Below are 144,179 nucleotides of genomic sequence, written 5' to 3'. Positions count from 1 at the left end.
ACCGACGCGTGTCTGTGGAGGGAAAAGTCCGCTTTGCGCGGGTGCAAAATAGGAATGATACATGCGTCAGTGTACAAAGTCATTTGCGCCGAGTGCAAGATAGAGCCCATAGTCAACAGAATGTGTTGAAGGGACCAAATAAAGTGAAACCACCATTTTATTTATTTAAAGTGCATTTTAAAGTGCATTGGTCTAATCGAAAATCCTGGTTTCCGGTTCAAACCTGTTTTGGTCAGTTTGTCTAAAAGAAAATAACACAGAAAAAAAGAAAAGGAAATTTTGGTTTAAATAGCTTTTTTTTTTTTTTGCTTGAGGACAATACTGGATAGTTTTACTGACTGCAGAACTTATTGTGGGTTTTATTAATTTTATAATATTAATAAACAGTCTTTTAAAGTTGTCTTTATTTATAGTAAGTACATTAAATTAAATATTGACTAATGCAATATTTTTAGATTTTTCTAAGGTAAATTTCTTCTTTCATATTTTAGCTAACTTAACTTTGTTTATGGTGAAATTAAGTTGTAAACAGCCAAATAATTATTATACTGACCTACATTATAAGTAACATTTTGGCTTGTGCCTATAATGCCTATTAAGGCATTTGGTCTTAATTATAAATAATCTTTTTACTTTAAATAAATGTTTTTTGTGTTAAATATTTTATATTTAATCAAAACTATAGCCTATATATAATTGATGAAAAACTAGATTGGGGTGTAACAAAATACAGTATTTTCTTTTAGGTTGGTTTAAGTATCTTTTTTCTCTCTCTCCAGTGCTGACCCAAGTCATAAACCTCCACTGTTAAGTTTCTATATTCTGGTTCCTCTTTCAAACTAAGTCTAACTGTTCCAGTCAAACATAACTAACAACAACGCTTTACGAACAAAGAACAGAAAAATGGGAGTCTTTTATGGGAGTCAGATGAGGATATAAGAACAATGAGGTAAAGAATGGGGGAGAAAACAAGTGCAAAATAAGTGGAATGCTTCCCAGTTGGGCTTGTTAGGAGAAAAAATACATTCTGTGGAAACTGACATTGTACATCACATTAGTGCCTGACTTACAGTTCCCCAGAGGGCAGAGCGAATGATGGGCGTCCCGGGCCTGTGCAGGTTATGAGCCAGAGATTGCCTTTGATTTACACGGCTGCTGACACAGTCTCTGCGCTACACAGAACACAGTGTTGTTTATGTATGAGAAGTCTCCTTTGCATATCTAACGATAACTGTGAACCCGTCTGAGATTCTCTGCAAAAGCTTGCATGCTTTTATTTTCTCAACCATCATTTGAAATATTTCAACAGGACTGGTCTCAGCTCGCAGGTTTGGGATTATCTGTTCTCACATCTCTACTGCTCAAAGACCATATCATTATTTTCAGAGATAGCATCCTTTCAGCAAATTCCTTTTTTAAAGATGTTGGTAACACTTTACAATAAGGTTCATAGTTAACGTTGAAGAATGAACAAACTTCTTCAGCATTTATTAATATTAATTTCAACATTTACTAATATACGTTATTAAAATCAAAGGTTGTATGTGTTAACATTAGTTAATGAACATGAACATACAATGAGCAGCTGTATTTTTATTAACTAACATCAACAACGATTAATAAATACTGTAACAAATGTATTGCTCATTGTTAGTTCATGTTAGTAAATACATTAACTAATGTTAACCTTATTGTAAAGTGTTAAGATGTTTTTTGAGGTTTGCATTTATTTGAATAACTTGAATAAGCTGCTAAACGTTTGCCCACCTGCACTGTATTGTCTGTGGTACACTGTCAAAAAAAATCTACGGGAATTTAAATTTAAATTTACGGGAAAAAACTGTCAGCTGTGGTTACCAGAGTTTTCCTGTTAAAAATACGGTAGCAACATTTTAGGTTTTACAGACTTTTAACCGTATATAATTTTACAGCAATAAACCGTATTTCATTATCTGATATACTGTTAATTTACTGACCTTTTGATTTCCATTGCACGAGAGTAGATGTTAAAACTTCATGCTGATTTCGCCAAGATAAGCAACACTAAGACTTAGCTTTACAGTAAACTATGCTTCACCCATTTACGCTTGAAGTATTAATATCTGTTTTGTTCCTTTGTAATACACTGACAGCCAACAATCACAGCAATGATGAGAATCAAATGCAATAAGCATTAATTTAACAACATTAAATGTAACATAAAACCCTATGTACATAACTGATAAGAAAAAAACTAAGAAAATTATGAAGAAACAGTTATTTAAAAAAAAAAACATTAAATGTGAAGTGTCATGCAGGGAATTGTGGGAATGTCAATGTACATTTTTTCACTGTAAATTATACAATGACTTGTTCTTTTTCACTTCCAAAAACTGTAAATTGAACGGTATTTTACAGTAAAATTACATTAAATGTACCATTATATATATCACAGTTATTTACCGTATATAGTAAGGAAATTTTCTGTTAACCAATTAACAGTTTTTCACTGTTGCATTTTTACAGTCTTTTACCGTTAAAATCACGATAATTTTTTACAGTGTAGTGATGGGGAGGGGATGGGGGGTTGACCAGCTCATTCTCTCGGTCTCTCTTAACTTGGCTGGTGCTGACGGCTCTGGCTCCTCCTCATCTTGGTCATCCACTGCTGGTGGGTCCTCAGGGATGGAGGCAATGAGGACAGGGAGGTTGTTGGAAAGCTTCTGTCCCAACACCTCATCCATGAGGACACACCAGGGCCAAGTTGCAGCAGTGGGGTTGGGGTTTCCCACTCACTCCGAAACCTGTCCCAGGACACTTGCAATCCTAAAAGCATAGCACATTAACTATGACTGTTAACAACAACAGCACAATACATTTCAGCAAAGATGTGTCTTTTAACTTGCTTACTTTGTTTTTTAAAGGCTTGCAAGGGAGTGACCTTCCCCAGCAGGCCCATTTTCTCCAGAATTGTCCTAAAACAAGAGAAAAAGGAAACACTTATGAAAAATATTAAGACAGGGGTGCAATCTTAACATTAGAAAATAAGACACAGCAGGACATGCATACAAAATACTCCGGAAATCATATTTCTGGATCTTCAAGTTTGGTTAAAACATTTGTACATACTACACAAAACAAAGACTGTCGCCTTATCTACTGGTTGTCTTATTGTTGTGGGCTTTGTATAAGGTGAGGGCTATTTGTTATAATACACAAGAGAGCCTATAGTTACAAATGGGTCTTTGCCTTATCTCCATGCCACACTGGCCGAGTTTTTGGCCCAGGTAAATAAAGGATCATCCTCAGCCTTATTTTAATCAATTGAGTGGTCTGCCACTTGCTCCCTACAACAAAATGAAATATTAAGTTTAGCCTCAGACCACCTAACAAATGAAGCTGCGCAGTGGTAACATTTTCAGTTTAAGTTCACGTTTTTAAGAAAGAAAAGACCCCCGGCTTTTAACACTTGTTTCGCTAGCTATTTGAGTGAATGAAAACACAATACTTACATTTATATGTGAATTCCTTTGGCCGCCACAGAATCACCCGCCATTTTCTTTTAATAAAAATCCTTTCGGCACTGGTGTGCAATGAATTCTGGGGTAGGATAGGCCGCGAAGGGTCCGTCTGTTGTATCCTTCATTGTATGAGAAACGAAGGGAGCATTCAAAGTCGCTTTCAAATCGGGGCAGCTTTCGTCGCAACGCGCTCAAATCGGCCTTCGAATGCAACCTTCTAAGTGTGCAGCTTTTGAATTGGGACACAGCTTTGTTTTGGTTTGGTGCATAGATCTTCTCTGCTCTTTTTCCTGTTGTGGCGGTTAGCAAACAGCATTGCATTACCACACACACACCCCCTTCTGCATTGGACTGTGGATCACCTGTGACTGTATTCATCGCCTGACTGCACCAAACCGTGACGTTTGGGCCTAATACAAGTACCGTTACACCCCTAGTAACCAACGTTAGTTACATTGCTTCACTGCCATTCAGCTTCTCTCCTGTGGCCTCATCATGGGATAGTAAAGTATCCAATGAATGTGCACTATGAATCTCGCTGGAAGTAGTAAGTCATCCGGGTACTTTCGCATAATGTTTTATAAATACTATAAATACGGACATACTGTTTTTACATAATGTTTTGCCTACTAGTTATCACAATTATGTTCTTTTCAGTTTTATTGCCATGTTCTGTTTCCTTTTGCCTGTCAATGTTTCGCCTGAGTTCTCATTCATTCATTAGTTGTCATGGTTCCTGATTAGTTCACACCTGTTCCCTTTTCTGTTAATGAACTTTCCTTGTGTTTTTAAAGCCCTCAGTTTTCCTCAGTTCATTGTCTCACGTTAATGGTTATAGTTGTGTTGTGTACGTTTAGCTCTTGCTGTTTTTTTAAAGAGCATTCCTGATTATTCATTCTGTCACTCATCATCTGTTAGATACTTCACAGCATCCGTAACACTAGTATGTCACGGTTCACAGGTTCACTCTCTCATTCTGTGTGTTACTGCTCTGATCTGATTGCCCATGAGCGTCAGCTGTGCTGACGAGCAATCAGATCAGTCGCAGGTGTACCTCGTTTGGGAGTCCTATATGTAGTGCTGTGTTTGTCATGTTCAGTGTCAGATCGTTGTTTCCCTGGTCCTGTTCGGGTCTCATGTCTGTTTACAGTCTCGTCCTCAGTTCCTGTTCTCTTGGATTCCTGCAGCTCTCTGCCAGCCCTTTCACTCTGCTTCAGTGGATTATCTGGTCCGTGTCGTTTTCACTCTGCTTCAGTGGATTATCTGGTCCGTGTCGTTTTCACTCTGCTTCAGTGGATTATCTGGTCCGTGTCGTTTTCACTCTGCTTCAGTGGATTATCTGGCTCGTGTCGGACTTACTGGGTTCCGGGACCACGCTTCACCCACTGCAGTCATCTGCGCTGCCAAGGCTCTGCTGTCTGACTAAGGACTTCACCTGCCTTCCTGTTTCACTGTTCACTGTGTTTATTAATACATACTTTTTACTTGAAATTGGATCCTGTGATTCCTACCCTGACATAACCCTGACATAACGATCTGACCCTGTTATGGATCCAGCAAGTATGGCCGAGCTACGAGAGATACTGAACGAAAACAACGCACGTTTCGATCGGCAGGATGAACAGATCACAGCTACCGGTCGTGCTGTTCAGACCTTGGTGGCGCAGATGGCAGAACTCTCCTCCCAGTTACAGCAGCTGAGAGCCGAGTCTGTCCACGGGACCGCTGCGCCTAATCCACCACCCGCTGTTCCACCCCTGGCCCTGCCTTCCAACAGTCCGGAGCCTCGTCTACCTCCTTCTGCTGCCTATTCGGGTGAGCCACAACTGTGTCGTGCATTCCTGACTAAATGCTCACTGTATTTTGCTCTCCAGCCGTCATCGTTCCCCACCGAAGAATCCAAAGTAGCCCTTGTAGTCACACTACTCTCTGGACGAGCGGCGCTGTGGGGAACCGCTGTATGGGAGCAAGGGCATCAGTGCTTGACGTCCTTCCAGTCCTTCGGCGCAGAACTTAAGAAGGTGTTTGATCGCGCAGTCTCAGGGAGGGAGGCGGCCAGGTTTTTGGCAGACCTTCGGCAGGATCACAGGTCAGTGGCAGACTATGCCATCGAGTTCCGGACACTGGCCGCGGAGTGCAAGTGGAACAGCGAGGCGCAGTGGGACATCTTTCTGCATGGGTTGGCCGACCGCATCCAGGCTGAAATCTACACTCTGGACCTACCTGCAGCTCTAGATGGCCTGATTGATTTAGCCATTCGAGTGGACTCAAGACTGCAACGTCGAGATCTGATAATGCAGAGGAGTTCGATTCCAGATGTTCAGAATCATCCTGTTACACCTTCCTGTGATGCGGTCGGCCCTACTTTCGACCTGGAACCCATGCAGGTGGGCAGAGCTCGGCTCTCCCGGGAGGAGAAGGAGCGGAGGAGAGCCCAGGGGCTGTGTTTATACTGCGGGACCGGGGGACATTTTGCCACAAAGTGCCCGGTAAAAGCCAAGGCCCGTCAGTAGCGAGGAGGTTACTGACGGTTGGCATTACTTTTGAGGAAACCTCCCGTGAATCGACGCTCCTCCCAGTCAGACTGCAGTGGGCCACTTCTCACCACATCTGTGACGCGCTCGTGGACTCTGGAGCGGAGGGGAGTTTTATGGACCGAGATCTGGCACAGCCCCTGGGTATTCCCATCATTCCCATCACTCATCCCATATCTGTCAACGCACTAAGTGGTCAACTCCTGTCACCCGTCACGCACTCCACCGGACCGGTGAGTTTGACTACTTCTGGCAACCATGTCGAGGAGATCCATTTTCTCCTCATTGACTCTGCTTTTGCGCCTGTGCTGTTAGGGCACCCCTGGCTCACCCTCCATAACCCTCACATTAACTGGCGGCAGAGCTCTATCATGTCTTGGAGTGAGAATTGTCATGCGTCTTGTTTGGTGTCTGCGTGTTCTTCTGTGTCTTGTTCTGTGTTGCAGGATGAGCAGGTGGACCTGTCTAATGTGCCCGAGGAATATCTCGACCTGAAGGAGGTGTTCAGTAAGCCTCGGGCTGCTTCTCTTCCTCCTCATCGTCCCTATGACTGTGCGATAGATTTATTGCCGGGTACGTCTCCGCCTAAGGGCATGGCCTCCCTCTCTTTCCGTTCCCGAGAGGGAGGCCATGGAGAAATATATTTCTGATTCTCTGGCAGCCAAGTTCTGGGCTTTGCCAATTTTTACCGACGTTTTATTCGCAACTATAGCCAACTAGCCGCGCCTCTGACCGCCTTGACCTCCACCATGACGACGTTCAGGTGGTCTAGTGCAGCGGAGTCTGCATTTTCCAAACTTAAGGACTGCTTTGTTTCAGCCCCCATTCTGGTTGCCCCTGATTCTTCTCGTCAGTTTGTGGTGGAGGTCGACGCGTCAGAGGTGGGGGTAGGTGCGGTTCTCTCCCTACGCTCCCCCGCAGACAACAAGGTTCATCCGTGCGTGTATTTTTCTCATCGCTTATCTCCTGCCGAACATAACTACGACATTGGTAATAGAGAATTGTTGGCAGTCAAGTTAGCCTTGGAGGAGTGGCATCATTGGTTGGAGAGCTCGGGGGTACCCTTTATCGTTTGGACCGATCATAAGAACCTTGAGTACATCAGATCCGCCAAACGTCTTAACTCTAGGCAGGCTCGGTGGGCACTTTTTTTTTTGGTCGATTCGATTTTTCTATCTCCTACCGTCCAGGTTCCAAAAACATCAAACCTGACGCGTTGTCCCGCATTTTTGACCAATCTGAACGCCCGGTTTCTCCTGATTCCATCGTTCCGCAGAGTCGTGTGGTGGCAATGCTGACCTGGGAGATCGAGTCGAAGGTCCGCACTGCCTTACATGGGGTAGTGCCTCCGCCCGGATGCCCACCAGGTCGATTGTTTGTGCCAGAGAGATTGCGGTCCAACGTTATCCAGTGGGGTCATTGTTCCAAGCTAGCTTGTCTTTCGGGAGTTAATCGTACTATCTTTCTCATTAAACAACGATTCTGGTGGCAGACCATGGCTCGCAACACTCGTCGTTTTGTATTGACCTGCTCCGTCTGTGCTAGCTGTAAGACCTCCACTCGTCCTCCGGCTGGGCTCCTTCAAACGTTGTCAGTGCCTTCGAGACCCTGGTCACACATTGCGCTAGATTTCGTCACAGGCCTCCCTGCCTCACAGGGTAACACGTTGGTTTTAACCGTGGTGGATAGGTTCTCGAAGGCAACTCATTTCATCCCTCTGCCCAAATTGCCATCAGCCAGAGAGACAGCGGTGGTTGTCATAGACCACGTTTTTCGGATTCATGGCCTCCCGACGGACGTGGTCTCTGACAGAGGTCCCCAGTTTATATCCAAATTTTGGAGAGAGTTTTGCCGGTTGCTGGGGGCGAATGTCAGTCTTTCCTCTGGGTTCCATCCCCAGAGCAACGGACAGACGGAGAGGGCCAACCAAGATTTAGAACGAGGGTTGCGATGTTTAGGCAAGGCAAGGCAAGGCAAGGCAAGTTTATTTATAAAGCACATTTCATACACAATGGTAATTCAAAGTGCTTTACATAGGAGAAAATAAAATAATCGAAACAAATAAGAATAATTAAAACAGTTTAGATTAAAAAATATATATATATAGTACAGTAAAAACAGTCAGACGAACAGTGGCACAGTGCTCATTCAGTAAATGCATAGCTAAACAGATGTGTTTTGAGTCTGGCTTTGAATGTAACTACTGTAGGAGCACATCTGATCTCTTCTGGAAGCTGGTTCCAGCTGCGGCTGGCATAATAGCTAAAAGCAGACTCTCCATGCTTAGAGTGAACCCTTGGTATTTCTAGCTGATGTGATCCTAATGATCTGAGTGATCTGTTTGGTTTATATTCAGTGAGCATATCTGCAATATATTGAGGTCCTAGGCAATTGAATGATTTATATACCAGTAATAATACTTTAAAATCAATCCTAAATGTAACCGGGAGCCAGTGTAAAGACCTGAGGACTGGTGTGATATGTTCATATTTTCTGGTCCTACTCAGAATCCTGGCAGCAGCGTTCTGTATGAGCTGCAACTGTCTTATGGTCTTTTTAGGAAGGCCAGTGAGGAGTCCATTACAATAATCCACCCTGCTGGTGATGAAAGCATGCACAAGTTTCTCTAAGTCTTGACTGGAAACAAAGCATCTAATTCTTGCAATATTTTTCAAATGATAGTATGCTGATTTAGTAATTGCTTTGACATGACTACTGAAACTAAGGTCTGACTCTAGAGATACACCAAGATTCCTGACTTGATTAGCTTCACAGAACCCGTCCTCTTGGAGTCAGCACATCTCATGGGTTGAGTACGCGCATAACTCATTACCAGTGTCGTCCACGAGCCTGTCTCCGTTTGAGAGTAGTTTAGGGTACCAGCCACCAATCTTTCCTAGTCTGGAATCCGAAGTCGCGGTTCCCTCCGCTCACGAATTAGTCCAGAGGTGCAGACACATCTGGAGAACGGCCAGGGAGACCCTTCTCCAGGTGGGTTTGCACAACAAGGCCCAGGCCGATCGCCACAGGTCGAAGCCTCCCGTCTACGTCGCTGGTCAAAAAGTGTGGCTTTCATCTACTGATATTCCTCTCCGCTCCGCTTGTAGAAAACTTGCTCCTAAATTTATTGGCCCGTTTACCATCACCAAGATCCTTAGTCCGGTGACGGTCCGCCTCAAATTTCCTCCGGCGTACCGGAGAATTCATCCCGTTTTCCATGTGTCTAAGATCAAGCCCTTTTTTCGTTCTCCTATTAATCCGCCAGTCCCGGTTCCCCCACCGCCGCGAATCGTAGATGGGGAACCAGTTTATTCGGTTAACCGTATTCTGGACGCAAGGCGGAGGGGACGTGGATTCCAGTACTTGGTGGACTGGGAGGGTTATGGTCTGGAGGAGTTGGGTTCCTGCCCGAGACATATTGGATCATTCCCTTATCGATGCTTACAATCGCCAGGTAGGTCCCTCTGGAAGCGTCAGGTGACGCTCCTAGGGGGTGGGGTAATGTCACGGTTCACAGGTTCACTCTCTCATTCTGTGTGTTACTGCTCTGATCTGATTGCCCATGAGCGTCAGCTGTGCTGACGAGCAATCAGATCAGTCGCAGGTGTACCTCGTTTGGGAGTCCTATATGTAGTGCTGTGTTTGTCATGTTCAGTGTCAGATCGTTGTTTCCCTGGTCCTGTTCGGGTGTCATGTCTGTTTACATTCTCGTCCTCAGTTCCTGTTCTCATGGATTCCTGCAGCTCTCTGCCAGCCCTTTCACTCTGCTTCAGTGGATTATCTGGTTCGTGTCGTTTTCACTCTGCTTCAGTGGATTATCTGGCTCGTGTCGGACTTACTGGGTTCCGGGACCACGCTTCACCCACTGCAGTCATCTGCGCTGCCAAGGCTCTGCTGTCTGACTAAGGACTTCACCAGCCTTCCTGTTTCACTGTTCACTGTGTTTATTAATAAATACTTTTTACTTACAATTGGATCCTGTGATTCCTACTAGAGGTCTGCACGGGCTTTAAACTGAAGCCCGTACCCGGCCCGTACCCGCGATCATTTAACCCGACCCGACCCGACCCGACAATTACATTTACATATTAAGCCCGAACCCGACCCGAACCCGAGGTCCATTCTGTTTCTCACAGCAATACCATTTTTGCAATATGCTATGTTGTATTTAATGATTGCTTGACTGACATATTAAACAAATACATGTAGGCGCAGCGGCCCTATCAGCAGGCAGCACAGCAGTAAGAGAAAAAACTTACCAAGTAATTTTTTGCTTTATCAGACTCATGGTTTGCTTGTTGTCGTCGGCTGTCTGTATTGTTACTGAAATAGGGCGCGAGAGCGGTAGCACATGCGCAAAACAGTTTTGTGATATAAATGATATGATAAAATAAAACAAATAATTAAAAAAATTATATTTATATATCATTATATTTGAGAGAGAGAAAATCGCGCACATATTGCACATCTGCGCACGTAGCCTATACTTTCTCTCTCTCGCGTGCCGGTCACCACAACACAGCAAGCAGGCAAAGCACACGGCACGCAAACTATATATAGCCTATTTAGTTTTTCTTAGTTAAACCCGAACCCGACCCGAACCCGAGGCTGTTCATTAACATTAACCCGAACCCGACCCGAAACCCGCACATTTTTCGGGACCCGTCGGGCTCGGGTCGGGTAGCAGACCTCTAATTCCTACCCTGACATAACCCTGACATAGTTGGGAAGTATGCGATTTTTGGATGCAGCCAGTGTCTTTATGAGTGAGTCATTTGAATCATTCACTCAAATGATTTGTTCAATAACACTCATTCATTCAGGAACAAATCACTAGTATTGCATGTTTCTTGAGACATGATGGTAGATTCTGCTTTGACATCGTTTCAAATTTGGATCAAAATGTTTTTTTTGTAGTTTCAAAGTGGATTTCTTTGGGAAATTGCAAGCCCACTCACTCAGAAAAGTAATGGCGCATATCTCCTGAACAAGCTGCATGATTTGATGATATTCATTGCACAAATTATGTAGGATGAATTAGACAATGCAATTTAATAGTAGGCTAATAGTGGTGCTCAGGCAAACTATTACATTTGAAGCATGTAGCAAACCACATTTCTTTTTAACATAATGGTTATAGTGGTTGCTAGGCTTCTGGTTTTAACTATACGTCACAGGTGTGAATACAGTGTCACCCAAGCTATCTATTTAACTTAATACAAAAGCTAAACATAGAGGTTGATTAGCTGGGCTATTGTTAGAGTCGTATCAAAACTTGTAATTATCTCACTGGTTCATCTCTTTTGTCAGCGAGCAACACTAGATTTTAATGTCGTTTCAGTAAATACCGAAAAGTATTTAAAAAGTGGCCTATCCTACTGTTGCCCTCTCACTACTGATCCACACCTCATTATGTGTATGTACCACAGTAATTGGATAACAGATATTTTTACCTGCCTTTGTAGACATCAAGATGGAAAAAATAACTGGACATGCATCCAAAACCTACTGTATTAGCTCTGCCTATTTAGGCAGCATTTAAGGCACCGTAGCCACACTTTTAACGTAAGGTTTTTGAAACATGGAAGATATACTGTTTTTCCATTATCTCAAATATCCTTTGTAAAAAGGGCAATCCCATAATGCATTGTAACAAGCTCACCCTTGTGAAAAAGTAAGCTTAATTGTACTGAATGTGCACTTGTAGTGTAGAAAGTATAATCACAAAAGCATAATAAAAAAAATAAAAAAAACTTAGTGGATAATAAAATATTACTGAAATAAGAGACCACTTAAAAGTACTTAAAGGGAATACGTTCATGACTATGTTTCTAAAGACACTTAAGTGCACTTTTTAATTAGATTGAATTAAGTTTTACCTTAAAATAGATATTAAATCATGTGTTAATATTAGTTGTGCTTTAAAGAATAGCCTACACTTATTTTGATGTTGACATATATCCATAAGGCTACTTAAAGGGGTCATCGGATGCCCATTTTCCACAAGTTGGTATGATTCTTGAGGGGGTTCATGTATAGTTTGTAATATACTTTGGTTTAAATTCCTCAATGGTTGTGTAAAACAACACCATTTTTACCTCCTCAAAAACAGCTTTGTTCACAGTGACCTGTTTCGGTGCATGTCTCTTTAAATGATAATGAGCACAATTAAAAACGAATTGTATTTACAATAATATACTTTTAAACTACAACACATTTTCATTTAATTGCAAATGAGATGCAATTCAATGTTTAGCAACATGCTTATGTCAAACTATTGGAATTAATTGTGATTTAAATTTCATGCAGAACTTTATGTTTTACATAGAGAACACAAGGTTTTTGGGTTAGCATGTTGCCTTAGATTTGAAGGTAGCTGTAGGGGCAATTTTCCAATAAAGGGAACAGAGCTAGTGTGTTAATTTATGGCAGTCAATGCCACCAATGTCAAACTGACATATCAGTCTTGTAAAGTGTGATGTACGTCTTATTAATGTGCCTGAAATTATGATTTGAGAGCTAGTTGCTACATTCCTTTATATTACAGTATTACCCCAAACATCCGCTACTAGGGCACAGTGACACATCTTAATTAACCCTTCAGTTATTTGTGACATCTTGAAGTGTCATGACCTGAAGGCTTTTAAACCAGGTAACTTGCGCTTGTCAAAATTAATTTGAGAACGGGTTGACAGTTCAACAGTCTGAATGCTGAGATCTGAGCTCTAAAATATTTAATTATGACATTGCTACAAGTACAACGTAATTTGTAAGCACATGTACTGTAGCATGACATTCCCCTCATGTGCTGATAAAAGCTTCAGGTTGCAATTCTCTACTTTTCTATGTCATCTGTCTGGAATATTGCTCTGTAGCCTAGATTATCAGCTTCCAAATCGGTGCATTGTTAAGAAAATCGTGTGAAGGGTGGTGACATTTGTGAATATATGTGTGTCATTACATGCATGTATGTATGTGTGCGCAAGATGTCGAAGTGTCAAATGATTTCTTGAGCTTTTCATTCGGGCTGTATTGATCCTTGTTTAAAGGTTGGGTTGACTGATTGGACTTCTATGCTCTCCTACAATCTTACTCTTACATACTTCTTCTAGTTCTCGACCCAATGTGACATTCTAATTCCCGCTGCAATGAGTTGTCCTTGCATTGACGGGATTGATTCGATAGAGTTAAGATACAGAGAATTGAGTCACATATCGCCTGACTCATATTGCTCTTCCAGCTTTTAATTATTAAGTTTTATAGGCTATTTGCTCAAGGTTTCAGTTAAAATCTCTTTTAAATGGCCTAATTCCAGAAAGAAAAGAGATTTTAGAGAGATCGTTGTCATGGTAGATGACATTCAATGTGAAGCAAGTAATTTTGTCCATGTTAAAATTCTTTGTCTTATCCAAGTTATTTTTAAATGGAAGAGCGGGTGGTGCTATTTGTAACATTAATGTACAAGGCTTCCAGTTTTATCCGCTTCCAGTTATTTTAGCTGCACTTGCAAACTGGTATTTGTTACTTTTAATGTTGGCTACATGTTCTTTTTCTTTTGCTGACATGATTGGGTGCTTTATTTAACTTTAGAGCAAGTCTTTTGTACAGCCATTTTGAATCTAATTCACCCAACTGGATATTCATAAAATGATCTCCCGGTATGTTTCTGTCACAGAATAGGTAGCTGTGAAGAAGTGTAATGAAACTGACTTTTAATCTAATATTAAACAAACAGGAGAAAAACTTGAAGAAATCACAACCACGTACACAGCCGTTAAACAATGCAAGACAAGCAACAGACAAAAGCTGAGGGCTTAAATACACTGGCAAACAAAGGAGCTAACGAGATAATTAACACGACATACCTGAACAGAATACTCAAATCAATCAAAAACCATGGAAACCATCAGGCAGGGAACAAGGATGAAAGAACTAATTAACAACGTAGCCAGAGAGGTGCCGGCAGTGCTGGAACAGGTGTCTTGGGGATGGCCTCCGTGGCTGTATCTGGGAGAGCAGGCGACTCTGGGATGGTCTAGGTGGACGGGGACTCAGGGGCTGGAGCCGACACTGGAGTGACACTGGAGCAGACTCAGGGGCTGGAGCCAACACTGGAGTGGACTCAGGGGCTGGAGCCGACACAGGAGTGAACTCAGGGGCTGGAGCCGACACTGGAGTGGACTCAGGAGCTGGAGCCGACACTGGAGCTACACTGGTGTGGACTCAGGAGCTGGAGCCGACACTGGAGTGGACTCAGGAGCTGGAGCCGACACTGGAGCTACACTGGTGTGGACTCAGGAGCTGGAGCCGACACTGGAGTGGACTCAGGAGCTGGAGCCGACACTGGAGCTACACTGGTGTGGACTCAGGAGCTGGAGCTGACACTGGAGAGGACTCAGGAGCTGGAGCCGACACTGGAGTGGACTCAGGAGCTGGAGCTGACACTGGAGCAGACTCAGGGGCTGGAGCCGACACTGGAGCTACACTGGAGCGGACTCAGGGGCTGGAGCCAACACTGGAGCTACACTGGAGCGGACTCAGGGGCTGGAGCCGACACTGGAGCTACACTGGAGTGGACTCAGGGGCTGGAGCCAACACTGGAGCAGACTCAGGGGCTGGAGCAGACACTGGAGCGGACTCAGGGGCTGGAGCCGACAGTGGAGCGACAATGGAGCAGACTCAGGGGCTGAAGCCGACACTGGAGCAGACTCAGGGGCTGGAGCCGACACTGGAACGACACTGGTGCGGACTCGGGGGCTGGAGCCGACACTGGAGTGGATTCAGGGCTGGAGCCGACACTGGAGTGGACTCAGGGGCTGGAGCCGACACTGGAGTGTACTCAGGGGCTGGAGCTGACACTGGAGCGGACTCAGGGGCTGGAGCCGACACTGGAGTGGACTCAGGGGCTGGAGCCGACACTGGAGCGGACTCAGGGGCTGGAGCCGACACTGGAGTGGACTCAGGGGCTGGAGCCGACACTGGAGTGTACTCAGGGGCTGGACCCGACACTGGAGCGACACTGGAGTGGTCTCAGGGGCTAGGGCTAACAATGGAGCCGACACTGGAGTGGACTCAGGGGCTGGAGCCGACACTGAAGCGACACTGGAGCGGACTGAGGGACTGGAGCCGACACTGGAGCTACACTGGAGTGGACTCAGGGGCTGCCTGGAGCCAACACTGGAGCAGACTCAGGGGCTGGAGCAGACACTGGAGCGGACTCAGGGGCTGGAGCCGACACTGAAGCGACACTGGAGCGGACTGAGGGGCTGGAGCCGACACTGGAGCTACACTGGAGTGGACTCAGGGGCTGCCTGGAGCCAACACTGGAGCAGACTCAAGGGCTGGAGCAGACACTGGCGCGGACTCAGGGGGTGGAGCCGACTCAGGGGCTGGAGTGACACTGGAGTGGTCTAAGGGGCTGGAGCCAACAATGGAGCCGACCCTGGAGTGGACTCAGGGGCTGGAGCCGACACTGGAGCGGACTAGGGGGCTGGAGCCAACAATGGAGCCGACACTGGAGCGGACTCAGGGGCTGGAGCCGACACTGGAGCGGACTAAGGGGCTGGAGCCAACAATGGAGCCGACCCTGGAGTGGACTCAGGGGCTGGAGCCAACAATGGAGCCGACACTGGAGCGGACTCAGGGGCTGGAGCCGACACTGGAGCGGACTAAGGGGCTGGAGCCAACAATGGAGCCGACACTGGAGCGGACTCAGGGGCTGCAGCCGACACTGGAGCGGACTCAGGGGCTGGAGCCGACATTGGAGTGGACTCAGGGGCTGGAGCCGACACTGGAGTGGACTCAGGGGCTGGAGCCGACACTGGAGTGGACTCAGGGGCTGGAGCCGACACTGGAGCGGACTCAGGTGCTGAAGTGGAATCTGGAAGGGTTTCGACTACACTGTAAAAAAAAATTCCGTAAAATAACGGTAAAAAGTCTGGCAGCAAAGTTGCCAACCACTTACCGTCAAATTACAGTAAAAAAACTTAAATTATTTTACAGAAAAATGTTGTTTTTTGAAAACGGATATTTACCGTAAACATTTTCTGTATTTTTACAGTCAAACTGCTGTAGAAAGAAAAGAAAAATCTCATAAAAAAATGACTGTTGAATGTTAAACGAATGTATAAATCTGTATAAAAACTTACAAATATTGCAGAAATACCTTAAAATTACATAATTAAAACAAAGACTTCTGTTTTAATACAGTATTATTTGGTATATTTTTAGGATAATCCAATCCATCTACAAGAACTCCTTGTCAAAGTAAAGACTTTTCTATGTAAAACACACAGAAAATGTTGTATAATTACCTTCAGATACCCTAATTTAAAGCCTAATACCAGTATATTGATCGATTTAAACTTTTATTTTATGTCATTATTCAATCCATTTACAGTAAATTCCTGTTAAATATTGGTTTTATCCTGTACAAAAAAACAAGATCTTGTGATATTAAGTTTCAGAAACATATTTTTAACAGTTATTGCTTTATTAAAACATTATTTGACAGTAATTACAGACACATCTCCAATAAATTTACAAGCTTTTACCATTAATGTATGCAGGTTTACTTTATATAAACATTATTTGACAGTAATAACAAGCAACTCTCCAATATTTCTACATATTTGTACCATTTAAATAAGGGGGTTCACTTTATATAAACATTATTTTACAATAATTACAGGCAACTCTCCAATATTTCTACATATTTGTACCTTTAATGTATGGGGCTTTACCTTCTATATACTTTTAACATCAATGTATGAGGTATACTTTATATAAACATTGCTTTATACTAATTAAAATCAACTTTCCAATATATCAACATGACATTTACTCAATGTATGGGTTCACTTTATATACACATTAATAGACAGTAATTACAAGCATTTCTCCAATATATGTAAAAATACACATGTTTATTTTATGTAAACAATATTTGATAGCAATTACAAGCAACTGTCCAATATATGTACATACTTTTTCCATTACGGCATGGGGTTTACTTTAAAATGCACATAGGCTAATACGGTCAAGTCCTTCAGTCAAAAAGTTATTTGTTCTTAGTTCAGAAGCTAAGTTCTTTCCAGTAACAAACAAAGTTAATAATCAGTATTAATATACAGATGTGAATGTGCATGCTAAAAAAGTTCATTTGGCAGATTGATATTCACCCACGTCCTTTCAAAATTCCAACGATGGCTATGATCCTCTGTAGTGGCTCTCACCAGGCATTGTCCTGAAAAATAGATAAGATGTATCATGCTTGTAAAAATCGCCAGAGCAGAGCCATTAGGTTGCCCCTTAACAATAATTGCAGTTTGGAGCTTGAATGAAAATTTAACTGTATGCGTTGCGACGTTCGTCTGTTATAGGACAACTTAGTTTGAATAAACGAGCAGACACTGATTAGCTACTTGCTCTACGTTTATTTAAAATTAACAGCAAGATGACTAGAAGTGAATGTGCTTTCCATTAAATGAATCACACACAGTAAACAAATCCTTAAGAAAAAAATAACTTTGTGTGATTTATTTAAAACAAAGCACGTTCATTGCACAGTAAACAAAACCTTAACAAAAAAAAAACTTTGCAATGAAGTCGTTCATCCTCGGATGCGGCGCCGTGCGCACTGTTACAAAAAACCCTGTGCACACAGCCAAGGAAAATGGGGTCTTGCGCACCCAACGCGTCATTTTTGCAAGGTGCGCGCGGACCATAGACAGTAAAAGAAACGGACGCGTCGAGTATAAACAAGGCTTTACTCCGTGTCAGCGCGCTTTGATCGGTAAAGGTGCACAGACCTCTCCCGAATCATCTCCAGCACTCAGCCCCCGAAGCACCACTAACTCTCCACCTCTGTTTCCCTCGTAAGCTGATAATAGTATTTAAACATTCTCTATGATAAAAAATGTTTGTAAAAAATATTTGAATAACGGTTTTGGCGGTTATAGAGTTCTAATGACGGTGTTCAACTATAACCGTCGGTCTCACGGTTATATACCTTCACACCCCTACTGTTACGTGTTTGCAAGAGGCAACAGTAACTTGTAAGATGTAACGTTAAAGGCACACTGCGGAACTTTTCGGCCACTAGTGGCGCTCGACCTGTAACTTTCACGTCTAGCGTCCCTAGAGGCCACAAGCTCCGCAGCACTGTCGCAAAAGTCAACAAACAGTCAACCGGTCCGCCTATAGACAGTGGGTCAGCCTCCCGTGTCTTTAGATTGTGTGTGCTTGCAGTGTTTGAGGCGGGCAGCCTGGCCGCGCTCGATTCCCTTATAGCAGTCTGCTGAGAGAGAGCGAGCGGGGCGAGCCCCGTGGGGCTTAGTGCTAACATGTCTGTGAGTGAATGTGGGCGCGGGACGGCGGGCCGGGCACATTTAACTTACTGCACTAAAAACACCGTCGGCCTGAGCTGACTGTAAGTTATGTGTGTTGGTTTCGTTTTACAGAAACCGTGGGACATGTTGTCTGTAGTGTTTGTGGGCACTGAGTCGTGGGAACGTTCACTACATTTGACATGAGTCGATTTTATTTGTTCGAGCCCTGCACTGTGGCGGGCTGTGTTTGTGTGTAGAAATGAACAATGGGCTGTGGGCATTTTATTACACTCATAACCCCATCGGCTGTGGCCGGAATACCAGACAATACTACACTGCTTATATGATTTATCTGTGTCACCTTGGAAACGGCATTTGTGTGCAGGCAAGCGTTAGCATCGGTCGGGCACCCCTCCTCCTCCTGTAGCTCACGCCAGCGAGCGAACGCTGGACCAATGGTGATCCTCGTCCTGGCTTTTCATTTGTCACTATGCCTTTTTCTTTTTTTTTAGTGTCCTCTGACAAAACCTTTGCCTTCTTCCTTGTAGCTGTTGGTTCGGCCATGACGAAAACATACAGACGGCAATCAAACGCGAGTTCAGCACTCACGTCAGAATCTGAGGAAGTTGTGGGTGGTGGGGGAAGTGACGTATGCCGTAAAGCGGTCGAATTTTGTAGTTCTTTTTGTGCTCGGGTTCCTACCCGAAACCCTGAAGTTACATAGTGCTAGGAAAAGCGATACAGACACCTTCAGGCTTCGGCAGACGTGTCATTCAACCTATTGTAAGTCGATGTACCATCTCAATGGGTTTTGGTAATATATTATAAAGGTTGAAAAGTTCCACAGTGTGCCTTTAAGTTAACAGCTAACGTTATGTTAGTCAACCAAAGGTATTTAACGTTAATGTTATGATGGCTGATGCATGTTTCACATTCAGGGCTAACGTTAATAACGGTTTAACTTTATTAGGACCAGCATAATGTTACATTTGCTAAAGCTAGACAGACTTTTATAAGGTTAATACATAATGTAACAAACGGCGAGTTTTAACGTTAGCCCTGCTGACTCGACATAATGTTAACTTGCATATTAAAATTGTAAAATGTATAAAAGCTGCCGCACTTAACAAGCACATTTGACATTGTGAGGAAACATAAATATATATATATATATATATTATGTATATGAAATTTATTTAAATTGTAAAAATGTTATCTTTGAGTAATGTCATCTTTGAGACTGTTAGTTGTTACATGATTAAAAATGTAAACATAGCAGTTCCGCATCACAATCCGTACAGCGGCGCTTCCGTAACATGAATCCGTACAGTGACCCTTTGAATCAAATGTACAATGAATCACTTCCAGGTCAAATACAGTTATATATACCTTTGGAAACTGTGTTTTGTCATCTTTGATCTTCTTCACGCATTGTCGAAGTCCACGCCCTTTGAAGACGACATTTCAGCGGTAAGTACAATGACACCCGAGTGATATTTAAAAATGGCGGTGGGCAGGGATCTCGCGTTAGACTCCGGTGAAGGAGGGAAGAGAGTCAGCAAATGAAATGAATGAAGTTTTGGTCATGTGGTCTATAGTATTGAAGTTAAACGTAATGGTTATTGGTGTTGAACATTTTTAACCTAAAATGTGTGTTATAAGGTTAATGAAACCCCATTTTAAACGGCGGTTTAAAAACTATGTTCACAAGGTCTTGGAAACGACCTGCGGTGACTGAACGCGGCATTTTTCGTAATGAACAATATTTTGCAGATCAGCGATGTAAGGACTTTAAAGTCAACCAAAGAGTAAAATGTGAAGTAAATTGTGTCATAATGAAATCTAACTACTATAAGACACCCTGCACGATGAGGCAATCATGATGCCCCGTTGTACGGTTTCATGTTACGCTCCCAACAATGACTGTACGGAATCTTGTGACGCGTAACATAGTTCCCCACCCAGCACAGCCTCAAGCAAATCGCCATTTATGAGCATTTCATAGGCCAAAAATAAACCAATCAAAGCTAAGAAACGAAGATAAGACCCTCCCCCAGTAAATGACACATCAAAAGTTCATTGGTCTAATCCGGTAAGGATCGCACTGACGTTTTACGTGCCCGGAAGCGAGTTTTAGTGTACGGATTGTGATGCGGAACTGCTACACATAAAGCATGCAGTGTTGCCAACTTAGCGCCTTTGTCGCTATTTTTAGCGACTTTTCAGACCCCTTTAGCGACATTTTTTCAAAAAAGCGACTAGCGACAATTTTAGCGACTTTTGGACAAACCTCAGTAACCTCCAAATGTTGCCAGTACTGTCTTGCGAGCGCGAGGTCTTGCTTTCTCCCTGTCGTCACTCTCTCTATAGCTGCGTCTCCCCTGTTCAGTGACTGGCTGAGAGGAGCGCACGGCCGCTGACAGACGCGAATGAGCAGTGTTTTTCCATGGACTTATCACTTATCTGCTTTTCTTTTGTTTTATATTTAAAGAATTTAGTTTGACCATTTTAATTTTATTTCTTTTCTTGTGCTTATTACTTGTAACACTCACTATCACAGAGCTAGTTCATCCGGTTCCCTAACTCTCTCAATTCAGGTAATGTTCCACATAGGCCTATAAAAAATTTAATCATTCACTTTATTATTAGCTACTCGTTCAATTGTCTGACAACAAAAAAATAGGAAATGAGAACAGCTTTATTTGACACTCGGCTATATTATAGTATTGAATAGAGCATTAATTTAGAGAGAAAACGCACTAGGCTGACAGAATGCAAGTACGACGCGCGATGACGTCATTAATATGCTAATTGACGTATGACGTCATCTAGCGACATTTAGGGAAGGCCTTAGCTACTTTCCTTTGAAAATAGTTGGCAACACTGAAAGCATGGCAATCCCGTCAGAAATGTGTATCATAGAAAGGGAAGCACACACACACACAAAATGCCAGTTGGTACACCAAAATCAAATAACTCTAACAACCCCATCAAATAATTTTACCTGCATCTGAGGGTCTTTCCCTTAATGGTTTCCAGTGATTAAAGAAAGGACTGATGAAGGTGACACGAATCTCCCCTTTCAGTGCGCCACTTCAGCAGAAGAAAGACAAAAGGACAGAAAGTTACTCAGACTTTCCATCAGTAACAGTATGAAAACCACACTTAATACTATCCCAGTGTAGGTTTTCGAACAGTACGTGGGTAAAATTGACTTACTGTAACGTTAGTTGGTGAATGGGTCTTTCTGTTGGGTGTTCTCCCCCGATAAACATCTTATTCCAATGCTTGATCTAAAAAATAAAGTAAACAAATATCTTTTCAATATGTTATCAGTGTTTGAAGAGGTTATGTAAACATACTTCTAACGAATAAATGACGGTTTTATCACTTTACTCATTCCCACGCTTTTTTACCTCTCATGTTAACAACAACAAAACACAGCAATGTTAGATGGTACTAACACATTGAAATACGTGCTAATATCGCTACGTTAATAGTGAAGCAAAACAAAAACACACACAGAGATAACTTATTTATCTTATGAGGTTGCAGTAAGCCTATGACAGATAAATTACCCGTGTCCCTAAACGTTAGACTGTTAAGGACTGAAAAATGTTTTCTTACCTGATATCGCCAACGACCCCTTCCTCTGTTCATATTCCAGCTTTTGTTCTTCATTGACATAGCAACTAAAATTCGCTCAGAATTCAACAGGCAGATATAAAATAATCCAGGTCTGACCGAGTAATCACCGCAAACAGTAGCGGCTCACACCAACCGAGAATAACGGACGTATTTTCAAACTTAAAATAGGCGCGCAGAGCTGCGCACATTCTCATTGGACAGTTTCCTGGAAGACAGACAGATTAACCAATCATGCTCAAAGTAAAACGGAGAAACAACCAATAACAATAGCAATAGTTTGCGCGAGTTGCAGTCTGTATTATTATTTAATTAATTGGTCAAATGACATGACAGTGTATGAATATGTAATAATGCAATGTAAACTGTTAGGCAAGCATACAAAATTGTAAATTCACACAAAATCACATAAAGCAAAAGGTTTCTGCTGCACTGCTCTGTTGAGGGTGAAACTATTATTGTTAATGATAATACTTATATTTTAACATATACATTGAAGAACTGTTATGAAAATCAGAAAAATCATTAAATGCTAATGAATTATCATAATATGTTAAAAGGCAGATATTGTATGTTGTTGAAAACATTACGTTGTTTCAACGTACAGATCTTGTAAAAAATTAAACGTTGATTTAGAAAGTGTTTTTGTTAACCTTTTTCAACCATTTAGCATTAAACGTTGTTTCAACGACTGGCATTATTTCAATCATATTTCAACGTTGAAGGTCGGTCATGTGCCGGCTGGGTATATTAATCTACCTTTAGTGAAAGCTGAATGCCGATATCGTGGAAATTAGTGATGGCCGGTTCGTGAACGAATCGTTCTTTTGAACCGGTTCTTTTTAGTGAACCGGTCGAACCAGTACACTAAATCGGACTGAATCGTTCGAAACAGTTCGCGTCTTGCGTCAGCGCTGATCCACAAGTTAAAGTTACTCACTTTCAGACAAGCCTGACAGTCCCTCCGAATCGAAATAACCCATATATTTATATATATAACCGGTATATTTTACTCCAGTAAATGCAACAGTTCACTGAACTGAGACATGTTGTGCTGAGAGAAATGATGAGATTGAGCACGAACAGCTGATACCGCGCATTCGCGTTCTACTAAACGCACAGGTACACAGCGGATTATCACTGTATTATTTTAAAGTTTGGAAACAACGAATGGATTGTAAAACTGTCAAACTAAACATTTATTATTATACTAAAATAACATTTTCAGGAACAGCTCATTTAATTTCTAAGTAAGTTGATATAAATCTTTGATGTAAACTCTTGCCAAGGTTTTAATGGTGCACTGCTTAGTAAATGTTTATAATGTGTTAAAAACGTAACGTATTAAACAGGAGACATGCATCGATTTTTTAGTTTTGTCGACTGTATTCAGGTTTCAGCAGTTCTCAGCTCAGCACACACAGGCCTATGACGGTTCTCTAGTCAATAACTGGTTGTTGCAGTTCTTGAATCACCAGTACAGAACCGAGAACTGTTTCTTTCGGACACGTTCAAAACGGAGAACCGATGAGCTGGAGATACTGCGCATGCGTGATAACACCGTCTCTAAACAAAACTTTATTTCGCCAACTGATGCTGTGCTGATACATGAGCACGCAGCACGGGTGAACCGAGGACTTAAATGAGGGGCCGAATTCGCCAAAATGTAAGTTTATTTAACAACAAATAGAATGATGAAGACCATTTATGCACTTTATATCTTTAAGACATGTAAAACATCCGCGTTTGCACATCGCCTGTAGGCTGGGTTCGTTTGCAAAACATAAATTTAAGAAACTTATCCAATATGATTATGACGATGAGTACTATTATTTATACTATGAGTTATGATTACAAATGCCTTTAATTTAAAGTATTTTTATCCGCCGGGATGATAGAATTGACGTCATTACGTGATGACGTAAAAGAACTGGTGAACCGGTTTTTTGAACCGGTTCATTGAAACGAACTGTCCGAAAGAACCGGTTCGCGGAAAAGAACCGGACTTCCCATCACTAGTGGAAATGTTCCATACTTTATCCAGGCTCTCTACTGCTTCGCGCGAAGTTATGACGTATCCCCCTCCCAAAGTCAAACAATATCATTGGTCGAGATTGCCTCTGGCGTATGATTCGTCCAATGATTGTCCAACATTCAATTATTTGAATCTGCGCGCACTTTCTTGATATCTAAAGCACAGAGACTATAGAAAAACAATTAGGATGTTTGTTTACACGTTGTGTAATGTTTCAACCATTTTAATGTCTTCAATTCCTTCACCCCCAGTTTACCAAAGCTCAAGTTTATGCTACAAGAGCCTTGGTTGAACTCGAGCCCCAGAATAAATTCCTTGTCTTTCACACATTGCTCACCTATTGTAAATTAAAAATATATAGCACCCCATTGTAAAGCTTTATTCATAGTGTGGCGGTTTGTTCCCATCAACCGAGAAAATTGTGGAGTGGCCTAATGATTTCACTGCACTGAGGGCCTTGAATTTTGTTGAATATAGATTGACTTTGTGTCTTAATGCTTCAACGTTTTTAAAGTGGATTTACAGCCTTTACTTTTAAATTGAATCACATATTTTCTTCTCAAATAAGCATATGAGATACGTGTCAATATAGTATATGGTCAGAAAATCACTGTCAGGGCAGCATTTCAAACAGACAAAAAGGACAATGTCACCCTTAAAAGCCAAGCCAAAAGAGTACATATCAGCACACAAGATTCAAGAGTCCTTTCACACCAACAGGCAGACAGGCATTAGGAGGTTAGTGTCCAGCATTCTTGAACCTGGTTGTCTTGCGGAAAAACTGTCCCAAAGCATGATGATCCGAGACTTGAGGCTGCAGCACCAGACAGCAGCAGCTATAGTGCACGGGGTGGGGTCTGAAAATGTTGCCACTCAATTTTTTCTCTGCCACTTATGAAATTGTTACAGAACACTTCAGAATTGTAAACACTGAGTCAGTGGTACCTGACAGTAGAAACACTGGATATAGGATGCATAAACAATCACTGACTATTCTTGATTTAATTTTATATTAAACTTAAGCTCAATTATTTCATGTACAATAACTGTATATTTAGTTACACTGTGCAACAATATCTCCTGTATTCATCCATCTTTCAAGGCAATATTTTTAGATCTGTTTCTGTAGAATAACACACAGTAATTATTATGGTCAATTTTTATTTACAGCATATCTGCATGAAAGGTATAGCCTACATAGCTGTTTTTTTATTTTTATTTTATGTATATATTTTTTATCTATCACTCTTGTATCTGCACTTGTTGAATCTTAAGCTGATGTGGCCAGCAAAGTTTATCTTTGCTTCTGAAAAATATCTGCATTGGTGGCAGGGGACTTGGAGGTTTTACATTTACCCTGTATTTGATAGGTGTGAGGTGCTAACCTAACCCTAACCCTATACATTAATGGTAAAGTAATGTAGATATATTGGATAGTTGCTTTTATTTACTATAAAACAATGTTTATATAAAGTGAACTCCTTGAATTAAAAGTATGTAGATATATTGGATAGTTGCGTTTAATTACTATAAAAGTATGTTTATTCAAAGTAAACCCATACATTAATGTGAAAAGTACGTGTTTTACATCTAAAAATCTGTACTTTGACGGGGAGTTCTTGTGGATGTAATTGATAATGTTATGAATTTACCAAAGAATACTGTGTAAAAACAGAAGACTTCTTTAATTGTATAATTGTAAGGTATTCCTGCAATAATTTCCAGTTTATATGCAGATTTATTCATTTGTTTAATGTTCTACAGACATTTTTTTAATGAGATTTTCTTTTCATTCTACAGCAGCGGAACTGTAAAAATACAGAAAATGTTTACAGTAAATATCTGTATTTTAAAAAACAGAATTATTCCGTAGAATAACTTAAGGTTTTTTACTGTAATTTTACGGTAAGTGTTTGGCAACTTTGCTGCCAGACTTTTTACCGTTTTTTTACGATTGTTTTTTTACATGTATTTACCTTAAATTTAAGGTTTCACAGTAAAAAAACACATAGTTGTCTTAATTTTAAATAAGCGATTTTTTTTGTCTTTTTACATAGAATTTAATGTAATTTAACATTCAAGCCAATTAAACAAAAGAATAATCCTGTAAAAAAAACTATGATTTCTCCTTATATGAATTTACAGATTATTACTTTTATTTTATGGTTAATGTTTTTAATAAAAGTTTTTTTCTGTATTTTAATGACATTTACACGTAATGTTAAAAAAACAGAAAATATCTGTAAAATAATACAGTATATTTCTGTGAAAAAACTTTTTTTTTTTTACAGTGTAGAACGAGTTGGATGAATGGAGAAGGTTGGGTTGCTTGCCAGTGTCAACCTTGCCATGTGACGGTCCAATCCACTCCCGAAACAAGTCCATAAGGTCTCTGTCATCTCAGGATGTTAAATGGCAATACTCCAAGAATTCCTCCACATATTCTTCAATATTACACCCTTGCTGGTAGATGGACCATAGACTTTTTCCTTGCTGTAGCAGATGCGGAAATGTCTCTCTCACTGGAACGGACTCGGGAATTTCTCTCACTGTAAGCATTGTGACCATTCGTATTAGCAATGCTGTCAGCCTTCTGTCACCACTAATCCTACCCAAGGGGTTCACAGTGCGTATCGAAAGTCATTAAAAACTAATTTTTGCGTATAAATTGCACGATAAATACAATGCGTGCTATAGAGACGCATTTCATGAGATCGGGTTGGTTTCACAGATTAAAGTCATATGGCTTTGGAATGGCATGATGGTGAGTCGTTTTTTAACAAAAATTATTTAAGTGGTAGGGCAAAACAAGGCTTTCCTCCCTTGACCACCAGTCACTTTTACCAGGAGTCTACTACACCTTATTAACATTGCATACTATGCACAGGCGAGCAGATGAAGCCAGAATATTAAAGCATTGTGCAGTGTGTGTCTCATGTGTCTCATTAAGCATTTTCTTTATAATGGTTTTCTATGGAAAACACTTAATGAGAAGCTGCGCATTGCTTTAATATTCTGGCTAAGCATTTAGCACGTTGCATTCATATTGTGGGCTCATCTTGTTGCCTGTTTATAGTGTGGATCATCAATAAGGTGTACTGAATTTGATCTTTTAATATCACTGTTTTAGTACATTAAGGCACTTTAAGTTTTTTTCATGCATTTAAGAACATCCCACTGTTTAAAGTGACTGAAATACTGCAGGAGGTGCTGGATATGGATCACAAGTGCCCAAAACTTACATTTTGCTCACATGTTTTTGTTTTTTCTTCTTCTTTTGAGATGGAAAACTGACAGGCCTGTGTTGTAGTTCTAGGATTTGCCCTCAAGGGATCTGTGCCAGTCACATCACTGAAAACTATGAATAGCAAAAGCTGTAGAGAGGTTATCATTGGCATGACTTTGTGAGAAATATTAAAATGAATGCATGAATGTGATGGATACATTAGTACTAACAACTCTTATTAGGGGTCTAAATGTGCTTAAATTCACATTTTCTAAACAACCCACCTGCTTTTGTATATCTGGAAACATTCATTATTATAACAAATATCCCACACAGAGTTTATGTGCCAAAGGCGAGTATTATATTTTTAAGATATGTGTATCTGTGTTGTGTATACAGGGCTGCAGTGCAGGAGAAATGTTCTTTTGTCTCTAAATATCTTATGGGATGTAGATGTGAATTAGTGCTTTTGAAAGTGTGTGCATTGGTGTATATTTACTGTCACCCTGATTTACACCCTGTACATGTTCCTGGATCAACATATTTTGTTGAACCTGGAACAACATAAGCCTAAACATGATACAAACTGTAAACTGTAAACCTCAATTCTGATTGGTTGATTGGAATGTTGTTCCAGGAACATGTACTTGGTGAAATCACATTCACCATGGAGATCTGTCTGTGAAACTGGGAGACATTGAGAATGGAAATGAGGTCATGACCAAGGTGGTGCTAAGCAGAATAGCAAAAACAAGTTAATGGTCACTAATTAGCATCTGGTTTGAAGACATGTGTGTGTCAGTATGGTTGCCTTAATGAACTGCTGTCAAGTCTTTCATTGACTTTTATCAAATCTCGAGTAAGGGCCTGTTTGACTCTGTGTTGCAGCACTTTCTGATGTATTCAAGCACATCTAGTCATGCAATGCATGTTTACAATTATACATTTCACTGTACTTTTTGGGCCCTTTATATTATGCAAACCTGTTTCCAACAAAAATAAAAAAAACAAGGTAATTATAACTGTCAATTGCGGAAAAAAAATCTTGTGATTGCCACTGTATATCTCAATTGCAACTGTTACGGGTGTTCAGAGTTTGAATCTGTTTGAGTTTGACACTGTTTTGGTTTTTGCACCATTTTCCCATTCTGTTTCCCTTTCTACAGTGATTTATTGTCTCATTAATTCCCTGCACCTGTGTCTCGTTTCTTTTGATTGTTTGTCTGTGTATGTATTGCCCGGTATTTGTCTTCTCAGTTGTCAGCTGTTTTCTTTATGTAGTGGTTGTTCTGTTTGTGTTTTCTTGATATTTCTGATAAGCCTGCATATTTTTGCTATTTTGATTTTGCTATCAGAAAATAATCTTCCTTCTTCATCTTTACTGCTGACAGCAACTTTATATCTCACATTTTGTGACTGCATATCTCTGACTGTGGCTTAATATCTCAGAATATGACTTCATATGTCACTTTATTCTCTCAGACTTCTCCAACCATTTGGTCAGCTTGAACACAATCGAATACAAGCTCAATATCACTTTTGAATGCAAAGCATTAGGTTTAAGCAAAGGCATAATAGACATGAAAGACTATGTAAACTGCTACGAAACAATTTGCATTATGAAAGCGCTATGCAAAATACATATACATTTGACTTGACTTTAACTTTCGTGTAATTCTGACTTTAAAAATCAAAATTGTGACTTCATATTTTGCTTTTGCAACTTTATTTCCAGTAATTACGACTTCATATCTCACAGTTGCAACTTTATTTTGGGCATTTTCACATATCTCACAATATGACTTTATATATCATGAATACAACTTTATTTCTCGTATTGTGACATTGTTTCTTTTATTTGCGACTTTGTACCTGACAACGTATCTCACAATGTGTCTTTTTTATATTTTATCTTCATTTTACTTTACTATATTGATAATTAATAGCTTGAATGTAAATGGCCTCATTTAGTATACGCGGTACTATGAATATGCAAATGAGCCCCGCCTCCACTCACTCACTCAGCTCAGAGATCCACTGGTTGACGATCACACGTTGATCTGATTGGTTACAAGGTAGTGTGTGACGTCAGAAACACCAGCGATTTCAAACCGTGTTTTTGAGACTGTCTTTGTTTCACTGCAGTTTTAAGCAGAAAATACTCAGCAATGCTGTCGACTTATGAATTTACACATGGTTTGTCTTAAAGCATATTAAAAACACCACATAGACATATAAACAACATTAAAAGCTTGCTTTTCACCACAGGGGGACTTTAAGATGTTGTTGGAGACATGCTGAAGATTTTTTTTATGTACCATGACACTTCTCAGCACACACACACACACACACACACACACACTTTACATATTCTCGTGTTCTGATGTGATCTGATCCAGCCACCATCAAACTGTCTATCACACCTCTCACCTTCACCAAACTCTCTTTTCACCTCTTGTTCACACATCACACACTGTGAAACACATTCTCACACTCTGTTCTTCTCATTTCGCTCTGTCTGATTATGTGCAGAACGAACAGATTGAATTGAAGCTCATAATTATGGCTCTACGAAATAACTGAAATAACTCATCCAATGATCCAATACAAGTCCCATTTCAAGGTTGGAAATTGACAGTGACAGAGACAGATATAACTAAAAACTCATTGGCAATTTATACTTATACGGTGTCCGATACTCTCATGAAAAGTGTGTGTGGTGGCTGTCTGTGCACAAAGGGTTGCAATGATAGGTGTTGCATGTGTGGGTTAACGTTATTTCACCACAAGGAACATGTTCCTGGATCAACAGCTTTGTTGATCCCGGAACAAACTATGGTTCCATTTCTCAAAACTCAACACACAAAACACACACACAAGATGCAAATTGTCACACATCTCTTGCAAAAGCAAACACTTAATTTGACTATTTTAACTCTTCTAAAAATGCTATTTTTGTGAAGTAACTCTAAACATAAAATGATTTGCCACATGCAATCCAATCAAATATACACACATAAATATGTATACATGTGTGTGTGTGTGTGTGTACTGTATATGTGTATATATAAATATTTATATATTTAAATTTTATACATACATATGTAAATGTATATACTTATACGTTTACACATTTTCTTTCTCAAAACACTGAGTTTTGATTTCTAAGTGATCAATTTATGGATAAGTGTTTTCACACATGATCATTGGGTGTAGGTCATTAGTAAATGAGTGTGGCATTTTGTCGTTGGTTATAGTGCTGTTGGTTATTGCTGCTGCTGCAGAGCAAGTACAGGACTTGCCACTGCCAATACACACACGACACGCTGCTGTGAGCAAGCAAGACATGCTGCTGCTGCACAAGCATGAATTACCCGTAGCAGATCTATACAGGTGGAGCTGGGGGAGGTGGAGGGTTTCTGAAAGCGTGCTGCAATAGGCAAGAATTTGAATGTTTAGCAGCGAGCTCATTGGCTACCAATACAGCGGGAACCAATCAGCTGTGCCCTATAGAGAATTATTTTTTTATTGAATTATGTAATTGCTAAGGACTTATGAGCTTGTGCTATCTAGAGTTTCATGACAGAAATGAAAGCTCTAGCGTAAACTTCTGCCAGGAAGTCTCAAATGTTACGCCACTCATTACGTTTTGGTCTATCCAATCATTATTGGGAGTATAAAAGATCCCCCCCTCCCCCTCCCCCGGCCCCGGCTCCTTCATCTTCAGGCAGGAGATGCAGAGTCCGTTATATCCTCCGAATGTGAACTACGGACGGGGCCTGAGGAAAAGAACTTTGCTTTGATTTTTCTGGTCTATTAATTAATAAATGTCATTGTGATATTATCTCACTTTCCGAGTCTTTCTGGTAGAACTTGGTATTTACAAGTAAATGATGTGTGAAAAGCTTAGGAGTGTGATCCGGACATTGCAACTGTATTATACAATTAAGTTTTAAATACACTTTACACAACACATTATACAGAGGAACAATATACAATAAACTATATAATATACACAGACAGTGCTGACAGCTAAATCAAGGAGTATACAACATATATCACAATACACATTACACAAAGAGATTGATGTTAGGGTTTTAACACAGAGATATTCACAGTAGCATGTGTGAAATGGTGTTTGGAAGACTGTATTATACTTTTAATAAGACTGCAGTGTATTGTACTGTATTAGTTTCAGTTCAGCAGTCTGATAATTGTTTTAGTAATCTTTTGTCATGCTTTAAAGTACACACATTTTGATGTGTTGACTAACATACTAAAGGACATTTAAAGTACTTAAAGCTGCAGTCCGTAGTTTTTCCTCTATGTCGCCATCTCTGTTCGAAATCTGCAATTGCAGTCAATTATCAACTTTACGTGAGTTGGATGAACACAATGTTTGAGGAGAGTGTGTAGCTGTCAATCACTGCGCCGGTGTGGATACTGTCATTCAGAATCACAGATTATTGTTTTTGGAAGCATGACCAACATCATAATTTTCACTGGAAAATGTCATCTGAACTAGTAAGAAACATCCACTTTTGTTCTGGTTCTGACATTGCAGTAAATCGCGCTGATTAAATCTAAAAATCGTTTATCATATCACGGAAAACCGTGCAAATTATACTTTGTTCTCAAATTGTTAATGTTAACAACATAAGCAAGCATTGCGTGACTACATGTAATGTCCTTCCGATATGTATCCTTGTTTTCGCATGGATCCGGTTGCAGTCTCTTTTTTTCTGTAGCCACTCCGAAGTCCGAACGAAGTCTTTTGCATTTTACAGCGGGTGAATCTGTTGTCACTGGTGATCATCGTTTGAACCTTTCTGGATCCGCCATCAAATCGATAAGTTTAATTATATCAAGATCTGTGAGAAAAGGCTATAAATCTCCACCTCCAGCATCCTCACACTCAACATAGCTTATACTAGCCGAGACTCCTTCTTTATGTGTACAGATGTGTGTGTACAGATGTGTGTGTACAGATGTGTCGTAATGACGCAAAGACATGCTCGAATCTCCCGCGGAAATCCACCAGTACCACTGGAATTAAAAACATTATTACAAGCTTACCGTTTTGAATCGAGCTAAGGCAAGCAGATAGCGTTGAACATGTATTTTCTCAAATATGTATTTTGGACCATTTTTAACCCAAAAAAGCTACGGACTGCAGCTTTAATTATCATTCTAACTGTAGTGTGGTTTTTTTTATATTACATTTAAAGTTAATATATTTTACATGTAATAAATTGCAACTTCATCATTACAAATGTCTAATTACAAATATATTTAAATACATGACATACAAGTTTCAGTAGAAGTGACATTAAAGTGTATTTTAGTTTGCCGTAAATGCTTGTCGGTACATTCGGCACTTTAACCATATTTCAAAGAAGAAATTATGAAATTACACATAAAGATGTACTTAAGTCCTTCTTAAGTGTGTCAAAAAAGCACTCTTAAATTCAATTGATTTCATTTCATTTAAATTTAAACTATAATACATCATTTCGGTCACACTTTTTTTGACAGTTTCCTTGTTACATTTAGTTACTGTTGTAATTTCTATAAATTGTGTGTAATTACATGCAACTAACCCTAATCCTAAACCTATACTAAATACAGGTAGTTAATTATTATTGCTCAGTACTTAAATGTATAATTACACTGTAACACAGACTTTAAAATAAAATCGAACCCAAATTTAATTGCAATTTTCATGCAATTAAGTGTCTGAAAACATATATTCAAAAATATAAATAAATTAGGGCTGTGCAAAGATTAATTGCGATTAATCGCATCCAAAATAAAAGTTTGTGTTTACATAATATATGTGTGTGTGCTGTGTATGATTATTTTGTATATATAAATACATATGCATGCATGTATATATTTAAGAATTATTTGCACGTAAATACTGTATATATATAAATACATTATCTATATTATATATAAATATAAATATTTTATATATGAATAACACATTTTCTTAAATATATACATGCATGTGTGTGTATTTATATATACAAAATAATTTTACACAGCACACACAAATATATTATGTAAACACAAACTTTTATTTTGGTTGGATTAATCGCAATTAATCTTTGCACAGCCCTTAAATAAATATATATTATGAAAACACAAGTATATTCTTTTAAATTACATTATATCCGTATTGAGGATTTTTTATAAAATGATGCTAAAGTGTACTTCTTTTTCACAAGGGTTAGAAACCACCAAAAATGTAACCACATATTTAGGATTGTGGGGCCAAATGTAGTGATTTAAGAATATTCTATTAAAAAGCAACTGTCAGTCAACCATAATTCTGAATACTGATCTGTGTCTCTCAGTCTCTATGGTATTTAAGGCCCCGGCAATCACTGCATAGTCTGAGAGGTAGATTCTAGCTGCGCTTCGGTGTCACTCAGAGAGGATGGTGAGTTAGGTGTTGCACTACATTAACATCTCGTTCTCGTGGGATGAGTGTTGAGACCACGTGCACACTCCCCCACAGTGCCACACAGACGGCTCTGGATAAGCCTCATTTCCTACATAGGGCCCAATTTAGGAAGCGACAAATGTAGGCTGAATCTCTCCACAATGTGGAAGATATTTTTTAGTGTTTATGATGTGGCGTGCTTTAAAGGACCTATTTTTGACAAATGTGACGAGGTTCAAAGTTATGCAAATGGTTCATAATTGTTCCGCTTCTTAATGACGAGCTGTCAAGGAAAAGAATACAGTGTCCTTGACTGAGCAGTCAAATTGCTAATATTAATTAATATCATTTCTCATTTCTAATATCATTTCACACTGATACATTGTTATTCACTACTTTCTAAGGACTGACTGTTAGTTTCCCCAGAATGAATAGATGGTAAATGTTTTTAAAGGGATAGTTCACTTTGAAATTAATTTTTGGTATGTTTTAGCTTACCTCAAGGGCATCCAAGATGTAGGTGTCTTTGTTTCCGCAGTAGTTTCAATTTTGATATTTTTAGGTCAAACCGTTCTTGTCTGTCAGTCATATAATGCAGGTCTATGGTCACCACCTCAAAGAGCATGCACAGAGAAGTCCAAATTAAACATGATTTAATGACTCGTAAATGTAAGTACACATTGATGGCCTAAGACACGAAACGAGCGGTTTGTGTGAGAAAACGAACAGTATTTATATCGTTTTTACCTCTTGTAAACACAGCCACGTCCAAGTGATCTGACGGCGTGGAAACCCCTGTGTCGGGAGCAGCAGCTCATTTGCATTTAAAGGCACAGACACAAAAACGGTGCGTTTTTGCTCACCCTCAATAGGTGACCATTTTAACATGCTATAAAAATATCTGTGGGGTATTTTGAGCTAAAACTTCACATACACACTCTGGGAACATCTAAGACTTATTCGACATCTTGTGAAAAGGGCATTATACCACCCCTTTAAATATTGCAGTTTTGATGCTTTCTTTGTGATTATACTGGCTGGGTTTACTAAAGTAAAAAAAAAATTGACAGCATCTTCACCTAAGGGGCATTGTCAAGTTGGTCATGTGGATTTGCCATGTTGCCCAACAGAAAGCTGCTTGATTTCTTTGTGAGCTGTGCTTTATACGTCACTATATTATTGACAATAGACCTTTTTTGCCCATGAAATTTCGCTAATTTGACAGCACCTTTATTCATGAAATTACCAGATGCCAGAACTGTGAGCATCCTGGGATAACCATGATTTCACCAAGCAGGGTCAGCGTAATTTTGATCCTAAAACAATGTTCCTGTTATACACTCAGACTGTAAAAGGCTGAGGTTATATAGAGCCTTGGACATTCTTATCAGCCATCATTCCCTTTGATTTGGATAGTTCAAGTGGGGGGTTGGACAATTTTTCTTTAACCACAAAAGATGTTCTACTTGACAAAATAAACCTTTGTCCCATGACCCAGATGAACATTACCACCATTTAATAGCTTCTAGTGATGAATCCACACTCCTAGCCCATACTCATTCAAACCAACGTCACTATCTCTCACATTCGTAGGACAAAAATCTGGATTATAAAGACTTAAAAGAAGGTATATAGTGCAGTCCGACTGCTTAGTAGTGGTCTGTGAATGGACAAACAACATCATTTGGAAATGTCAATTACAAGTGCACCAGGAAGCCCCAGGTAGGTCCAGATAAAACCTGCAGAACAGATTAAACATTTGAACAAGAAGAGGCTCTATATGGATTGTTCCAGAAAACACAGTGTGTGTTTAATGACACTGCTCTAATGGAAGTGTGCCTCTAATGGGAATGTGCATTACATTTCTTCGAAGTCTCAAGAATAATTGTGTCTTAATGTGGTTCTTTATAGGACTTTTAATATCTTACCAGAATGTAGACTGTAATACACTGCAGTAGATGAAATATTGAGGTATGCTTTTTGTGAAATTTATTATAACATTTTTTTTGAGTTGTGAACAATGCAAAACCTTGCCAGTTATAAAGTCATCCATTATTCTTAGTATAAATGACTAGCTGTCATAAAATCAACCATTTAAGTCAACCATTAAAAAAAAAAAAATGATGTTTGCACACAGTATAGTTCACTGAGCCCATTAAACAACTCTTACTTTGATTATTCCTCTTAAAACATATATACTTTTCAAAACATTTAATTCAAATCAAATTATTATTGACCACATATCCAAAAACAACAAAACGGTATGTCATTGGCCTATTTTTTGACATTATTGTGAACATCATTGATTTATATGTTTTCTTTTTAAATAATAGATTTTTTTTTAATGTTTCTTGAAACATTTGGATAGCAAATTGCAGTCTTCCAAGCAATAATAGTTTCAACTGTAAGAAATTATTATCCATTGAATTTGGACTTTTCTGTCTGAGAGACCTTTTAAAGATACAGTTCACAAATATTTTTTTTAAAGGTGCTGTAATTTTTTGACTCATGCACTAAAGCATAAAAATTCCATAATATGTTTTCAGAGAAACAACTCTCTCCAATATTTTGAATTTGACTGCATTTCATCCACTAGCTATCCATTTTATATAGGCCTACAGCACCTTTAAAGGCCCCATTAAATTAAAATGTAGCCTAACTTTTTGGTCACGCTTCCTTTTACAGTACAGTACTTATGTGTACTTACAGTGAACTTACCTAGAAAATACTGGCTAATATAAGGTAAATGGGTTAGCGGTAGGTTCAGGGTTAGTATAGTTATTACCCAGTAATTGTAATTACTATAAAAAGTTGATAGTACGTACATGGGTAACAGGAGTATGAATATATAAGTACTGTTATCTATAAACTAGTGTGCTCCAAAACAATGACAAAATTCACATTTAGAAGATATAAGCAAAACTTACAGTCTCTCACTTACGCCAATATGGATCAATGATTTTGATGACATCACTCTGCACTTCAGCTTCTCATCAGATTTTCTGTCCAATCAAATGCTCTCTAGAATCTGAAGCTCCGCCCCCTACATTATAAATATACGCTGAAGCTGCGGCTGAAATCGGTCATTTGTTCACACAATTGCTATTTTCTACATGGTGACTGGCACATAGTTCACTATATAGGGGAACGATTCAGACAGTGTAAATATGCTTTCCATTGGGGCGAATTAAATCTGGTTTCACGTTAGTGTAACGCGAACCGCCACAGCTCCGGTCCCGAGACACGATACACAGAGCGGATCATGTGATCGAGTCGCTCAGACCAGAAAACGTATCAAACCCTTTTGAATTCTGCACAGAATGCTGTATTTTAAAGAGATATGAAGGAGGTTATGAGGAGACACGGTTAGAGTTTAAGAGGAAACTGCGGCCTTATCGAGCTCAACGGCTCTGGCCGAGCTGTGATATAAACTAAATGCTATTGGCTATTCAAAAAAAAGAGAGGAGCTGTTTGACATGTCCCGCCCTGTCTTCCTGTTTCAGTGGAAATTACATCAACACACTGAATAAAGCTGCGCCTGCAAGGCACTTCAGTGGGACTTTAAACCTGTATGTTTTTGTTTTGTGGAACATTAAATAAGATATTTTGAAGAATGTTGGTTATCAAAACGTATCGGTTGCCCTTGACTTCCAGTATTGGATAATTTTTTTTTTTTAATAAAACAAAAACAAAACCAAAACCAATGGAAGTCAATGGGAAAAGAAACTATCCCTTTAAAAGCTCAAAAATCATAATGACACTTGACTTCTCCTAATTTTATGAGAACTAGATATCAACTTCAACATGTCCAACATGAAATCAGACGACCAAGGCATGATAAATTAATATGCAAAATATTTGTGATTATTGCTTTTTGATAAAAAAAAAAAAAGTCCTTAGGCTACTGGGGTAAAACACCTTTTGACACCCTTTTCAACAGAACTACAAGAGAGGGTGGGTTTAAAATAGGACAAAGATTTTGAAGGCAATGTAACTGGAACATTTTTCAGTGCCTATTATTATATACTGTACACTGTACAACATAGTAGTCTCTAGAACCCCAAAAGGAAGTGAAGTCAATGTCAACACACACACACACCTCTCGCGCGCTCGATATCTGAAGGCGCCTCCTCCTCCTTCTTGCGCCTCAGGTTTGCTTGATAAACCTCAGCTCCTCAAACCACCAGTTACTCCAGCACAGCAGAGACCAGTCGCTCCTGTACATCTCGAGCTGCAGGCAGGGACACACGCCAGGCACACACGGTAAGATGCGGGTGAGCAGAGTTTCACAAATGGGGTCTAATTAAGGGAACTTGCCGAAACATTTAGCGTATTTGTTTCATGGGAAAAGGATCTTTACAGTGTGGCATTGTGGATTCAGCCTATTTCATTTATGGATGCAGAGGGTCTGAAAGATGTTGCATAGTTTCTAAGTCGTAAACGTGAAATCGGAGACTACGATGATGTTCGGTTCAGATCGGAATCGGATTAATTGTTCAGTCCTGTCAGTAGGCAGGATAATGACCATCGGTCTGCATTCAATTCAATTCTATTCTATTCTATTCTATTCTATTCTATTCTATTCTATTGCACTGTTTTATTCTGTTATTTTCTATATTGACACATTCTGTTTTTTTGTTATTTTGTTGTTCTATTCTATTCTATTCTATTCTGTTTCCCTTTTCATGTTCTAATCTGTTGTTATGTTTTTTTCTATTCTGCTCTGTGCTGTTCTATTCAGTTTAATGTCGTGTGTGTGTGTGTGTGTGTGTGTGCGTGCGTCTGGTATTCCAGCCTGGTAGGCTATAAGGCTATTATGGATAGTGATGGTTAGTCATACCCTTAAATTTAGACTTTTTGGGGATTTTTTTTTTTTTATCTCCGTGAGGAAAACAGCTTATAAATCATACTAAATGAAGTGTTTTGAAAATTTAAAAATGCAGAAAGTTTTCTGTGATGGGTTGGTTTAGGAGTAATAAAAATTATTACATCTGTGGGTAGTACCCATAAAAATGGAACCCAATGTGTGTATGTGTGTGTGTGTGTGTGTGTGTGTGTGATGAAAGTAGAGATGAAGTTGTTTTAGGCTACTGATATATTTAATCTGATCCCCCAATAAACAACATCTTAGGTCATGCATTTTTTGTGCATGATTGATCATAGTTCAGATATGCATATTAGCGTTATTAACAAAGTATGTTGATCAAATGAATTACTACGTCATCTCATTCTCATTCAAGACAGCAAAGAAATGTTGAATCTCTGTACACCAGAATGCACTACAGTCACATTATTTATGCTTTTGCATTTATTACTGTGGAAATATGTAAATATCGTTTTCATCTCATAGCTAATAGCTCTTTCAATAAGAGCCAGCCTCTTGACACAAGTGCTTGGCTCTGAAAAAACACACCAACGAGTGAAGACTCAAAGTCATTTCCACCATGGGAATGTTATGAATGCTACAGTATTTATAACTGGTTTGCTGTGCTCATTATAATTGTGTTTCTCTTCAGAGCTGTCTGAACTTCATAAATGCCTAACAACCCAAGGTATCAAAGACAAATGCAAACAGTGACGCATCAAAAGCTTTGATTCACACTCGCTGTCGAAATGGGTAAACGCTGCTTTTTCATTATAAATGTTATTTCACACTCAACTCTACTCATTATCACCCACCAAAGACATGCTAACTAAAGACACCTGTTACATAAGCTGTATGAAGTTATTAATAAGTGCATGAGGAACAAATGTAAGCTATAAATATCTTCTGATTTTAGCTTAAGATTGAATGCAGATCAGATCAGTTTTGGAGGTCTTCACAGACAAATGTTTCAGTAAAACAGGTGCTTGGACAAAGAAAGATACGTCTTCCTCTACCTATGTGATCGGGATATTATTTTGCCTCATGAAAATAAGCATTTGCTGTCAGATTCATAAGTCATCGCAGCATTGTTAAAATTAGCATGCGGGATCTCAAGAATTCTTTCTTTTTTGAATTCTGAAGCCAGGTTTATGAAACCAGTTTTTCTTTCCTAATCTCTTGTGGCATGTAATGAATTATTTGAATAATTATATTCAAATAATATTTGAGTTTTGCTTCAGAGGTCTGAACAGTTTAAATCAAGTCTTGTTCTCTGTTTCCTTATAGGTTTTTTACTGACTTGACGTGTGATTAAATTAAATCTGACTTGACGGTTAAACATAATTGCTTGAAAATTTTCAGCATAAGTATCGGTGATATGGTCATAGAGAGACAGTAGCTGTCGGTTTTAGTATCAAAATAAGGTCTATTAGCTTTCTTGCTAGAGTTCAGAAGATGCACATCCTCGTGAACGTAGAGACTTTAATACTTGTTAGACAATACACATCAGTATCAGTAACATTTGATGGATCGTTTTTGTGTTTGAATGTGTCATGTTGAGTAGAAAATGAAATCCAAATGTCACAAAAAGGCAAGTTACTAATCCTAACAACAAACTGTGTAAATACAGCTGGAAAACAGTGAAAAAAGGCCCAGTGCATGATGGGAACACCAGTATCAGAAAAGTTGAGTAATTTTACTTAATTTTATAACGTTGATATTTACGCTTTCATTTCTACATGCTTGAATTGAGTACTACTAACATTGAATTTACTTAGTTTTTGTCATTTCTTGCCTCAACTAACTTTTTCATGTAAATTACATTGGTTTTTTTCTGTAGTATTTACTTCACCACAAAATCATTTTTATCAGTGTAAGCCCCTCTGCTCTGATTGGTCAGATGGTCCAGCCTGTTGTGATTGGTCGAACGCTTACATGCATTCCGGAATCCAAACAAAATGATCATATCTGAATTTCAGCTCCAGATCTTTCTCAGCACTTGATCATGGGTATTGACACAAATTTCACAATTCGATTCGATTTCGATTCACAAGCTTGCAATTCGATTCCGATTCCGTTTCGATTCCATTCAATATTGATTATTTTGGATATCAGGTACAATACATGGCAAATTTTCTCAAGGAAAACAAATCTCTTAACTAATGCTGTAAACTATGGGAGTCAGTTGTAGCCTACTAGGCTTCATTAGCCTACTATAATATTGAATGTAAAAATTAACTGATTTGTAGCTATACAAACACTTAAATTACACTTTTATTTATTTTTATAATAACAAAGTTATATGAAATAAAAACATTTAAATGGTGTCTGTCTAAAACTTGCCAGATTTATTCAAACATGCATTAAATATCAAAGAACATTAAAAATGATAATGAATATGTAATATGGTGCATATATTTAGAAAAATGCTCCTCTTTAGAGTTAATATTTCTAGCTGACTAACGAGTTTATGGTCACATGTGGTTTTTCTGAGGTAAATGTGACGTTACATGACATTGTTTACAAGTTGATTTACTGACGTCTTTCCACGGCTGAAACACTGATTGAGCGATTCCATGTGACATGATACGGATTTCGATAAGTTGTACTCTATCTTTTGTTGTACTAACGTTCATTCATGTTTATTTCGCGCTGTAACTGGTATTATTACGGCGGAAGAGGAGATCATGTGCGCTCCGCGCTGCTGCTTCTCTTGAGCTGAGCTGAGCCAGAGCGATCTCACGCCACAGCGCCAAAACGGTATTTATGTTTTTGAATTTCGTAAGAAAATGGACGTAATTTGAAATCTGAGACTTTATTTAGTATCAATAGTAACAAAGCACAAAGATTATTGCGATTTATTGGATGGGATGCGCGCTACAATGTTCCATTCATTCATCAAATGAAAACAGGAGGATGACTAATCGATTCTTGAGATTTAAGAATCGATATCGGTTCGTAAAAATGAGAATCGATTAATATCGAGAAATCGATATTTTTTTACCCAGCCCTAATCTACAGTGATACGAACTTTAACAATGATGTTAGTTTTACAGTATAAATTCCAGCGCGAGTCTCATCCTTTGGAAGTGCATCAAAGTAAATTTGCTTTCGCAGCAGAAAACAGTGTTTTCTCGACATCAACAACACGAACCAAACTCTTGCGGTCTCAACTACAACTACTGTGTCTCTGGGGGGAAAAGTAGACGTTGTTCACAAGCAGCCAATGAAGACCAGAGACTGGCATTATGCAAATCTGTTACATTGTTACGTAGGTTTGTAACTAGATTAATTCATTTAGGAGACAACAACTCCATTTTTCATGCACTTTGATCTCCAAAAAATGTTGCAGACCTATAGGCCTATTACACTCTGCATGAAAGATCAAATCCGAAAAAGCATATCAAAGGCACTTTAAGAATGATCCGAAAAAGCATCTTATTCTTTAATGGAAGTAAAGAGTTGATCGTTGACCCAGATTTACTAATTGAATTACCTAGAAATAGTCACATAAATATAGTGCAGATTCTTTAATAGATTTTATGTATTTATAATTATTTTATATATACAATTATTATTAATTGTACATAATATTATGTAATTTATGCATTCATTGTAGTTATTTAAAATATTTGTTCATTTTAATTATTCTTTTAATATATATTTTTTTATTTGAAACTTTTTTTTTTTTTTTAATTGCTCAAAATCCTAAAACTCTTCAGGATCTAAAGGACAAAACCCCAGATGTTGGCGGTTTCACATTTCTGAACCCCACTGTTAAGTAAAGCTCATGCTGTTCTTCTAAATAAATAAAAGCACAGCATGCACACACAGAGACATGTTTAAAACGTGCTGTATTTGAATGCAAATCATGATTTTACCCCTTAGAATATAAAACCACTAATGAATGTCTGTCCACACCGCACGGCACGCCACTGTTCATTAACTTTAATAAAACATGCATGTTTATGGGATGTTTTTCATTCGACTGTAGCACTGTGGGGTTGTGCCACATCTGAGAACTATCAAAGCAAAAACTCATCTTGGACCCCTCCTGCTTTCACAGGGTGTGTTCGCCCATGGCAAGCTCTGTTTTAAATGTAGGCACTCTTTGCGTTATGCCTGCTAATGCACAGGTTCTTGAAGATAAAAACTGTAAGTTGTGGCATGTTTTGCAGCACGCAGCAATTCAGACATAATAGGCAATGTCACTTCTCTCTCCAAACACACACCAGGTACTATCATGTTTCAGAAAGAAAGGCATGGCTTGTAATGAATTACAAGTTTCAGCATTACTTCATTTTTCCTTTTTAGTCATGAACTCACGCAGTTCCTCTTAAAAATTCATACCTGCACTTCGGGCAAAACAGAAGTCTAGCGTCAACAGGGACCTGCAGGTTTAGCTGCTCTCAGCTCCTGCGCCAGCAAAGCCCTGGATGAGCTGAAAGCCCTGCTGGAAAATTCATCTTTCGGTAGTTTTTGGGAGCATGGCAGCTGGTTTCTTACAAGGAGATCTATAATACCCAAAGAGATCCATTTCCTGAGCTCTAAATGCCACGCGACTACTTACAGAGACAGAGGGTAGGAAAATGGCACCCTTATGGGATGATTATAGTATCAAAATGATTAACACGTGCAAGCACACTTATCAATGAACTTGATACATGTTGCAGAAATGTTTTATCCATGCCTTTCAACTTGCGTGTGCAAAATTCAAAATTGAATGAATGTGAAGCAATTTGTACAAATAGAGACATTTTTGTGAATACAAATGTTTTCCTTTGTATTAGTGTATCATAATTTGCACATGCAACACAGAAGACGTGCATGTGTGGATCAGGTGACGCGCGTGCATTCATTGACTCGTTTCTGAGTCGATCCTATATGATTCATTTGGATTTTGAGACTTTCATTTCGCGGGTTTCGCCTTGCACGATCCACACACAGCTGTCTGAGAAAAGCTGCTACCACTAGATGGCAGTATTCTGCTAAAACAGACAACGGCAGCATAATCAAGCGTTCTTCCGCATTTAAGACGCTTAATGAGAGTGATATTGAAGCACCAAATTTAGTACACAATAATATAGGCCTACCCTATTAATAAAGCATACTTTATAGAGGCAAACATTACGTCAGATTATGAACAACACCCATAGAAAACTATTATAAAACGCTTAACGTGCAATCGCGCGTTGCATGTTCAATAAGGTGTATTGGCTACTGAGTTTAAATATCACCGTCTTACTGCATTGACGTTAAGCTTTTTCTTTATAATATGCTCTATGGGAGGAAAACTATATAGCCTACAGACAAGAGACTACATGAACGCAATGTACGGCGTTTCAAGTTAATAACATTTCCTTCCCGAACCTGTTAAAAAGAAAAAGCTTAACATGAAATAAAAATTCTGCAGTTGCGTTTAACTTTGCATGTGAATGGGAGAGCATCCGGTCCGAGAGTGCAGTGAAGTAAGTTTTAGGTTTGATATTCGCCTCATTTTATAAAGGGACCATCTGCAAACTCCACTCACAGTCAAAAAAATATAAACGTCCAGTCATTCATTCAAATGAACATATTTCCAAGGTTATATTATAACCTTGGAAGTCTAGTGGGCAGACTGACTTAGCCTACTGTTACTGTACTATGTCCAGCCAATATCTCGATTGAACAGTAGCCTACAATTGTTTAATTTACTGTAAATTGTTTTTCTATTCATGTTCCAAAGGTTGTAGTACGTTCCTAGTGACAAGTCAGGTGAAATTTTACATTATTCACTTGTAGTAAGTCACCAAAAACCCGTTTGGTTAATTACAGTAATTTTTTTATAAAATAATAATTGTTTACTAAATAGGCTACATGAAGGGAGTTATTGGGGCAATTTCACCTGTAGTAAGCCAGTCTAGTCACTGAACATACTACAACCATTTTGAACATGAAAAAACCCTTTTGGTGAATTACAGTATTTTTCTGCAGAATACAGGCTACATGAAGGGAAGTATTGTCCAAATTTTACTTGTAAGTCAGTCTTACAGAAACCTTCTACGAGATTTGGAATTTGAAAATGTCTGTTATTAAATTTAAAAAGTAATTTGAATTAAAACAAATTATACGTTTTAACCACTGATCTATATAGAATGACATTATAGATCAGTGGTTTTAACGCAGTTAGTGGAATTGGCAGACGTTCCCTTGTGCATCATGAGCTGTGGTTAGCGCGTCAAAGCATTCTCATGTAGAAATATGCAGCTACAGGCCCGCTACGCCAGTTGATTTTCAATTAATATTTCATGTCGATATACAATGGTTGCATATTGTTAAAACTCATCGTGCTATAGTAAGACTATAACAGTGGCTTAAGGGTCAAGGGAAAACAAATGTACTGCGAAAATCGTCTTTAATATTTAAAAACAGACATTTTCAAATTCCTGCTTGTATACTATGTACACAATGTGTAGTCAGATAAAAATAAGCATATAATATGAACGCAACTGCGAAATTTCACCTTTTTTTTAACAGGAAGGAAAATTGTATTAACTTGAAACGCCGTACATTGCGTTCATGTAGTCTCTTGTCTGTAGGCTATATAGTTTTCCTCCCATAGAGCATATTATAAAGAAAAAGCTTAACGTCAATGCAGTAAGACGGTGATATTTAAACTCAGTAGCCAATACACCTTACTGAACATGCAACGCGCGATTGCACGTTAAGCGTTTTATAATGGTTTTCTATGGGTGTTGTTCATAATAGGACGTAATGTTTGCCTCTATAAAGTATGCTTTATTAATAGGGTAGGCCTATATTATTGTGTACTAAATTTGGTGCTTCAATATCACTCTCATTAAAGTAACACTATGTAGTTTTTCAACCTTCATAATATATTTCCAAGACCCTTGTGATGGTACATCGACTTAAAATAAGTTAAATGACACGTCTGCCAGCCTGACGTGGTCTGTATCGCTTTTACTGGCACTATGTAACTTCGGGTTTCGGGTAGGAACCCGTGCACAAAAAGAACTACAAAATTCGACTGCTTTACGGCATACGTCACTTCCCCCACCACTTCCTCAAATTGTCTGTGGCCATTGCAGACATCCCAAGTCTCCCGGGAGTCTCCTGCGTCTCCCTGATGCCCGCAAATTAGTTCAGATCTGCCGGAATCTAGAGCGCGCATGCGAGACAGAACATACTGCGCGCATAACATACATAGCGCGAGCACGGCAGAGAGAGAGAGAGCGAGAGACCTTGCGAGTGTGCCTCACGAAAGCTAGTCAACCCGCCACCAGCCGCAACCCCCCCCCCCCCCCCCCCCCTCCCACAATCCAGTCACCAAGATATACCTCCCTGAAATGACTTCTTGCAGGTTGGGATGTCTGCCATTGTTGATTCCAAAGCCAGTGCTGGATAAACAGCGAGCGTGCGCGTGCGACACTAGGCTGCGGTGGGCTAAATTATTTACGACAGCAGTAATGGACAATTCTGCTTCCAACCTGTAGGGCGACCACTGAGGAAAAATCACATGGTGTTGCTTTAAGCGTCTTAAATGCGGAAGAACGCTTGATTATGCTGCCGTTGTCTGTTTTAGCAGAATACTGCCATCTAGTGGTAGCAGCTTTTCTCAGACAGCTGTGTGTGGATCGTGCAAGGCGAAACCCGCGAAATGAAAGTCTCAAAATCCAAATGAATCAAATAGGATCGACTCAATGAATCGAGTCAATGAATGCACGCGCGTCACCTGATCCACACATGCACGTCTTCTGTGTTGCATGTGCAAATTATGATACACTAATACAAAGGAAAACATTTGTATTCACAAAAATGTCTCTATTTGTACAAATTGCTTCACATTCATTCAATTTTGAATTTTGCACACGCAAGTTGAAAGGCATGGATAAAACATTTCTGCAACATGTATCAAGTTCATTGATAAGTGTGCTTGCACGTGTTAATCATTTTGATACTAAAATTATCCCATACACCCTCCGCTCCAAAACATTCAGGCACTTGTAAAACATCTACTAAAATGTAACATTAACGATACCTATTTATACACGCTATCTTTAAAAAGTTTTTGAAAGAAGTCACTTCTGCCTCGTACTTCCGCTCAATTTCATTTCGCTTCTGTACTCAGTCTGAGGCCCAATCCCAAATGGCACACTTCATGTGCACTTTCGGTCTTGTGGACTTACAATGGCTGCCGCGTGCGCGTGTCCGTTAAGTCCGTGAGACCGCAGTGTGTCCCATTTGTCATTTTTAGATCTCAGAAGGGTGCTCGCGAGCGCCCCCTCTGCGGTCGATTTGCGCCCTTGATGCGCACTTTTGCCGAGCCCGCGCTGATGCGGACTCCACAGCAGACTTCTTCCCGACATTCAAAGCGGCGTTACGTCGCGAAAGTGCGGACTCAGAGGAAGACCGCGAGTGCTTAGGGTTCCATTTGGGACAGGGCCTGAGACAGCGGCCTATCTATCCGTTTTCCTCCGGCCTGAAAACAGCCGGCCAATCAACGAACAGAGGGCGGGCTGAAAGCCGTGACGTATTCGCTAAGCGCCGAGTTTAAGATTAGGTCAGGGAGATCGAAAACGACCGCGGATATGGAGCCGCGGATGCAATTCGCTCTGTTGTGGAGAATATTCCCGGCATTCGCAAACTGAAGCCCGAACAAGAAGAGTGTGTATTAAACATTTTGAATGGAGGTGATGTTGTGGCCCTACTCCCTTTGGGAAAAGTTTAATTTATCAACTATTACCGATCGTCAGCGAGAAACTGGGGAGCCTTTTGACAGGTCAGTGTCTCCTTTCTTTTCCAGGTCTTAAATATTGCCATGACATGCTGTAATCTTGCAATGAAGTTGCAGCATTTCCGACAGACTCGAGATGAACAAAGAGCTGTGTTTAACAGAACTAATCCTAACTTTGACAGTTGGCTGGAAATATTTTTTTGTTTCTCTCTACTGTCAAATATCAGTTTAGAGGCCCTGATTGTACCGTGGATGCGTAGATTAACTTCGCATAATCTGCAAAAGTCGTTTACAGCCATGTTCACTCCGGTATTTCGATCGCATCATCAAGTGTTTACAGCAGGTTTACAGTGGAAGTTCGATCATAGATTTGAGTTCCATGCATGATGTCTGTGGTTCGATGCGGCTGTGTCGGCGCATAACATACATCATATATAAACTTATCTGATTGGCTTACGGGTAACCAATGATTTTAAACTTCAGACAAGCGTCCCCTAGCGAGAGAGAAAACACTTCTCTATTATGCCATTCCAGACTCTGTCTACGAAGCAAAGTGAAGTAGCAGAGTCTGGTATTACCAGGCTACAAGGCTGCCTTTACTTGATCAAAAATTCAGTATAAAAGTAATATTGTGAAATATCATTAAATTTAAAATAACTGTTTTCCAAATGAAAATACATTGCCCGTACAAAAAGCAAAAGAAGGAAAAGAGGTTGCTGTTTGGATTTAAATAGGCAAATGCTTAAGAGTTTATGATTGGATCATTATTGCAGTGATTGTTATGTTTGTGGCATGCGTTTGGCAACAGTTCTTGTTCAGTTGATGGAGTGTGTACCTTTTCATTTCTTAAACAAGCATGTAGGAAGGAAGACACTTCATGTTCATATTCCAGGAGGACAATGTCAAGATTGTCATCCGGCTCAGATTGTGAAAGAATGGTTGGGAGGATCATGAAGAATCATTTTCACACATGAATTGTCTCCTCTGAGTCCAGATCTTGAATTCATTGAAAGTCTTTGGGATGTGCTGGAGGAGACTTTACAGAGAGCTGGACTCTTGCTTTGTAAAATCAAGATCTTGACCATAAATGTATGCACCTCTTGATTTATATAACATCACAAAATGTATTTCCATCAAGAGATGCATCAATTTTTCAAATTTATTTTTCAAATAACCAGCTAGAAACAGCTAACATGTTAAGATTACGGTTACCTCCATGTTACAGCAGATCTGGGCTGGCCAGAACTCTCTTTCCCTCCATGTTGTCTATTTGAAAATGAAGGAGTCATGGTTCGAGTCATTCGGTCGAATTGAGAGCTCTGCGGGGAAGATGTTGTTGATGTTTGAACCTTTGTGTGTGCAACCAATGGTGCATCATGTGCTCTTTGTCTCAGATATTGAACAGAGTATCACCCAGGAGGAGATTCATTGGCAGAGTCGAAAGCCTCCTAATTGAAAACAATCAGTGTCCTTTAGAGAAGGGCAGGTTAGAGACGGGGGCAATAATGAGCTTTATTACAGCTTATCAACCGTATATGAGGCACATCTGGGCTGAGGCTCTGTGATTGATTTACTGTCACTTGTAAGTTAACTGCAATAACCCTTTGGGATCTGTGTTAATTACACTTGAGCTAGTTATTTCTATTTAGATGGATGCTTCCGTAGGGGCTGATGGGGCTTTTCTTAAAGGGAATGATGAATTGCTTCATGTTGTTTCAATGTTATTTTTTGTATTCCCCCAAAGGTACATTTTTTAAGAATCCTCCCGCAGTTCATTTCCGTAATACAAACATGACCTAATAGGCCATGAGACGGGACGCCAAATTTGGGCTACCGGTACCATTTTGAGGGATTAAATTTCTTTTTGATTTTCATGAAGGTACACATCTCTAGTGTTGGAAAATGTGTGATAGCATCCGATCCATGGTAGCTTTCATTAGAAATCAACACTTGTATCATTCTACCTCAAGGTAAGGTGTTCAGTGACTACAAGAGAGAAAAATGTATCCTTTTATAATTTTAAAAATGTATTTAAAAAAATTATAAATTTTTTATTATAAAAATTTATAAAATTGTATAAATTTTTTATAATTTTTTTATACAATTTTTATAAAATTGAAAATTTATTTAAAGATAAATTCATTTATCCTTTTTCTTGACATATGTTTGAAAATCGTCCTCCGTAACCAAAAACTACCTTGAATCTAATGCTATCACACATTTTTCAAATACAGGGTCATATACCTACACAAAAATCACCATGCGGTTTAATCCCTCAAAATGGTACCAATCAACCCTCTGTCTCACGGCCTATAAAGTTAACACTCACCAAGCGCCAAATGTGAGTAAAAATTGGCATTGACGAGTGTATGAAATGGTGTCAGTCGGCAGTTGGCCAGTAACAACTTTTAAAATTCTTATTCAATAGACAATATTCAAGCGCTGGAACACACGAAAGGGAATTTGTTATTTGTATTAAAATATTTATTTAAAAATATTGGAATTTGTCCAATATTTTTGTGAACAGAACCCTCTGCTTTGCTTTTAACACAGATCACTGGGAAAGGTTTATATTTTGTTCTGGTTTATGAGGATATGTTTCTTATTTGTATGTGATTGAATGAGACAGGGACGTCATACACCTCTATATCTATATATGAAGACTTCAGATGCAAAAACTTCTAAGTCCGTTCGACATTTTTCTTTTAAATGAACATTTTTATCAGACTCCAATGTTTAGGGGAATGTCACTGAAAATGTCACTGAAAAATTAAAAGTATAAAAATGCTAATTTAATAATAATAATAATATATATATATATATATATATATATATATATACTGTATATACACCTAAAATTGTAATATAAATATGTGCAGTTTTGTTGTATGGAAGAGAGTAGTTTAATCATCTTGGCACAATTTTTTTGTGTGTTTGATTAAAATGATGGGTAGGTAGATCGACCGATTTGCAACAATACGGTTTTGGGAAACAGTCGTGAAGAGCTAGTTGATTCCTTCAACGATCCATCGCACCAGGGTAGTTAAGCAGCGAGTTACATCATTGTACGGGAAACACACCCATGATTGACTTTAAAATTGTCATGCAGTGTCTTTGTCCAAGCTGCCATGATTGTCTATGAGGACAATCTCAAACAAACATGGCCGCCATCGGTCAATGAAGTTTGAGCACCTATCAGACCAGGTTAACAATGGCCGATTGGAACGAAACTGGGTGGGTCTGTTTTGACTCATGGCCCTAGAGGTCCACTATACATGGCCCAATGCCAATCCCAGAGCTGGGATATCTGTGTTATGCTGCCTCAGAGGTCTGTCTGAAATCAGTTTCGTGCTCAAACGCTGCCAGCTAAAGCCATTGCCAAAGCTTTCAGACGCAGTGTTACTTTCCTTTGTTTGTTCCCTGTTAGTTTGCATTCTAGTTTGTCGGTTCTCGTTTATGACTATGTTTTGTCAAGTGTGGTTAGTTTTTCTATTCCTGTTTCCAACGTTCTCCTGAGTGTTATGTTACTCCATCTTCATTGACTACCACACCGTAACAAGTATGTTATTTGATTCCCGTAATAACTACTCTTTTTAAAAGTATGCTAAAGTGCACTTCTTTTTCACAAGGGAACCAAAGGCTGAAAACACAAAGAAAGGTAAATGTTTCACTTGAACATTTTTAGGTAATTCTGTAATATTTTGTGATAATGTACAACACAGCAATTCATTAATAATGAATTTCATGATTAAGAATAAGTGGTAACACTTTACTTGAAGGGGTGTGCATAAGACTGACATGACACCTTCATAACCATGACATGACACATGTCATAAATATGAAGTAGGGTTTATGCATGTTTATGACAACTGTCATTAAGTGTCTTTCGCTCAATAATGACATTTTGAATGCAAATATGACATTGTTTAAGATGTCTTTGTTATGACAACTTGACATAAACCATAACATCATAACCTTTCAGTGTCTTTGTCATGACAACTTGACATCAAATTAAATTAAACTGTCATATGGTTGGTTTTGACACTGGCTGTCATGAGGCATTATAACTGTGTCATGAATATTTTTCGTGACCTCAAATGGTAAAAAAAATTAAAAAGTTATAATGGCTTCATGACAGCCAATGTCAAAACCAACCACATGACAGTTTAATGTAATTTTAACCAATAAGTGGTTTCTTAAGTTTGATAATTAATCTGCTAGGTCATGTTTATGACAGGTTGTGTTGTCTTAGTAATGTCAAGTTGTCATGACAAAGACACTGACAGGTTAAGATGTATTTGCTTATGTCAAGATGTCATAACAAAGACATTACAAACAATGTCATATTTGCATTAAAAATGTCATAATTGAGTGAATGACACTTAATAACAGTTGTCATAAACATGCATACAACTTCCTTCATATTCATAACATGTCATGTCATGATTATGAAGGTGTCATGTTAGTCTTATGCACACACCCCTTCAAGTAAAGTGTTACCGAATAAGTACACTGAATAAAGTATATGTAAAAAGTTGTCCAAAGGGGAAACGACTCAGATGGAGAGAATACTGCACAACACCGATCTCACTGTGTGTGGATAAAAAAAAAAAAAAATACAACATTCTCAAAAGGACAAAATCTGCAATCATAAATTAATTTAAATGCACATAATCGAATGAATTATTCATTAATGCCAATCACAGCTATTATTGTTGTGGTGATTATGCAATCTCTCAAGCTTTATGCAATGATTGCATCTGCTGTCTGCAGTTAAATGTCATTTGGCTGTTTGAATGCAGAATTACACTCTAAAAGCCTTATTTTCCTCCCGTCTCGGGGGCTCATTCGGTTAAACCAGGGATTTAAAATACTTTCTTCAGGAGGGGGTCTCATTTGTTATTTTAACTTTTAAAGACTGCTATGAGTGTGCCCTTTTCCCCCCCATGTATTTTATTTCCTAAGTATTTTCTTAGCCAAATTAGAGACAGAAAGAGGCCAAACCGAAATGATTTATTCTCATTATTCTCTGTAGCCGTATGTATTCGAGCTGTACTGAAGTCTCACTCTGGCTCGGGGAAATCAGACGGGCTTAACGCAGCAGGATTCTGCTCATAATTAGATTCTCACCCATTGTTAAACCTCACTGGGTTATTCATCACCTGCCAGTGTGCTTATATGTGCAGGCTCGGTAGATATTACTGCAGAGCACTTTAAGAAATTATCAAGAAAAAATCTGTGAGACAGATGGAGAGAAGGAGTGCGGCTGCAAGTGCAGCTTTAATCATCAGGTTTTCTGCTCACATTTTTTGACAGAGTTCCTATTGGTTGTATGTGTTTATGTCCAAGAGCAACAGGTGTGTTGGTGCAGTACCATCCCCGAGCTTCCATAACAGTTTCATAACAAAGTTGTATACATCACGTAAGCATGTTCTGTGTCAGTTATTGGGGATGCACCAATAAAGATTATTATTAAATAGTTGGTTATTTTTAATGTTATCTGAGCAATAACCCATTTGATGGCTAAATATGGTTTATTAATGTATACTATTAATATAAATGTGACATTTTAAAAATTTCCCAATTTTGTTTTTGTTAGTACACATTATAAATATGTGGCATTTTTTAAAAGACATCACAACACACATTAAATAAGCAAAGTCAATTTAACATTGAAAAAACAGTGATCAAAAGCTTTTAGTTTTATCTTAAGTGAAAATTCTACTTTTATATTATAGCTAATTTGGGTTTTGTTTATGATGAAATTAATTAGTTAAAGCAATATATATATATATATTAAAAAAGCATTTTGGCTTGTGTCTAATAAATCATCTTTTTACTTTGTATAATATTTTTGCCTATGGGAAAATAAATATTTTTGATCAATATTAAATCTAAATTTAAGGTTTGAGTCAAACTATGAATATAGTATATATTTATTTATATATTTATTTTTTATATATAAATTTAAACAAAAAAAAATACATTTGACTGTAAGAAATACGACTTTTTTTTAAGTTGGTCCAAAGTATATCGTTTTTTTTCTTCTTCTATATAGATAGATTTGTAAAGTCAATTCATGTTGTTGTGTTGTCTGGATGGGATTCCTCTCTCTAGTAGAGTTACTGAGCTGTAAGTGTCTGTTATTATTACAATGTTGCTGCATTAAAAATTCATGATGCAAGCTGCAATCAAAATTAAAATGTATGAGTCAGGTTTTTTTTTTTTTTTGCCTGTGTGATGCATTTGCCTTTTTGGGGGGTGAGATTGTCCAAAAAAGAGATTTACCAGAGAATGTTACATAATTCACTACTTTGGTGTTGTATGTGTACAAAGAGGGAGATAAAGAGAATGCATTGAAATAATGGAACGACTAGAGTCAAAAAGAGCAGAACAAAAGAAATATCAAAGGCAGCAAGGCGCCTCAGTCTGTCACTGTCCCATTTCTCTAATAAGGATATTTTGCTTGCCCTTTATTTTACAGTCCATGCACTTACGTGTACTTACCTAAGAAAGTACTGGGTAATATAAGGTAGCTACATGGGTTAAGGTTAGGTTTAGGGATAGTAAGTTATTACCCAGTTATTGTAATTACTATAATAAGTATATGGGGAACAGGACTGTAAAATAAAGTGCTACCCATATTTTTGTGAACAGAAGGCTAAGCCCTCTGCTTTAACACAGATCACTGGGAAAGGTTTATATTTTGTTCTGGTTTATGAGGATATGTTTCTTATTTGTATGTGATTGAATGAGACAGGGACGTCAAACACCTCTATATCTATATATGAAGACTTCAGATGCAAAAACTTCTAAGTCCGTCTGACATTTTTCTTTTAAATGAACATTTTTATCAGACTCCAATGTTTAGGTGAATGTCACTGAAAATGTCACTGAAAAGAGCTAAATTAAAAGCATAAAAGTGCTCATTTAATAATATATATATTATATTTTCAGACGCAGTGTTACTTTCCTTTGTTTGTTCCCTGTTAGTTTGTATTCTAGTTTGTCGGTTCTCGTTTATGACTATGTTTTGTCAAGTGTGGTTAGTTTTTCTATTCCTTAGTAAATATATTTATATTTATTAAGTTATTATATATATATATATAATAAATTATATAAATATATGCAGTTTTCTTGTATGGAAGAGAGTAGTTTAATCATCTTGGCACAACTTTTTCTTGTGTTTGAGTAAAATGATGGGTAGGTAGATGATACAACTTGATTGGATTGACCAAATATAGACGAATATCCTTTTTTGGACGTGCATTCAGTGTTAATGGGCGGGATGAATCTGAGTTGGGGGGGCTTTCATACTGTTGTCATGTTTTACAACTTTGGATTTTCTGTCCACAGGTTTCACAGATCATCAGTTCTGTGGGATGCAAGAAAAGAAGATGAGACAACAATTCGGAAACTAAAGGAAAATTGTCTTTGGGAAGGAGCAGGAACAATTCCACTTCATTTTCTCTTAAGCCAGACGTTTCAAGAGACACCACTGAGACCGACCGGCGATGGAGCGCTCTCATCTGAACAACAGCTCTGGCTCGTGGTTATTCGAGGATCCCGTCTGTCCAACCTCTCTCAGCAGCACCACTTTCCTCATCGTCGCGTACAGCACCATGCTAGCGGTGGGCCTGGTGGGCAACACCTGCCTGGTCTTAGTGATCACCCGCCAGAAAGAGATGCGCAACGTGACTAACATCTTCATCGTCAACCTCTCATGCTCTGATATCCTCGTTTGCCTGGTGTGTTTGCCGGTCACCATTATCTACACCCTAATGGACCGATGGATTTTGGGCGAAGCTTTGTGTAAGGTGACGCCATTCGTCCAGTGTATGTCCGTGACGGTTTCGATTTTCTCCATGGTTCTCATCGCTTTGGAGAGACACCAGCTCATCATCCATCCCACCGGTTGGAAACCAGTCGTCAGACACTCCTACCTGGCTGTAGCGGTTATCTGGATCATAGCGTGTTTCATCTCCCTCCCGTTCCTTTCCTTCAACATCCTCACAAACTCGCCCTTCCACAACCTCAGTCTCCCCTTCAACCCCTTCAGCGATCACTTCATCTGCATCGAGCAGTGGCCGTCTGAGGGCAATCGGCTGACTTACACCACGACGCTCCTGCTGTGCCAGTACTGCTTACCGTTGGCGCTCATTCTCGTCTGTTATTTCCGCATATTCCTGCGTCTCAGCCGGCGTAAAGACATGGTGGAAAGGGCTCGAGGTGGACGGCAGAAAAAGGCCAAAGGCTCAAAGCGAGTCAACGCCATGCTAGCCTCGATCGTAGCAGCGTTCGCCCTGTGTTGGCTTCCGTTGAATGTTTTCAACACTATTTTCGACTGGAACCACGAGGCAATTCCCGTATGCCAGCATAATGCTATTTTCTCGGCTTGTCACCTCACCGCCATGGCGTCGACATGTGTCAATCCGGTGATCTATGGATTCCTGAACAATAACTTCCAGAAGGAGCTGAAGCTGCTGCTTTCCAGATGCCGTTGCTGGGGGCCGCCGGAGAGTTACGAGAGTTTCCCGTTGTCCACGGTCAGTACGGGCATTACCAAGGGCTCCATCCTGAGCAATGGCTCCACTAGCACCTATCAACCACAAAAGAAGAACAGTTTGGAACAGAAAGAGACCATTTAAACGTGTCCAATGTACTACAAGACACATTTTATGCTTCTTCGAGCACTCGGAGGTGGCCTGAGAATACGGCCAGCCAATCTGTGCACGTTTCATGGCTGAATTTGAGACAGTGAATGTCTGTGATATTTCAAGATCTTGTTCCTTAAAGATGTCGCCTTTAAATACGGAAATGGTCTGAAAAAACATTAAGGAAGGGTCTTGTAGCTGGGCTCTGAAGAGGAAGACAAAGTAAATCGCGTTGATGTTTTAACCACTGCTAAACTGACTTGTTGGTGTTGTGCTCATTATATGGTAAGTTCTCAGTGGCATTTCCCCCATTTAGAGCAAGGTTCTCTCTCAGAGACGTTATAATGAAATACTGAGTGAAGGCCTTTTCTTCTCACTGTCTTTGTCCAGGGTTAGGCCTGCGGAAGAGACATGAACTATTTAGGTTCTTGTCACTGTTAAACAGGCAATTCACCTAAAAATAACTTTACTCTCACACTTGTGTCATCTGTGACTGTCTTTCTTCTGTGGAACATAAAAGTAGATATTCTGAAGATCGGTCTTTTCATGTAATTGCAATAAAAGGGGACTAAATTTGCCTGAGTTGCACCATAAAAGTGTCCTAAACCTATAGACCATTTGACGTGCGTGCTTTATTCCAAGTCTTCCAAAATCACACAATAGCCTTGAAATGTTTCCTGCAGTGAGCTGTCAATGATTTCAGATCCAGATCATTATGTTTTGCGCCGAACAGACCAATCAGAAGGGCATTTTGAACCCGATCATACAGATTCCGATTCAAAATAATGATTTATTCTCTCATGAACTATTTGAACATGCTATGGAGAGCTATGGGGCGGATGACTTAAATCCCCCAAAGATATCATTGGCTTCAGAAGACCTGAAATATAGCATACTTTTATAGTACTTGGTCGTCCTTTTTCAAGGTTTAAAGGCTTCAATCCAAATTTGTTGTATTTGCATGGAAAAGACCTATACCATTCTCCTTTTTTGTTTCACAAGGAAAGAAAGTAATTTGAATTTGGAACAACATGAAGGTCAGTAAATGGTGATTTTTGGTCATTTTTGTTCATTTTTCTTTAAAGGAAGGTGCAGAACTAGCAATACATGTATAATGTGTACATTTGAAACACATATATAATAGTTAGTTATAATACAGCACCATGACTATATAAGCACATTGTGTCATTGATTAGGATTAGAATGTCTGCTATTTCAAATTGATATGTACTATAATTTACACATGTTGTTGCTCTGTGTGACAGCTGTAATTTGTTTCACTGTCAATATAAATATGCTGTGTCCTTCGCTGAGTGGCTTTATTTGCCAAAGCTATTCAAGTGAATTACAGATTCAGTTCCTCATCTGCACTTTCACTGGACTGTGGCTTAAAACTAAGCAAAGTGCATGCAAGTAGTATTTGCAATACGTATACGTGGCCGAAACATCATTATTTATTAGAATAATAACACTTTTAAACACTCTGCAAATGACAGATGTCAAGTCACATGTTTGAAATGATCAATCACCTTTATTTAAAGTTTCTGGTCTAGTATACCTAGCACTAATTTACAATTAAATTTGATTAAGATTACTAAATTGTCACTTAGCCTGATGTACCCTTGTGAAAAAGAAGTGTGCTTAACTGTATTGAATGTGCACTTGTAATGTACTTCAAATTTTAAAAGTTAATATGAATTAAACTTAAGTGCTCTTAACGTACGCTTTCATGGCTGTTTCTTAACAAATACACTTTTGAAAAGTGCACTTTGTAATGTCAATTTAAAGGTTTAACTTTGTTTTAATCATTATGTTTTAATTATTTTGTGTTGGGCTTTAAAGAAGTACACTTATTTTGATGTGTTGACTAACAAAGCACATGTGTAGTACTTAATTATCATTTTAACTGTAATGTGTTGATTTAAATTGCAACTTCATTATTACAAATATGCAATTACACATAATTTAAATACATGACATACAAATTTCAATAAAAATTACATTACAGTATATTTTAGTTTACCATAAATGATTGTCAGTACATTCGGTGGTACAATTTAACCATACAGTATTTCAAAAACAGTAATTAATTATGAAATTACATATAAAGATGTACTACAAAAAAAAAAACACCCACCAAAATTCAGATAATTGCATTTAATTTAAATGAAAATTCGAATGCATTTTAATTTAATTGCAATTAACATGCACTTAAGTGTTCGAAAACATTACATTCAGTTCACACTTAAGTACTATTTCCATATTAAGTAGGCTTCTCTTTTCACAAGGGTATACTTCAACATGGATCATTATACATATTCCTGATGTTTTTATACTTTTTTCTTTTGAAATACCTTTGAAATGTCTTTTATCTGTCACTGTATTGCCAACCATAGCATGTTGCTATTGCCCTGCCGTCCCAAGTGACACATCAACCCTTGCAGTCCTCCTCATAGTCCATGTTCTGGTGACGTGATGCCACATAAGCTGCTAAAAAGTAGTCTGCTGTGAAGTCTTCGCAAAAGGACACATAGAAGGCACATTACAAACACATGGGGCGGTCTTGAGTACCGTACTGAATCATGAAACATGACAAAAGTTGACACACACTTGTGCAAGCGAAGGCCACAAGATCACAGGTCCACGTCAAGTGCATCATTTGGGTCAGGGCCTAAGTTCTCACTGAAGCTTGATATTAATCAATTATTTTCTCTCTGCTTCTGTTACAGTCCCCAGAGAAACACTGCTCTTATAATTTATTAAGCAAACAGCACTGAGAGCACACTGACTTTGTTCACAGTTGTCTACATGCTTACTCATTGATTTTATTCTTCGTGTTTAGCTGAAATGGTCCATGTAGTTTGTAGGGCCTGAATGAATGGGAAGATTTATGTTTTATAAATATGTACTAGCTTGAGTTTTTTCAAAAGCATGGTTGCATTGAGAGTTTCTGAAGAGTGAAAGGCATTAATGTGTCGCCATAAAAACATTGCAACCATTCACCAGGAAAAGTTTAAACATTCAGTCGCCATTTACAAAGATATTTATGGTTTGATACAGTATATTTCAGAAGCATCAACTCTTTGTCAGTAGGTTCCCCCCCTCTCTCTCTCTCTCTGCTTTTCAAATATCGCAGGGTCAGTTATTGACCGGAAAGCCGACAATGTGGGAGGCCTATATTTCAGCAATACACCTGTAAAAAATTGCTTTGAGGTGTTTATGTGAATCAATATTTTTGTCTCATTTTCTTTTTTATTCCAGAGTTATTTCACTGGCCTCAATAGTGGAGTGTGCCTGAGGTCAGCTGGCTGTTTTGCATTAAGTTGGAATCTGAACTGCTTGCAATAAAGCATTTACAATAGACCTACCATAAATAAAAAGTCACAAATGCAAAATTTCCATTCATAAGGCTGAAACAGTAGCCTATAATAACGCTGTTTACAAACCCAGTGAAGTATTTGAAAATCACCTGGACACCTGCAGCTCTTAACACTATACGCACCTAATTTTATATTAGAACACAACACTAAATGTTATTTTATATATCATTGATCGTTAACATTTTAATCTTTATAATTTGTTGTTCAGGACAATGTGCCACACATAGCTTACAGAAATGAGAAATCATAATTCATTTATATAATTCAGAACTGTGTAGTATTGTTTGACTCATTATGGCCTAATTTCATAAGGGAACCAAAGTCCTATGAGTATCAGTCAAGTCAAGAAAATTCAATTAACATTCTGCCAAGCATTTGCTTTGGTTTATGAAGAAAGCAAATGGCCATCTAAAGTTTTCTGAAGTATTCTCAACTGTGTAGTTATTTGCACATCATTCATGTCATGGGGTATTTGGTAATGATGTACATATAAAAAGGACCAAAGTTTATATCGAACTTCTATTGATGTTTTTCCTCAATTATTGAATGTATACTTTCATGTACATTAAAAAATTTAACCTCTCCATATCTTGCACTTTCTTTGTGTTTCTTAATGCATGTTATTAGTTCCTAACTTTATTTTAAGTTTTGATATGTGCAGTTAATGTTGTTTTGCAACAGACACTGCACACAGAAAGGCACAGAAACAGACAGCTGAGAGAGAGAGAGAGAGAGAGAGAGAGAGAGAGAGAGAGAGAGAGAGAGAGAGAGAGAGAGAGAGAGAGAGAGAGAGAGAGAGAGAGAGAGAGAGAATACCCATCATATCTCACCATTTTGTGCCCAGTCTTTTGTCTCTTTGTAAATTTGTGGTTGTTAATGGAGGTTGTGTTAACTGATCTTCAGCCAAATTCACTTTTATCTTTCTCACACATAAATCGGATGACTGAAACTCAGGGCAGAGTCCAGAGATTATAGTCCAGAGATAATAATACATTTATCTGACATTATGAATGAATACACAATGGTATAAGTTTTGTCAGTAATGTCAGTCAACATGTAAATTAACTGCTTTTGTTCGGTCAAGGAAATTATTTTAATATGACTGAATCAATCCAAGTGCATTGGGTTACACCAATCAAAGTCATTCAATGCTTTAAGAAAGCATAATAATATAGAAGTTCTCACAAAAGACTATGATTAAACGACCAGAACACTTGACTTACTGAAGAAGATTAAATTATGAATAACTATATGTTCTTAAATATTACTTGCCATGTCAAAAGCATTTGCATATGGTGACATACTTTCCATTTCACTATTGTTAATATCAAGCGTAGCGTTAGTTCTGGCAGGAGACGTCAGTGAAGCTCACATCAGCTGACTCGGCTGATCCACATCTAGGAATACGACGCCTCTCACAGCATCCATATATAAGGCCCATTCAGTTTATCAGCAGCTTTATCGTGTTGCTCAGAAGCAAATTGCCTTCCTCCATCCCCAGCTCCTCCTCTAATCCAGTCAGGACTTGGCCTTCTGGCTCATTTTTCTTGAATTATGTTGTACATTAAATTACTGAACATTAATAATATCTGCAATACATTTGTTGGTTCTGTTCTGTCTACCCTAAGGGGGTTTATCGCTGCTCTCCCTGCTCTTATCAATGCTAGGCGTCATGGATGGGGATTGAGTTCTTGCCCAGAAAAGAACCAGACCACCAATCCAAACTATATGCTAATATTGTCAATCATCTTTAACGATAGTGACCCTAACAGAAATATCTATATCACTAAGAGACTCCAAATCAGGGGTTCTGGCTGTATTTATAATTACATGGTTATAATTACGTAACCCTCATATTAAAAAAAAGATACTTTTTTACATCATATATTTTTTGAGTCATTGAATTCCTATACATCCCATTTGTGTTGTTGGGGGTAGCTTATTGGGAAATATAGGCCTATTACTGTAAAATTATTGTATAATCTTTAAATAATATACTTAAGTGCGAAGTGAATGTTTTTGGAGACTTAATCGACCCTTTCGCAAAAACCTGCCTCTCTCTTAGTTACTTTTGCTACGTCCGACATGTTTTCAGAACCAGTCATGGCGCTCTCAAACCATACATCAATGAGCATCTACATTCACATGCACCCTCATAATGTGATTCCCTTTCAAGGGAACTTGTTCTGCGTTGAGAAATGACGCTGTGGGAACGTGAACACGCTGTAAAGCACATTTGAAATAAGTCCAATGGTGTGATGGGACGTCAGAGCCGGGTGACGTCACGAACCAGGAAACTATAAAGCATACCCAAACAGTGCAACCAGGGCTCCAGACTAACTTTTCCACTGGTTGCACTGGTGCTACCAACTTTCTCAGTTGGTCGCACCAGCATATGATTTGGTCGCACCTTTTTTTCTTTTCTTTTTTTTTACATGCCATGGGATTAATCAATGCATGCTGATGAATAGTGGTCTTAATCTGGATACCATAGTTGTGCACTGATGTAAAAAGACTGACAGTGACACAGGACCTCATGTTAGCAAAATGTTTTAATCTTTTAACTATCAAATCAAAATATTCTCAAAAAAAACGATTAAAAAGTTAAAAGTAAAAAGATGACTGTGAAAAATAGTAGTATTTAATTAAATCCACTTATGGTGAGATTACTACATTTTATTTAATTAAATGCATTTATGATGAAATTCATTGTCATGTCAATTTGTGCTCATTTTGACCACGAACTATGCGCTGTCACCTTAATTCAGCGCGTGCAGCACAGCTCGGTGTGTAAACGATCTCTGCAACTGCTCCTGGAACGGATGAAGTGTGAAAATACCGTGCTAGACAGGCTACACAAATATTGATCTTGACATTGTTAGCTTCTTGTCTTTTTTACATGTCGTACACTGTACATTTAACTTACACTTATTGTGACTTAATTCCTAATTGGCGCATTTCACCATCAGTGTGCAATGCGCGTGACGTGCAATAAATAAACTGCAAGTGTCTTGCGGAAGAACATTGTAGGCGGAGCTACTTCTCTCCGCTAATGTCTATGGCGAGTCACGCGGGCACTGGGCAACTCCGCAGCCGAGCCGACCCCAGGATAAAATAGTCAGAATATAAACACTTATTATAGGCGTACCGTAGTGATTCAGGATAAGTCAAAAACACGGTTTGGAAAATGGATTCATGATGTACTCGTTCATTTTGAACACAAGTTACGGACTGCAGCAGCTGCTGATACAACGGCGTTCTGTTGCACATGGTGAATTTAAATGAATACATGCGCTCGCACAAATGCGACCACATACAATTTTAACTCGCACATTCTCAAAAAATGGTTGCATATGCGACCATTTTGGTCGCAGTCTGGAACCCTGAGTGCAACGCTAGCATCTGTGTCTTCAGTAAGCGCTCTCTGTGAAATCGTTTGTCTTATTTAGTGTTGTCTGTCTCAGTACAAAAAGAAGTTATATATTGTGGCGAGCAAGCAGCATTTTAGATTGTGTGTTCATTTCTGCCCCCGCTACATCACAGGTGGGGATACACATGATTTATGTGTTGTTTGTTTGGGATTGGAGCATGCACAGTCAGCTCTCGAGGGAGCTGGCTGTGAGAATTGTGAACAGTTTCCATTACAGAAGCTTCGCTCCCGCCTGGCGCTCTTCAATGAAGGGTTTTCAGTCTCACGTTCCTCACGCCTCGGGTCCCGCTGCTGCCAAGGCACAACGGTGATCTAGGTCATGGGGATCGCAAGTGGATCTAACAGAGGGGTAAGAGACAGGCCTGGCCATATCTCTGCCATCACCTGCTAGATCCTGTGCCTTCTCTCATGGTTTGGAAGCACACACTGCGGTTTCTGCGAACCCCCCCCCCAAGAGTGAGGCACCGGTGCTACAATCATCTAGCTCTGAGTAGTTAGATATTGTAAGTATTGATACAGGAGATGTTGAGGACACGCCACCTCACTCTCCTGTGTGTAAGGAGTTGGTGGAGTTTGTGACTCACGCTGCCAGATTAAACGTCTAATGACCGGCTGAGATTTAGGACGTTTGTCCCAAAAGCAAACTAGACAAACGCTTCATGCCCTCGCTGTCACAGCCTCCGTGTCAGGGCCTACCATTTTTTTCCTGATCTCCTGATTTTCCTAGTCTCTTATCGTGTGTATAGTTCACAAACATCAAACTATTCATTGATTATAGGATATAAAGAGCACGGTTATGAGGCGATGCCTAAGGTGGAAGAGACGTTGGGCCACAGATCTTTCTCTGCGGGCCACCAAGGAGACGGCCAAATCCATCGGCCGTGCTGTGGCAGCCCTCGTGGCCACGAAAAAGACATTTGTGGCTCAACCTTAGCGCCATTAAAGAGAAAGATAAAAACGTCCTCATGGACGCCCCTCTGTCACCTCCTGGCATCTTCAGCGACACTGTTAATTCAGTTGTTGAGAGGTTTCAGGAGGCTAGCAAACAGGCGGCGGCATTCCAGAAACTTCTCCACAGCTGCTCTCAGGTCTCAGAGAAAGCAGCCCCAAACAGGGAGGCCAGGGAGGCGCTCACAACCGCAGCCTTCGTGGGGTAAGGCGGATCTGAGGACCGTCATTATTTTCAAGAAGGCAGTGGGAAAGAGGTCCTGACGCCAGTGGAGTAAGACCTCTGAGGACAGTCCCCTCCGGGGGGAAGTGGTTAACACCTCATTATACGGTGCCCATTTCACCTTGGTGCCCTCAGGGGGCCGTTCTGCCAACCCTGCCCAGATTTATGGGGGTCCTGCCCACAGTGGTAGGCCCCGAGCAGGCTCTGGTCATGGAACAAGAGGTAAAAACTCTGTTGGGGAAAGTACAACGCCTCCTTCAGGCTAAACGCCAAGAGTATGCTTTCTCCAGTACAGAGGATCCCTTTTCTAGGCGTGGTATGGGATTCGATAACGATGCAAGCACGTCTTTCTAGCCACTAATGTGGCTTGATCTATTGTTCTGCAGGCCTTCTGTCCTCCTCCATTCCAGGATCCAGACCAGGAAAGAAACAATCTGCTATGTCCAGTTCGGGCTTCAGATGCTTAGGTCCACAGAGCTGCCCTTCGGCGTAAATCAAAACAGCTGTTCATCTGCTTTTGGGTCCCCAGCATTGAAGCAGAGGATGAGCAAGTGGAAAGTTGCATGAGTCGGCCGGACAACCTTCAACTTCGTCAGTCCGAGCCCACTCTACTGGGAGTATGGCTGCCTCTAAGACTCTTCTGTCAGGAGTATCACTACAAGAGGTTTGTATGCGGCATGCTGGTCCTCACCACACACATTTGTGAGGTTTTACAGCCTGGACTTGGGCTCTACTCCAGGGTCCCAGGTGCTCTCGTCTTAGTGCTGCTCTTCACAATTTCACACAAGACAGACACTAGTCATTATAGTGGCGTGGGTATAAATATTCCTACAACAACATTTCTTGACGCAGCGCGAGTTCCCTTGAAAGGAAACTCACCAGTTATGACTGAAACCTTGGTTCCCTGAGGAGGGAATGAGATGCTGCGTCACCCTGCAATACTTCCTGCGTGCCTGTCAGTGACTTACTTCAGCCTATTAGAAGCTAGCGTTGCAGCGTTTGGGCATACATCCATAGAAATGTGATTTGCATTTGATGTAAGAAGATTAAAACAGCGGCCTGTAACATGCACAAGTTCATCCTTTGTTCATCAGGGTTTGCCTATGCTTCCGTCGCGTTCTTCGCTCCGTCTGGATAAAGATATGGAGCAGAGTTGTGTTGAGTTTAGTGATTTGGAGAGGAGAAAACTTCTGAATATTGTCACGGAGGTCATTCATTAAGTTGTGTGAACACACAACATCCGTGAAGAACTGAGCACATGTGCACTTTGGTCAGAGCAGTAATAATGAGATTAAGGTGTTTACATGTTTACTGCGATTAAAATCAGCGTATGGTTAAATGTGAATATGGTTTCTACGATTATGAGCTTAATCGCATTAGTTTGATCAAAGTATTGCGTTTACATGAGGTAAAGATTAATTGCAATATTGCCAAAATCCCATCATAATCGCATTATGAGGGTGCATGTAAACTGACAATGCGCCGACATATGATAGAAAGACAGAGCAGGTTAGATTTGGTATGAAACAAAGTCTCGGCTTTCAAAGAAATTCAAACAATAAATACAATTTTTTGTGGCTCTTTAATGTGTTAAATAGATCACTGTAGGCAGTGCCTCAGTTCAAGTGGCTTGAACCGGTAATCTTTACTACTAGTTAAAGCAAAAAATAAACATGAATGAACATCAGAAGGTATGTTGTTTCAACCACACCATTTTTCAAGTTCAAGTCCACCGACGTAAATACTTACTCTACAGTCTGGTTTGTTTGTCGGACAAAATGGCGGATAAACTGTCAATCAAACTCCAGGGCGAAAAGTGAATTGCATGTTATTTGCAATTAAATGAAAATGAATTATATTTAAAATTTAAGTTTAAATTAGTTGAACTTAAGAGTGGCTTTTTGACCCATTTAAGTAGCTAGAACATCTTTATATGTAACTTCACAATTACTTCTATCGTCTATTGAAATTTGTGGTGCATAACAAGTATTTATGGTAACTAAAATGTACTTTAATGAACTTTCTAATGAAATTTATATATCATGCATGTAATATATATGTGATTACACTTTAATTTGACATGATTACAAAGTAAATTTTCTTAAAGAAACATAGTTTTAAGAAATGTTGTCATGAGGTGTACTTTCTTTAAGTTTTACTTCAGTGGCCTTTTACTTCAGTAAAATTATATTCGCTGCAAGTACAGTTATAAAAAAAATATACTTTTAAGATTTGAAGTGTACATTCAATACAATTATGCGCACTTCTTTTACACAAGGGATGTCAAACCTTTTGATCCCAATTTAATGCTACCGAACACCAGATTGGGTGTCATGTTCTGAATTGAGTGAACTGCTGAATAACTGCTTCACAGAGTTCAAATGAAAGGATTGCACAGAACAGCATGAGCACTCAAATGAGACATCCCAGCTGATGTATGAATGTGCTTTATGGACAGCGTCTACATCAGGTCATGCCTATTTAAGGCAGGGCAGAAACGACTCACACACAACATATCTTTCTCTTCCACATGTACTTTAATTTGAATAAAATGTTCATTACCTCACATAATAGGTCCTATTAGGGTGTAGCATGCCGTGCCACAGCAGTCTGACTTCACTTCTAATGAGTGTGAATGGGAGCTTGAGTAATTCCTGCTAAGACTTAGACAAATAATCCGACAGCTTCATGGAAAACTGGAGAAAGAGACTCGACAGGACACAGACAGCAGAATGAGCTGTATTAATGAGCGTCTGTCACTTTAATTTTCTCTCTTTCTATCCGACAGTCCATACCTATAATTAGATCTGGTTTTTTTACCACCTTACGCTGTGTTTCTCTCCCATTCTTATGTGCCAATTTGCCTTTTTGCCTTAGGAATCAGTTCTCACCTTCCTTAAATGAACAACTGTGAAATTCATGCCTTATTCGCAGGATGTCAAGTCTCAGAGTTTTGTATCCATATATGGAGTATTGACATTATTATATGGCACCAGAACACATGTTCTGAGGTTAACAGAGGATAAAAGAACACAGACGAGCACATCGTGTATACATTTTTTATCACCAACATTAAATATTTTTTATTGCAAAAGCAAAACATGAACGTGTGGAATTCACAAGAATCCTGGAAAACCTCACGTAAAGACAGCCTGAATCGTTTGGGATATTTAATCATCTTTCTGTTTAGAACACCATTTGCTGGGAGGAAGAAAACAATACTTTATTTATTTAAACATCACCAGTCCCCACAACCACATGTGACACTTGTGTAAATAGATCTCGATCCGTCATTTTGTGTTCATGTATCTGTTACAGAAATATTATAGCACAACATTAAATGGAATACTAAATGGATTGCCTGAAATGCACTGACTATTTAATTACAGCTGAGATCCAGCACCTGCTCTAACCCTAAAGCAGTTGCACTAAATGACAGTTGTAAAGCACCTAGCACAAATACAAATAAAGGCATGCGATTGTGGAAGCTCTCTGTGTATGAACTGTGTGTGAAATGTTCTGCAGAAGCACTACATTTATAATGGGAGCTTGCACCATGCCCAAGCTTTGCCTTTTGTGTGTCTTTTTTTTTCAAACACAAGGAACATGGACATGCAACCTCGCCCGAGAACTTACAAATGTACCATGGTAGAGTACTACCAATCAAAATAGTGTCACAGCTATAGTTACTAGTCCCCCGTAGTCAATAATTGTATCCCTTACAACTCATCTTTGATCACCAAATTTTCATGCCTTAAAATAGCTTGAATGTACACTGTAAAAAAATTGCTGTAGTAATGCAGCTGTTTGCCAGTAACTTACTGTAGATTTAAATTGATGTATATTTACTGGCAACAGTTTGTTCAAAGTTAAATGAACATTAAACATTAACAAGTCTTTGTCTTTACAGAATAAAATTATAAAATAACAATCTAATGCAAAGCATTCTGGGAACCAGAAATCTTCATCAACCTTTTTCTGTTTTTTTTTCCTTCAGATTTTGGTTCCCAGAATGCTTTGCATGAGGCTGTTATTTTAGTTTTATTCTGTAAAGATAAAGACTTGTTAATGTTTAATGTTCATTTAACTTTGAACAAACTGTTGCCAGTAAATAACATCAATTTAAAACTACAGTAAGTTACTGGCAACCAGCTGCCAGTAATACTGTAATTTCTACAGATTTTGGTAACACTTTATAATAACTACACGCTAATAATCATTAGTTAAGCATGAGTAAACAGTTAATTCATCATTCATAAAGCATTAATAGACATTAATAAGCAGTTTATAAATACAGCTATAAATGCTCTCTTCTTGATTTACAAGCATATCCATAATTTATTTAATAATTGTATTTTCATCCTCTATTAATGATCAATTTATTATTTCTAAATGAATAATTGCATTTTTTATAAACCAGTTATTTAAGAGTTTTCAGTGGTTCATAAGATTACTTAGAACGTGTAAGTAAATGATTAATAAACTATTTAAATGTACATTCATACATCTTATTATTATATTTGTATTTATAAACTGCTTATTAATGTCTATTAATGCTTTATAAATGATGAATTAACTGTTTACTCATGCTTAACAAATAATTAATAGCATGCAGTTATTATAAAGTGTTACCAACTCCTTAATTTCTGCTCAAACTTCAAGATGAAAACCAATTATTTAATTACCAGGAGTGGGGTTTGAACCCAAGCGGACATTTGTCCATTGGATCTTAAGTCCAACGCCTTAACCACTCGGCCATCCTGGTTGGGACCACTGTTTTATTTTTTACTGCAGCAGACCCTCACAATTGAATTTACCGCTTTAAGCTGTAATTTCAAATGCTTAATTTGTCCTTGCAAATCAAACTGAAAAAGTCATTTTAATGAACAGAAGTGTGGTTTGAACCCACAAGGACATTTGTCCATTGGATCTTAAGTCCAACGCCTTAACCACTCGGTCATCCTGGTTGGGGCAACTTTTTTATTTTTACTGCAGCAGACCCTAACATTTGAATCTACCACTTTAAGCTTCTATTTCATATGCATAATTTGTGTTTACAAATCAAAATGAAAACCTAATTTTTAGTACTAGGGGTTGGGTTTGAACCCACAATGACATTGGTCCATTGGTTGTGAAAATACTTTTTTTTTACTGCAACAGACCCACACATTTGAACTCACAATGACATTTGTCCATTGGTTGGGAAAATACTTTTTTTTTTACTGCAACAGACCCACACATTTAAACTTATCGTTTTAAGCAGCCATTTCAAATGCATAATTAGTACTTAAAAAGCTCAATTTAATTACAAGGAGTGGGGTTGAAAGCAGAATTGTTTTTACTGCAAGACTCCGCATTGGATTGACTCTCCATGCTGTACTTCAAGGACATTTGTCCATTGGATCTTAAGTCCAACGCCTTAACCACTCGGCCAACCTGGTTGGGACAACTATTTTATTTTTACTGCAGCAGACCCTCACTATTGGACTTACCGCTTAAAGCTGCCATTTCAAATGGATAATTAGTACTTAGAAAGCTTGAAAAACTCAATTTAATTACAAGGAGTGGGGTTGAAACCAGAATTGTTTTTACTGCAACAGACTCCACATTGGAATTTGTCCCTCTGTGCTGTACTTCAACTTCTGCTCAAACTTCAAGATGAAAACCAATTATTTTATTACCAGGAGTGGGGTTTGAACCCACAAGGACATTTATCCATTGGATCTTAAGTCCAACGCCTTAACCACTCAGCCATCCTGGTTGGGCGACTATTTTATTTTTACTGCAGCAGACCCTCACTATTGAACTTACCGCTTTAAGTTATAATTTCAAATGCTTAATTTGTCATGGGTTCAAACCCACGATGACATTTGTCCATTGGTTGGGAAAATTCTTTTTTTTTTTTACTGCAACAGACCCACACATTTGAACTTAGAGTTTTAATTTGCCATTTCAAATGCATAATTAGTGCTTAAACAGCTTGAAAGACTCAATTTATTTACCAGAAGTGGGGTTGAAACCAGACTTTTTTTATATTGCAACAGACCCCCACATTTGATGTTGCCCCTCTATGCTGTACTTCAATTTCTTAATTTCTGCGCCTTAACCACTTAACGCCTTAACCACTCGGCCATCCTGGTTGGGACAACTATTTTATTTTTACTGCAGCAGACCCTCACATTTGAATTCACCACTTTAAGCTTCTATTTAAAATGCCTAATTTGTGTTTTCAAATCAAAATGAAAACCTAATTTTTAGGACTAGGAGTTGGGTTTGAACCAACGATGACATTTGTGCATTGGTTGGGACAAGACTCTTTTTTTATTTTTATTTTTTTACTGCAACAGAACCTCACATTTGAACTTAACGTTTTAAGCAGCCATTTCAAATGCATAATTAGTACTTAAAAAGCTCAATTTAGTAAAAAGGAGTGGGGTTGAAACCAGAATTGTTTTTACTGCAAGACTCCACATTGGATTTTGACCCTCTATGCTGTACTTCAACTTCTTAATTTCTGCTCAAACTTCAAGTTGAAAACCAATTATTTTAGAGTGGGGTTTGAACCCACAATGACATTTGTCCATTGGTTGGGAAAATACTTTTTTTTTTACTGCAACAGACCCACACATTTGAACTTATCGTTTTAAGCAGCCATTTCAAATGCATAATTAGTACTTAAAAAGCTCAATTTAATTACAAGGAGTGGGGTTGAAACCAGAATTGTTTTTACTGCAAGACTCCACATTGGATTTTGACCCTCTATGCTGTACTTCAACTTCTTAATTTCTGTTCAAACTTCAAGTTGAAAACCAATTATTTTAGAGTGGGGTTTGAACCCACAATGACATTTGTCCATTGGTTGGGAAAATACTTTTTTTTTTACTGCAACAGACCCACACATTTGAACTTATCGTTTTAAGCAGCCATTTCAAATGCATAATTAGTACTTAAAAAGCTCAATTTAATTACAAGGAGTGGGGTTGAAAGCAGAATTGTTTTTACTGCAAGACTCCACATTGGATTGACTCTCCATGCTGTACTTCAACTTCTTAATTTCTGCTTAAAACCAATTATTTTAAGCCAATTATTCTACTACCAGGAGTGGGGTTTGAACCCACGAGGACATTTGTCCATTGGATCTTAAGTCCAACGCCTTAACCACTCGGCCATCCTGGTTGGGACGACTATTTTATTTTTACTGCTGCAGACCCTCACTATTGAACTTACCGCTTAAAGCTGCCATTTCAAATGGACAATTAGTACTTAGAAAGCTTGAAAAACTCAATTTAATTACAAGGAGTGGGGTTGAAACCAGAATTGTTTTTACTGCAACAGACTCCACATTGGAATTTGTCCCTCTATGCTATACTTCAACTTCTTAATTTCTGCTCAAACTTCAAGATGAAAACCAATTATTTTATTACCAGGAGTGGGGTTTGAACCCACGAGGACATTTATCCATTGGATCTTAAGTCCAATGCCTTAACCACTCGGCCATCCTGGTTGGGACCACTGTTTTATTTTTACTGCAGCAGACCCTCACAATTGAACTTACCGCTTTAAGCTGTAATTTCAAATGCTTAATTTGTCCTTGCAAATCAAACTGAAAAAGTCATTTTAATGAACAGGAGTGTGGTTTGAACCCACGAGGACATTTGTCCATTGGATCTTAAGTCCACCGCCTTAACCACTCGGCCATCCTGGTTGGGACGACTATTTTATTTTTACTGCTGCAGACCCTCACTATTGAACTTACCGCTTTAAGCTATAATTTCAAATGCTTAATTTGTCATGGGTTCAAACCCACGATGACATTTGTCCATTGGTTGGGAAAATTGCTTTATTAACATGTATTTATGCTGTAATTCAGGGTTAACTCGGGTAGTTATAAAGCATTTAGTAGTGGTCAGTTAGCTATTTTGTGAGCTAATCTAAAGTGAGGACTATTCATGCCTTGTAAAGCATTTATAAAGGAGATTTAAAGGCTGTTAAATATTTCTATGTTCTGTATCACTGTGTTGTGTTTGTTACATTTTACTGTTTAGAAGATTGATGCGCCTTTAAATCTCCTTTATAAATGCTTTACAAGGCATGAATAGTCCTCACTTTAGATTAGCTCACAAAATAGTTAACTGACCACTACTAAATGCTTTATAACTACCTGTATTTACTACATTTACTTACACTTTCTAAGTGATCTTATAAATGACTGACAACTCTTAAATAACTGGTTTGTAAATAATGCTATACTTCATTTAGAAATTATTAATTGATCATTAACAAAGTATGAAAATACAATTATTAAACGCATTATAGATATGCTTATAAATCAAGAAAAAAAGCGTTTATAGCTGTATTTATAAACTGCTTATTAATGTCTATTAATGCTTTATAAATGATGAATTAACTGTTTACTCATGCTTAACAAATAATTAATAGCATGCAGTTATTATAAAGTGTTACCCAGATTTTTTTTACAGTGTAACTCGACACCCTTGTCTCATTTAGTATACGCGGTTCTATGAATATGTAAATGAGCCCCGCCTCCACTCGCTCACTCAGCTCAGAGATCCACTGGTTGACAATCACACGTTGATCTGATTGGTTACAAGGTAGTTTGTGACGTCAGAAACACCAGCAATTTCAAACCGTGTTTTTGAGACTGTCTTTGGTTCACTGCAGTTTTAAGCAAATACTCAGCAATGCTGTCGACTTATGAACTTACACATGGTTTGTCTTAAAGCATATTAAAATCACCACAGACATATAAACAACATTAAAAGCTGGATTTTCACCACAGGGGGACTTAAATATAAGCATTTGCCAAATGCAAAAATGTATTGTTTACTCTATATGTTTGTAGCTTCTTCAAATATAGCAACATATTGGCGAAACTATAGTTAGTTAAAATGGCAAATGTTTGTTCATTCAAATATGGATTAAAAGTGCATTAATTAGTACTTTAGCTAGCATTAGCATCACTGTTCTTCATGTACTTTAAGTACCGACACCACGATGGTATAAATCTGATTTTCGCTCTTTGCATCACCAGTGAAACTTCTATGATGACAATTATGAGACTTCATCTCATGCGAGTTTACACTATTCATTTGACTCTACAAAACTTTGTAAAAACTTTTTAAATTAGCACCAAACTACTGAATACACCTTTAATATGCATTCGTGACTGGAAAACGTAATTTGTCATTTTTTGTTTATTCCCCATTCTCTTTGTTTTTGCTGGTTTATATGGTCATTTTGTGGAGGAAGGACCATTAGCAATAACAGCTGCTAAAAAAGGCAACATAGAGCAAGTGATTTTATCCACATCCTTTCAGTATGAATAATGCAGCTTCATTCCATCAACAAGCACCTTTGACCACTGTTACTCCTCTGTAGATGTGGATAAATCGTGGAAAACATGCTCAAACTCATTATGCATCAGCTGGAAACAGATAAACATGAAAATAAGGCATGACAAATGAGGGCTGCTATTAACTTGTAAATGAGCTTCATCTATTACAGGGGTTCTGGGAGGAGAGGAGACCAACAGATCAACAGGTCCTGATCATTTAGCTTCATTCGGCCTTGATGAATCCGTATCCTGACTGCTTACTCACTGCTGATCCCAGGCCTAATGTGTTGACAGATGGATGAAGTCTTGTGATAAGTAAAGATGAGAAAAACTGAGCACTGGCCGACGCTTGAAAGAATCCAGCTGCAGCCCACATTATTCGATTCCAGTTTATAGCGTGACAGAAGTGTTTTTCTGCAAGTGGACGTTACTTTCACACTAGCCCCAGATATTATTATTTTTATTTTTATTATATTTAAAGACTCCTTTTTTGGCCTCTTTTACATTAGCCAGTATAGTCTTTAGTTTACATCGTAGTTATGACCCATATTGCTTTCTTGGCTATGGGAACAGACCTTTATTTCTGCTGACATAACCAAAGCCACACTTTCATTAACTTATAATATTACTCATATATTTCATAATATCCAAATTACAATGATAAAATTTCATGCTGAAGATCCTGTTTCACTAATGTATCACTTGCTAGTGCTGCTAAAAAAAATAATAGAGTAACAACAAAATATGTTAAATAAATAATGACAATTTGTTTAAAGGCAGACGCCCCGTCACCATAACTGCTGATGATGAAGTTAAATTGTAGACTAGTATTTCTGTTTTCAACAGAAACTTAGATTTCATATCACTTTTATGTATAAGCGTCATCATGAATATCGGGATTTGACACACAGATGCACCATGCATCATCTGGCAACTGTGGCACTACAAGAAATAAATATGATTTATATGCTTTCTGGGATACATAAGCTTCCAAACTAGTCTTGCATCAATCACATAAAACCAGCTTGATGGATAACAACCCTCTGATTTAAAGTGTATGTCATGTGCATGCCTGAAGAAAAACAAAATTTTGGGACATTGTTCGATTGAATGTATGTACAAAGAAGGCTTTTTTTGCATGTTTTTATAAGCTTTCATCAAACTATTACATAACCAGGCCCCGGAGATTGAGGAAAAAAATGATATTATTCATATACTTCATGAGATTTAATCATTAATGGATACAATTAAGCCAACTCTACATTTATTTCGTACAGAAAATTCAGTTTCACTCAAAATTGTCACATTGTTAAAATGTTAAATGCAGTTATTAATATGTCCAGTACTCACACTCCTTTTGTATAACATGATAGGATGTAAGTTTGAGTCCTGTCCTGTAGTTTATTTAACAAAGATGTCTTACTCAAAAATGTCTGCTAAATAAAATAAACGTAAGCTTTACAATATTCTTTGATGGTAAAGTCACTTAGCTTTACATTAAACTTGAAGTTAGCTGATGGGATTTTACAAATACTCTCTCATACTATCATCTTTTTCTGCATGCCGTTCTGTTTGACAGAAAGGATGTTTCAAGAGGACTCTTCACAGCTGTCATGCCACAGAAAACTAGCTGAATGATCGCTCATGAAATATTCATCAAAGGCTTTCCCTTCTCACCCTACAAAACACTGCATAGCCTCCTCGTGACTGCATCTAAACAGCTGGAGGTTGGGAAATCACACTTCTAGACACGGTTGATCTTTTAGCAAGCAGAATATTATTTGGTTCAAGGTAATAACTTTTCAAATACCCAATTATTTTTCTTTAAGCATATTGAAAAAATCTGTTTAAATCAGTACAACATCAGGAATAAAACGTGAATGTAAAGACATGCTTTTCGGATATTCGTCTCTTTTAAAGTAAACTGTACACCGTTATGCCTCAAACCGAATCGCAGAGCTGATGTCATGGACTATGCTGCTAGAACACACACACATAAACACGAAGATGAAGGAAATAAGGCCGTCTTTCATAAATCCACTGGTAAATCCACATAAAGAGAGTAGCGTATCATACATCAACCATAGACGAGACCCGAAAACAATGAACAGAAAAAAGGGAACTAAAATACAGATATAAATGAGGTCAATACCAAAACACAGTTGCCTCAAATCAGAAAACTCAAATGAGAAACCATGACAACAAATTAGTGGCGGGAAATGAATGGTGCAAACAAAACACAGTCCAAACTAAGTGAAACTGTGACTCACTCACAGAACTTTCCAATTAATTCCATCGCTGTAAGAAAAACAATTTACCCATGGACAGCCCAGACAGGAGCAGAGTGAGAAGTTACTTCACCATCTGAAACACCATTTCCTTGGGCTTTGATCTGATGCCTCATGCTGTGCTGCAGAAGTCAAAGATAACAGATCTACTGGTGCTCTCAGTCTGAGAGCAAACGCAGTGTAGAAGGTATAGATGACAGCTTTCCTCCATCTGTGACCCATAATAATGACTCCATCTTCTGCAAAACCTTGTGCTATTAAATGCATTTCTTGTGTAACTTTTCTTATGCGCAAAAAAAAAAAAGAAGAAAAAAAGATTGTATTACTGTAGGGGTGCCCAATCCTGTTCCTGGAGATTACCTTCCTGCAAAGTTCAGCTCCAACATTACTGAAGCAGCTTATTCAAATCTTGATAATTAGAGACAGATCTGAACTCTGCAGGTAGGTCTATGATTTTCTCTGAAATACTAATTACACATTTTAGTTTTGCATAATTATAAATGGGTAGAGCAGAGCAATGGGCTTTTTATTAATACAAAAATATATCACAAAAACTACCCTGTGTAAGACATCAATGAGAGAGCAAGACTTGGCAGGATCAGGACACACGAGGATACCTTAGAGTTCGACGCACAGGACTGTAGGCATAGGCAAGCACACGTTTCAAATCAGTGCTTCTCCCGGGAGACTAGCGCTAAATTAATAACCTAGCTTAGCGCCATCTACCGTTTTAGAAGAGGAAGTTACTCAACTGCATTTGTGAGAAAATCGAGCCGAGAGATCTCATAAAAAGCCAAGTGTCTCACAATCATAACAGGCAGATATGCATTTGTATGCACTAGTTTTTGTATTTGTTCAAAGGTTACATGCAATTTGTAGGTGTTACCATGTGGTTTTGTGTCTTGTCATGCTCTATGGTTCCCTGTCTTGTCATTTAGTCATCCCAGGTGTTTCTGATTTCCCACGCCCCCTTGTTAAGCTCGTTTGTCCCTGATTATTTAAGCTCAATGTTTCTGCCCTGTCTTTGTGAGTTCTTGTCTAATGTTGACTGTTTAACGCTAGTGTCGGTTGTTCATGTCCTTGTATCCTGTTCCTGAGTCCTGTCTGTTTTGAATCTATTGATTAAAGTGTGCTGCAGTTGGATCCTCCGTCATCCTTGCTTCAACCACACGACACGTAACAGAAGAACTCACCACATCATGATCCAGCAGCCATGCCTTTCTGGAGTCCAGTCGACGTCCAGATTCTCCGTCTCCGACAAGAGAATCGTGCCATCGAGGATTATGTCGCAGAATTCCTCGAGCTGGCGCATCTCGCGCAAATGAGCACACAGTGCTTGAAGATCTTCTTCCGCGGGGGTATATCGGAACCACTCGGGTCTCTGATGCCCGAACCTGATCCGCACGGGTCATTAGAGTGGTATATTGACCTGGCCCTGTTGTGGAGTGGCTCTTCGTTTACCGTGGGCGTGGAGGAAAAGCTGCGAGAGTCTGCGCTTCACGTCAGTCCGGTCGCGCCCGCGCTTCACTTCAGCTCAGCCGAACCCGCGCGCCACAAGCCCGCGCTTCACGGCTCAGCCGAACCCGCGCTCCACAAGTCCGCGCTTCACGTCTGCTCAACCGAATCCGCACTTCACGACCGTCCAGCCGAACTCGCGCTTCACGTGAGCACTTTTCACGACATGCCTGAGCATCTTCCCGCCGAGACCGACATGCCTGAGTTTCTGTCTTCCGAGCCCGCGACTAACGTCTGCCCAGCCGAGTCAAGTGCCGTGTCAAGTGAGTCAAGTGCCGTGTCAAGTGCCGTGTCAAGTGCCGTGTCAAGTGAGTCAAGTGAGTCAAGTGCCGTGTCAAGTGAGTCAAGTGCCGTGTCAAGTGAGTCAAGTGCCGTGTCAAGTGAGTCAAGTGCCGTGTCAAGTGAGTCAAGTGCCGAGTCAAGTGCCGTGTCAAGTGAGTCAAGTGCCGTGTCAAGTGAGTCAAGTGCTGTGTCAAGTGCCGTGTCAGCCGTGTCAAGTGAGTCAAGTGCCGAGCCAAGTGAGTCTACCGAGCCAAGTGAGTCAAGCCCAGTGACGCGTCGTCGCAGAAGGAGAAGGAGGACTCGTGTGCTTCGCCAGGCTACAGAGGGCGTTCCCAGACGCCTCGCCCTGCCGGCCCCGCCTCTGCGCCCTGCCGGCCCTGGCGCCCTTCAAGCTCCGGGAGGCCTTTCTTGAACCCGTTCACCACCTGGAGGTTCCTCCCGTGGATTTCCCCAAGTATTTTTTGGGGGGGGGGGTGGCAGGAGGGCCATGGAGTCTACGTCGACATGGACCTCACCCTCGTCTGAGCGTGCTCCGCCCTGGTCCCCTGCCTAGCGTGCTCCGCCCTGGCCTTCGCCTTGTCCTGCTCCGCCCTGGCCTTCGCCTCGTCCTGCTCCGCCCTGGCCTTCGCCTCGTCCTGCTCCGCCCTGGCCTTCGCCTCGCACTGCTCCACCCTGGCCTTCGCCTCGTTCTGCTCCGCCCTGGCCTTCGCCTCGTCCTGCTGCGCCCTGGCCTTCGCCTCATCCTGCTCCACCCTGGTCACCCATGCTCCACGGCCCAGGCCCACCTTGCCCGTGTCCTGGTCCCGGTTCCCAGTGCAGGCCTGGCCCCCCGTCCCTCACCCAGGACCGCCCTCCTGAACTTTTTTGCTGGTTTTGATGGGCGTCAGGAGCCGCCCATAGGGAGGGGGCTATGTTACCATGTGGTTTTGTGTCTTGTCATGCTCTATGGTTCCCTGTCTTGTCATTTAGTCATCCCAGGTGTTTCTGATTTCCCACGCCCCCTTGTTAAGCTCGTTTGTCCCTGATTATTTAAGCCCTATGTTTCTGCCCTGTCTTTGTGAGTTCTTGTCTAATGTTGACTGTTTAACGCTAGTGTCGGTTGTTCATGTCCTTGTATCCTGTTCCTGAGTCCTATCTGTTTTGAATCTATTGATTAAAGTGTGCTGCAGTTGGATCCTGCGTCATCCTTGCTTCAACCACGCGACACGTAACAGTAGGATGGTTTGTATTTATTTGTGAAATATTATCTAGGCTCATTTATTTATATTTGCAAAACACAATGCATATGTGTTTACAATTTTCGCTCAAATTGACCTTTGTACTTGCACATTGCTTTCTGTTTGTCTGCGAGTCGAATTTTCCTTTGCAAAGCAGATCGAGTTTGTTTGCAAATGCTGGATTTGTTTGTTTAATTATGGCACAAAATTAACTCCATATCTATCTGCCTCATTTCAGCAGTGTTTGCATCCAGCCTGGCTGTGCACAGAGTGCAGCATTCAACCCTGGGCGCTCCGGCTAAAAGATCATTCCTAAAAGTGGTTGTGTTCCTCTGTTTTTTCTCCTGTGAACTCCTACGTATTTGTTTTTTTTTATAATAAAGTGTTTCTTTTGGATTCTCCACCCTCATGCGCTCATTATAGCAGCCGCCGTGACAGAATACAGGACCCCAGATTAATATCTCCGGGAGGGACTGGAGCCCCAGAACTGTGCCCAGAGTATGCAACATTCGCCTTGATGGCTACAGCCATATTGTGTGTAGCTCCATAGCTGCTCCCAAGAAAATATGGTGGTGGGGGTGCTATCTGTCGGCCTCCTCCCTGGCCCCCTGAGCTACCGGCTCCTATCTGGCCCCCTGAGCCCCCTGATCTGGCCCCCTGAGCTACCGGCTCCTATCTGGCCCCCTGAGCCCCCTGATCTGGCCCCCTGAGCTACCTGATCCCCCTCCTATCTGGCCCCCTGAGCTACCGGAGCTACCTGAGCTACCTGAGCCCCCTCCTATCTGGCCCCCTGAGCTACCTGAGCCCCCTCCTATCTGGCCCCCTGAGCTACCGGCTCCTATCTGGCACCCTGAGCTACCGTCACCTATCTGGCCCCCTGAGCTACCGTCACCTATCTGTCTCCCTGAGCTACCAGCACCTATCTATCTCCCTGAGCTACCGGCTCCTATCTGGCACCCTGAGCTACCGTCACCTATCTGGCCCCCTGAGCTACCGTCACCTATCTGTCTCCCTGAGCTACCAGCACCTATCTATCTCCCTGAGCTACCGGCACCTATCTGTCTCCCTGAGCTACCAGCACCTATCTGTCTCCCTGAGCTACAGGGCACCTATCTGTCTCCCTGAGCTACCGTCACCTATCTGTCTCCCTGAGCTACCGGCACCTATCTGTCTCCCTGAGCTACCGTCACCTATCTGTCTCCCTGAGCTACCAGCACCTATCTATCTCCCTGAGCTACCGGCACCTATCTGTCTCCCTGAGCTACCGGCTCCTATCTGGACCCCTGAGCTACCGTCACCTATCTGGACCCCTGAGCTACTGGCTCCTATCTGGCCCCCTGAGCTACCGTCACCTATCTGTCTCCCTGAGCTACCAGCACCTATCTATCTCTCTGAGCTACCGGCACCTATCTGTCTCCCTGAGCTACCGGCACCTATCTGTCTCCCTGAGCTACCGTCACCTATCTGGCTCCCTGAGCTACCGTCACCTATCTGTCTCCCTGAGCTACCGGCACCTATCTGTCTCCCTGAGCTACCGGCACCTATCTGTCTCCCCGAGCTACCGTCACCTATCTGGCTCCCTGAGCTACCGTCACCTATCTGGCTCCCTGAACTACCGGCACTGATCTGTCTCCCCGAGCTACCGGAACCTATCTGGCTCCCTGAGCTACCATCACCTATCTGGACCCCTGAGCTACCGGCACCTATCTGTCTCCCTGAGCTACTGGCACCTATCTGTCTCCCCGAGCTACCGTCACCTATCTGGCTCCCTGAGCTACCGTCACCTATCTGGCTCCCTGAGCTACCGTCACCTATCTGGCTCCCTGAGCTACCGGCACCTATCTGTCTCCCTGAGCTACCGGCACCTATCTGTCTCCCTGAGCTACTGGCTCCTCCCTGGCCCCCTGAGCTACCAGCACCTATCTGTCTCCCTGAGCTACTGGCACCTATCTGTCTCCCCGAGCTACCGGAACCTTTCTGGCTCCCTGAGCTACCGTCACCTATCTGGCTCCCTGAGCTACTGGCTCCTCCCTGGCCCCCTGGCCCCCTGAGCTACCAGCACCTATCTGTCTCCCTGAGCTACTGGCTCCTATCTGGCCCCCTGAGCTACCGTCACCTATCTGTCTCCCTGAGCTACCGGCACCTATCTATCTCCCTGAGCTACCGGCACCTATCTGTCTCCCTGAGCTACCGTCACCTATCTGGCTCCCTGAGCTACCGTCACCTATCTGGCTCCCTGAGCTACCGTCACCTATCTGGCTCCCTGAGCTACCGTCACCTATCTGGCTCCCTGAGCTACCGGCACCTATCTGTCTCCCTGAGCTACCAGCACCTATCTGTCTCCCTGAGCTACTGGCTCCTCCCTGGCCCCCTGAGCTACCAGCACCTATCTGTCTCCCTGAGCTACTGGCACCTATCTGTCTCCCCGAGCTACCGGAACCTTTCTGGCTCCCTGAGCTACCGTCACCTATCTGGCTCCCTGAGCTACCGTCACCTATCTGGCTCCCTGAGCTACTGGCTCCTCCCTGGCCCCCTGAGCTACCAGCACCTAGCTGTCTCCCTGAGCTACTGGCTCCTATCTGGCCCCCTGAGCTACCGTCACCTATCTGTCTCCCTGAGCTACCAGCACCTATCTATCTCCCTGAGCTACCGGCACCTATCTGTCTCCCTGAGCTACCGTCACCTATCTGGCTCCCTGAGCTACCGTCACCTATCTGGCTCCCTGAGCTACCGTCACCTATCTGGCTCCCTGAGCTACCGTCACCTATCTGGCTCCCTGAGCTACCGGCACCTATCTGTCTCCCTGAGCTACCAGCACCTATCTATCTCCCTGAGCTACTGGCTCCTCCCTGGCCCCCTGAGATACCAGCACCTATCTGTCTCCCTGAGCTACTGGCACCTATCTGTCTCCCCGAGCTACCGGAACCTTTCTGGCTCCCTGAGCTACCGTCACCTATCTGGCTCCCTGAGCTACCGTCACCTATCTGGCTCCCTGAGCTACTGGCTCCTCCCTGGCCCCCTGAGCTACCAGCACCTATCTGTCTCCCTGAGCTACTGGCTCCTATCTGGCCCCCTGAGCTACCGTCACCTATCTGTCTCCCTGAGCTACCAGCACCTATCTATCTCCCTGAGCTACCGGCACCTATCTGTCTCCCTGAGCTACCGGCACCTATCTGTCTCCCTGAGCTACCGTCACCTATCTGGCTCCCTGAGCTACCGTCACCTATCTGGCTCCCTGAGCTACCGGCACCTATCTGTCTCCCTGAGCTACCGGCACCTATCTGTCTCCCCGAGCTACCGTCACCTATCTGGCTCCCTGAGCTACCGTCACCTATCTGGCTCCCTGAGCTACCGGCACCTATCTGGCTCCCTGAGCTACCGTCACCTATCTGGCTCCCTGAGCTACCGTCACCTATCTGGCTCCCCGAGCTACCGGCACCTATCTGGCTCCCTGAGCTACCGGCACCTATCTGTCTCCCTGAGCTACCAGCACCTATCTGTCTCCCTGAGCTACTGGCTCCTCCCTGGCCCCCTGAGCCACCAGCACCTATCTGTCTCCCTGAGCTACTGGCACCAATCTGGCTCCCTGAGCTACCGTCACCAATCTGGCTCCCTGAGCTACCGTCACCTATCTGGCTCCCTGAGCTACTGGCTCCTCCCTGGCCCCCTGAGCTACCAGCACCTATCTGTCTCCCTGAGCTACTGGCTCCTCCCTGGCCCCCTGAGCTACCAGCACCTATCTGTCTCCCTGAGCTACCGGCACCTATCTGTCTCCCTGAGCTACCGGCACCTATCTGGACCCCTGAGCTACCAGCACCTATCTGTCTCCCTGAGCTACCGGCACCTATCTGTCTCCCTGAGCTACCGGCACCTATCTGTCTCCCTGAGCTACCGGCACCTATCTGTCTCCCTGAGCTACCAGCACCTATCTGGACCCCTGAGCTACCGGCTCCTATCTGGCTCTTGTGCTATTAAACACTTTTCTTGTACATCTGGATTTCTTCAACTTTGACTAAATGTTTTTTTATTTACAGAACTTTTCTTACAAAGTCGTATGCTAAAATGTTTCCTATGATCGTTTTCATATCGCAGTTCTGTACCTCTAATGCATTTCCTCATCGGTATTGTTTTTAGATAGTGGAATCATTTATATTACTGAATTTATTTATTTAATTAGAAGTGTTTATAGTAATACACTTACTAAATAACATGCTTACTAGCATACATATAACACTATATTCACAACAATGATTTTTATGTATTAAACAAATTAAACAATTATATTCTACAGAAAGGGCAAGTAGAGGGAACTCCCAAAGGGAAGATGAGCTCAGCTTTAGGAGCAATTTTAAATTGTTAAAGATAAAATTCACCCAGTAGTTTGAGTTTGCAGGTGTCATACAGCTATGAAAACCTTTTCACAATATTCTAATTTTGAATTTGGGGTTTTCATAAGCAGTAGGCCATAATCATCAAAATTATAACAAATAAAGGCTTGAAATATCTCACTTTGCATGTAATGAGTCTATATGATAGTTTCACCTTTTAAGTTGAATTACTGAAATAAATGAACTTTTGCACAATATTCTAATTTTTCGAGTTTCACCTGTGTATTTTCCATTGTGGTACAGATTTGCCATACATTTTTCTCAAAAAAGTATTTTGGTTGTTAAAGTGTAAAATATAATTTATGCAAATGTATAATGTAAGGTTAATAGGAAAAAATATTTCCTTGTGTAAAACAATGCATAGTTGCATCCCATAAAATGATTTGTATAATTAATATAGCCGGTATTTGAAAATATGTGTATGTTATAAACATTCAAATATAGTTTTAGTTAATAATATGTTATTGTTATAAAGCAATTCTGTTGATACAATAAGGAAGCTACTGATAAAAGTCCTGACGAGGAAGTAATTAAAGATGTTTTTAAGGTAATGTGATTTCCTTTTCTCTTCCTTCATCTCTCTCTGTGTTTGTGTTCTGCTTTATCTCCTCTCCGACTGTATGCATTTATTATTTATCCATCTGATTTATTTCAAAGAGTTCCTAAAAAACAAATCAGAGCTGCACGGCACCTGATGCTTTATTCATGGACTGGTGCAGCTTTCAGACGACCCACTGGCACAAGGGTTGCTCTTACACAACTCCGGTGTTTCCTCAAAACTGAAGTAATGTTTCACTGTGACTTTCATCAGCCTCAGCAACATCTCAGCGAAACACAACCGGCAACCCTCAACTCAAAAGGCATGTTACACTAGAGGGTAAATATAAAAGTCTTCTCCCTTTCAGGATAGTTGTTTATCATAATTTTCTGTGAACTTTACAAGCCATTAGCCATTTCAGAACCATATTGAGAGCCACAGTTGCTTAGAGACAATTTACACAAGTCACGCATGAAGACAGAAGCTTAGTACTAACTGCTGTTTACACTTCCCTCTTTATGCCGTACAGTACTTTTTACTCTAACACTGCTATAGCTTAGTGGAGGTATGTCACCTTGTAAGTGGACCTACAGCAAACCAGTCAACGTTTACCACAAAAATGAAAAAATTGGTTGATATTTACTCACCCTCATGCCATTTCAAACCCATATTCTGAAATATTACATTAGTGTGTGTGAGTGCGTGCAAAAAAATCTCTCTATATAAAAAATAATACATAGAGTGATAATATATGACAATGCTGCTCTCCACTGTATATGGAGGTGGTTATGAAGTATTGTTGTATGGAAAGGACCAGTGTGAAAAGAATTATTTCCACAAAAAATTTTCCACGGAGAAATACTGACAGAATTTTTATTTCGGGGTGAACTATTTCTTTTAAAGTCATCGAAATGGACAATTCTTATATTTTATGGAATATCGCAGTATAAATGTTTTAATGATTTCTCCATGCATCTTTTATTTTTTTGTTAATTCATGTGCCTCGTAATCTATAATCAAAATAACTTCCCCTCTCTCTTGCAGCAACATCTCTTCTCATGTATGATTTGTTGTATTTCTAGTCTAAACTAAACCGTGGCACAGCTGTGCTTTGGTTCCATATTTACTGATTAAATGTGTAATCAGTCAAACAATATAAGACTAGAAGTAATCTGGGTAACATCCCAATTGATAACATAACTAATAAGTCTTACAAGGTCAGTTAAGGAGGAAAACCTTACATGCTTGACAGCAATTTTGAATATAAAACAGGTCATAACGTTATCTCTGTAAACCTGTGTAAAGAAAACACACTCTATATAGTGTGTGCACATATGGCTCTTATCTCATTTATTTTTCAAGAAGGCAATACCCAACCCAAATAACCTGAACGGGAAATCAAGGGAGAACTGGAAACTTCCCTTTAGCTGAAGGAAATTTTGTCAACAGCAAGAGAAGTGATTATCGGTCTTGTGTTTGCAGAGTATGTGGGCAGTTACAGACACACTGGGACATTCTGGAGGACAGCCTTTCTACAGAAGATAAGATTGAGGCCATCGTGTAAGAATCAGACAGCTATAAGCAGGATATTATCACTCGCTGCCTTATTGTTTAACGTCTTTATCAATGCTTCTACATGTAGCCTATTTTATTTTTTCTAAATGCTCCAGATAGAAGAACAAACACATCTGTTGGCCAAATAACAATATTAGCTTATGGGGATTGTTTTAATACTGTCAGTATTACAAAAGATAATACATAGGCTCACTCGAACAGTTAAGTTGTAAATTTGGAGTAGCTCTAACAGATTAAGAGTTTCTCATTGCACCTAATATATGAACTACTAAAGTAACAATTAGTATTATAAACAAGTGTGAACATGCAGAAATCACTACTTTTCTTGCATTAGATCTTTATAGACAATTACGGTATATAGGACATCATAATGTTCATGTTATTATATTAGTTTCCCTTGAATGCATGTGGGTGAATTTTTGTACAATTTGATGCATATTCTTTATAATACTACTTGTTTTGTCAATAAAAACACATTTTAATGATAATTTAGATTGTGTGTGCATGCGAAGGCTGTCAAAAGAAAATATATAGTACACAAGAGTAAAGAAACAATTGATATTTTTTTGGAATGTCATGTTAAAATTATGGGAAAGAAATAAGCGGATCTAAATAAATAAATAAATAAAATAAAATAAAAAGACGTGTCCTACTCTGCCCCCTAGTGTCGTATAAAGGCATATACGCTGCATATATCATTTTGAAACCATCGAATACTTATTTTTTCATATTCCCCTGATTCAAATTTTTGCAATTCTAAATTTTGTATTAGAATGAGAGTGAATGAGAATGAGATTTTGGATTTGTTTTTTTTTTATTTTACCTCAGCTTGACAGTTTGTTTACACAGTCTATCGTAGGTTGGGACTTCCAGAATATATACTTCCCGCAGTCCTAAATACGGCTTTGTAATGAATGAGTAGCTTGACTTGAGCAGCCCACAGTCACTGAGGTAATCATTTCCCTTGCGTCAAAATTCCCTTCTCACCAGGCAAGTTTTTCATTAAAATAACCAACGCCACAATTGTGTCCGATTGGTCCGAACCGCAGGCCCCCGTTTATGAAACGCGTCCTGTGATTGGTCAATCATCGAGGTCTGCAAGAATATTCGCATTTTGATTGGACAGCTACTGCGTCATCTTGATACAATGTAGCTAGGTTGGTTCTTCCTACTCTCCTTACGTAGGTATTAGTTTAATACATAGATAAGTTAGCGAGATATTAATTTATTAGTATTTGTACAGTTAATACTCTAAATTAGTGCAAACAAAGCATGCGAAGGGTGACGCTTTTTGTCAACGGAACCTCCAAAAATGGCAAGGTGAGTGAACACACGCAGTACACGTTTAGCTTGGCCAACTCCAGTAAGTGTTGTGTGGACAGACAGTGATGTCCTGTCAATGGCATGAAACTATTACTGTGTTTCAATTTATGTAATAAAGACACAGAAAACTGTTAGAACTCAAAACATTTAAGTTATTACTCCTGACGATATGATTAAGGCCACTAAGAGCTCGCACTACTGTTATTGTAACATTATTGTTTATTATTATACCTCGTAAATGCATTTCTGTATTTTATTGACACTACCTACATTAACTAGTTACGTCAATACATTTATATTGTTTAAATATAAATGCATTGACGTAACTAGTTAATACGTTTAAATATTGTTTACATAATTTTTACTATATACATTTTTATTGATTTATATACTAAACATGCATATTTCATATGTATTCAGTTACAATACTAATATTGAATATTTATTGAAATATTCTATAATAGTGAAAGATATTGCTTAATTCACATTATCCTTCCAGACAACAACTTTCAATGTTGATTTTTTAATAAGGGTGTAACACTTTACAATAAGGTTCCATTAGTTAAAGTTAGTTATAACTAATATGAACGAGCAATGAACAATACATTAGTTTTGTTTATTAATCTTTGTTAGCATTAGTTATTAAAAATACAACTGGTCCTTTTTAGTTCATATAAGCTCAGGTCCATTAACTAATATAAACAGATTGTAATAATGTATTAATAAATGTTGACATTAACATTAACTGAGATTTAAAAAGATTTCATGTTAACTAGTGTAGTTAACCACTTTTTACTAAATGGAACCTTATTATAAAGTGTTTCCATAATAATTATTGGGTAACACTATATTTTACAGTGTCCTTGTTACATATGTTACATTTAGTTACTATAGTAATAACTATAAATTATGCATAATTACGTGCAACTTACTAATACTACCAAACCCCAACCCTATAGTAAGTATGTAGTTAATTAATATTACTCAGTACTTAAATGTATAATTACACTGTAACACAGACACCTTAAAATAAAGTGTGACCAATTATTGTAATAAACATTCTAACACTGTCTGTAATGCAAACATTGCAATATTAATGCCTTCACGACTTTGCTTCTTTTGCAGGTTGTAGCCGTTTATGGGACTCTGCCTGATCTTTTGACAGTCGCCAGCAATAAATTGGGAATCAGGGCTTGTAACCTATATAATGGGAAAGGTGGTCTTATAGATGACATTGCGCTCATCAGGTACAGTTGCATCGGCATTCTTCAACTCATTCATTCATTTATGAAAGACAATGATGGGAACAATATGAAAAAAAGAAAAACAAATTGCTATTCTCTGTTATTTAAACCTGCTTTAAATAAACAAATGAGTTAACAAAGATGACCTGGTAACACTTTATTTCGATGGTCCTCTTTAGACATTCTGTTGACTAGTAACTTAACATCTACATGTCAACTTTTTTTCTACTAACCCTAACCCTTTATTCTACCAAATTATATTCTAATCTTGAAGTGAATTTACTATGATTCATTTTATAAAAAATACATACAATATGCATATTTACTTTCAAGTTGAAAATATAATTTATGAGTAAAACACCTTTCAGTCACCCCATGATGTAGGTGCCGCACTACTTATACTCAATATAATGTCTTCTGAAGGGGACCATCAAAATAAAGTGTACCCGATTACAGCCTTGTACTTGATTCTTGAGTGGGATAGGCAAATGAGAGGTATTGTTTCGGATATACTGACTGGTTATTGTATGTATTCCACAGAGATGATGATGTGCTATATGTGTCAGAAGGAGACGCTTTCATCGGTGAGCCAACATCATTTTGTTTTCCCTGTAGTTCAGCTGGTAGAATATGCTGTTTGAAATGCCAAGGACATGAGCTGGATTCCTATAGGAGGGAACACCAACGAATAGCTTAAAGGGATAGTTCACTTTGAAATTAATTTTTGGTATGTTTTAGCTTACCTCAAGGGCATCCGAGATGTAGGTATCTTTGTTTCCGCAGTAGTTTCAATTTTGATATTTTTAGGTCAAACCGTTCTTGTCTGTCAGTCATATAATGCAGGTCTATGGTCACCACCTCAAAGAGCATGCACAGAGAAGTCCAAATTAAACATGATTTAATGACTCGTAAATGTAAGTACACATTGATGGCCTAAGACACGAAACGAGCGGTTTGTGTGAGAAAACGAACAGTATTTATATCGTTTTTACCTCTTGTAACCACAGCCAGGTCCAAGTGATCTGAGGGCGCGGGCGCTTCGGTCTTTTCCGGCAAGCGCCGGAAGTGATCTCTCGCGCTTATACCTCACTCATACAATTTTTTTATTTTTTTAATTGTTTTCTTTTACGACGGTTTAAACATCCCGGATAAGCGCAAATTAGTACCATTTCAATTAGCCGTCTTACCTACAATCTCTGTTCTGTGTAAACAATGTGTGACGTACACGCGCGAGAGATCACTCCCGGCGCTTGCCGGAAAAGACCGAAGCGCCCGCGCCCTCAGATCACTTGGACGTGGCTGTGGTTACAAGAGGTAAAAACGATATAAATACTGTTCGTTTTCTCACACAAACCGCTCGTTTCGTGTCTTAGGCCATCAATGTGTACTTACATTTACGAGTCATTAAATCATGTTTAATTTGGACTTCTCTGTGCATGCTCTTTGAGGTGGTGACCATAGACCTGCATTATATGACTGACAGACAAGAACGGTTTGACCTAAAAATATCAAAATTGAAACTACTGCGGAAACAAAGACACCTACATCTTGGATGCCCTTGAGGTAAGCTAAAACATATCAAAAATTAATTTCAAAGTGAACTATCCCTTTAAAGTCATTTTTCATAAAAGTGTAAAAAGTCACTTTTGCATAAAACGTATTATCATTATTCAGTGAAACTGAAGGTCAGTGTGTAAAACTATGACTGTGTTTGTGTTTTAGATCCTCAGAGTGATGGGAAAACGTCAGATGACATCTCAGGATCGCACACTGATTGGCTGACGCTGAATATTGGTGGGCGCCATTTCACAACCACTAGGTAACCATGCAGCATGATTTGCTGTCTTGTTGGCTTACTGTAACTTTCATTGAAATATCAAGTTCTTATCTATGACTGTAACAACTCTTAATAGATATTTTTTGTAAATTAATAAATGAGTGAAAGGAAATAAAGCGAAAGGCTGTGATTTGACGATAGTTAAGAGGTGTTTTTAGGCAAGAAGGAAACCATCTTAACCATAGTAAAATCACAGCAATGCTTAATCTTGAGTGGTTATATTACCGTAAGTAAGGAATAATTGACAATGGTCCGTTGAATTATTCGAAAATAATGCACACCCGAAGTGGTAGATAATCACACCTCAGGTGTGCATTATTTTCTAATAATTCAATGGACTGGAGTCAATTATTCCGCTTATACTATGGCTACCACACCTCAAGACATTGTTCAGATGTTATTTTTCAAGAGATTTGTCAGGTTTTTGTCCTTAAAACTCGTGTGTAGGATTGATTTCTTACGCATCTAATTCCACTCCTCCATTTCTTAATTCCAAAACATCATTTTAGAGCTAGTAACGAAGGCTTGAGCCATTGATAGGAGACTAATGCATTTATTAGAGAGAGAGAGAGAGAGAGAGAGAGAGGTTAAGAATTACCAGAGTGTGTCTCTCAACACTGTTTGGCAGCAGCATCTTTACTAATAGCGAAAACTGTACTTTTATCTGCTTCAAGAACAGCGCTGTTATTAGTGGTGCACGATATATCGGCCGATATGGTACATTTTTTACACATCGGTATCGTTCCGATGTCAAAATAGGGCCAATGTGAACAGGCCGATAATCATTCCTGTGTTTTTGACGTGTGTGTAGATGTGAGTGTGGGGGCGGGGATGTTTGTTTTTGCACGAGCGCATGTACAAGCCCAAGTCCTGTCAGTTTAAACATCAAGCGCAAGAAGACTGGAACTTGCGCGCTGTTTTTTTTCTGAACTACCATTGGTTGTGAATTGTGCTAAAATAACGTTGCCTTATCTTCTCTGAAAAGCTTTCCACACATTCAGATGACATAAACCACACTTTCAATAAACAAAACAAAAATCTATCTAGTGATGAAATGTTTTCTGTGTTGAGACAAATCTTGTGCGACGTCCTAAATTGCCTGGATAATCACACAACGTGTGCCGTGGTCCGTTAATGACACGTCCGATTCGCGAACTAATGACTCCTTTGAACCGATTCACTTTAATGAATGGTTAAAACAACTGATCTGTCCAACACTGAACTCAAGAGACATAAATCGGAAACACTTTACAATAAGGTTCCATTTATTAAAGTCTAGTAAACTACATTAGTTAACATTAACTATTAATATTAGTTTCTATGCGGATTTACTCCATGACAAAACCACCCCAGTCATTCTAGAATGATTCATTCTTTCCAAATAGAGCTATTCAAGTCATCTGGTGAAATTGTTTTTATAATCGCAATATATATCGCAGAAAAATAAAACATCGCAATGTCATTTTTTATCAATATCGTGCAGCCCTAATCCTCGCTATGTGTTTTCTATACAGAGATATCGACATCGATATCGGTATCGGCCATAAAAGCAATATTAATATCGGTTATCGGTATCGGCCACAATTTTCACATCGGTGCATCACTAGCTGTTTATTACCTCTCTAGTGAGAAATGTCATGTATCTTTTAAGTTACTTAACTATTTTACTGATAAAATCGTCAGAGCAGCGCTGACAACACGTTTCTTTGCGTGTGTGTGTCCGTACTGTATGTGTATGCGTCTGAGTGGAAGATAATTTTTGTTTACTATATTTATTTGCTAGGTCAGTGTCGTTGTAGGTTTTGGTTCTTTTGCTGTTGTCGGTTTTAAGGACCTTTGAAATAACTGAAATCATTTGGCGAAGTGATATGAAACAGTAATGCGGTCAAGACCTTGCTGGAACTACTTTAGCCGTGCGTTTCCCTGAAAATAATTACACACCTTAGAAGGTTCCTCAACCAATCAGAATCAAGCACTCAACAGCCCGGTAGTTTAATAAATAGTACATAAATCAGAGGTGTCCAAACTCGGTTCTGGAGGGCCACTGACTGTCCTGCAGAGTTTGGCTGAAACTTGCCTCAACACATCTGGCTGGAAGTTTCTAGTATGCTTAGTAAGACCGTAATTAGCTGGTTCAGGTGTGTTTAATTGGGGTTTGAGTTAAACTTTACAGGACAGTGGCCCTCCAGGAGCTTGATTGGACACCAATGATATAAATAATGCTAAAACAACACTAGTCTGCACTGGTCTGTCGTTTAGGTGTGTATTCTGATGTCTGCTCTCTGTGTTTGCTCTTGTTTAAGGAGTACTCTTGTGAGTAAGGAGCCTGACAGCATGCTGGCACACATGTTCAGAGAGAAGGGTAAGTTTAGTTCCCGTACACTCACTGATTGATTTAAGCATTGTTTGTTTTGCTGGTTGTTGCACAGTTTTATCAGATTTCTTTCCCCCCGCTTTCTTGATCTGCAGATGTATGGGGCAATAAGCAGGACGAACGAGGGGCTTACCTCATTGATCGAAGCCCAGAGTACTTTGAGCCCATCCTGAACTACCTGAGGCATGGCCAGATTATTGTCAATGAAGGAATCAACTTACTTGGTGAGTGAGGCCTGAATGTGAACTAAAGCATTCTCAGATGATAGTTCTTATCTAGTTTATTAGGTATACATTAGATGGTACATTCAGGTTTGGCGTGTAGATTATTGCAATAAATGTTAATCTTGGTAAATCACTATAATTCAAGGTTTGTTATAAAGTAACAGCCATGGAAAATTTTATAAAAATACACCATTGTTCAATAAATAATTGTAATTAATAACAAAAATATATTCTTGTCATAACCTAAGTCACTTTTATTCTTTAGTTAGTTGAATGTTTTATGTTTTATAGGAGTACTAGAAGAAGCTCGATTCTTTGGAATTGAGCAACTGGCAGAGCAACTAGAAGTCACCATTAAGGTATTATATATATATATATATATATATATTATACACTATCTTTCAAAAGTTTTCTTCTTCGTCAACTAACCAAGGCTCCATTTATTGGATAAAAAATACAGTAAAAAGAGTATTGTTGTGAAATATTACAATTTAAAATAACTGTTTTCTATTGTAATATATTGTAAAATGTAATTTGTTCCTGTGATCAAAGCTGAATTTTCAGCATCATTACTCCAATCTTCAGTGTCACATGATCCTTCAGAAATCATTCTAATTTGATGATTTGGTGCTTATTTCTAATTATAATCAGTGTTGAAAACAGTTGTGCTGCTTAATAGTTGTATCAATTTTAATCAAAGTCAAAGTACTAATTTCTTTCCAAAAATAAAACCTCTTTCTGACCCCAAACTTTTAGAGGTTGTGTATATGCATACGTTTAATACAATTTTTCCATGATGTGCAGAATTCTCATCCACCTGAAGACCACTCTCCACTCTCACGGAAGGAATTTGTTCGTTTTCTGCTGGCTACACCAACCAAATCAGAGCTACGCTGTCAGGTAGAAGACTTTAGTTTCAGAACTGTTCAGTCAGGTGTATTAGTCAGTCTGATGTTGGTATTGAGGTGTCTTTTTCCCCTCTCAGGGTCTTAATTTCAGTGGAGCGGACCTTTCTCGGCTGGATTTGCGCTATATTAATTTTAAAATGGCAAATCTGAGTCGCTGCAATCTCACCTATGCAAACATGTGCTGCTCAAACCTGGAGAGAGCGGACCTTTCCGGAGCCAACCTGGATGTGAGCTGACCATCTCTCGCTTTCGTTTGGTTTTAATCCTCTCGACCTGATATGAAGTGTTGCTTGATCACTTTCTTCTGTGCTCCAGGGTGCTAATCTTCAGGGCGTGAAGATGCTCTGCTCCAACGCAGAGGGAGCGTCCCTTAAAGGATGTAACTTTGAGGATCCCTCTGGGCTCAAGGCCAATCTAGAGGGTAAAACTCCTGCACACAGAATTAGTCATAGAACATCATTGCTAATGGAAATTATGCCACATTAAAGGGATAGTTCACCCAAAAATGAAAATGCTGTCAGTAATTACTCACCCTCATGTGGTTCCAACCCCGTAAGACTTTCGTTCATCTTCGGAACACAAATTAAGATATTTTTTGATTAAATCTGAGAGCTGGATCACTCCTCCATAGGCTTCTAAGGGATTGAAACTGGCCGGCCCAAAAGTTATTAAAGACATCGTTAAAATAGTCCGAGCGACTACAGTGGCTCAATCTTAAGTTTATCAAGCGACGAGAATACTTTTTGTGCGCAAAAAACAAACAAAAATAACGACTTTATTCAACTATTAATTTCCTTCTCTGTGGGGCTCGAGTGAGTTCACGTAGTGAAACTACGCAGCGCTTCTGTGTTGCACGTCACACGCAGGCTCACTATTGGCCGACGCTGGTCATGTGTGTGTGATGTGTGTGGCGTACAACACAGAAGCTTTGCGAAATATCACTACGTGAACTCACTCGAGCCCCACAGAGAAGGAAATTAATAGTTGAATAAAGTCGTTATTTTTGTTTGTTTTTTTGCGCACAAAAAGTATTCTCGTCGCTTGATAAACTTAAGGTTGAGCCACTGTAGTCACTCGGACTATTTTAACGATTTCTTTACTAACTTTTGGGCCGGCAAGTTTCGATCCCTTAAGAAGCCTATGGAGGAGTGATCCAGCTCTCAGATTTCATCAACAATATCTTAATTTGTGTTCCGAAGATGAACGAAAGTCTGACGGGTTTGGAACAACATGAGGGAGTGTAATTACTGACAGCATATTCATTTTGGAGTGAACTAACCCTTTAACGTTGCATTGTCATGTTACTCTCTGTGCGCTTTAGGGGCTAATCTAAAAGGAGTTGACATGGAGGGCAGTCAGATGACTGGTATTAATCTGCGTGTGGCTACGCTGAAGAATGCTAAGCTGAAGAACTGTAACCTGCGAGGTGCTACATTAGCCGGCACAGATCTCGAGGTGAGAGTAGCTGCAGTAGCTGCGTTTACTCTTAATAAATTGATCGGGTTAATGTGTGCGTTTATATGTCACAAGCTTCAAATCGGATTGATCTTTTGAAAAGCACACAAAGTTTCCAGCTGTTGTTTTAGACTAACCATCCTCCTTTCCATTGTTTTAAAAAGCAGTCTTAAAGGGATAGTTCACCCAAAAATGAAAATTCTGTCATCATTTACTCGCCCTCAAGTTGTTCCAAACCTGCATGAATTTCTTTCTTTTGCTGAACACAAAATAAGATATTTTGAAGAATATGGGTAACCAAACAGTTGATTGACCCCATTGACTTTCATAGTACTATGGAAAGTCAATTGGGTCCATCAACTGTTTGGTTACCGACATTTGTGTTCAGCAGAAGAAAGAAATGAATGCAGGTTTGGAACAATTTGTAAATTGTATGTAGTAAATGACAGAATTTTCGTTTTTTATAATAATAATAATAACCTTTATTATCTCAAAGCGCTGTACAAAAACAATTAAAACAGCAAAGATACAACACACAAAGAGACATAATGCACAGTAAAATAAACATAAAAGACAATAAATCAATTAAAAGCTAACCTAAAAAAAATGAGTTTTAAGCTGAGATTTAAAAATACCAAAAGATTTGGCTTGCCTGATCTCAATCGGTAGAGAATTCCAAAGTTTTGGAGCTAATGACGAAAAATCCCTATCTCCCATTAATCTCAAACGAGTTGAGGTAACAGTTAAAAGACCAGTTTCCGAAGAACGGAGATCACGTTTTGGAGTGTATGGAGTTAAAAGCTCGGTCAAATATTGAGGTGCCAAACCATGCAGTGCCTTGTAAGTAAGCATAAAAATTTTGAAGTCCACCCTAAACCTAATGGGAAGCCAGTGCAAAGACTCCAAAACGGGAGTAATATGGTTTCGTATAATAGTTCTAGAAAGGATTCTGGCAGCCGAATTTTGCAAAACCTGCATTCTGTTTTTGGTTGAATTATCCCTTTAATACCTATTGCGAGTCCTAATCAGGAGAAGACTAGCACATGACCCTTTGTGCCGTGCTGCTTATATTTATCAAGCAGTAAAAACAACCCTTCCTGTGCCCAAAACAAGGCGTCTGAGGAGGAGAGTCCGAAGCAAAGCCTGCTGGGACGCTTCCTGCGCCTTTTCACAAACGATGAGTGGAAGGAGAATTTTAGATTGACACAGCTTTGTTAAAAAACAAAAACACATTCCACTCGTCAATACGCCATTTCTACATCATTGCACCATTTCTACATCATTGCACCATTTCTACATCATTGCGCCATTTCTACATCATTGCACCATTTCTACATCATTGCGCCATTTCTACATCATTGCACCATTTCTACATCATTGCACCATTTCTACATCATTGCACCATTTCTACATCATTGCGCCATTTCTACATCATTGCGCCATTTCTACATCATTGCACCATTTCTACATCATTGCACCATTTCTACATCATTGCGCCATTTCTACATCATTGCGCCATTTCTACATCATTGCACCATTACGCCATTTCTACATCATTGCACCATTACGCCATTTCTACATCATTGCGCCATTTCTACATCATTGCGCCATTTCTACATCATTGCGCCATTTCTACATCATTACGCCATTTCTACATCGTTGCGCCATTTCTACATCATTGCGCCATTTCTACATCATTGCGCCATTTCTACATCATTGCACCATTTCTACATCATTGCGCCATTTCTACATCATGTGCCATTTCTACATCATTGCACCACTACGCCATTTCTATATCATTGCGCCATTTCTACATCATTGTGCCATTTCTACATCATTGCGCCATTTCTACATCATGTGCCATTTCTACATCATTGCACCACTACGCCATTTCTATATCATTGCGCCATTTCTACATCATTGTGCCATTTCTACATCATTACGCCATTTCTACATCATTGCGCCATTTCTACATCATTACGCCATTTCTACATCATTGCGCCATTTCTACATCATTGCGCCATTTCTACATCATTGCACCATTTCTACATCATTGCGCCATTTCTACATCATTGCGCCATTTCTACATCATTGCGCCATTTCTACATCATTGCACCATTTCTACATCATGTGCCATTTCTACATCATTACGCCATTTCTACATCATTGCGCCATTTCTACATCATTACGCCATTTCTACATCATTGCGCCATTTCTACATCATTGCGCCATTTCTACATCATTGCGCCATTTCTACATCATTGCGCCATTTCTACATCATGTGCCATTTCTACATCATTGCGCCATTTCTACATCATTGCGCCATTTCTACATCATTGCGCCATTTCTACATCATGTGCCATTTCTACATCATTACGCCATTTCTACATCATTACGCCATTTCTACATCATTGCGCCATTTCTACATCATTACGCCATTTCTACATCATTGCGCCATTTCTACATCATTGCGCCATTTCTACATCATTGCGCCATTTCTACATCATTGCGCCACTTCTACATCATTGCACGTGCTGAGAACATTCCAGACAAACTGTCCAAGCGTTTACATGTCCTGTCGAGTCATTGGTCAGTTCATTCCGAGTGACATGTGACTTCTTTATTTCGACTGTGCTCTAGGCTGATTACTGTCGGATTATTTAGCGTCTATGTAAACGCAGCCAGTGTTGATTGAAGGTGTGTTATTCTGTGGCATCTAGTGACACCATTATTGCACTGAAAAACATTTTCTGTATTGTGTGTGCAGAACTGCGATCTCTCAGGCTGTGATCTACAGGAAGCGAATCTGCGTGGTTCAAATGTGAAAGGAGCCATCTTTGAGGAGATGCTGACTCCACTGCACATGTCCCAAAGTGTGAGATAACCAATTACATCGTTCCCTGCCCAGAAACCTCACCAGCCAGCTATTCCCAGCACTCCCTCACCCCCGTTTCACGCTCCCGTGGAACCGTATGCAACACTAGCACTTGGTTTGCCCACCTCTAATCTTTGAGCTTTACTCTCATGCACTAGTGCACATCCAGGGTCTGCAGTCATGGCCAACATAGCGAAAGCTTATCGTAGAGATTCCAAATATTTAAAAAGGACGTTTGTCAAACCAAACTTTTGCTTTTGTTTTTAATTATGCTTTGTGTTGAACTATTGTTCGATTTCACTGAATGTATACGTTTCATGTTGTGTTTCGTCTCAAATAATGAAGTCAACATTTCAATCAATCAGTACAACCAAATATGTCTATCGAATTTTAGATTTATCAATGAATTTATAGGAGGCTTATTGTTGCACAGCTTACCGCAGGCGAAACAAACTCATATAATAGTAGCCTTTTGTATATGGAATAATATACCTTAAACATCTCATAACTGACAGTTCTGGTGTCAAATATGCAACATAAATGTACAGCTCTTATATTTTCTGTTTTTACATTTACACATAAACGACATTAATTGCTTATTTTGTTTTTCGATTTGCCATTTGTTGATCTACCTCCCATATAACCCGTTCTTGTTTTTAGCCATTTTTAGTTATTAAATCCATGCAGTCAGACAAAGACTTCAACCAAATGCAAACCACATTTTGCTGCATTCTTGCAAAACCTATTTCATTTTTGATAACTGTGTAATAACACTTAGCCATAGGTTAATATGCACAATAATTAACCAGTGGTGCCAATATGCTATTTTATCATATCATTTTATAATATGTGGAAATGGTATGCAGTTCTTATTTTCCCCATTTTTTTATTTTTCATTGAAGTGAAATGTTGAAGTGACCAACCCACACCAAAAATTTTCATGGGATGTTTGTCGGGTCATTATCAAATCCAGTGCTTCCTTATAATGCTCATCATGATATAACGGTCACACTTTACAATAAGGTTTCATTAGTTAACTACATTAGTTAACATAATCGAAGAATAAACAATACTTCTACAACATTTATTAATCTTAGTTAATGTTAATTTCAACATTTACTAATCCATTATTATATCTGTTAGTTAATGCACTGTGAACTAACTTGAACAAACAATGAACGACAGTATTTTTATTAACTAACATTAACAAAGATTGTATTGCTCGTTGTTAGTTCATGTTTGTTAACACAATAAATCATGTTAACAAAAGAGACCTTATTGTAAAGTAAAGTGTTTCCGATATAACATATGCTCATCAATCCCACTGTCCCACTTTTTGTTTGACTTTGTGCGTTTGTGTCCAGAAATTCTGTGTAGTAAGAAGTAGCACATTTATAAAAGGCTGCTCAACTATTCCTAGATTATTTGCTGCATGGTTAAATGAAAACCTAACCATCTCGGTCAGAGATTTCTGACTTTTCAGTGTTTTTTGTTATAAAACATGCTGTTGATTTTCATTTACAAATGTTATTGTAGGTACTCCATCAATCCTGTTAAATGAAGGCAATCAAAATAGACTTTTGCACTTTAAGTGTGATCTCTATGTATATCAGACCCTTATGGAAAGGGTGCAAGCTATTTATTTATGTATCAGGCTGTATTTATGTAAGTGGTGGAGGGGAGGATCTATCGGTTCTCTCTTTACCGAACCCTGTTGCACTCTATTACGGAAGTGTATTTCCATAAATAGACTGTTATAATCAAAGTCTGGTTGTCTGTCTTTATTTATGTGTGTGGAGATAAATGCACTAACATTCAAAGGTTTGGGGTCAGCTAAGATTTTTTCTTATGCTCACCACAGCTACATTTATTTGATCAAAAATGCAGTAAATTTATAAATGTTGCGAAATATTATTACAATTTAAAGTAACCGTTTTCTATTTTAATATATTTAAAAATGTAATTTATTCCTGTGATCAAACCTTAATTTTTCAGCAACATAAGACTTCATTGTCACGTGATCCTTCAGGAATCATTCTAATATGCTGATTTGCTGCTGAAGAAATAATAATTTCTTATTATCAGTGTTAAAAACAGTTTATGCTTAATATTTTTGTGGATATTAATAACGAATAATAATGTTTCTTGAGCAGCAAATCAGCATATTAGAAATAATCTTATCTAAACTGTCTGTCTCAGTCTCCATACATGGTCAAATTAATGTGGACACTCAGACAGCAAACCCATATGTGCTCACAAAACTCATACATTTGTTGACAAAAACAACAACAAACAAGGATAGTTTAAGGCCCCGTCCACACTACTGCGTTTTCGTTTAAAAACGGAGACCTTTTGCTACGTTTGCACCTCCCGTCCACACTAAAACGGCGAAAACCGAGACCCAAAACGGAGAAGTTTAGAAACGCTGCCGATCCGTTTTTCGTTTTGAATCTCCGGAGGGCGTTTTAGTGTAGACGGGTCAAGACGGAGGACTTTAGAAACGATGACGTAGTAGAGGCTCACGCTCGGCTCTATGATTGGGTGTCATCAGTCATGGCGTATATCTTTGCTAGCAGCTGTTGTACAAGTAAATTCTGCATTTTACAGCGCTATAACTGCCTACATGCGCCGGAGTCAAGCTATTATTCGAGCGATCTGTGACAATTCCCCGTGTGCAGCGGCGGCGTTGAGCGTACATGGAGCGTAGGTTTGGGGTTAACCCAGAGCATGGTGGGATAATTTTATCAATGAAGTTGTGTTTACACCGGCACGCGCATGCCCAGTGTTGGTGAATGGTCACGTGATCCGCGTTTTCAGTCGTTTTAATGTGGACGGAGATCAATTCTAATACGCAGCTAAAACGCTGGTGTGGACGGAGATCGTATTCGTTTTAATTATCCGTTTCTAAACTAAAACGCAGTAGTGTGGATGGGGCCTAAGACTAGCCCAACCAAAACGATCCAATGGTATGCCGCCTACTGGAGGACTTTTATTTTGGTATGTCAATGGTACGTCTCATAAGCAGGACTTTTATTTTGAAAGGCTATTCGTTTTGTTGAACTCAGTTGCACATCTCTTTCACTAGTGCTCATGTTGCAGTATTTTCCAACTCAATGAACTCATGTGCAGGTAATGACAGTTTTTTACACCTTTTATAGGTGTTGGTTGTTCTGAATTTGAACTGTTTCAGTTACTTAAACAAAAGTGTCAATTGTTCATTATCAGGCAGCTAAATGTGAACAAGAGCTGAACTGATTTAGTCATTAGTGTCCATAACAAATATGTGATGTTTATCTTTGATATGGCAAAATATAACCACGTTTATTTCACACACAGTTCTTTAAACTTACATCCACTTTACACTTCACTTTATATATCACAAAACTGTGGTCTATGCTGGTTTATAGCATTTAGGATGGATTCCCATGGAAGTCAATGCACCTGTAGTGCCCATCGCTCAACACCAAGCGTCCATCAAACCCTGGAGGAGATGGACTTTGAGAGAGGTGCATCCCCCTTGCTTATGTTCATATATCATCATGTCACACAATGTTGGTATATCAAAAACATGTGAATTGCTTGTTTATAGGTATTTGGTCAGCTGCAATGGATGGAGATGTGGAGAGAGTCAGGGCGTTGATTAAAAAAGGAATTGATCCAAATATGAGGGACCAGGCACACTACACTGCTTTGGTTTGTTCATTTTATAATTCACCACTAATGCAAACATCTCATAATGCATAACCCAGACCTTCTTATTCTTTGGAGCAGCATTATGCCAGTCGAGCAGGTCATCTGTCAGTGTGTGAGTTACTCCTGGACAGTGGCGCTTGTGTGAATGCACAGACTCGTGGCGGGGCGACACCACTTCATAGGGCGTCTTACTGCGGACACCACAGTGTGCTCAAGCTACTGTTGGACCGTGGGGCCGATCCATGTCTGACTGATGATGATGGATCAACACCACTTCATAAGGTAGTGGTGTTCTCAACATGGCTATATTTGACGAACTCACCATTTTATTTAATTCTTAATAGAACTTGTTTTTAAAATGTAGGCTCCAAGTAACAGACCTTAGTCAGGTTAGATCTGGCATATTGAATTTAAAGGGATAGTTCACCCAAAAATAAATATTCTGTCATTACTTACCCTCATGTCGTTCCAAACCTGTAAGACTTTTCATCATATAAAGCGATCGAGTCTCTTCAGAAAATTTGGACTAAACCGCTCAATTCAAATGGATTAGTTTTACGATCTCTTTATGAACTTTCTGAAGCGTCAAAGTGGTAGTTGAGTAGCTGTCAATGGTTGAACAGAAAGCTTTTAGATTTCATCAAAAAGATCATCATCTGTGTTCTGAAGATGAATGAAAGTCTTACAGGTTTGAAGGTGAGCAATTAATGACAGAATTTGTATTGTTGGGTGAACTATCCCTTTCATGCAGATGAAAACAAGGCAGACTTACAGTCTTAAAATGGCTACTGTATAAAGGTCCTCGATGATATATTTTCAAAACTGTTTTTTCGACTTTTTTTGGAAAGCGATTCATCAGCTGAACAATGAATGTTGTTAAACCACAGTACAATCTGTTGAACACACTGTAATTCTACACCTCACAGCCTTGTTTTCATTCCTGTCAAAAGTTAAACATGTCGCTACCCTGATTAAGGTCTATTCATTTTCGTGCTTGTGTTTGTATATGCACACAGGCTGCTGAAAGGAGGCATTTCACGGTTTGTGAGCTGTTGGCGAAACGCTTCCCGGCCTTGCGAGTTGTGAAGGATAAAAGATCATGCATACCTTTCGATCTCTGTCCAGAGAAGGACAGAGTTTGGGAGTTCCTGAGACCATCACAATGACCCTATCTAACTTACTTGCTTTTAAATGCTTTTTCATTAAGGATTATGAAACTGTGCCTTGTAAATCAGTGTGTCTTATGGTTGAAAAGAGGCATAAAAGTTGGTCGTTATGGTTACACAAGCCTTTCCTCATGTTGTGAGAGCCTACAAGAGTCGATTCACTGCGACTAAATGTGACCAGATGAACAAAAAGTCTTGAATCCGTGGCACATTTTGCTGGATGCCAATTTTACATGGAGTGAGCAAGGTTTGTCTGGTTAGCATGAGCAGTTAGCCGCTCATGGTAGATGCTTTAACTACAACATTTCGTGATCCAAAAATCTTTACTTGTTGATGGCCTTGCTAAAAGGATAGTTTTCTCCAGTAGAGGGTGATAGTACTGTTTATGTGCACTGAATAAGGAAACCCAGGATTGATGCTTCTGGAGAACTTCATATCCAGCACCAGATATCCTATATGAAGACGATAAACTGCTTTAAAATATGTTCTTGGCACACGCTAGTTACAGTACAGATCAATGCTGAGTTATAACTGCATAGCAAAGGGTGATCCATTTCGAAGCAAACTTTGATTTATGTGGTTCTGTTGCATTAAATAACAACAGCTCAGGGATTGTTGAGCTATCCATCCAAGTGCTCCATGCGGTCCCGGGGGTTAATATAGGATATCCAGAAAAATATCCATATTTAAAACTTTATCGACTAAAATAACTAGCTTTTTGGGTTTTGTGGTGTAGTGAGCCATTGGTTCTGTGACCAGGGGTATGCACGCACACCCGTGTGTTAGTGATGGAGGTGGAGTCAGACTGCCAACTGAAATTGGTTGTTAGTCAAAGAGTTAGTCATTAGTGACAATCTTCACACAATATTTAGGACGAATACAAATATCAGAGGGAGAAATGTGGAGCTTCGACCAGTGACTATTTGGGAGCCAGTTATTTTATGAACATCTGAACCTGATCTGGAATTGCCTTTTTTTTCAGAAAGAAAAATGTGAGTACACAAAATGGACTCTTATGTTGGTTTGTAATAAAATACACATGCTTTTCTGTTTTATTGAATTTGAATAATATTATTTTGTATTGTCATAATGTTTTTTATAAACAACACTTGCCTTTTGAGAAGAGATGGAGTATGTATGCATATGTTATGTTCTATATAAAGAGAAATGTCTTAAATGTTGTTAGGTGCTATGATTGATCACCATTACTATTTTAATGGAGCTTTCTGCTTTTATCTGTCACCTAAATAGTGGTGTGACAATTGTTTTTTGAAAGTACATGCAAAGTAGATATTGCTTTGAGGTCATAAAAACTGCTTGTATAATAATTATTTTGAACACAGAACGCAAATAAGTCCTATTTTGTGCATTTCCAAGAACTTGAACACTTTTGAAGAAGGTTTGAAATCTGTGGAAAATAAAAAGGTTCTCCATTTTTGCTTGATATGCGACTAAATAAACTATGCAGAAAACCAATTCTTAACGGTTTGCTGCTTCTGTTTAAACTGTTGCTTTATTTATTGTTGCTCTAATTAATTATCCAATATTTCACAAATCCATCAGATTGGTCAGCTGACAAACTTCCTCCACTTTACATAATTTGGATTCATTCAGCAATCCTCTTTGATTGTTCTTATACTGTTTCATGTGAAATTCTGCCCTTACACACACACACTTACGTGGCATGTTTTTTTCCAGCATGAGTCAGTTTTCCCACAAGAACAAACAGGAAAGGGTTTGGGCCAAATAGCCTCCTTACTGGCAGTCTAGCGACTGGGGTAGCTTTAACCGCAAATAGTTTAACAAAGAAAAATCTTTTTAACTTTTAAATCAGCCAAATAATTTGGTCATGAACTTAGCCTTCTTTGTTGTGATGTTATTTTCTTCCAGTAACCATAGTTTCTATTCCCAAATTTTCCAAAAGTTCCAAAGCACTAAGTCCCTCTAAAGGTAGTTATTCTCTAAATCTATATACAGGTCCTTCTCAAAAAATGAGCATATTGTGATAAAGTTCATTATTTTCCATAATGTAATGATAAAAATTAGACTTTCATATATTTTAGATTCATTGCACACCAACTGAAATATTTCAGGTCTTTTATTGTTTTAATACTGATGATTTTGGCATACAGCTCATGAAAACCCAAAATTCCTATCTAAAAAAAATAGCATATTTCATCCGACCAATAAAAAAAGTGTTTTTAATTTAAAAAAAAGTCAACCTTCAAATAATTATGTTCAGTTATGCACTCAATACTTGGTCGGGAATCCTTTTCCAGAAATGACTGCTTCAATGCGGCGTGGCATGGAGGCAATCAGCCTGTGGCACTGCTGAGGTGTTCTGGAGGCCCAGGATGCTTCGATAGCGGCCTTAAGCTCATCCAGAGTGTTGGGTCTTGCGTCTCTCAACTTTCTCTTCACAATATCCCACAGATTCTCTATGGGGTTCAGGTCAGGAGAGTTGGCAGGCCAATTGAGCACAGTAATACCATGGTCAGTAAACCATTTACCAGTGGTTTTGGCACTGTGAGCAGGTGCCAGGTCGTGCTGAAAAATGAAATCTTCATCTCCATAAAGCTTTTCAGCAGATGGAAGCATGAAGTGCTCCAAAATCTCCTGATAGCTAGCTGCATTGACCCTGCCCTTGATAAAACACAGGGGACCAACACCAGCAGCTGACATGGCACCCCAGACCATCACTGACTGTGGGTACTTGACACTGGACTTCAGGCATTTTGGCATTTCCTTCTCCCCAGTCTTCCTCCAGACTCTGGCACCTTGATTTCCGAATGACATGCAAAATTTGCTTGCATCCGAAAAAAGTACTTTGGACCACTGAGCAACAGTCCAGTGCTGCTTCTCTGTAGTCCAGGTCAGGCGCTTCTGCCGCTGTTTCTGGTTCAAAAGTGGCTTGACCTGGGGAATGCGGCACCTGTAGCCCATTTCCTGCACACGCCTGTGCACGGTGGCTCTGGATGTTTCTACTCCAGACTCAGTCCACTGCTTCCGCAGGTCCCCCAAGGTCTGGAATCGGTCCTTCTCCACAATCTTCCTCAGGGTCCGGTCACCTCTTCTCGTTGTGCAGCGTTTTTTTGCCACACTTTTTCCTTCCCACAGACTTCCCACTGAGGTGCCTTGATACAGCACTCTGGGAACAGCCTATTTGTTCAGAAATTTCTTTCTGTCTTACCCTCTTGCTTGAGGGTGTCAATGATGGCCTTCTGGACAGCAGTCAGGTCGGCAGTCTTACCCATGATTGCGGTTTTGAGTAATGAAACAGGCTGGGAGTTTTTAAAAGCCTCAGGAATCTTTTGCAGGTGTTTAGAGTTAATTAGTTGATTCAGATGATTAGGTTAATAGGTCGTTTAGAGACCCTTTTCATGATATGCTAATTTTTTGAGACAGGAATTTTGGGTTTTCATGAGCTGTATGCCAAAATCATCAGTATTAAAACAATAAAAGACCTGAAATATTTCAGTTGGTGTGCAATGAATCTAAAATATATGAAAGTTTAATTTTTAACATTACATTATGGAAAATAATGAACTTTATCACAATATGCTAATTTGTTTAGAAGGACCTGTATATTACTAGCTACTGCATTACTGTGTATGTTGCATTTTACTTCTGAATATTTTCAAGGTTGATACATTTAAACTATACTTTTGTGTAGTTTCATGTAAAACAATGCATCATATTGTAAAATAACATAATTTTGTAGTGTTGCTTGTCCTGTGTGTGAAAAAAGTGCTTCACATGTGTACGTGAATATTAACGAACTAGCCTATGTAGTTCCTCACATTCCACCACTGGTTATTTTGAAAATTCAACAATATTAACTCAATATTAACAAATTGTTGCTAACTACAGCTGCGTCCCATATCAAAGGGCGCGCGCGTCTGAAGCGCTCGGACCAGTTTAGCCTATACGGAGGATTGTTCTTGTCGCCTAGTAGCAACTGTGACTGACAGCTGCCGATGACGAGCGGGAGTAACATTTGCATTGTTTTTTTTTATTCAACTATATTCTAATAGGGTTGAAAACCTGTGTAAATATATTCACCATGGTCCATTTATGTACATTATTAAAAAAAAATACACTATAGCCTAGAGAATAGCATCAAGGTAAGATATAAGTGAACATTATATTAACAAACTTATATTTATATATATATATATATGTGTGTGTGTGTGTGCCTACGTTTTCTTTTCTTTTCATATTTCATTACATTATTTACGTAAGTTAACACCCAATACTTGAACAGTTTAAAGTGTAATCTGGCAATTCAGGACGCAGCCTCTGAATTGGGACGCAGTAAACCAGTTTAATTTACATGGCCATGGTCTTGGCTAAACCGAAAATGACCGGGCAGCGCAGGGGCTGAAACATCCTCACCATGTCCTCCAGTAAAATATAAAACAAAAAATGGCAATAGACAATTCTGGCTCCATAGCTGTTTACTCAATTTTATCAAATGAACTCAGGATGGCAGCTGTATTCTCACACCGTTGCTTGGCGCCAGGAGCGGTAATTGGGAACACCTGGTTGCGCAATTAGGAAATCCTACGAAGGCTACATGGTGCGTCCTTCGAAGGACGCATAGGCTGCATCCTTCGACATCCGTGGCCTTCGAAGGATGTAGCCTTCACATTGGGACACAGCGTGTATTTGCCCTCTTTTGGTCAGAAGGCCTGAGCAATGGGCTGTGGCTTCAAAAAACATTTCCACTCATTTTCAAAAGATTACAACAATTATAATGAGTTTCTAGTCTGCATGCATGTTAAATAGGCTGCTCCCTACAGCCTCTGGGATAATAACTATCCCAATTTCCACAACGCTGACCCCAACTTTGATTTCTTTAAGAGGGATGATCAGGGAAAGGAGTAAAAAATCATTTGTTATTTATGCTCATTTTAACCACACTGCGTATAATGTTTGTGTGTGTGTGTGTGTGATACAGAGCGTTCACCACACAGGCCGATCCTCCAGGCTGGTTTGCCTGCTAACCGCACCGCAGTGGTGGGAAGTGACGTGGTGTTCGAGTGTAAAGTCTTCAGTGATCAACAGCCACACATCCAGTGGCTGAAGCACATCGAGGTGAACGGCAGCAGAGTCGGCCCTGACAGACTGCCGCACATTTGAATCTTAAAGGTAAAACCTCTTCACTAGTCTGAGATTGACAGAAGTGTGCCTATCAATTTCAGTTTAAATTATCATGTTCCTACACAAAATAATGTAGTGACACAGTTTACAATATTTGTCATACAGTGAATAAAAATTAACAAGTACACTCGTTGTCAAAACTCCTCTCTCTCCTCTGGTGAGTTTTCTCGAATCTCTCCGGCTTCTTTTCTCTAGACGGCAGGCGTCAACACTACGGATAAGGAGATGGAGGTACTGCAGATCAGGAATGTGTCTTTAGAGGATTCTGGAGAGTACACCTGCTTGGCTGGGAACTCTCTGGGCATCACCCATCGCTCTGCTTGGTTGACTGTCTATAAAGGTATCTTTGGTTCTTGTGGTGTTGTTTTTGGTTGATGGTTTCATATCCTTTTTTAACAGCAGCAGTTTACATGCACTCAAATAATCTGTTAATCAGATTGGAGGGTCAATCAGACCGAAAAGACTTCATGTAAAATCTATATGAGCTCGATCCAAATTCAATTTCAATCGGATTGAAAGGGGTGGTGTAGACCTGAAAAATCCAATCAACAGGAAAAAATTAAACATGTAAATTAGACTAATTATACGAACGGGAGAGTCGCGTCTGCTCTTTTACAGCTCCTCTGCAGATATGAGGGAGCATGCGCAGTTCACCGTTCTGTTCGCGACTCTCCAACCAGAATATCAAAATATGAGTCTTTTTTTTCTGTCCATATAAATGTAAAAATACATTTGTTAAATTTCACATCAACACTGCATAAGAAAATAATGCAATCATTTAACTCATAACAATATACATGTTCAGAAAAAAAAAACCCACAATTGTATTTAAATACTTTGTGTGTATCACAAAGGCACAAGCTTCATGTTTAAGGCATTGTCAATGCTAGTAAATACGGTTGCACTTTATTTTGATGGTCTCCTTTAAACATAAGTAACATTGCACCTACATGTCAACTAACTCTCATTAGAGTTTTAGTTGAGTATAGTAGACTGAAATGGGTTAGATTTAGTAGAATAAGTGACGTACTTGCAAAGTTACTTATAGTCAGTAGAATGTCTGTTGGGAGCATCTAAATTAAGTGTTAGCAGATATTAAACAAAGTCTACTAATGCTCTAATGAGAGTTAGTTGACATGTAGGTGCAATGTTACTTATAGATGTCTAAAGAGGACTATCAAAATAAAGTGTTACCATAAATACTAGCTTTTATACTAATATATATATATATATATATATGTTTTAATATATAAAAATAGCAATGCAAACTTTTTTTCATAAACAATACTGTTCTTTAACCCCTGTAAAACGTCATTATAATATCAGTTAACCTGCATTATTTTCTCAATGTTTAAATAAAAATGAAACTTAACTAAAAATGAAGACGTACCCTGCATGCCCGCCAGCTATGACGTTTCTAAGTTATCTTGCAAGGATCATGTCACTTTGGTTGGTCCGTTTTTAGAGCTTTTTGGTAACAGGATCCTAAACACTAATGTTTTTTTCTGGTCATGTATTTTTAGAAGAGCCCAAGTGTCCTGTTGGCATGTCGGCATCATCCTCCAGTCCAGCCCAGGCGGTCCTATACCCGTCTTCTGTACTGACACCTGCTCTTGACTGTGTACTTTTACCCCTTATGGTACTTTTTGTTCGTTTGTTTGTATATTGAGTATAATAAAGCCCACCAATTTCTCTGCTTTCATCTCTGCTTCTCATTTTTCTCTTTCTCTCTTTCCTTAAAGGTGCAGTGTGTGATTTTTAGCGCATCTAGTGGTGAGGTTACAAATTGCAACCATCAAAAGTTACGATGGCCGACAGGAAAAGATGTTGTCGTCTGAAACAGCAGAGAGTAGCCAGTTAAGCAATGAGGTTTCTTTACAAAGATAAATTAAGAAATTATGTTTACTTTATTATTCAGTAAAGCGATATGTTATTGTGAATATTATTGTTACTTGTTCATCATTGTGTCAGTGTTTTATTCGCTGACTTTAGCTAGCTTCTTTGCACGAAGAACAACATAGTGATGAAACGCGTTTGTTCGTTTAGGGCCACTGTAGAAACATGTTGGTGCAAAATGGCTTCAATGTAAGGGGACCCGCAGTGTATGTAGATAGAAATGGCTCATTCTAAGGTAATAAAAACATAACGCTTCATTAAGTAAGGTCTTTATACACCACTGAAAACATAGTTATGTATATTATATTGCATTTCTGTCTACAGATCCTCCTAAATATTACACAATGCACCTTTAAACCATGACATGCTTATAATACAAAATGCTGTTCATTTTGTTTTACAAAAAATGAATGTAGGATGTGATGGACATTCTTTTATCGGAGAGTGAAATGTTTTTTTTGTAAGCATGTAGTGAATGTTCATTTGAGGAAGATGGAAATTCGTAAGATTCTTTTTTTTATTATTATTATTACTTTGTGATTTTAAAGTTATATGTTAATAAGCAGTCCAACTGCTGCACATGCTTATAATAATTATATAGTTATCCTTCACTGGTGTGGATGCTAATTTAGTTATCGTTATAGCTATCTTTAGTTTTTGTTCTTGGTGTGAACAGGCCTTAAGTCTTTCTTATGGTTATGTTGTCAAGAAGTTAAATGGGTCATGAACTGGATTATTTTATTATTTTATATTGTTTCCTGGGGTGCCCTTATAATGTTAGATTTTACATAAAAAATTGTCATAATTTAGAAATAAAAGGCATTTTTCCAAGTCTGATTTTAGCCTCTGACTTGAACGCTCTGTTTAAAGGGAAGAAACTTCAGTGTAAACGCCGACTGTTGTAATTGGCTGACATGTTTGCATATGAAATAGCTAGCATTATGTGGAAATATCTCGAATATTTTTACTACGTTTTTACTATTACAGCTATCGAGATTAAAAACTTCTTATGATTCGTTAAAGTAGGCTATTTAGATCTATTCCATTAAATGAAAGGTTGCAGTGATGAGCATTGAGCAGATGACAGACAGTCTGTTGATCACTTGAATGAAAAGATCTTATCATTGCAACGCAATTTCTGTCACTCTTAACTGTCAAAAGATCAAGGAAAATGTAAATTCTCAGTTCATGACCCCTTTAATTGATTAATGGTAGGGAATTATTTGCCTAGATGAATTTAACCCTTAGGGGTCGACAAACGCACCGGCGCGTTTTGCTGGATTTTCTTCACAATAGACTTATGGAAAAAATATGAACAAAGAATCTTTAAGATGTCTAATTTTGTATGTGCCCACTTACAATCAAAACAAAACATTGTGCTTTTGTAAAATAAAGAAAATAAACAGTGTGCTTTCTGCAACATGACATCATGACTTTGCGTAAACATACACGCCACTTTCAAGTCAAGTGGCGTGTTATCTATACGCATTTTGAGCTATCCGCGTGTATGTCCACGCCGAAATCTTTTGCGTGTATGTCTACGCCATTAAATGTCCGAGTGATTCCGCGTGTATGTGTACGCCGTTAAATGTCCGAGCGAAACGAAGCAAAATCTATATCTACATCTGTGGAGCGATATTTCTTTTCCTAGGATGGTAGGAGAAGGCTCATAAATGGTATTAACCCCAGTGACGGGTAGGTTTAGGGACGGGCTTGGGGTAGGTCATATATTTATATATACATAATACAGTAATATAACGTTAAGTCAAAGGCGTTGATAAACACGCTGAAAAGCGATTATGCGTGTTGATAGCACGCCAAAAATGGAAATACGAATTGGCGTGTCATATATACGCCATTTCATGAGATCAGTCTGCTTTCTGACTCTCCGTCTCCGTCTTTTTTTTTCTTGAGCACGTCTATAAACTGAAACAAACTCAGCAAATACTTGTCACACATTTATGAGCAATATATATTTATAAACATTTAAGTGTGTACTTTTAAATTATCTCATTTAAAAACAAAAATAAATGTTCTCTGTTAAAGTAATTTGTATGAAACCACCAAGATGTCCAGTTCTTTTTCATTATCTCGTGTTCGAGATCCACCTATGGGAAGGGCATCCGTACCTGACCTCTGCAGAAGCATCTGGCTAAGCAAGTCTGGCTAGACAGACAGAAGTGTGCAGTCAATGCCAGGTAAGGCCCCACCCCTTTATCTGAGGGCATATAACGCCTGCAAGCGCTGCTGTTCTCCCGTTGACATTCGCTTCTCACGATCTCTGCGCGTACACAGTTTGGTTGGATTTACACTGTTCACTTGCGTCTTCAGGAGGACATAATGCTAGATCAGCCTCCGCCGGACGTGACAGTCTTTTTATTCAGCCAGTTTATCTGTGTTTGCATCCTGAGCCGCCCACGCTCTTCTTTTTTTTTTTTTTTCACCTGCTCCCCTTCTTCACGGCGGCCGTCACGGATTTCTCTACGTTATTTTGCGGTATGTCGCTTTCCAAATCTGCCGCTTCTCCTGTAGAAAAATGATCATGGGTGTGGTGTGCTGATCGCCGCAAAATAATTTCACCCGTTCTGCTTGTGCCTCAAGCACGCAAGAAGAGGCTTTGGAGAACTCGGAATATTGCAGCTATTGCCTTATGCTGCCGAAGAAACTCCTGCGGCGCCGTCTGAGAGTTGCTGCGACACAATGCATCGAGCTCGGCCTTTCTGACTCGGATGGGGGACACGGTGACGGCGATGCGATACCGGGGGCTTCCTGGGGCGTAACGTCCCTAAACTGGGCTGACCAGCCCAATCCTGCATTCCCCGAAGATGACATCTTCACGGGAAACCTCCCGTTCGTTGATTAACCAGGCGGTTCAGGCGACGAGGACAACGCTGGCGTCACCGACCAGGAAAGGGACATTTACGATGGGAAACTGCTGGGACCCTCTCCCGGCCCGAGGAAACATCTCTTCCCCGTCCTCCCAGCGTGCGCAAAGCACATGAGGAACAACTGGAGCGACCCACTCGATTTAAAACACAGTCTCACGGGCCTCGAGGTAAAGGACATGGTGGCTCTCGGCATGAGTGATCCCCCCGCCATCCAACCCAGGGTGGGCTGCTCGCTCCCCAGAAGCCGGTTTTGCCCAACAATATGGACGGCTTTTCTGCCTCAGTGCCCCAGGCCGCTTACAAGTCCTCGGCCTTGGCTGTCAGGGCCCTTAATGTCTCTTCCCTCCTCTCCGCTTACCAGGCGGAGATTCTGGATGATTTAGGGCAACAGTTGGACAAAGGAACCCTCCCTCACCAACCCTGTGGAAGGTGGTTCTAACTTTTAATGATTATGCAACGTGTCAGCCTCCCTGGGGCGACCGTCCTTCTCTGGCTTACAGAACCTCACTGTGAGTGTATTGGGCAATCGGGGAGTCCAATTGGGCAATCCATGTCTCTCCCATAGGTGGATCTTGAATACGAGATGACGAAAGAGAGCAATAGGTTATGGTCGTAACCCCGGTTCTCTGAAACATCGAGTGGAGAGATCCACCAGCAGGCGTTATATGCCCTCAGGTAAGGGGGTGGGGCCTTACCTGGCATTGGCTGCACGCTTCTGTCTGTCTAGCCAGACTTGGTGCAATTGGATGCTTCAGCAGAGGTCAGGTACAGATGCCCTTTCCATAGGTGGATCTCTCCACTCAATGTTTCAGAGAACCGGGGTTACGACAGTAACCTATTGTTTCTCAAGCGAGAGCTCATTAGCTCTAATGTGACCACACCCACACACACAAAAGAGATTCAGATGCAAATCGTACACGTGAAGGAACGCAAACCTGTAAACCCCCTCATTACCTCTAAACAAAGAATCAAACTTCGTGGACTAATCAACATTATATTACTAGCATTAATGTTGCTATTGTTACAGCTTAACAGATTGCAGCTGACCTTTCTAGCTAGCTAAACTATTGCAATAATGTCATTCCACTATTGCACAGTGTTGCCGCTTGGCAACACAGACATTTGATCGATTTACCAAAAACTAATTTCATAACTTTTTTTGAGTGGTGAATATGTCATCATAACTTACCTGAGGTGATGTTTCCGATTTTTTTGTGTATGTGATATGGGCTGGTCCTTGTTTGTTACTGACGTTTTAGTTTGCTTTCAGCAGCTACTCACAAGAGACGTCAGTCTGTCAAAAATCGTGCCACAGAAAAAAAACTGCATGTCATTTGACTTAACCAAAGCACATCATTGGCTAAACTAGGGTCTTTTCATTCCAACAAAAAACACGAGAATGTTTTCTTAAAGAGAAAGGGGCAAGGAAATGAACACAAGGAGAATGTTGCCATATGACCACACCATGCGGTAGAGGGTTAATTGTGGCCCCTCTCCACTCAATCTCCACCCACTCTTTTTTTCAGAGCCTCATTTTGAAGTATTGACTTTGATAAATATATGACACAGTTATGGGTAATACAGTTAAAGTGATGAAAGTAATTTGAGCTGGGCTTAATGCTTTCATTTAAGCATTGTATTTTTACCTAAATCTGATTGCAGCTTGCTCAGAGTCCTTCTCTTCATCAGTTCCTTATGGATTAATAAGACAAATCTGGAAGATGCATGTAGATCAGGGCCGGAGTGGGACTAATTTTCAGCCCTGGAGTTTCATACCTTAGACCGGCCCACTAGTTCCCGACCGACTATATTAAAATAATGTAATTAAACCCTCAGTATATAAGTCTTCAATAGTGCACTGTTCTGTACAGCCTTGTAATTCATTGTATTTTTCAAATATATAATTTTCTATTCAGTGCAATAGCCGTACACAGGGTTTTATAAATACAAAGGTCCCAAAAGTGATCTGGGTTCGGGGGCATATTATTTTTCCACTGTCCTTCCTTGGCAAAGAACATGTATATCTGTGTTAATTAGGAATCCATTGTAATAAAGTTATTATCTTTCTGGGCACAGTATGCAATAGGCTATTGCTCTTCCTGCTCTCCTCTCTCATCTCCATCTCCTTCTCTCATTCTTCTTCTCTCAGTCTCTTTATCTTTAGGTTACCTTTGATTGATACAGTCTTTGCAAACTGATTATTTATGTCGGTCGTTTAAAACTTCTATCGTAAAACAGCTGTTTAGTTTAGCCACTTGCATCTTATCTCGTGAAGCGTCGCGTTGGGATTTGCGCGCGGCCCCGGCTCGCGCTTCTGTGAACATACATCCCGCTTGCTTTGATCGGTCATCTCAAACATTTTGCCATTGCCGACGAGCAGTGTTGAATAGCTACTGAAGCAGATCCGATGAGGTCGGTTATCGTCGCAATATGCGAATCATTGCAATTGTTCGCACATCTCTAACAACTGACTTTTTTTGTGGGGCTGCGAGAAAATAACAATAAAAAAAATAGTGGGGCTGCGCTGTGACTGGAGCATTTAACCCAGTGCCATGACAACACCGGCCCTCCTGGCCAATAATCCAGACCGGCCCACCGGGAATTCTCCCGGTGCTCCCGATTAGCCAATCCGGGCCTGATGTAGATACTGGAAAAAAGAGAGAAACCCATTTAAAATTTCAGTTCAGCTTTGACCACATATCCATAAAGAAGGACTTATTGGTGTTTTGAAAGCTTTCACCAAAAAACTTCCAGTGGTTATCATCCATATTCAGGAAATTGATAACTGCGTGATACTTTCCACCTGAAATGTTTGATAAATTCACATTAGTAAATCTTTTTAAACATGTGTTTTCAAATCTTCAATGTATAACAATACAATGATACCTGCCGCAGACTGGTTGAGGAGGTACATACTATGGTCTTTTCCCATTTTGTTCAGTATGGTTTGGAAGTAGCATTTAATTATCTTGATGAAAAGATAAAATGTATGAAACATGCAATTAGACAAAGGTAACTGACAGCTTTTCAGATGTGCCCAATATTTATGATGTACTTTGGTGATTTAAACCATGCCAATTTTAAATAATAATAGCTCATGAATATTCTTGCCTCTCCCACAAGCCACTTGTGAGGTTGCAGAGTTTTGAACTCTGAGTGATGAACGGTGTACGTGGTCTTCTTTTCTGCCGACGACACAACAGCAACCACCATTTCACAGTCTTTTTTGGACCAAAGGTATTCGATCTGCAAATTATATTTTTATTAGGGGTGTAAGAATATATCGTGTTACAATATATCGCAATACAAAAATGCAACAATATGTATCGTGGATAGAGACAATATGTCCCAAAAAAAAAAGTTTAGTCTAGTTTTCAGAGTTTTAGTGTCAGTACTACATTAAACTACTATATATAATGTTAAAGATAATGTATAATAATGCAATGGGGGAATATTTGTGGGTCCTGATAATGCCAAATGTCTTATGTTACCAGTAAAAAGTGGCCTACATTATTTTAAATATATCTAGTCAGTGAAAGAGTGCAAGAATATTAGTCTAACATAATTAAGTATTTTCAGCTTCAGAATATTGTTATTCTGGTGTCTCTATTGTCCTGTGCTTTGGGTTTCCAGCATCAAGTCCAAACCTATTCATTTACACGCCTATGCAGCATCAAATGTAGCATTTGAATCAATTTAATAATTTTTTGTTAACCCTTTATCATATGTCATGGAGTATTGCAATAATATTGTATTGTGAGTTCAGTATCGTGATATGTATCGAATCGTGACATGAGGGTATCGTTATACCCCTAATTTGTATTGCAAGAAAGATGTTAAATTCATTGAAATTATTTTACTAAATATAATAATAATATGAAGTAATACCTCAGTAGTTATGTCCTCAGATGTTTGTTCTGGTTTATCAGGCTCAGTATGGTCCTTGTACTTTGGCTCATGTTTTGCTTTGATTGACAGGTCCATTGGTGTATCTGGAATTACTTTGGTGTTCTGGCTGGTATTGATGCGGATGTCTTTGTTTTCTGGACTTTGTGATGGCTTTGACAGTACATAAGGTGGGTCAAAGTATTTTGTCCTACGTTTGTGATGTTTTCAAGATGTTTTCTTTGCCTATTCTTCTTTCTGGGAGAATAAGTTTTCTTTCGGTTGTGGATCACGGAAAGGCAGTAACAGATTGTTGTTAATTATGTGTTCTCTGTATCTGACTTGTAGGGATCCATACATTTTGTGGTTAAGTCAGCAGGACACAGGAACTTTTTTGTTTGAAGGATGCTCTGTTTGACAATCCAAAACCACTGTTCCACATGGCAGTTAGTTTCCCGGATTGTGGATTGTTGGCTGACTGTAGCTGTGCTGATTTCAGAAAACCGGCTAAGATCCCCAAGAAGCACTCCACTCCAGAGGGGGAAAATGCTCATGTAGGTGTTCATGAGGATGTCGATAAACTCTGGACAGAAAAAGGTATATTTTTCCCCCTGTGTTGCTACTGAGATTTAGGCTCTTGACTCTTTCCAAAATTGCACTAAACACAGATTTGAATGGCGATCTGCCACACAGAGAGGTTGCAATTTGTGGTGTTTCTGTGACCTCTGGCATTGTTTCTGACTCATTGATTTTTATTGTCGTCTTCATTATTTTCAGGTCCAGGGAAGCTTTTGCTGCATTCACCACAGCCGTTTCCTCTGATGATGTTAACAGCACACACTATAACGGGGTTGCCTTAGGTGGGGATCGAACCCGGGTCTGCTGTGCTCAAGTGCAAGGTGTCTTCCACTGAGCTATCTCCCCAACAGTTGAACCCAAAAGCAGAAAGACACATTAATAAAGGCCTGGAAGACGGCTGGGGCATTAACCAGGCCGAATGGCATTACCTGGTATTCGTAGTGGCCCGTTGGAGTGTTGAATGCAGTCTTCCACTCGTCTCCCTCACGGATTCTCACTAGATGGTAAGCATTACGAAGGTCCAGTTTAGTAAATATGGTGGCACCCTGCAAGATCTCAAAAGCCGTGGTCATGAGGGGAAGAGGGTACCGGTTCTTGATGGTAATATTTCAGCATTTCTCTAAGAGCATCATTAATAAAGGCCTGGAAGACGGCTGGGGCATTAACCAGGCCGAATGGCATTACCTGGTATTCGTAGTGGCCCGTTGGAGTGTTGAATGCAGTCTTCCACTCGTCTCCCTCACGGATTCTCACTAGATGGTAAGCATTACGAAGGTCCAGTTTAGTAAATATGGTGGCACCCTGCAAGATCTCAAAAGCCGTGGTCATGAGGGGAAGAGGGTACCGGTTCTTGATGGTAATATGGTTTAAGCCTCGGTAGTCTATGCAGGGTCGGAGGCTGGCATCCTTCTTTTCAACAAAGAAAAAACCAGCTCCTGCAGGTGAGGTGGAAGGACGGATGAATCCACTGTCCAGAGCTTCTTTGAGGTATCTGTCCATGGCTAATCTTTCAGGACCAGAGAGAGAGTAGAGCCTCCCACGAGGTGGGCAGGTACCAGGAACCAGTTCAATAGGGCAATCATAAGGCCTATGAGGCGGCAGTGAGGCAGCTCTGTCCTTACTGAAGACTTCATAAAGGTCTGCATACTCCGGGGGAACTCGGGATAACTCGGGAAGCTGAGCTAGAGACTTGGTTTTAGCTGGCTCCATCTTGGGAACAGCCATGACCTCCGTGGACAGTGTCTCGGGAACAGAGGCAGATCTCCACATGGAGATATTGGGCAAAGGTTCTGGGAGTGATTCTAGTGGATTGAGGGAACAGCAGAAGGCAATATCTGAGACTCGACAGTTAGTTCCCCAGGTTCTAACAATCCCTCGGGACCAGTCAATGTGAGGGTTGTGAGCGGTCAGCCATGGAAAGCCAAGGATTAGAGGGAGTTTAGGAGAATAAAAAAAAAAAAACTGTATCTGTTCCTGGTGTTGCCCCACTCTAAGCTGGAGAGGTGGGGTACAATGATTAACCTGTCCTGAACCCAGAGGGCTGCCATCAACTGCCGTAATGTTAAGGGCTTTCTGAAGCATCACAGGCTGAATAGAAAGTCTCTTGGCCATCTCAAAGTCCATAAAACTCCCAGCGGCCCCAGAGTCTACAAAGGCACTAACTTGATGATGTTGAATGCCCTGGGTGATGGTGGCATGGATGGTCAAACCAGAGGTCGCAGAGCAGGGGATAATTTCTATTCTCGCCCTGGCCCCCCTCCTCCTGGACGAGAGTTGGCTTTTCCCGACAACTCAGGACATGCCGAGCGAAAGTGGCCTGGCTTGCCACAATAGAGACAGCATCTCTCTCTCATCCGTCGGTTGCGTTCAGCTTGGGATATCCTGGTTCCACCCAGCTGCATGGGTTCCTCGGGGTCACTAAGAGACGAAGGCATTTTAATAGGAACAGCAGACTCATGCAATCTGTTCTCCTGCTGTCGCTCCTGTCGGCGTTCCCTGAGTCGAAGGTCTACCCGGATGGCCACGTCAATGAGGGATTCGAGATCAGGAACAGGATCTCGGAATGCTAACTCATCCTTGAGCTCAGGTGACAAGGCATGGTGAAAGGTAGCTCTCAGGGCTCGTTGATCCCATCCACTCTCTGTAGCGAGAGTGCGAAACTCTATAGCAAACTCCGCTACACTCCGGGTACCTTGAGAGAGATTGAGCAAGCGGTGATCCACATCTCCCCTACTAGCTGGATGATGGAAAACTCTCTTCATCTCAGAAATGAAGTCTTGACTGTTGGCAGTAAGTAAAGATCTCTGATCCCACAAGGCTGAGGCCCAGTCCAGTGCCTTGCCAGAGAGAAGGGTAATGATGTAAGCCACTCTACTACTTTCAGTGGGAAAACTGCTGGGCTGGAGCTGGAAGGCCAGTGTACACTGGGTAATGAAACCTCTGCATCTCTCAGGACTGCCATCGAATCGCTCAGGGGCTGGTAGTCTGGGCTCTAATGGTAAAGCAGCCATGGATCTGGGTGGAGGATCAGGAGGTTGGTCTTGGGATGAAGAGGCTTGAGACTGGTGACTCAAAAGGTGAAGGATCTCTGCCAGAGCCTGATCATGCCTCTGAACGGTAGCAGCTTGATCCGAAAGGGCTGACAGAATCCGTTCTACGTTTGAGGGTGGTGAAGACTCTTCCGCTGGGCTTGATTCCATGGTTCAGTCTTGCTATAACGGGGTTGCCTTAGGTGGGGATCGAACCCGGGTCTGCTGTGCTCAAGTGCAAGGTGTCTTCCACTGAGCTATCTCCCCAACAGTTGAACCCAAAAGCAGAAGAGAAATGATCCAGAAAGTCTGTGTTCCTTTCCAAAAATATAATCTTTACTTGAAGAAAAAATACAAAGTACAAATAAACAAGGAAAGCCGAGCTTCCATTAAACAGAGAAACAAAATAGACACGAGGGTCAAAAAGGCTTAATAAAGAACAAACTTAACTTGAGAACTGATCACAAAGCACTGAGACACAGAGTACATAGTCTCAAGACTGAACACAAAGGCAGGGAACAAACAGACTTATAAAGGGCTAGACACAGGTGATGGGAATGAGGGTTAACGAGCAGAGTGCTGAACAAGGTTAGGGACGTTGGCACCATCTGCAGGAGTGGAGAGAACAGGACCCAGAGTATAAGTGCCATCTGTAGGCCTGGAGTGAGCATGGCATAGAAGACTCAAGGAGAGCACCCCCTGCTGGTCAGGAAGGGAACAGCAACCCAAAGATGAGATCTTTACACACACATATCCTCGTATACAGCCATTGCCTCCTCTAGATGTGTGCTGTTTAACAACAAGGCAAAGCAGTATGTGGCGTACTCTTTTAAAGCCTTGCTGTCGTTCTTTCTTAAAATGCCTGGCACACTGCCTTTATAATATGTGAAGAGCAAAGATGTAAGACACTGAATTGATGATCACCACTGTTTGCTGTGTTTGAAACAATTCGGTGTGCTCTTTGTAGATACATCAATATGGTTTCTTTGTTAAATGCCAGGACACTTGACATTAATCCCCAGCTGAAGTCAGTCTCCACTTGATGTACCACTTGGCATGATGTTATCTGACCAAGGGCCCTTAATGTTTCCATTAGCCAATATGTCAAGGTTGGAATTGAGTGCTGGTTTGTAAGGAGCTCACTCACAGGAAATGGTGGCATGTTTTTCCCCATTCCCGGCAGTACAAGAGCATGGTAGAGCACTCTCTTGGGGTGACCGGGAATGCGTGAGGTGACACTACCAGTGGCATCCAAGTGAAGTGTTACTGTTGTTGTTGTTTTTTCAGATGCTGGGCTAAAGTGTGCAAACCACATTGTGTGTACATGTGTACAGCAAATGGGTCCACCTGCAGATGTTGTAGGTAACCAGCAGTCTCAGCACATTCAGATGTAGCACATTCTTTTATTATTTTTTGTCCAAGCACCAGCTCCATGATTATGTCGTCATGTAGCCTGGTGCTTTTTCTCACTTCGCTAGACATTACCCTTAAGACGTCTTTAGTTAAGCATTGTGAGATATTGCCTGCGACAATCTCTTCTGATGGTGATTTTCTTAGGGCTTGATAATAGTAATTTATCACACCATGTTGAAGGGTTTTAGCAATTTTGCCCCTTCGAAAATATTTGGCCTGTCTGAATTTTTCTCTCATTTCTTGTGTGTTATGTCTCCTTTACGGGCTACAAAGACAGTAATTTTCTTTTGTGATTTTGTTATGTTTTTTTTTATGGTAAAAGTAAAGTATAGACTGCTGCACAGCCTTTAATGGTGCACATGGCACATGCTCTAAGGAAAGGCAGGGCTCGTTTCCGACTGTTTTTGCATTTAAAATGTTGGTACTTAAAGCACAGCACACAAGGACTGATCTTTGTAAAGGACATCTGTCCATGGTCTCTGGAGTTGGTTTGAACCATGCAGCGGCTTTATTTCTTCCCAGCTCTCCCATTTTATATCTAAACTGAATGTTTTTGGACCTGGTGTTGGGGCCCTCCACTCTTCGTTGTTTCTGTCATGTTCATGTTCCTGTTTTTCATCTTCATTTTCAGAATATGTGGGCACTGAAACCAAATCACTCTCCTTGCTTTCTGACTTCAAATCCAAACCACTTGTATTTAATTCGGAGTTATGTTCATCATCATTTTCAGTACACCTTTGTTCTTCTAAAACAATGTGTTCTGTCTGGTCATTTTGTTGTTGTCCGGTCTCATCCTGGTGATTTCTAAAAATGTAATTATTATTATTATTATTATTAGTAGTAGTAGTAGTAGTATTTCAGCATAATTCTACCAATTGTAATGTTTTAAACCTACACTACCATTCAAAAGTTTGGGCTCAGTAAGAATTGTTTCTTCTTTTTTTTTTACACACTCAACACAAGACTATTGTAACTTGTAACGAGAAAATTTGATTTAATCACACACGATCATTATTCAATTTAATTTCTTTGTAGTAAGTTTATGTATAAGATGATGATCCACTTGTAACACTTGATTATGAAAACAGATTCAGTAAAGCAAAGCAATTAAACACTCTCTCTTACCTTTACAAAGGACTTCAGTACGTATACCTTGCCTGTTGTTCTTCCATATCACCATCAACCATTTGCAGTTTGTCATTTGTCATCTGAAAAACATCCATAGCAAGGTTTGACCAAGGGGGTAATCCATCGACCGTAAATTGAAGCCGGCCGTGTGCCGCCATCTTGTAGCAGAACTTTACTTACGTTAGCATTTCCATTGACTCCCATTCATTTTGGCGTCACTTTGACAACGAATAACTTTACATCTGAGGCGTTTAAAGACTCCATTTGTCCATTATTTATTTCTAAAGAAACACGACAATGTATAAAGGGCTCCATTACCTTCTATGTTACATTATGGCCCCGTAGAAACAGTTTTTGTAAAAATAGGCTAACGATTGCGTCATAACCACTCGACTCTCTGTCGCGCTGTACAGAAATTACCGTACAGACAGGAGGAGAAGCTCGCAGGCAATCGGGGGGACGTCCCGTCAAGGGAGAAGCCCATAGATAATGAGTCCATAAAAGCAACGGAATACTTACTCCTGCTCACTCACGCCAAAGAACTCTTTGCTCAAGTTCCCTGTCTCTGCAAGATTAACGTTGGCAATTTTCACGCACAGCTACTAGAAGATTTACGTCTGTCAGACAGGTTGCTCACGTCATCAAGCTTAGTTTGAGTCGGTTTGAGTCTGCGCGTCAGGAACGGAAGTGCTCAAAAATCGCTAAAAAATGGGCTTCAACTGTCTCAACTGAGTTCCAATGAGATGGCTCTGTCCACTTCTTATACTGTCTATGGGTTTGACCATGTTTCTGAAGAGATTTTTTTTCTTTTTTTACTGATATTGTGAAAAATAAATGCTTTTATAATAGCATCCCTCCCACCAGCATCTGTCCATAAGTCTTTGTTTCTTAATTTGTGTCCTTTTTTATATCTACCCATGTTTGTTAGAGATCATTTGTGAAACAAAAGCTTATTCTTCTAACATTTCAATTTATACATGCATTGTTTGCGCCATTATGACATACTGCCTCCTACAGGTGTGGGGAACAATATAATTCCGTGTTGTGCTTTAGTTTTATGAATAACACAAACACAAAATTGTTCTTCTATTAACCAGTAACAACAAAGCATTTGATGTTGAGTTAGAACATTTATTTTCAATGAGCTTATGTCTTTTTTGAATATCAAAAGCATAGGGCTGTGTTGAAAAAATCGATTCACCAATTCTGAATCGATTTTCATATTAATTTCTAAAGATCGATCCGTAACTCAAGAGGATCGATTTAATAATAGGAACTTTAACTTGCCGCGACTGGGAGATCCCTGTATGCGCATTGAAAGGCTTTCACTCAGCGCGCACACTGTTACAACAACGGGCTTTGAGTGAGTCATTCGTTCATTCAACGAACACGTTCAAAAAAGCTGATTCATTAAAAGAGATGTAATGAAACAAGGTGTTAATTATTTTTAACTTTGAGTTCCACTTTTCAAGGCTCAGCTGAGCAGCAATGCGTCGCATGGGTAACGCTGAAGCTGATGCTTCACTTATTAGAGACCAATATGGCATTGATTCAATGCGTGATTCGCTGATTTTATTTCCCCGCGGCTTCCTCGCGCTGTGGAATGCTGACCAGCGCTGCTCCTGACGCGCATTTATGGTAAATACCCGTGACGTGAACGTTAAAAGGATGATATGACAAATATTTCGCTTTCCTTTGACACGGCAACCTTTTTCACGAATACATATGACTTCAAAGACAGACGCAGGTAATCCGCACGCGCTCTGCCGATCTCTCTCTCATTCACTGTCTGTGCGAAGCCTCTGTAGGCTACACATCACCACGATAAACATTCTTGTTTGTTATCATTATGAACTTGTTTAACATTCAATACACATGCATGAAGTTCAAAACAAGCAGTTAAATGTCTATAATAGCCTAATAGTATCAATATGTTGCATAACTACAGTCCTGTAATTCAGGTAACAGCTGGAAAAAACAAAAAAAAACTCATATCTAAATCTCGAAAATCGGATCAGATCGGATCTGATCGAATCGAATAATGATAATCGATTCAAGATCTTGAGAATCGGAATCGAATCGATTCTTGAAATTTGAATCGAAACCCAGCTCTACAATAGCATACCTTGTGCTGTGGTTCTGTGAATAAAGAAAACATCAAAATATTCTTCTAGGAACCAGCACACATCTATATTCAGAAAAAATAATCTATATGTATTTTACACAAATTTATTTGCACATCTGAATCTCTGTAGCATTGTTTTAGCATCACTTATGACAGTTAAACTGAAAGCAGTTATTTTAACAATATAACACACTATTTAAATTTTGGGATTGAATATTATGGTTTTTACTCAAAATGTAAAACTTCTTTATCTTAATAACATTACTATTACCACTAATTGTATTATTCCCAGCTGCTGTAACAAGTTTCACTAAAGGAATAGTTCACCCAAAAATTTAAATTTAAACACCACTTAACTTCCATAGTATGAAAAATAATAATAAAATACTATGGAAATCAATGGTGCCCCTCAACTGTTTGGTTACAAACATTCTTTAAAATATCTTCTTTTGTGTTCAACAGAAAAGAAAAGAAAATTACACAAGTTTGGAACCATTTGTGTGTGAGTAAATGATGACAGAATTTTCCTTTTTGGGTGAACTATCCCTTTAAAGTCGTCATGAAATCAAATTTTACATGTAATATTGTAGTGTTTATTATAAATGATTTTAGGGGGCGCTGCTGAGCACACTTCAGAGCGTTAAAATGCTAAATGGGACGGCCTACGGACTCGTAGACTCGGCGAGCACCGGCAATTTAAGTTGTTACAGGGAATACAACCCCTTCTTCAGGCTGATTCAAGATCCCTCCGCTTCGCGTTAGAGTTCGCGGGGTTTTATTCGTTATAACAACCGCCTCGCTATACATTATCCCTTACTTCATTTATTTATTTATTTCTATGAGGGCTGACAAGACAAAGTAAGGTTTTGGCTACTTGATTCTTTGGTTTTAAACAGCAACCAAACCAGTAGCAGTTCCATTTTTGCCGCGCCGAAAGCGGACCTTCTCCCTGACGTAATGACGCAATGACTTGCACTTGCTAGCCTGTTCCATTTACGTGTTATCCGAGTGCTAAAGAGTGCACAGTTGTACGTCTTCTAGTACCTGTGCCAAGAGCAATCTGAATCATTCCCTTCCGAGTCTTGCAGAGCCGGAGATCGTGAGTATTAGCTGTCCATGAGCAGCAGGAGCAACTTTATAACTCTCTGTGAGAGCTTCTCCTTTGACTTTATGCATTCACGTCCCCCCGATTGCGCGCAAGCTTCTAATTCTGTCTATACGGTAATTTCTCTACTGTGCGACAGAGAGTCGTGTGTTATGACGCAATCGTTAGCCTATTTTTACAAAACTGCTTCTATGGGGCCATAACGTAAGATACAAGGTAATGGAGCCTTTTATACATTATCGTGTTTCTTTAGAAATAAACAATGGACAAATGGAGTCTTTGGACGCCTCAGATGTAAAGTTATTCGCTGTCAAAGTGACGCAAAAATGAATGGGAGTCAATGGAATGCTAACAGCAGGTGAAGGCTTGCTAGCCAATGGCGCCCCCTGGCAGACTTCAGTTTCTGGCTGGTGGATTACCCCCTTGGATTAAATACAAATACAGTGTATTTACTTCCTGTTTTCGGTCGAAGGCCCTGTCCCAAATGGCACACTCCGGACTTGTGGACTTCCTCAGAGTCCACACTTCGGTGACGTCATGTAGTGCAGACCTATAGGGCCCTCAGCGCGAGTCCGCGAGGGCGCATTGAGAGGTATTTTTGGGATAGACTCGATCGTCACGCCGGAAACAGGAAGACGGTCTGATTGTTGTTATGGACAGGAGCTACAGGTTCGGGGAAATATGCTGCCTATTGTTGTGCTGTTTACATATGACTCAGTAAAGCCCTGACATTGTGTTCTATTTATTTAATTAATCATAATGTGATCGTATTATTCAGCTCAGCTCGCTATTATTAGCCTATGTTTGAGACATCAACCACTGGTCGATGATCATAATGTTTCTATAAACTTGTCATAAAAAAACCGTAATGATAATTACACTTAAATATTTTCTTCTCAGCCATGTTAACAATTGTCCGTGAGCGAAATCTCCTCCCATCCGTTGTCTGATTGGCCTTTCGCAAGGATTCCTGGGTAATTAAAGTGCGTGGAGCCTGCATCTATGCGGGCTTCGCGGAAGACCGCTTCAAGGGTACAAAGGGGGCGCTGCTGAGCACACTTCAGAGTGTTAAAATGCTAAATGGGACGGCCTATGGACTCGTAGACTCGGCGAGCACGCGCAATTTAATATGGAATCCCAAAGCTGACTTAATTAAAAATAAATAAATACATAAATAAATATACGAAGAAATGTAAAAAATCAAAAATACATAAATAATATACAAAGAAATGTAAAAAAGTACAAATAAATAAGTATTTATACTTTTATTTCCTTATTTATGTATAATTGTATTTTTTCACACATTTATTTATTTTATTTATACATTTATTCATTTATTTATTTCCACTTTTATTTATTTCCACATTCATTTATATATATATATATATATATGTTTTTATGTCTACATTTATTTATTTTCACATTTATTTATTTCTACATTTATTTATTTGTACATTTCTTTGTCCGTATGCTAATGAGGGGGGCGTGTTTTACCTCAGACATTAGCAATCGAGCTCAGAGTGGCAGTGCTGAAGCTTTGAGGCCACAGTGACACCTTGTGGTGTGTGACCAAACGAAACGCAAGAGGTGTGCGGACAATATCACATTTTAAGTCTGTATATCTAAGTTATGTATATCACCCTTACTATATGTAGAGGAAGCTATAGGGTTAACACACATGAACAGAAACTGCACTTCAACGGGTCTGATAGCAGACACTTGGACATGGAAGCGCATGAAAGTATCCACTATTAATAACAATGTAAACGCGGTGGATAGGGCTGATAAGAGCTTGCGTTTATTGTCGATGAGACTCGCACACCAGCGCAGAACGCGGAGAGAAATCAGCGCACATTTCTTCACTGACTCCTACGCAAGCATATTGATCAATGAGTTTGAAACGCGACTCAATACACGGTTTACATTCGCGTTTCATAATTTCGTATGCATAACAGGTGACAATTCAAATACTTAAAACACAACCCATATTTCATAGATGCTGCTCTTAGATACTGATTAAAGGTGAACTAAGTAACTTTTTTACCTTAACCGAACAGCTTTGGAGTCATTGTAATGTTTATATTACTGATTTCGTGTTGAATGGTGGTCGTCTCGCACCCCCCTGGTGCCTGTGAGCCGCAAAACCACCCTTGCAACTTTGGGCCGGCGAGCCGCCCAAGTGTTAGGAGTGTTAGGAAGTATCGTGTGATATCAGGTCTCGCGAGGTAACGAATTGCTTTACGGCAAAAAACAGATCTGATAAAATACTGATAAAATGAGCATCAAACAGAAATAACCCGGCGCCGTATACATGTGGTGTTGGGCGCGCGCAGCTCTTAAAGGGGCCATACCTTATTTCAACTCGCTACAGCTTCCATCCTACTAAACAGGTACCGGTGTACAGGGGGAGGGGATCCGGCCGTGAGTGCGAGCCATCTCTGCGTGAGTGCTATTCACGACAGTACAAGTACTCCACAGCGACTCTAGGGGTCGCTGTTTGACAAAAACGGAATTCCTACTTAGTGCCGCTTTAATCACAAGTCATCAATTTGGAATTATTCTTAAATCAAACAAAAGGGGCTCATGTAAACGCAGCTAGTGAGCCACGCATCTCACCCCATGCAGTGGAGGACAGAAGCATCATCATGCCCATCCAAACAGCACCTGTCGTGCCCATGGTCGTGGTGATATTTCCCCCTATAAATTGATTTTATATCTACCCAAACCTTATTAAATAGGTAGGCTATGTAGGAGTCAGTGAAATGTGCGCTGGTTTCTCTCCGCGTTCTGCGCTGGTGTGCGAGTCTCATCGACAATAAATGCAAGCTCTTATCAGCCCTATCCACTGCGTTTACATTGTTATTAATAGTGGATACTTTCATGCGCTTCCATGTTAGGGTTGCCACCTTCAATACAAAAAAATAAGGGACGCCTGCCGGCGGCCGCAGCGGGGGCCAAAGCCCTCAGGGCCACAATGACCACAGGCCCGACGGTATGCCAATGGTATCATAACTCAAAACATATTTTTCAGGAAAGTAATAAGATCATACCAATGGACATTATAATAAGCTATCTGCTATTGAAATCATTGTGAATAAATCACTCTCTATCACAAACAACGTTAACAAAGTGTGACAATGAGATTACAAAAAAAATGGCCTTTCGTCGGAGTTGTATGTGAGATGTTAACTTATTAACTTATTAAATTAACAGATCCATAACTTATTCACTATAAATTAAACAAATGTGTTGATACTCAAACAAATACTAAATTTGATTGGAAAAAACTATGACTTTAGCAAAGGATCTTGAACATCAAAAACATCAGTAGACCAGTAGTACTGTGCAGTATTGGACTATAGGCGTTAAGTGTACTTGTCACTCCATGCAGCACTGAGTAGCTGTTTCTTTCAAACATGTAACACCATCCAAACAGTGATACCACACATAAATAACCTATAATCTACAAACATTTCTAAATTTAATTATAACACTATTTTTATTATTGGTAAGAAAATCTATTTATGTATTTATTTATTTATGTATTCAGACCTATTGACCTATTCTCTAGATTTGTTAAGCATAAGTCATTTTCTTCACACATGCACATTTTTATTATTAAATATGTAGGCCTATTAAATATCTCTCTCTCTTATTTAAAAAATGCATGTGTCTGACTACCTTAACTATAATAAACAAATCATACCATAATGTATGGATATAATTCATTTACATTGAAACATTATTTCTTAGCAAATGGGCATAGGGTATGAAGCATATGAAAACGTAATCAATCAGAACATTATTGAGCTGATTAAAAAACTGTCATTACACTATGACTATCTGCTTCGGGAGATCCTTAACGTATGAAGAACTGTGAGACGGTGCTTTGATTTCTCTAAGCTAGCATTGCTATCAACTCTCTGCCAAAAGACCCGCCCTCCTCTGACTCTGATTGGCCCTGAACCTGATGTTATTAAACAAACCAATCAAACCAACAATGGCAGCGAGTATTACCCAATCAAGGGTAGAATAGGACGAGTCTTCACAGAATGCGGGTGTTATGATTTGCATGTGATGATGCATTTAAGACAACTCGGAAATACGGGACAAACCGCGTCCCGTATTGATTCAAGACGGGACGCGCTGTTTATTTCACAAATACGGGACGATTCCGTATTTTAAGGGACGGGTGGCAACCCTATTCCATGTCCAAGTGTCTACTATCAGACCCGTTGAAGTGCAGTTTCTGTTCATGTGTGCTATGTGTGTTAACCCTATATAGCCTACCCTACAAACAGTTAGGGTGATATACATGACTTAAAATGTGATATTGTCCACACACCTCTTGCGTTTCGTTTGGTCACACACCACAAGGTGTCACTGTGGCCTCAAAGCTTCAGCACTGCCACTCTGAGCTCGATTGCTAATGTCTGAGGTGAAACATGCCCCCCTCATTAGCATACGGACAAAGAAATGTACAAATAAATAAATGTAGAAATAAAAAATAAATAAATGTAGAAATAAATAAATGTGAAAATAAATAAATGTAGACATAAAAACATATATACATAAATGAATGTGGAAATTAGGGCTGCAACAAACGATTATTTTGATAATCGATTAATCTAACGATTATTAGAACGATTAATCGACTAATCGTCGATTATTTCGCAGACTAATCAGTAAGTTTGGAACGATTATTCAGCTTTTCCAATTAGTTAAAACATTGAGTTATACATATTCTAACTATAATATAAAAAAAGAAAATCACTTCAGCTTTTGAAATAGTTGTTTTAATGAACTTTGAGCCAACTAAACAGGTCATTCTCTTTAAGTTTTCAGATTTCGGTCCAACTCAAATCACACACAAATGCTCTCTAAGCATTGTTTAATAGGCCCACTGCTTTTCTTAGAACTGAAACAGAAAAAGGGACATTTACTTCAGGACACAAAGAATGGTAAAATAATAATCTGCAAACAATTATTATAATTATAAAATTACAATCTTTTTTTACATGGCAATTGAGCTGACAGAGACGTTCTCATTCCCTTTTAATTTATAGTATGATAAAGTGACTGCCGTGATATTCTTCCTATATCATAGGAAGGATATAACATCTCGTTTTGTAAGTCTTCATGATTATTGAACAAAATACAGGCAAGTGATAAGACTATAATAATACCTAATATACTAATAGTGTTACAATAATAAAAACAGCCCTGACTCCTAAGCTCGATCAAGCTTTATTCTATACAAAATAAGTCATCACATTACTGTAATTATATTACTATTGATAATATTATTACTATTATTAGTAGTATTGCATTCTCTAATAAAGAGAGATTTGCCGCTGGTTAGTAAGCTCCAGCTGGAGAACACTCACTTCTCACCGGCTCCTCTTTTGCCGGGATGTTTCCTCTTGCACCCCAACATTGCACACGACAGCATTCTTGATTTGAAGTTTTGTGAAACTTTCCCAAACCTAAACCTTGCTAGTTCGGATTCGTTTGCACTGACTGTCATAATTCGCGCTGTTTTCTCTTCTACCGCAATAGCATTTGTAAGGGCTGCACTACACTCTAGCGCTACAGCGCCGTAGCGTTCAAATCGCGGGATTGCAGGCCCTTACATTAGGTCACGTGAGATCAAACGACTACTCGACAACAAAGATATTTGTCGACAAATTTTTATTGTCGACGTTGTCGACAACGTCGACTAATCGTTGCAGCCCTAGTGGAAATAAATAAAAGTGGAAATAAATAAATGAATAAATGTATAAATAAAATAAATAAATGTGCGAAAAAATACTATTATACATAAATAAGGAAATAAAAGTATAAACACTCATTTATTTGTACTTTTTTACATTTCTTTGTATATTTATGTATTTATTTATGTATTTTGTTTTTTAAACATTTCTTCGTATATTTATTTATGTATTTATTTATTTTTTAATTAAGTCAGCTTTGGCTTTCTATAATTTAAGTCCACGTCACGAGACCGAAAGTCCGCATGAAGTGCGCCATTTGGGACAGGGCCGAAGTCCACAGTAGTCGAGTTCACAACAAAAGACTACTGTGGACTTCGACCGAAAACAGGAAGTAAATACAGGTATGTGCGCTGGCTGAATTATCAGTGAATTGCAGTCAGATTCACCGTGTTCACTCTGAATAAAATCACTCGCATGGCTGTGCACTTGTAATGACACATTAAGGTTGTAAAGAGGCTAAAAGCAGGTTTAAAACTTGCCCCGTTTAAGTCAACAGGGTGCAAATTTTAAAAAGAGGATAACACGGTGTAGGCAACACCGATTTTTGTCGTTGTTCTCTGGACTGACAGCACTCCAAATTTACAAAAAAAATTTGCTCAATGTTAAAATTGACCGGAGTTCTCCTTTAACTTAAACAATATAATAATTTTAAATTTTGACATCCATTTTATAAAAAAAAAAAAAAAAAAAGGTCTAAATGCTGAAATGTACGGTTTATCATTAAATAAAACTTTATTTTTGGTCAAAACCTGTATTATTTTAACTGTAAAGTTGTCATTTTATGGTTTGGATGTTACCATAGACATTACTTTGCTCCAACCATGTGGTATTAAGTTTATCTTTATTCATTGACGGCCTTACCATACTACTCTTACTTCTTATGCCATAGATGGATATTGTAAAATTAGTAATAGTATGCTAGTATGTGGTTCTGAATACAGCAATAGTCTTCTCCACAGTGAGCCTGTGCTTAATGCTTTCTCCAGTAGAGTGTGATAGAGTCCTGTTAATGTTCACTGAATAAGGAAACCCGGGATTGATGCTTCTGGAGAACTTCATAAACCGCTGTTTCCAGCACCAGAAATCCTAAATGAAGACGATAAACTGCTTTAAAATGTTTTCTTTGCACAGTTACAGTACAGATTAGCTGTGTTATTAATGCATGGGCCATCTAGTGCAAAGCAAACGACATGTTTTATGTAATTCTGTTGCATCAACTGACAACATGGTCTAAAAATATGGTTAAGAACAATGTTGTGTGCCAGTGATTGTACAGACAGAATGTACCGTGCTTTGCTTCAGTCAGTTGTTAGGGCTGAGGTTTGTGTTTGTGGCTTGTACATGACCAGCGTATTTTCCACTACTGTTTACTCAGGATGTTCTCTAGTGATACACATGGTAGCCAACACATCTGGAAAACTACAGTACTTCCTAAAACCAACTCAAACAACTGCTTGGACTTCCTCTCTTCTGATCTGATGTAACTGTGTTCCAGAGACAGGTAAAAAACAGCCTTAAAGGAAAAGTTCACCCAAAAATGTCAATACTGTGATCATTTACTCACCCTCGTGTCGTTCAAAACCTACACTAACGTTCAGTTTGGGGTCTTTTTTAAAGAGGTCTCTTATACTCACCAAGACGCCATTTATTTGATAAAAAATACAGTAAAAATAGGAATTATTATTTCAATTTAAAATAATAGTTTTCTTTGTGAGTATGTTGTAAAATGTAATTTATTCCTGTGATCAAAGCTCATTTCAGCATCATTACTCAAGTCTTCAGAGTCGCATGATCCTTCCGAAATCATTCTAATATGATTTGATGCTCAAGAAACATTTCTTTATTATGATCAATGTTGAAAACAGTGATGCTGTTAAATGTTAAATATGTTTGTGAAAACCATGATGCGTTTTTTTTTTTGCGTCATTCATGAATAGAATGTTTAAAAACATTTATTTGAATTATAAATATTTTGTAACATTATAAATTATTTTACTGTCACTTTAGATCAATTTAATGCTTCCTTGCTCAATTAAAGTATTAATTTCATAAAAAAAAAATCCTGACATCAAACTTTAGAGCGGTATGTATCTGACTTATTGTAGAGCAAAAAAAAAAAAAAAAAAAATTTCAGAAATATCTTTTTTTATTCTTTCAATGGAGGTCAATGGCATTATTCAACATTCTTCCAGATATCTTTAGTGTTCTGCAGAAGAATGAAACTCATACAGGTCTGGAACAACATGAGGGTGAGTAAATGATTTAGATTTTTGGGTGAACTATCCCTTTAACAATGAAAGAATACAGCATGTTTGCATACAGACGTCTTGCATATTTTAATTTGAATTTTTTTAATATAATTTTTAAATGTTGAATAAATAATTTGAACATGAATAAGTCTTAGAGAGTAGGCTTGATGATGTATTTTCCCATTATTGTTGTCCTATACTCGTAGCATGACTCTTTATCGGTTGGCCATCAGCCTCCCATCCCCCTCCAGCTGTTCGGCTGTTAATGTTCCCAGATGGGCTGACAGTCATGTAACGCACTTGGAATTTTACGATTAAAGTTTTAAATATCCCGATGATTTCACCTGCTTTTGCTGCTAATGTTTGCTGCCTTGCAATTTCCTCTACAAAATGTAAACGTTACACCTAATCACTCGATATTCACTTCAAATTTCAGGGTGAATGATCGTCCTCTCAGTCTCGACAGCAAACATACTGCTGGTCTTTCCCCACTAATGCATTATGTAGTCAACAAATTAATTACTTTATAGTGATATGAAAACATGTAGTGTAGTGTAGTCTACTGTATACATTACATACCGTTTCGTTTTAAATCTGCATCTTCTGTGCAGCGCGTGGCCTCACGTGTCAGAACAAACACCGCGAGGCGTCAGTGACAGTTTTTATTCCACCTCTAGAGGCCGCTCTCGTACTGTTTAAAGTCCACATGAAATCAAAATTGAAGTTTTCTGGCTTTAAAGCTGCAGTCCGTAGCTTTTCCTCTTTGTCTCTCTGTTTAAAATCTGTAACTGCAGTGATTCGCGGAATTATCATCTTTACGTGGGTTGTAAATCGGCATGAAACAGCGCGGATGAACACAGTGCTTTGAGGCGAGTGCTGCTGTCACTCACCGCGCTGTGTGGATACTGGCATACAGAATCACAGATTCACTTTTTGAAAGTTTGACCAACATAAGAATTTTCATAAGAAAATGTCTTCTGAACAAGTAAGTAACATCCATTTTTGTTCTGACCAACTAAGGGGGAAAAAGCATTCGACATGATAAGCTTCGTTAGATTTAATCAACGCGATTTACAGCAACCGTGCAAATTATAGCCTACTTTGTTCTCAAATTGTTCATGTTAACAACATCACATCAGCATTGCGTGACTAATGTTAAATTTAATGTGTTTTATGGTTACCTGTGTAGTTCAGAATTCATATTCTCCATAATAGCAAAACGAGAAAGGCACAACGAAGGAAACTCCATAACTGTGTGAATTAAGAAAACGTACTGTTACACGATTGAACTATTGAAATGTCTTACTTGTTCAGCAGATAAAAGCCGTCTCTTCTTCCGTTTTGAACCCCTTCAAAACACGGAGTTCACGCACGTTTCAAAAGCCCCGCCGATGTTTAAATCCTTGTGTTCGCATGAGACGGTTTCTTTCTCTTTCTCTAGCCACCTTAAATCCGAAGTACGAAGTCTTTTGGGTTTTATAACTGCTGAATCTCCAGTTGATACTGATGATTGTTGTTTGGATCTTTCTGGATGCCATAAGTTTAATTATGTAAAGTGCTGCGAGAGAAGCCTATACATCTAAACATCTCGTCACGCGCAGTATAGCCGGCTAGCCGAAACTTCTTCTTTATGTGTACGGGTGTGACGTAATGACGCAAAAACATGCTCGAATTTCCCGCGGAAACCCACCAGTACCACTGGAATTAAAATCATTTTTACAAGCTAACCGTTTTGAATCTAGCTTTGGCAAGCAGATAGTTTTGACCACTGGCAGAAGATGTTTTTTTAATATAATTATTTTGGATTATTTTTAACTTAAAAAAGTTACGGACAGCAGCTTTAAGTATGAATATGTTAAGCCTTACTGTTGTCTATAAACTACTGTGCTCCAAAATAATTACAAGATTAGCATTTAGAAAATATAAGCCAAATTTACAGTCTCTCACTTCCACCAAAATGGATCAGTGATTTTGATGGCATCACTCTGCACTTCAGCTTCTCATCAGATTTTCTGTCCAATCAAATGCTCTCTAGAATCTGAAACTCCGCCCCCTACATTATAAACAGACGCTGAAGCTGTGCCTGAAATCGGTCATTTTGGGGATAGTGGGATAGTGAATGATTTAGACAGTGTAAATGCTTTCCATTGGGGCGAATGAAGTCTGATTAAAAAGTTCGTCAAGACAAACTTTAAGTTGGCTTGTGAAATATGTATCAGACCCATTTGATTTCTGCACTGAATGCTGTATTTTAAAGTGATATGGAGAAGATTAGGAGAAGAAACGGTTAGAGATTAGGAGGAAACTGCGGCTCGGACGAGCTGTGATTTAAACTAAATGCTATTGGCTAAAAAAGTCCTGACTCAGTGGAAATTACATCAACACATTGAATATTGCTGTTAGTGGCACTTTAGTGGGACTTTAAAGACAGAGGACCCTTCTCAGCCACTCCAGCAACTGACGCAATTAAGAAAAAAACTATCGATATGGATTTTTGCATGGGTTTTTGGCAAAACCGATCAATCGGTCGATCTCTAATTCAAATAACAAGAAATCACAATTGTGAGATATAAATTCGTAAACTTCGGGGTCAGTGCTTTGGGGCTTCTGGTTGCCTGTGATGCCCTGACAAATGAAGAAAGTTATCTACCGCACCTGATGGTGTTCATTCTCATAAATTTGTGTCAATATTTCTCTTATTTGTGATAGAGCTTTGGATACTATATCCAAAGAGGCTGGTGCCCCGGGTCCTCAAAGGCCCCATAATCTGTCCTTGTTCGTAATACATAGCAAAAGAGATAATAATGTACCACAACCACACCATCAAAGCTACTATAACGTGTTTAGAAGGCACTATTACAGTAAAGCCTAGGGCCAGGAACAGATTTCATTTCTTGTTTATTTCATATTGTCCCAGCAGTCACTGACAGTTTCGCTTTCATGCACTGTTTGTCAATCTATATCAATTTTACAGCGGCCTTTCAGTTAGAGGCCCGGTCTATAATGTGAACTTAACACCTTCATGTTATATTCCACAGTCCTTTTCCTCAGAATTGCGAAATAAAAAGGCAACATTAAAAAAAACAACATTAAAAACTTGATTTTCCGTTCTTGTTCTTTTTGGTTATTTTCTTTATTATTCATATATTTACAGTTGTATAGGGTTCTCTGTTGGGTTTTAATGCCAACTGCGTAGAACTTCTTTCAGCGCTATTCTACTGGTTTGAATGTCAAGATTTTTGTATGGATATTTCTTTTACATAATCTGCACTTGTATCTTGTGTATATTTTGAAGCATATTTTGTCATTTATATATATATATATATATATATATATATATATATATATTTTTTTTTTTTTTGTATCTCGGTTATTTACGCTTCAGTGTGACTGACCAGTTTTAATTATTTTCATTATCTTTTTTTATGTATTTTTTATATATATATTATTATATTAAAAAAAAATTTTCACTGCTATTTTGTTTTTTACTTACTGTTGTAATAGCTGATTGTTTGTCTTCGTCATTTTTTATGTTTAAACGATATCAAAAAGACAATAAAAATTTGATTATCCACAGGGGAACTTTAATTATAGATGTGTGCTAAATCTGACAAAAAAAATTTATCCTTTTAAGTATACTTCCTCTTTTATAAAAAAATATATGAAGTTTAGCTAGGGTTAAGGTTATTTATACCAAGCTGTGTAAAATCAATAGATGTCTATGGAATGTCACCATTTAAATAGCTAAGTAAACGTGTGTGTGTGTGTGTGTGTGAGAGACTCCAGAGGGGCCTTTAGTCTGGTTAGTCCACAGCTCCCGGCTGAATGAACACACTGTCGGCCGTTCTCCTGATCGTTTTTGCAGGAGTTGAAAGCAGAGATTCTGGCCAACGCATTTTGTAATAAGCAACAGGTTACGGGTTAATACATGTACACACATCTTAGCGTTACTGATGTGTGTATCCTTCAAATGACTTCCATTTCACAAGTAGAAGATTAATCAAAAGCCTCACTTTTAACAAGCCATATTAACGTGTAAAAAAAAATAAAAAGAGGGAAAAAACATAGTGACTTAGAATTTCTGGATCCAACTATTTAATGGATGCAGATTGTCTCTGTCAGGTTTGGACATATGTTATTGGTGAAACCATATGAATCACTCATATATGGGCTAATAAAGCTAAATAAAAGTGTCTTAAAATAGCATATTGTTAAAAGAGCAAAGCATTTCAGTGCAGACCACACTTACAACATTCAGAAGTGGTTTCACCACGAACCCAAAGCAGACGTCATCACCACACATATTAGGTTTGTTATTGGTCAATTACTGCCCTGGATTTGCAAAATAAGGATGTGTTACTACATCTCTAACCGGTTCCACCCAAGACGGTGTTTATTTTAACACATAAACTAAAAATTCCAGGACAACCCACAACACTGGTATTAAATTGCACTTTGAAATTAAATGGTGGGTGTTATGTTGTTATGTCTATACAAAGGCCTAGAATTTTCTTTGCGCTTTGGCAGAGGTGTACATATAATCATTTTGGGTCATATGAGCTTTATGTATTTAAAGACCTTTATTGATTGACAAATGCAATTTTCCATTCTTTTTTGATTCTTCTCTTCTTGTCCTATGGGAAAGAGGAGGATGAAGACACAAATTCCCTTCAGTTTTCCATCACATTTCCTCCTTCTACTTCATTTGTTGAGTTCGATTAATAATATTTGAACACTGGGTCTGTATATTGACACAGTGGCAGGAATCTCTTTGGAAATCATTGGACTGAACAGTACGTTCCCCCTTCTCTCTCAAGGCTTTCTGCCTGACGTATTAATTATAGGCTATAGATTATATTAATTTTGCTTTATATCTCATTCTCATCTGTGATTATGTATGTGTGTGTAGGTTCGTGTGTGAACTTTGTGCGTTTCTTCATCACATCCCAGGTCTTGCCTGGAGAAGGGCCAGCTTCCATCTGGAGCTCATTGCAGCAGACGCCACAGTTAAGAGCAGGGAAGTGTATTTATTGATGTGAATATTATTTTGTGTGTTCACTATGTATGTGTGTATTGCAGCCTAACCTTTCTCCAAGGCAAGTTAGCTACCTCTTATCCTAACAACAGTGATTAAAACACCCTTAACCGGCTGATAATACATCTCCAAGGAACACACCTTTAACTAATGCTATTCAAGCTGGGTCATGGGAAAAGACAGAATCCAGACCTCCTCCACTAGAAAAGCCCTCTGTGCCTATGCATATGGCTGCAAACACTGCCATGGAAAATGCAGCCTAATGCACTACAGCAGTTTGACTGATTCATTGCAGATGGCAAGGGCAGCGCTCGAGCAGAAGCGCAGCCAAACGCCGGATTCAAGTCAATGCATGATACTGGGAGAATTGAAACAATCACTCTAAGAGGCTTTCCACTGGCCTGTGTTTGCCAAAGGCTTCTCGTAAAATAAGAGAGTGAAGGAAAGCATGACCTTAAATTGCAATAAGACAAGAACTAGAAGTTTTGCAGAACGTTTTGATGTGTGAAGTTGTGTGTGTGTGTGTGTGTGTGGTGTGCGTATAAAGGAATATTTTAAACTTTGATGTGGTAAATAGTCTCTAAAGCCTGGAACTGATATCATCCATCTGAAGTCAAGAAGTCCCGGGGGTAAATTATTTGTAATTTTATCTTTGTACTCATGAATGAATGGATGGATGGATGAATATTTTAGACAGACAGACAGACAGACAGACAGACAGACAGACAGATAGATAGATAGATAGATAGATAGATAGATAGATAGATAGATAGATAGATAGATAGATAGATAGATAGATAGATAGATAGATAGATAGATAGATAGATAGATAGACAGATGATAGACAGATGATAGATAGATATATAGATAGATAGATAGATAGATAGATAGATAGATAGATAGATAGATAGATAGATAGATAGATAGATAGATAGATAGATAGATAGATAGATAGATAGATAGATAGATAGATATGGCCACATAAGTTCTTATAGTCACTTTTTAAATAACATGTCAAGCTTGATGAAACTGTATTACCGAATGTTGATTTCAGGGTGAATCATCCACAGTTAAATGTATAGCGAGATGAAGAGGCAACTGTATTTTACATAACAGCATTGGTTAAAGCTAAACCATATTCCTTCTATTTTTAATCTTCTTTCTTTTTTTCAGGAAGCCAGAAGCAAATATAGAAAGACACCACAAAGGGAAAATCTGGATCCATTTGGCTTGAGTGAGATTTATTTGGAAAAGTAATGAAAGTTCCTGAAAATCCACTTCCGCGGTTCTGTTGCCACTCAGAAAGTACACAGCAAAAAATATTAATAATTCATTCTCTCAAACACATGAATGAATGGCTCAGGCTTTGGCATATTTGGCCCTGCAAATATCCTGTTCTTTCTGTAGATTCTTTAAACAAGATGTTTGCTTGGTCAAACAGTGGATAACATAGTTTTTTCTTTTCTTGGTACATGCATAAACTTAAACTCAGCAGAATAAGAACATTTCTCTGAAAGCAAAGTCAATTTATCTTGTTTAAAATATATATATACATTTTTCACACAAAAAATAAAGAAAATGCTGATTAAGGACATTTGTTTCACTGCCATTTTTATGGCAGGATGTTGATTTGTTTTCAGATGGGTTTGAATCATCTCTGACGTTCATGGGTGTTAAGAAAGCTTTATGGCAGTATATGCCACTGTTACACAATACAAAAAGACATGGCCCTGCATCTTAAACAATCCCATAAGGCAAAATAATACATATATATATTTCAATTTGTACTGTGCAATATTATACATTACATTTAGTCATTTAGCAGACGCTTTTATCCAAAGCGACTTAGAACTGAGGACAATATATTTGCATCGACCCAAAATGTATTTTGCAATTAGTAATGTAGGCTACTTTCTTGCCCCCCCCCCCCCCCCCCCCCCCCCCCCCCCCCTACCCCGCCCCCCCCCCCCCAAATACATTCTGTAATATATTTTGGCATTTAAATGGCATTTTTAGTTTTTATTAATATATTTCCATGCTGTTTACAGCATGATAAAATATATTGGGCCAATTTTTATTTAGTTTAAAAGAGGACATTTGACTGACATTTGATGTTTGTATTACATTACCGGGGTGTTACAAAGGGTTTCAAATCTAGCCGCATGATTTAAAGTCATTAAATTTATCATACCATATCACAAATATGAAAATGGGGTGAGTTATGCGTTTACGCTTAGGGTGGTTGTTCAAATCACTTACCGTAAATATGAGCAATATATGCATTAAAGGTTTAGTTTATTTCACCCAATCGCTCATATGCGATAGGGGGGTGCGAAACGACCACCATTCCCGAAAAGAGTAATATAACCATTCCAATGACTCCGAAGCTGTTCGGTTGAGGTAAAAAAAAAACCTGCATAGTTCACCTTTAACGGTGCACTATGCAGGAATTCCGTTTTTGTCAAACAGCGACCCCTAGAGTTGCTGTGGAGTACTTGTACTGTCGTAAATAGCACTCACGCAGAGATGGCTCTGCACCAAGGGGGTAATACATCGACCGGAAGTTGAAGCCGGCCGGGTGCCGCCATCTTGTAGCAGAACTTCACTTGCGTTAGCATTTCCATTGACTCCCATTCATTTTGGCGTCACTTTGACAGCGAATAACTTTACATCTGAGGCGTTTAAAGACTCCATTTGTCCATTATTTATTTCTAAAGAAACACGACAATGTATAAAGGGCTCCATTACCTTCTATGTTACATTATGGCCCCGTAGAAACAGATTTTGTAAAAATAGGCTAACGATTGCGTCATAACCACTCGACTCTCTGTCGCGCTGTACAGAAATTACCGTACAGACAGGAGGAGAAGCTCGCAAGCAATCGGGGGGACGTCCCGTCAAGGGAGAAGCCCATAGATAATGAGTCCATAAAAGCAACGGAATACTTACTCCTGCTCACTCACGCCAAAGAACTCTTTGCTCAAGTTCCCCGTCTCTGCAAGATTAACGTTGGCAATTTTCACGCACAGCTACTAGAAGATTTACGTCTGTCAGACAGGTTGCTCACGTCATCAAGCTTAGTTTGAGTCGGTTTGAGCCTGCGCGACAGGAACGGAAGTGCTCAAAAATCGCTAAAAATGGGCTTCAACTGTCTCAACTGAGTTCCAATGAGATGGCTCCCCTCTGTCCACTTCTTATACTGTCTATGCTCTGCACTCACGGCCTGATCCCCTCCCCCTGTACACCGGTACCTGTTTAGTGGGATGGAAGCTGTAACGAGATGAAATAAGGTGTGGCCCCTTTAAGAGCTGCGCGCGCCCTGTTTAACTGTCGGCAGTCTGTATTGTATGTGCGCCTCAAACACCACATGTATACGGCGCCGGGTTTTTTCTGTTTGATGCTTATTTTATCAGAATTTTATCAGATCTTTTTTGCCGTAAAGCAATACGTTACATCGCGAGACCTGATATCACGCGACACTCCCTGATGCTGCGGCCGGCGACACGGCGGCTCAAAGTTGCAAGTGTGTTTTTTCCGCTCACATGCGATAGGGGGGTGCGAAACGACCACCATTTAACCCGAAAAGAGTAATATAACCATTTCAATGACTCCGAAGCTGTTCGGTTGAGGTAAAAAATCTGCACAGTTCACTTTTAACTTCAATTTTACGAAGCAATGCATGTGCTTTGCGCAAAAAAAAACATAATTTACCACTTTATTTACAAAATATTATTATCCAACGTGTTTTCATGCAACAACATCTGCTCTCCCGTCAACAAAACACGCATGCGTCGTGGTGCTCTCTTGAACACTCGTTGAACTCGTTGTCTTTTAGGGGTTTGGAACGACATGAGTTGAGTAATTAATGACAGAATTTTTTATTATCCTTTAAGCACCCCAAAATAACAATTACGCATTACATTGTTCTCTTTTTCCTCATTTTCCATTTCTCTCTCTCTCTCTCTCTCTCTCTCTCTCTCTCTCTCTCTCTCTCTCTCTCTCTCTCTCTCTCTCTCTCTCTCTCTCTCTCTCTCTGTATTCTTGGTAAAAGTGCATGTTATTTCTGCACTGAGTTTAATCAGGTAAGTGGCTGTACATGGGCCGCCACTTCAAAGAGCGCCACATTTCTAGACAACACATCTCTACAGGTAGACAAGACCCACATTACCTAATAGCCTCTGTGGAGCTGCGCTGAGGAGCCTGGGAGAGTGACAGTGGCTGGTAATCGAATCGATGCATGGGCACAGAAAACTGGGTGGAGCGAGATGGAGGGAAAGGTAGAGTAATTGAATATCCCAGCCTTGATTGAAAACATCTTGTCATTTGATGATTGTGCTCATTTACAGCCTCCAGCGTGGGACTGGAGATAGGAGGTGTCGGAGGGACAAGGTCAGGTCTAGGGGAGGTGTGTGTTAAACGGTCAGGGGGTGGAGCTGTGTTAAGTCATATTAAGAGGAAATACTGCATCCCCTTCTTGCTGACACACGGATCAGGGTCAAGACTCCTGGATATTTGGGTAACACTTTATTTTACAGTGTCCTTGTTACATATGTTACATGTACTTACCATAGTAATAACAATAAATTATCCATAATTACATGCAAGTAACCCCTTTACCAAATCCTAATCCTACCCTGACCTTTAGTAAGTACATGTAGTTGCTTATTATTACTCAGTACTTAAATATATAATTACACTGTAACAATGACACCTTAAAATAAAGTGTAACCGATATTTGTTGAGCAGTTGTAGTGCTGCACACTTAATTAAATTAGAATGATATGAAAATATCCCGAATTCTAAGGGTATTGTAGTTGCATTAGGCAGCTATACATTAGCTATACACTTTTTATCAATACATGCATTCCCTGAGAACTGACCCTGTGAGCACTGTGATCTAGTACCAGCAATACTACATTGTTGCTAATTGAGCTGGATTATGTCTTCAACTTTATTTGCATGATGGGTAAATACCACATTCACAAAGCAAGATACCTTAAAGGGTTAGTTCACCCAAAAATTTAAATTCTGTCATCATTTACTCAGTCCAAACCCGTAAGACTTTTGTTCATTTTCAGAACACATGAAGAACTTTTTGATGAAATCTGAGAGCTTTCTGTCCCTCCTTTGACAGCTACGCAACTACCACTTTGACGCTTCAAAAGTTCATAAAGAGATCGCAAAACTAATCCATATGAATTGAGTGGTTTTCCAAATTTTCTGAAGAGACTTAATTGCTTTATATGATGAACAGATTGAATTTAGGCTTTTATTTACATATCAACATTCATCAACTCACACATCAGTTGTGTGAGTTTTTTGTGCATAATATTAATAGTGATATGAATAAAATGTGTAACTTCATTGCAATGTAAGTTACTTGGATAAAAGCATCTTGAAAATGCATAAATGTAAATGATCTTTGAAAGCTGTTGATCTGAGCTGATGTGATAGTCATTTAAAGAAGTCAACATATAGTGCTTCATAGCTGTGGGCCTGTTCTAACATGTGCGGTATGTATCTGAATGACATACATTCATTGACTGTAGACTACCCTGTTAACTAGACAAAACACTTCCTTTAGCCCACTAACTTTGACGAATGGAGCAGGACAAAGAAAAGTGAGAAGTAAACAACAGATCATAATGTGTATGCTAATGCTTCATCGGTTTGTCTCATTCACATGCATTCCACCACCCTTTTCTGTTGTTAACACACACACACACACACACACACACACACACACACACACACACACACACACACACACACACACACACACACACACACACACACACACACACACACACACACACACACACACACACACACACACAGCACAGCACAGCACAGCACACTCTCACACATAAAGCATGTAACAATCTCACCATAACCGTGGAATATTCACTCAGGATCTTTACAGTAGTTATTTTATTTAAAGGGATAGGTTCACCCAAAAATGAAAATTGTGTCATTATTTACTCACTCGTTCCAAACCTGAATGAGTTTTTTCCTTCTGTTGAACACAAAATTAGATTTTTGAACGAATTTTGGTAACCAGACAGTTGACGGTAGCCTTTAGACTTCCATAGTAGGAAAAAAAATACTTTGGAAGTCAATGGCTACCGTCTGGTTACCAAAATTCGTTCAAAAAACTAATTTTGTGTTCAACCGAAGGAAAAAACTCATTCAGGTTTGGAACAA

General features: G+C 39.4%; 3 protein-coding genes, 4 non-coding genes and 1 pseudogene across 7 annotated transcripts; 4 read left to right on the top strand and 4 right to left on the bottom strand.

Annotated features, from left to right (window-relative positions):
- The first annotated feature begins 54,829 nt into the window (after positions 1 to 54,829).
- On the top strand, positions 54,830 to 56,038 carry npy8br (neuropeptide Y receptor Y8b). Its single transcript, XM_056246893.1, has one exon. The coding sequence runs from the start codon at positions 54,830 to 54,832 to the stop codon at positions 55,961 to 55,963; it is 1,134 nt and encodes a 377-aa protein (XP_056102868.1). The 3' UTR covers positions 55,964 to 56,038.
- Positions 56,039 to 68,632: 12,594 nt separating this feature from the next.
- trnal-uaa (transfer RNA leucine (anticodon UAA)) lies at positions 68,633 to 68,715 on the bottom strand. The gene has a single exon. It is a non-coding gene; the product is annotated as a tRNA-Leu (tRNA).
- Positions 68,716 to 69,628: 913 nt separating this feature from the next.
- Positions 69,629 to 69,711, bottom strand: trnal-uaa (transfer RNA leucine (anticodon UAA)). The gene has a single exon. It is a non-coding gene; the product is annotated as a tRNA-Leu (tRNA).
- A 1,332-nt stretch (positions 69,712 to 71,043) lies between these two features.
- On the bottom strand, positions 71,044 to 71,126 carry trnal-uaa (transfer RNA leucine (anticodon UAA)). The gene has a single exon. It is a non-coding gene; the product is annotated as a tRNA-Leu (tRNA).
- Positions 71,127 to 71,371: 245 nt separating this feature from the next.
- Positions 71,372 to 71,454, bottom strand: trnal-uaa (transfer RNA leucine (anticodon UAA)). The gene has a single exon. It is a non-coding gene; the product is annotated as a tRNA-Leu (tRNA).
- Positions 71,455 to 86,235: 14,781 nt separating this feature from the next.
- On the top strand, positions 86,236 to 98,255 carry kctd9a (potassium channel tetramerization domain containing 9a). The gene is made up of 12 exons (XM_056246892.1): positions 86,236 to 86,428; positions 87,557 to 87,678; positions 88,216 to 88,259; positions 89,398 to 89,494; positions 91,816 to 91,874; positions 91,982 to 92,110; positions 92,402 to 92,469; positions 92,915 to 93,010; positions 93,096 to 93,245; positions 93,334 to 93,439; positions 94,340 to 94,473; positions 97,241 to 98,255. The coding sequence occupies exons 1-12, from the start codon at positions 86,381 to 86,383 to the stop codon at positions 97,355 to 97,357; spliced, it is 1,170 nt and encodes a 389-aa protein (XP_056102867.1). The 5' UTR covers positions 86,236 to 86,380; the 3' UTR covers positions 97,358 to 98,255.
- A 2,215-nt stretch (positions 98,256 to 100,470) lies between these two features.
- ankrd39 (ankyrin repeat domain 39) lies at positions 100,471 to 102,207 on the top strand. The gene is made up of 5 exons (XM_056246894.1): positions 100,471 to 100,477; positions 100,756 to 100,854; positions 100,938 to 101,041; positions 101,120 to 101,323; positions 102,058 to 102,207. Exons 2-5 carry the CDS (start codon positions 100,764 to 100,766, stop codon positions 102,205 to 102,207), a joined length of 549 nt encoding a protein of 182 aa, XP_056102869.1. The 5' UTR covers positions 100,471 to 100,477; positions 100,756 to 100,763.
- Positions 102,208 to 106,603: 4,396 nt separating this feature from the next.
- On the top strand, positions 106,604 to 109,076 carry LOC130081788 (fibroblast growth factor receptor 1-A-like; annotated as a pseudogene).
- The last annotated feature ends 35,103 nt before the right edge of the window (positions 109,077 to 144,179 follow it).

The sequence above is a fragment of the Rhinichthys klamathensis genome, unplaced genomic scaffold (assembly GCF_029890125.1).
Source record: "Rhinichthys klamathensis goyatoka isolate OS25496 unplaced genomic scaffold, OSU_Roscu_1.1 h1tg000040l_1, whole genome shotgun sequence".
In the NCBI taxonomy this organism is placed as follows: Eukaryota; Metazoa; Chordata; class Actinopteri; order Cypriniformes; family Leuciscidae; genus Rhinichthys; species Rhinichthys klamathensis.
Note: the sequence above shows the minus strand (reverse complement) of the source record. Positions and strands in the feature narration are given on the sequence as shown.

Coding starts and splice junctions, on each gene's coding strand:
- npy8br (XM_056246893.1), top strand. CDS start 54,830: ATGGAGCGCTCTCATCTGAACAACAGCTCTGGCTCGTGGTTATTCGAG.
- kctd9a (XM_056246892.1), top strand. CDS start 86,381: ATGCGAAGGGTGACGCTTTTTGTCAACGGAACCTCCAAAAATGGCAAG. Junction 89,495..91,815: donor CGCCATTTCACAACCACTAG/GTAACCATGCAG, acceptor CTCTTGTTTAAG/GAGTACTCTTGTGAGTAAGG. Junction 92,470..92,914: donor AACTAGAAGTCACCATTAAG/GTATTATATATA, acceptor CATGATGTGCAG/AATTCTCATCCACCTGAAGA.
- ankrd39 (XM_056246894.1), top strand. CDS start 100,764: ATGGATTCCCATGGAAGTCAATGCACCTGTAGTGCCCATCGCTCAACA. Junction 100,855..100,937: donor GGAGATGGACTTTGAGAGAG/GTGCATCCCCCT, acceptor GCTTGTTTATAG/GTATTTGGTCAGCTGCAATG. Junction 101,042..101,119: donor AGGCACACTACACTGCTTTG/GTTTGTTCATTT, acceptor TCTTTGGAGCAG/CATTATGCCAGTCGAGCAGG.